Source organism: Pan paniscus, chromosome 6 (assembly GCF_029289425.2).
Source record: "Pan paniscus chromosome 6, NHGRI_mPanPan1-v2.0_pri, whole genome shotgun sequence".
Classification (NCBI taxonomy): Eukaryota; Metazoa; Chordata; class Mammalia; order Primates; family Hominidae; genus Pan; species Pan paniscus.
Window position 1 is genome coordinate 31,734,686 of NC_073255.2, and position 143,886 is coordinate 31,878,571.

Consider the following 143,886-nt stretch of genomic DNA (forward strand, 5'->3'; position numbering starts at 1 on the left):
AGGGGAGGGGAGGGGAAGGGGAAGGGGAAGGGGAAGGGGAAGGGAATTTACCCAGTGGATTAGAGAATCAGCTAAGGAGATTCCCAGGCAAAATATTGAAGGAATAGATGTTTTTTAATTGTATAAGATAACATACAAAAACAAGAGAGAGCTAAAGAAAGAACTGTGCAGTTTTCCTGCAGAGTTCATAAGCAATATAAAGGAGCCAGAACTTGAGAGCTGGGGGAAAGACCCTTCATATTTCTCGTCTCTCTAGCCATTAAAAGATTCTCAAAGTAATAAATGACTGGCTGGGTGTAGTGGCTCATGCCTGTAATCCCAGCACTTTGGGAAGCCAAGGTGAGATGATCATTTGAGGCCAGGAATTTGAGGTTACAGTGAGCTATGATCACGGCACTGCACTCCTGTCTTGGCAACAGAGCAAGACCCTGTCTCAAAAAAAAAAAAAAAAAAGAAAGGAAATGACTTCACAGTGAAAATCCAGATCAAGGGTGTGGCTGAAAGGCCCCTTGTTAAACAACTGAATGGTGTAAGGTGGTGCCTAGAATCTTTTTTTTTTTTTTTTTTTTTTGAGATGGGGTCTTGCTCTGTAGCCAGGCTGGAGTGCAGTGGTGCGATCTCGGCTCATTGCAACCTCCGCCTCTCGGGTTCAAGCGATTCTCCTGCCTCAGCTTCCCAAGTAGCTGGGACTACTTGGGAGGCTACCACGCCCAGCTAATTTTTGTATTTTTAGTAGAGATGGGGTTTCACCATGTTGGCCAGAATGGTCTCGATCTCTTGATCTCGTGATCTGCCCACTTCAGCCTCCCAGAGTGCTGGGATTACAGGCGTGAGCCACCACGCCCAGTCGGTGGTGCCTACAATCTTAAGGATGTATCACAGCAGCCTGGTATACGGCCCAAAGATGAGAGTGACTTTCTCAAAAATAATTAGTGATGTGGTCTTTAGGGCATGGAATAGGCCCAAACCATATTCATAGGAGGTCCACAAAGTTCCAAAAAGTTTTTTAAAGAGTTAGACTGATAAAAATCCCTGCAAGCTTGGACAAAAAAAAAAAGTTCAAAATGAGAAGATTTCTCTGGGCCTCCAAATTTTCACATACAGAGAGCAGGCTAAGAAAGCCACCCACCTGCAAATATGAACTATTTTTTATTGAAAACTAAGAGTGTCTCAGAGGGTAGAGGAAAGAGCCCATAGTACAACAAACCTCCTTCCTCTGAGAAGAACATCAGAGGACAGTAAGTTATAGAATTGAGCCTTGGAAGAAGTGGGGCCTAATCAAAAAACGTTCTCTGCTTCTTGAATAGAGGGACCCCAGCAACATCTGACAAGCTAGACTTCAGAATTTTTATGGACTACTAACTGTTACATATCTCTCATTTCTTCCCTTCTTTAAATGAGAGTATTTGTCGCTCTATTTTAAGTAGGGTATGGGGGCAGATAGCTTCAAGAGGAGCTGCACCTGAAATGCTGCACCTTATCCACTTCTAAACTAAGTGCAGATCACAAGATCATAGACTTCAATACTGATACCTTGGAACAAAATAATGGGGGGATTTTCATGAAAGCAAGGATTTTTCTCTGTTTTTCTCCTTGTTGTATTCCAAACACCTAGGACAGTGATAGGTTCATGATAGGCCCTCAATAAATATTTATTGAATTAATGAATAAACTCTTTAAAAAGTTTAAACTCACATATCATTTCATTGCTCTTTTTGTATCGTATTAGCAGACATTTGTGGCTTTCATTGCCAAAAAACAAAAAACACAGGCCAGGCATAGCGGCTCATGCCTGTAATCCCAGCACTTCAGGAGGCTGAAGCAGGAAGGTCACTTCAGCCTAGGAGGTCAAGGCTGCAATGAGTCATGATCGCCCCACCGCATTCCAGCCTGGGTGACAGAGCAAGATGCTGTTGCACAAACAACAACAACAAAACCCCAATGTGACCTAAATGTGGTATCCTGTTCCCAATAGTAGTTACTTTCAAGAAGAGGTAAAACCTCAATGTGAATCCAGCCACTTGCTCAGAGGAGCATCATAAGGAAATAAGAGAAGCCCTTCAAAGCTCCTAGTGAGCGGAGATCAGCTTGTACCCTGAAGCATGAGATTCTATTAGTACCTTTTGTTAGTATTCATAACTAACAGTATTATGACTGGTCATACAATTATCTAGCTTTTCTAATTCATCTCTTGACTGAATCTATGACCTCCCAGGCTAATAAATTCCACAGGTTAGCCATACATTGGGCAAAGAAATATTTTCCTTATGCTTTTTAAATTCTAAATTTATTTCAGCCATTAATTTTACAGAATGAGTGACCCTTGTCTTAACAGTTGGAAGACATAAAATTAAGTAAATTGGACCTCCAATAAGAATGTCATTTTAGCAGTTTTGTGTGGTAATGTTTCATTTATCACGTGAACATGTGGCTGTGTTAGAAGAGTATCAATAGGTAATTATTTTCCTTTCAGATTTTTACTTTCACAGTAGAACAGAAAGGAAATTTCAGGATAAAGATAAAGAGAAAAGAAAGAAAACAAACAAGGGATACATGACACTGTCTGGATCATGGACTGCTATCATTTTACCTGTGTTCTTTAAAATTGCTATGTTCTAAGATAATAAGATAAAAAAAATGGATTCAATCAGTTTTAAAGCTGAAATTTTCCTGGGTAACAATAACAGCATTTGACTATGTTTATCCCTTAGATTAGAAGCAAATGAAAGAAAAAGGATTTGCTGTTGACGGAATTTTATACTTAAGGCTAATGCTGCCTGTAAAACAATTAACAAAGTATTGTTTAATATAATTACTGCCTGGGATCTGTGTGTATGTGTCATTTTTCACAGTCTGTTTCATTGAAATGTATAAGGTCAGCTAATAAGAAGCAGTTTGCTGGCCAGGCATGGTGGTTCATGCCTGTAATCCCAGCACTTGGGGAGGCAGAGGTGGGTGGATCATGAGGTCAGGAGTTGGAGACCAGCTTGGCCAACATGGTGAAACCCCATCTCTACTGTAAGTACAAAAATTAGCCGGGCATGGTGGAGCATGCCTGTATTCCCAGCTACTCGGGAGGCTGAAGCAGAAGAATCACTTGAACCCGGGAGGCGGAGGTTGCAGTTGAGCAGAGATCGCGCCACTGCACTCCAGCCTGGGTGACACAGCAAGACAGCAAGACTCCGTCTCAAAAAAAAAAAAAAAGAAGAAGAAGAAGAACCTGCTGCCTGCTGCGTTATTAATCAGGAATCAGGTTGGGGGCCTCAGTAGGATTAAGCCTTGGAATAAACAAGGATTATTTATTTATTTAGCTTTGGTAATTTGGAAAAGCTTCACTCACTGAACTAATCACAAATTTTTTTGTAAGAACACAAGATTCCCCATTATTTAAGTTTACACTCCCGATAACCTCTTTTTTTTTTTTTTAGACAGGGTCTTGTTCTGTCACCCATGCTGCAGTGCAATGGCTCGATCACAGCTCACTGCAGCCTTGACCTCCTGGGCTCAAGCAATCCTCCCACCTCAGCTGGGATAACAGGCATGCATTACCATGCCTGGCTAATTTTTGTATTTTTTGTAGAGATGGAGTTTTGCCATGTTGCCTAGGCTGGCCTCAAACTCTTGGGCTCAAGGAATCCTCCTGCCTTGACCTCCCAAATTACGGAGATTACAGGCATGAGCCACCACATCTGGTCCCAATGATTATTAGGAATAATACACAATCTTAATACAGAACAAGAAATGGTGGACATTGGGGAGTAAAACAGTGAAGCATTTTGCCACTGATGGGTTTCAGAGAATGAAAATGTGCACACTGGTAAAATAACTAATATTGAAGATTATAATGTACTGTTAATCAATATCTGCATATGTTGGCACACATGCATTAGAAAAAAAAATTACAGCTGGAAAGAATTTTGCAATCATATGGCACAACTTCAACATTTCAGTGAAGGGGAACTATGAACCTGAGAAGTGATGTGTACAAGGTAACAGAGCTACTTAACGGAAGGCAGAAAGGTTGGGCAACAGTGCTAACTTTCTTCAACAGCAACAATTCTGCCTAGGTCATAATAACATCTTGAAAAAGGAGAACCCTCTGACATGTGACCAAAGTCTGGTCACCTTTAAGATTTCACCCCAGGCTGTTTTTTGCTCAAGCCCAGATAAATCTGCTCTCTTTCTCCAGAGCCTGGAATGCTAGCAAGACTCTTTTACTTTGGGCACAATCAGTGGAAAAGCAACTTAGAAACTTACAAGGAAAGAGTTGCAGTGGTGCTTCTTCCTCCATAATCTCCCTGCCAAAAGATTAGAGTAACTAAATTCTTTTCAGTAGTGTAGCCTTCAATACATATGACAACACTCATGAGTGTGTTGATCTAATATGTACTAAGATATTATTTCTAAAACTGTATGATTCAAATTTTCTTTATATTATGACAAATAATTATAATATTAGGTCACATATTATGGGTCTGGCCAGAGGCATGGAATCATGCTACTGTTGCTTCTACTACCACTAGTTCTCTACTCTATAGAGATATTTTTATGCTTTGTATGTCATTCTGTCACATGAAGTATGTTGTAATGAGTATATTTATGAGTGTAGCCATTGGGAGTGGAAAATGATGTATTATGTAGCCTTGCACCTCATGTGCAGCTGAATTATAATGCAGATCTTAACAGCCAAGAAGTCTGTAATCAGAGAAAAAAAGAATTTCAAAACATAAACTATGTTCTTGGCACTAGCCTTGAATACTGGACATTCATAACCCACAAGTGCCCAGACTATAAATTTGCAAGTTGCATTAATACGGCAGTAAAAGTCACTCTTCTGAAAGCTGCACTTGTAAAATATTTATAAATTCACATGGTTGTTCCTGGCAAATATCTACCTCTGTCAGCTCTGTCTTTTTGCTCCCAAAGCAGCAGAGTTTGTGTCCTGTGTAATTCACAATATGTTCATAAAAAATTATTTTGAAAAATCAAGATAGAAGATATTTTATTCTAAGGGGCAATATATCTGCTCCTCCAATGGTATGGTGTTATTATTTGATCTCCTGAGATCCTTTCTCATCAAGTCTTTTTCTCTGAACAAGATTCCAAATTAGCAAGGCAAGTCCTGTGGAGTTGTCTTTAAAATCTCACATTAATATGTACAACACAGGCCAGGCACAGTGGCTCACACCTGTAATACCAGCACTTTGGGAGGCTGAGGCAGGCAGATCACCTGAAGTCAAGAGTTTGAGATCAGCCTGGTCAACATGCTGAAACCCAGACTCTACTAAAAATTCAAAAAATCACCAAGGGTGGTGGTGGGCACCTGTAACCCCAGCTACTTGAGAGACTGAAGTGGGAGAATCACTTGAACTCGGGAGGCGGAGGTTGCAGTAAGCGGAGATGGCGCTACCGCAGTCCAGCCTGGGCAACAGAGTGAGACTCAGCCTCAAAAAAAAAAAAAGAAAAAAGTACAACACAGTGGAGTTTTTCCTTCCCAAGTCAATATGTATATCAATGTCACATGGTAAAGGAATTTTTTTTTTTTTTTTTTCTTTTTTATTGATCATTCTTGGGTGTTTCTCGCAGAGGGGGATTTGGCAGGGTCACAGGACAATAGTGGAGGGAAGGTCAGCAGATAAACAAGTGAACAAAGTTCTCTGGTTTTCCTAGGCAGAGGACCCTGCGGCCTTCCGCAGTGTTTGTGTCCCTGGGTACTTGAGATTAAGGAGTGGTGATAACTCTTAACGAACATGCTGCCTTCAAGCATCTGTTTAACAAAGCACATCTTGCACCGCCCTTAATCCATTCAACCCTGAGTGGATACAGCACATGTTTCAGAGAGCACAGGGTTGGGGGTAAGGTCACAGGTCAACAGGATCCCAAGGCAGAAGAATTTTTCTTAGTACAGAACAAAATGAAAAGTCTCCCATGTCTACCTCTTTCTACACAGACACAGCAACCATCCGATTTCTCAATCTTTTCCCCACCTTTCCCCCCTTTCTATTCCACAAAACCGCCATTGTCTTCATGGCCCGTTCTCAATGAGCTGTTGAGTACACCTCCCAGATGGGGTGGTGGCCGGGCAGAGGAGCTCCTCACTTCCCAGTAGGGGCGGCCGGGCAGAAGCGCCCCTCACCTCCCGGACGGGGCGGCTGGCTGGGCGGGGGGCTGACCCCCCCCACCTCCCTCCCGGACGGGGCGGCTGGCCGGGCGGGGGGCTGACCCCCCACCTCCCTCCCGGACAGGGCGGCTGGCCGGGCAGAGGGGCTCCTCACTTCCCAGTAGGGGCGGCCGGGCAGAGGCGCCCCTCACTTCCCCGACGGGGCGGCTGGCCTGGCGGGGGGCTGACCCCCCACCTCCCTCCCGGAGGGGGCGGCTGGCCGGGCAGAGGGGCTCCTCACTTCCCGGTAGGGGCGGCCGGGCAGAGGCGCCCCTCACCTCCCGGACAGGGCGGCTGGCCGGGCGGGGGGCTGATCCCCCCACCTCCCTCCCGGACGGGGCGGCTGGCCGGGCGGGGGGCTGACCCCCCACCTCCCTCCCGGACGGGGCGGCTGGCCGGGCGGGGGGCTGACCCCCCCACCTCCCTCCCGGACGGGGCGGCTGGCCGGGCGGGGGGCTGACCCCCCCACCTCCCTCCCGGACGGGGCGGCTGGCCGGGCGGGGGGCTGACCCCCCCACCTCCCTCCCGGACGGGGCGGCTGGCCGGGCGGGGGGCTGACCCCCCACCTCCCTCCCGGACGGGGCGGCTGGCCGGGCGGGGGGCTGACCCCCCCACCTCCCTCCCGGACGGGGCGGCTGGCCGGGCAGAGGGGCTCCTCACTTCCCAGAAGGGGCGGCCGGGCAGAGGCGCCCCTCACCTCCCGGATGGGGCAGCTGGCCAGGCGGGGGGCTAACCCCCCCACCTCCCTCCCGGACGGGGCGGCTGGCCGGGCCGGGGGCTGACCCCCCCACCTCCCTCCCAGACAGAGCGGCCGGCCGGGCAGAGGGGCTCCTCACTTCCCAGTAGGGGCGGCCGGGCAGAGGCGCCCCCCCCACCTCCTGGACAGGGCGGCTGGCCGGGCAGAGGGCTGATCCCCCCACCTCCCTCCCGGACGGGGCGGCTGGCCAGGCGGGGGGCTGATCCCCCCACCTCCCTCCCGGACGGGGCGGCTGGCCGGGCGGGGGGCTGACCCCCCCACCTCCCTCCCGGATGGGGCGGCTGGCCGGGAGGGGGGCTGACCCCCCCACCTCCCTCCCGGACGGGGCGGCTGGCCGGGCAGAGGGGCTCCTCACTTCCCGGTAGGGGCGGCCGGGCAGAGGCACCCCTCACCTCCCGGATGGGGCGGCTGGCCAGGCGGGGGGCTGACCCCCCCACCTCCCTCCCGGACGAGGCGGCTGGCCGGGCAGAGGGGCTCCTCACTTCCCGGTAGGGGCGGCCGGGCAGAGGTGCCCCTCACCTCCCGGATGGGGCGGCTGGCCGGGCGGGGGGCTGACCCCCCCACCTCCCTCCCAGACGAGGAGGGAGGACGCTCCTCACTTCTCAGACGGGGTGGCTGCCGGGCGGAGGGGCTCCTCACTTCTCAGACGGGGCGGTTGCCAGGCAGAAGGTCTCCTCACTTCTCAGACAGGGCGGCCGGGCAGAGACACTCCTCACATCCCGGACGGGGCGGCAGGGCAGAGGTGCTCCCCACATCTCAGACGATGGGCGGCCGGGCAGAGACGCTCCTCACTTCCCAGATGTGATGGCGGCCGGGAAGAGGCGCTCCTCACTTCCTAGATGGGATGGCGGCCGGGCAGAGACGCTCCTCACTTTCCAGACTGGGCAGCCAGGCAGAGGGGCTCCTCACATCCCAGACGATGGGCAGTCAGGCGGAGACGCTCCTCACTTCCCAGACGGGGTGGCTGCCAGGCAGAGGCTGCAATCTCGGCACTTAGGGAGGCCAAGGCAGGCGGCTGGGAGGTGGTTGTAGCGAGCCGAGATCACGCCACTGCACTCCAGCCTGGGTGCCATTGAGCACTGAGTTAACGAGACTCCGTCTGCAATCCCGGCACCTCGGGAGGCCGAGGCTGGCGGATCACTCGCGGTTAGGAGCTGGAGACCAGCCCAGCCGACACATCGAAACCCCGTCTCCACCAAAAAAATACGAAAACCAGTCAGGCGTGGCGGCGCACGCCTGCAATCGCAGGCACTCGGCAGGCTGAGGCAGGAGAATCGGGCAGGGAGGTTGCAGTGAGCTGAGATGGCAGCAGTACTGTCCAGCTTCGGCTCGGCATCAGAGGGAGACCGTGGAAAGAGGGGAGAGGGGAGAGGGGAGAGGGGAGAGGGGGGAGGGGAGAGGGGAGAGGGGAGAGGGGAGAGGGAGCTCTATCTACCACACAGTCCTTCTCTCAAGGAATTTTCTATGTACATACTCTCCCTATAGTATTTAGGAGATGTTTCATATAGGAGACCTTCTAGATAGACCTGTCTAGATAATTTGTTTTTTCTTAAGACAGGAAAAAAAAATTAAAAGACATCAGATTACATTTTCATATAGATGTATACCATACCGATGTAGTCCATTATTTCTAGTGGGGAGAAAGTCCCCCAAAATCATACCTACTAACAGACTGAGTACTTGACAATAAAATATGCTGTTGTATTTGTATTTGTTTAATTTTTACTGCCATCTAGCTTTTCCTTCCCTCTCTCCCCATGAAAAAGGATTTAGGGGCCGGGCACGGTGGCTCACGCCTGTAATCCCAGCACTTTGGGAGGCCAAGGCAGGTGGAGCACAAGGTCAGGAGATCGACACCATCCTGGCTAACACGGTGAAACCCTGTCTCTACTAAAAATACAAAAAATTAGCCAGGAGTGGTGGCGGGTGCCTGTAGTCCCAGCTACTAGGGAGGCTGAGGCAGGAGAATGGCATGAACCTGGGAGGCCAAGCTTGCAGTAAGCCGAGATCACGCCACTGCACTCCAGCCTGGGTGACAGAGCAAGACTCTGTCTCAAAAAAAAAAAAAAGAAAAGAAAAGAAAAAGGATTTAGGTTGTTTATAATGCAAACATAATTGTTATAAAGACAGAACAGTTAAAGGTGAGATCAGAGATATAAAACACCAGATAGTATTATAGTCCTTAAATTTGGGGAGATAATGCATCCCTTTGAAAATCTGATGAAAACTTTGTGCTCTTTCCCCAGAAAATGCAAATAAGTATATACAAACAAACAAAACACATAACACACAATTTTGTATACTAACTCAGGCATTCAGAGACCACCAACACCATTCCACAGACCACCACAGAGGAAGGAGAAAGAAAATGTATATCAGGAAACTAGAATAAAATTATTAGTACCTTTAAGCATGAAGTTTAGCTCTAACTTTTAGTCAATACAGAAGGGAGAATTCAAAGGGTTTCATAGATCTCAATGTTTAACAGAGAAATACACATCAGGTTTTCAGGAGACATATTTTGAGAGGAATTTGTCAGGCGGATGAGTCTTGGATTTATTTTATTTTTTATTTTTTTTGAGACGGAGTCTTGCTCTGTCACCCAGGCTGGAGTGCAGTGGCGCGATCTCTGCTCACTGCAACCTCTGCCACTTGGGTTCAAGCGATTCTCCTGCCTCAGCCTCTGGAGTAATTACAGGCGCCCGCCACCACACCTGGCTAATTTTTGTATTTTTAGTAGAGATGGGGGTTTCACCATCTTGGCCAGGCTGGTCTTGAACTCCTGACCTTGTGATCTACCTGCCTCGGCCTCCCAAAGTGCTGGAGTTACAGGTGTGAGCCACTGCGCCTGGCCTCACATTTATTATTAAATACACGATGCACAATGCCTTTAACAGGAATTTTGCAAAAACGCAAAACTATTTTCACGTGGCCATTTTTACATTGTTCCCTTAATAAATCTTGAGGATATTCTTAATAAGTAGTAATTCTTATGAGTAGTTATACCAACTGAGCCTAGATAATCTGGCTTCTGTATCTGACCTGACATAGCAACAAATGGTTTCTCTCTAGAGAAAGCTCCGGTATTCATAAGGTGCAATGTGCTTGCAGCAGCCTTCCTGGAACTACAACTAAGAAGCTGCAGCATCACCAAGGCCTCCTGAGAAATTGTACAGACTCACTAACCCACATACCTGGCAGGACTCATGTGTCAAAAAGGTGACTCTAAGCAAGATGCCAAGAAATACATGAATTTAAGAGGCAAAACTAAAAACTATAAATAGGTTAGAGTGTGAATGAAGGTGTACCCGCCTCGATTTCTGCTCACTGTGGAGAAGCCTATGGTTTAAGCACTGATCTTATTTTGTCCGTTAAAGCCCCTCCAATCAAGTATATGACCTGGGGATGGGAACACTGATTCCATACCAACTGAGGAGTAGAAGAATTCAAAGCTAAAGAACGAAGAATATTATTGCAGATTAAGAATATCATTAGACAGAAATTGACTGTCTGATTATGTTGATTCATCACATGCTATGCTGGTGATCAGCAGCCCAAATGATATACATATACCTTTTTTTTTTCCAAAGAAATTGTCATGTAATCTTTTTAAAAGCAGTATGGACTGATACCTTACCAAGCCAGAAGAACAAAATTTCTTTTTCAGATGCTTATGACAAAAGGACTTGGAATTATCTGTCTAAATAATGTCAAAATAGCCATTATTTCCTTCCACAAATGAAAGAACAGGATTGGGGATTAACTTTGTGGGATTCAATTAATTTTGCACTTGGCATAGTATATGGAAACAGTTTATAACATTTGGGCTTGGAGACTCTGGGTTGAATATTTAAACCATTGCTTGAGACATAATCAGTGGATAGAAAATTCTAAGAACAGCAGCCCTACTCCAGAACTTCTAGTGGGTGACATCTGGGGTGAATTAAGTTTCTGTTCAGTCCCAGCTTTAGCTACAGATGTGGAGGTGTAAATGTGCTTTCCAGGAACTGTAGATTATATGAACATGATGTAGACTACTTTTATTAGGAGTTCAAGTACCACATTTCCAGAAATATAAAGAATGACAGCAAGGAAAAAGGCCTTTAGAGCTTAAATTACAACCACATCTAATGAACTCAGAGGTGTTTTTCACTTACTAGGGTATTGCTTTTCAACTCCTGTAGCTTAAATGAATCTAGTGATCATAACAGTAAATATGGTTTCCAAAGGTATCCCAAGAGGTATCATTAGTCACATATTACATCCTTTTCTAATTTGTACACTTTCCATGTTTCAGGGTTTCACAGGACTGCTGAAACCTCCAGAATTTCATGTTTCCCTCAGCAGTCTACAATAACCCTTAATCTGAATGACATGTATTATTTCCTCAGCAAACATGTGATGTGGGAAGCTTAGTAAAAGATTTATTATAAGAAAAGGCTCGATGTTTTATTTCCTCCCCTAATTGAATTCATTATTGCTCTCTGTTTAGAAATGCTATGTTGATGTATTACACCTCAGAACAACTATGCACGTGCCATCTGCAGCAGGAAGGTTTATTAGACTACAAATCAGGATACAGATGTTGGAGGGAAAGCTACGTATGCTAAGTCATAATACATTAAAGCACATTTTAAATCTATATATCATGGTGGTCCAGCAGATTTTTATTTTTTTAAATTAGGTATTGGTACTTATGAAAATTCAGGAACTAGAAGCCCTCTCTTCATATACACAATAGATAAAGTGATAAGCTGCTGAGGTGATAAGTATAATCCTGTAGATGGGGAAAAGGACTAAGTAACTTCAAAAGAAAAAGCTCACATTCTTATTCCGTAATACTAGTGAAAAGATCCACATTTAAAGTCGGCATTCTAAACCAAATGAGCAGATAAGTCTTTTGGGAGTGTAAATGATCACAGTTTTATTGATCTTTTTCACAAATTTAGATTTTCATCCATTTACTAGAAGAGCATTTATTGAGTACCTGTTACTTGCTAGGTGACTCTAGGATGTGCTCTAGGATTTTATTAAAACGAGACTCAGTTATATTATTTTGATGTAAGAGGAGTTGTTTAATTTTTCTTTCTTTCTCCAACTGTTCAAGTTCAGGCCCAATAATGGACAAATTGCCGCCAGAAAGTTTACAAGAATATATCAACTACTTCATTGGTTGAAAGAATTAGAGGAACCTTGGTCAGCACAGCTGAGAGGATTGCTTTCCTGAGAGATGACGTGATTCTCTTCCATTAGACTCACAAAAATATAACTCAATTCTATCAATCTTAAACAAATAAAATCTAGGATGCTCACATTTTCTAGAAGGATTAATGTTCTGTAGATCTATTGATCTTCTACATTCTTCTTAAAGTATCCAGGGTAATCATTAACAATACTTTGTTTTGATTTACTTGCCTGGTGTCTGAGGCTCTTCCAGCTCTCTACAATACATTTGCGCTTTATTCATGATGCTTATTCTGTAGATAAAGACAGCACATTACTGGCATTTGTTAACTGGGAGGCTTAAAATTTTTAAGCATAAAATTAGAGATAATCTAATGTTTAGATAAGGGTTAGATTTTTAAATAGGGTATAGAACTTCAAAAGAAGGTGGTTTTCTCTTTCCCTGGAAATATTCAGAAAACAGTCTACCTTTGGTCTTCCAAGAAGCACAGACAAGGGCAATGATTCAAGAAACCACTGTAAAAATGCAGATCTCACCCAGTAAAGGAGAGTATCTTACTTCCTATTAAGCATAGTTAGATGGGTGATTATTATTAATCATATATAGCATTTGCATAACAATGAAGTTTGGATGGCACTATCACACACTGTCTCATTTACCATATTAAGGAAGCATGTATTCATTCCTCAAATATTTTATAAATGCCTACTAGGTGCCAGACTGCATACTTTGTACTTGGAATGCAAAGGTGAGTAAGACAAATTCTCAGTGAGCTTACTTTCTAGTTGAGGAATACAATGTTATTAAATATAATGTGTTATAATACAGACATGATGAAGTACTGAGGCAACATGGGGTTACTAGTATTTTAGCCTCACTTTACAGAAAAAAAAACTGACCAAAAATATTGATATTAATATTATAGGGCAGTTTTAACAATTAAATGAGAGATTGTATTAAGTTACTTAGTACAATGACAGCCCATAGTAGGGAGTCCATAAATGTTATTTCAAAGAGGTAGCATAGAGTAACAGTTTGGAGAATGGATTCTGTATCAAACCTTTTGGCTTGGATCCTGGCTACGTCTTAGTTTGTGTGGCCTCGGGAAAGTTATATGATATATCTAGATCTCAGTTTCCCCAGGGCTAAGATGGGAATAACAATCATAACCACTTCTCAGGGTTGTTGTTTTGAGAATCAAGTTGTCACACATGTTCAAAAGAAGTTATTCATGGCAAAGATCAAAGCTGGGAGCAGGTCCAGAAACTATATCCCACCAAACTTATAGTTATCCTCTCATAAAATAGAGATACTGTGGCCCTGAAGAGTGAGATGTCCTCATTTTTACCATAGGGAGGAGAACTCCCTAGCAAATAGTTCAAGCTAGGAGAAGGCAGCAAAGAATATTTGGCATCTTGAAGGTTAGAGGGAAAACTGGCCTGAAGAGAGACGGCCAAAAAGAGAGGGAAAGCATGGTGTGACACCAATAGGGGTTAGGGGAATGAGACTTGGGCAGAGGTCGGACTGAACAAAGCAGAGGGAAACGGCTTCAAGAAGAGAGGAGGAATATGCCATCCACACATCTCCTAGCACTAAATACGGGATAATCTTTCCAATATGTCCAATCTGTATTTTGCTAAGTGGGGGGTATTTATTTTTATTGGATAATTCCTAAAATGTTATAAACAGAGCTTAACTAAGTAAGAGTATCCAAAATAGCCCAATAATTATCTTTCAAGGTGTCTGGTACCAACATGCTCTTTTCTCTCATTTGGATTCCCACAAAGAAACTGTTGGACATGAAAAAAAGAGGCAGATATTGGTTCATAATATGTCTCATGATACTGAGAGAATTTTCCTGATTGCAATTTTTCATTTCATTTTTTGAATGAATGATTTAAATGTTCTTTCTGTACATAATGGGACAGGAATTGTATAACTATTACCACAATCCAATTTTAGAACATTTTCAGAGAATGAAGGAGTTTTAACCTGTGATTTAAATGCTACCAGTTTATGGATCTCTGTTCTTGTACCAGAGACAATCTGAAGATTCTCTCCAGAAGTAAACATCCTAACCAGCAATCACCAACATTAAAACATGAGCCTGTTTTACTCTTTGAGTGGCTAGCTTCTTGTGAAAGAATATACATTGCCTCTCTTCTTTTGTTACCTTTCTGATAATATTGGCTATGCTGTAGGCCAATGTATTACATTAGAGAGCATTTCGAGGAAAAAGTCCCTTAAAGCTCCTTATATATATTACAATTTTCTGCTATACATCATTATTACTAAAATGATTCACAGCTAGTGTAGCATGTTTAGGCAAGCTCAGATACTTGGCAGTAGAACACAATTCTTTTAATAGCCTAGCTCCAATGGGTAACCCTTTGAAAAAGGCATTTATTGTTAGTTCTGTTAGCTATTGAACCAGTCTTTGCATACTTCGATGCATAAGCATACAAATGGAAATTTTTATTTTAAGTTCTGTGCTATACTTTGCATATGAAACAGAAGTTCTTTAACTGTACTGTGGGAAATTCAAATGTATTTCCTCCTCTAGAAGGAAAATTAATCTGAGAACAAGAGTCTACTTTGAGATTGTATAGAAAGGGCAAATATACCCTCTGATATGCTGCTTAGTCCTGATCCCCACCCCACCTCATTCCAGTACCCTCATTAACAAGAAGCTGTCAAAATACTTGAACATCATGAAATAAGAATGGTATTTCAACAAAAGATCAAATGCTTAGAAATCCACACCCCAAACCAGGTTATTCTTTCATTCCTAAATCAATAAGCCGGCAAAAACAAGACCATATTTGAGCTGGCAAAACCTCCTATGCCCTTACATTCTGTGAAAACATAAAAGGAAAAAAGAATTCTTCCACATTCTTCACGCGGTTTTCCATGAAAGCACTCATTAAATGATGTTTACATATAATGATGACAGAGTGTAGATGGGTGTACTGCTTGGCATTGGAAGGGCAGTGCCCTGGAGTCTTCCTCCAGTTCAATCTTGAAAAAAATAACAGTCCTTTTAGTTTTTTTTATTATTATACTTTAAGTTTTAGGGTACTTGTGCACAATGTGCAGGTTTGTTACATATATATACACATGTGCCATGTTGGTGTGCTGCACCCATTAACTGTCCTTTTAGTTTTTGGTGTACAAACTTGGCTCAAACCATACTATAAAGCACTTTTGTATGAAGACTGCCATAAAAAAAATCACTGCAAAATGCTCCACTGTCAGTTAGAGTCCGCACAAGCTAATGCAAGCAAGTTATGCACATTAAAATAAACAGCAGAGAATTGGGTGTGAAAACAGTATCAATCAGGCGTGTCCATCTGACCATTATAACTTTAAAATATCTGTAGAGCAAAGCCAGTTTTCATCAAGGTCACTTACTGCTCAGAAAAAGCTTTTCAGCTTCAATAAAAACACCGAAGAAACAAAATAAGGTTTTTAAAAAATGATGTTCAAATAGGTGTGTTTCATTTTATGTCACCTGTAAGAAGCAGGGTTTCCATCTAACATGAGATTCCCATTCCTATTCCTCTGTAAAGGCACAGTTCTGATAAGTTCAAGGACATGTTTGAAAAATGAATAATCACCTATATTATTATTTCTTTGAGAGCTAATGTGGCTTTTATTGAAGGAAGTCGCCTGAAAGGCTTTTATTGGACAAGCTGTATGCTTGTTCCCCAGAGAGCTGCCCCACAAAAATTCCTCAGAATATGAAAACTCTCCTATTAGCATTAAATTTCAGGCATTATATCTTCAGAAAGGCCTTGTTAAATTTACATTTGCTGTCTATTGCAGTCTGTAAGGTTTAACGCCAAGCGCTGGATATTTAGATTAGCCCTCTCAATCTCCATTTTACTATCCTTCTCTTTGGAGAGATTAGATAGCTAAACACAGTTTTTCAGAGCACAGACTCTGAAAGTCAAGAATTGGCCTTGCCACTTAATAGTATGACTGGTCAGCTTATACTTACACGGTAGCCTTTCCAGAATACTCTGAGAAACACTATAAAGTGATAGGGATGAAGAAACTGAGCTTATTGAAAATGGAAGAACCAAATAGTAGACTGGTAGCTCCTAACCAGGGAAACAGAGCAGTCCACAGTTCCTGAGAGATTGTGGCCCCAGGCTAAGAAGGTTAACTTACAGTTTCTCAAGTATAAAATAAGGATGAAACTAATAGTATCCAAGTGCTCGGCACAGTGCCCAGCACACAGTAAGAGCCCAAAAGATGTTAGCTATTTTTTTCCTTAGGTCCTTAAGAGGCTCTGGCAGCTGAGAAAGAATGAAAAAGGGCAGGAGCGCCCAAGATACCGAAAAGAAAGAAGGCCAAGGGGAATAAGGTGGCTCCGGCCCCTGCTGTCGTGATGAAGCAGGAGGTTAAGAAAGTGGTGAATCCCCTGCTTGAGAAAAGGCCTAAGAATTTTGGCATTGGACAGGACATCCAGCCCAAAAGAGACCTCACTTGCTTCAAGAAATGGTCCCACTATATCAGGTTGCAGTGGCAGAGAGTCATCCTCTGTAAGTGGCTGAAAGTGCATCCTGAAATTAACCAGTTCACCCAGGCCCTGCACCACCAAACAGCTACTCAGTTGCTTCAGCTGGCCCACAACTACAGACCAAACAAGAGAAAGACAAAGCAAGAGAAGAAGCAGAGGCTGTTGGTCCGAGCTGAGAAGAAAGTTTGCAGCAAAGGGGACATCCCCACTAGGAGACCACTTGTCCTTCAAGCAGGAGTTAACACCGTCACCACCTTGGTGGAGAACAAGAAGGCTCAGCTGGTGGTGACTGTACGTGATGTGGATCCCATCAAGCTTGTCTTCCTACCTGCCTTGTGTCATAAAATGGGGGTCTCTTCCCCTGCATTATAAAGAGGAAGGCAAGACTGGGACATATAGTCCACAGGAAGATCTGGATCACTGTCACCTTCACACAGGTGAACTTGGAAGACAAAGAAGCTTTGGCTAAGCTAGTGGAAGCTATCAGGACCAACTACAACAACAGATACGATGAGATCTGCCGTCACTGGGGAGGCAATGCCCTGGGTCCCAAATCTGTGGCTCGCATTGCCAAGCTTGAAAAGGCAAAGGCTAAAGAACTTGCCACCAAACTGGGTTAAATGCACACTGTTGAGTTTTCTGTACATAAAAATAATTAAAATAATACAAATTTTAAGAAAAAGAAAAAGGGCAGGAGACCACCCATTGCAGTGGGCTATGCACTGGCTGAAGAATCCTTTTTTTTTTTTTTTTTTTTTTTTTTGAGACAGAGTCTTGCTCTGTCACCCAGGCTGGAGTGCAGTGGCATGATCCCAGCTCACTGCAAACTCTACCCCCCGGGTTCAAGTGATTCTTCTGCCTCAGCTGGGATTACAGTGATTCTTCTGCCTCAGCTGGGATTACAGGCACCTGCCACCATGCCTGGCTAGTTTTTATATTTTTAGTAGTGACGGAGTTTCACCATGTTGGTCAGGCTGGTCTCGAACTCCTGGCCTCAAGTGATCTGCCCACTTCAGCCTCCCAAAAGAATCCTTCATCTTTAGTTTGCAGTGAGAAAGAAAGAACCACATAAGACTCTGCAATGGAGATACTGGAGTACAAGATTAGCCAGGGACAACTTTCTAGTTTAATGTGCAGAGTTCTGTGAATCTTTTTGTACTAAGTTTTCAGGAGTCTCCCCACCCTGAATTGGGTGTGCAGCCACTTTTTGATCCACTGGCACATAAGGCAGACACTGTGCCTAGTCTAAACAAGAAATGTTTCTCTCTTCTTCCCTGGTAACAAAACTCCAATTTGTATTCAGGTTTTTGAAAGAGATCCCTTGATTTCAGGAAGGGTAGACCCCTACCTCAACAACAAGGAATGAGCTGAAATTGGTCTAAATCAGTCATAGTAATTTTCTTTTCTTTCCTCAGGGATTGGCCAATGAGTGGGCACATGACTGAATCCTGGCCAAGGAGACAAAGGGAAAGTCCACTAGGGAAGGCTCTCTTCCTAATAAAAAGACAAGACTCCACAAGTAGAATGTCTCTACCGGTCTTCCTTCTTGTCCTGAACATGGACATGGTGACTGGAGCCACGGTAGCTATATTCTGGCCAGGAAAATGACGAAGAAGCTGGCCCTGAAATCATTAGATTACTGAACTGACTCAGGCAACTGCCTACCTCCAGACTTCTTGTTATGTTAGAAATACAAAGCTCATTTGTTTAGGCCTGTACAGATGACTTTTCTATTTCTTGCAGTCAAATGCATTCTGATACTGTGCTTTGTCTACTTATTTCTTACCTCTGCCCTCTGACAGATGAGGCCCAACCCATTTTTCTTACTTGGCTTTATTTGAACAAAGATTCTAATAAGCACAAGAAACCACTCTGTTGATAACTCCTCTAATATAAAAGGAAAGAGTCATGTTCTGTAATAAGTATTTTGTATCCAATTGGTTTATAAATTGAAAACACAGTTTAAGCAGAAAGATAAAATCAAATACAGTCTCTTGCCTACTTACTTCTCATCTCTCTCTCTCATTTAGTTCAAAGAGACATAAAGTGACACCACTCCATCATTTTTGACAGAGCCACACGTGTAATGCAAAACATATGCTGAAGTTTTGTAATTACTTGGGTTCCTTGAGCAGAAGAGAGATGAGCTCATTGTATGTTCATGGTCTCTTCTCCTTCTGTGTCACCTGCTACCATACCAGGTTGATGCCCTCTCAGACATCAGTTACTACAAGCAATAATTATCATTATTATTCTAATGCCTTACATATGAATGCTGTTTGGCAATATTTCAGAGTGCTTTTAAGTTAGTTCTCTCCCTGAAGGCTCACAACTCTACCACTTACCTGTCATATCACTCCCATAAAAGATTACTGTAGAGACTCTGAGGGAAGGAATCCTCATTTTAGAGGAGAGATGTCATTTTCCTTCTCCCCTAAGTCTAGCTCTGCTGCAGGCACAAATGGCCTCCTACTATCTGTTCAACCCCACTCCTCTCCTAAACTAATCACGACCAGCACCAAGAGGGTTGTGGAGTTAGTCTTGCTGCCTATAGCAAAGTAAAAATTCACAAGCCTGCCTATGGCCCTCTGGTCCTTCATCCTAGTGTAGGTATTTTTCCCACTCTGATCAGACCTCTGCTAGGATTTTCTAAGGTGACATTGGAATCTCTTACTGGAAGAAGAGTTCTATTCGAATCTTGGGCCTGATTCACTGCCAAGCCTTTGCTGATCACTTAGGCCCACAGACTAGATTTCTGTTCTAAACTGGGTTGATCTTCTACTAAAATGTAAGTAATATGAAGCCAGAGAATGTGCTGTTATTTTACTGCACTATCCCTAGCACATAAAATAGATTCTCATTGGTTCACAGCAAGTGATTGGTAAATATCTGTTGAATGAATGAATGACTCATAACCGTTCCTCACTAGAGGTTTCTGCTACTGTGTCCTAAACATCAGATTAAACCCCTTGGATACTGACATTAACCTAAGCCCATTCATAGCTGCCTTACCTCTTCAAATGACAACTATGAGCTGTTAGACACCTCTTCACTACAGATCTCCTGTTTCCACCTTCTTCCCTTTTTCCTACTGACCCAGGCAAATGAGGCCTCAGGATGCCAAGCTCTCAGCTGGATCTGCCTAAAATACACCTTGATAAAACAAGACTTTAGAGAGATTATAATACCCTAACAGGGTAGTCCCTAAAAGTTGAAGAACACTGAAAATAAACCTTGTCTCTTTTATTTCTCCAGATGGCCAATACATAGATGAAAAGACAATCAACTGTTATATATTAGCTATCAGGGAAATGCAAATCAAGACCAAATAAGATACCTCTTTACACCCTCTAGGATGGCTATAATCTAAAAAGACCAATAACAAGCGTTGATGAGGAGGTAGAGATATTGGAACCCTCATACATTGTTGGAGGGAATGTAAAATAGTGAAGCCACTTTAGACAATGGCTGGGCAGTTCCTCAACACGTTAAACATAGAGTTACCACATGACCCAGCAAATGCACTCCTAGGTATTTACTCAAGAGAAATGAAAACATATGTCCACGCAAAACTTGTCTGCAAATGCACACAGCAGCATTATTCATTATGACCAAAAAGTGAAAAAAAAAGTAAATGACCATCCACTGATGAGAATCAAAATGTGATGTATCTGTAGATGAAATGATATTGTGCAATAAAAAGGAATAAAGTACTGTTATAAATAACACAACATGGATGAACCTTGGAAACATTATGCCAAGTAAAAAAAGCCAGACACAAAAGACCACAGCTTATATGAGTCCATTCACATGAAATGTCCAGAATAGGCAAAGCCATAGAGACAGGAAGTAAATTAATGGGTGTCAGGGGCTGAGGGAAAGAAAAATGAGGAATGAGTGCTAGTGAGTACAAGATTTCTTTTTGGGGGTGACAAAAATGTTCTAAAACCAGAAAAGAGTAACAGTTGTACAACTTTATGAGTATAATAAAAACCAGCAATTGTACTTTGTTTTCTTTTTTTGAGACAGAGTCTCACTCTGCCACCCAGGCTGGAGTGCAGTGGCACAATCTTGGTTTACTGCAAGCTCTGCCTCCCAGGTTCATGCCATTCTCCTGCCTCAGCCTCCAGAGTAGCTGGGACTACAGGCGCCCACCACCACGACTGGCTAATTTTTTGTATTTTTTAGTAGAGACGGGGTTTCACTGTGTTAGCCAGGATGGTCTCGATTTCCTGACCTCGTGATCTGCCTGCCTCGGCCTCCCAAAGTGCTGGGATTACAGGCGTGAGCCACTGCACCCGGCCAATTGTACATTTTAAAAAGATTAATTTTATAGTATGTGAATTATATCTCAACAAAGCTGTTACAAAACAACAACAAACCTCCTCCTTTTACAATGTTTTTGGGGCCGGAAGACTAATATGAGATGAGGCTGAGATGAAAACTGGGTCTTCTGCTTCTTCCCTCTTCTTTTCTTCCTTCCTTCCCACTGCTCCTCCCAATCACTCTATCACTGTTGCCCTGAGGCACTCACCTGCTCCATCAGTCCCCAGAAACAGTAACAGGTATAGAGGCAACAGAAAAATCACTTTACCATGCTCCCATTACTACAGCCCATTAAAGCCAGGGACAAACTACCCTGGCTGTCCAAAAGCAAAAAATGCCTTTGTCTAGGACAGCATTCTTCTCATAAATTACAATAATGCAAATGTAAAATATAAATTTTTTCATCCTATTTGTGAACTAAAACAAAATACTTAAAACATTTTCATTTTACCTTTAATATATTCTTAAAGTAAAGATAATGGAAATCTGAATTATAAATTTTTTACTTACTCACCATTTAAACCACATTGTTTCTATTTTCTTTTCCTCTTATTGCTGAGCAATGAAAATTCCTTTGTTACAAAATATAGAAAAATATGTTCCTTGGATAGTCTAACTTCCAGAACCACTATATATTCCATCTTTGCTTTCAACAATTAATCCTCAGTCTAAAAGGGGAAAACAAGATAATCCCTCATTTAAATGATCAATGGAAGGAATTCATACAGAATAGCAGACAACTCTCACAACTCTATCATTCAGAACTTAACAAAATTTTTAAAATAATATTTCAGAAACACAAATATATCAATATTTTAACAGCAAAATTTTCTGTCTCTCCTAGGCTTCTAGCACATATATATCTCCATTCTTGAGCCTTACTACATGCCAGGCGCTGTGCTGGTATTTCACATATGTTATGTAATTTTATTCTCATTACAATTCTTTCTGTCAACCCAGGAGACTTCCAGTTTGAGACAAGAGAAAAAAGGGTGGTAGTCAACTCGGGAATTGAGTTGGAGTACCTGCTTCAAAATATCTCTTTTGATTTGTTATTTTACCTGAAATCCCACCATTAAATCCCACCCCTGGATTTAACGATTTTTCTCTCTGGCTTAAGCTATAATCAAACAGGACTGAAGTCTCATAGATTCTGGAAGCTCAGATTTAAAGCAAGTGTGGTAAGGATAGGCAATGGAGACCAGAGAACCCAAAGCCTAACTCAGCAGTTTGGCCCAAGGAGCTGTCCCCATATGAAGATCATTGGTCACAACTCTTATTTCTTAGAAGGCCCTGACAGATGTGATTCTACAAGGACAGAGTTGTTTTCAGAGTCCCTATTTTCTTGGTTTGTTCATCTCCTACCTGCTATTTCACTGGCTTCTGATAAAAGATTGTTTTTTAAAAACTCTGTCTACCCACTACTAAGGCTGAGAAAGTTTGAGTGATTTGCCCAGTATCACAGAGTAAGTGATAGAACTAAGTAAGTGATTGAACCCTCACAAAGTTGGTGTTCTCAATTACTTCTCGGCATTTTTTTCCCACTATACTAGTATAATTCATGCATTGTTAAGAAGTAACCCAAAAAATGTTTGTTTTGGGTCCCTCCAACTACTTACTTTACTTCCCAAATATCATTTCCCTGATGCCTTCTCAAAACTGACTTTCAAATTGTTTTATTTATGCTTGGATGAAAAATGGCTAAATGGCTGGCTTTCCCAGAATATCTTCATTTTGATAAAACCCAAAATTTAAACTAAAACAATGAAGATTTAACTTTAGAATTTCAAACATTATGAAGAATGGAGGTTAGCTCAAAGTATGACTAAGTGGATTTAGCAGAAATATCTTAAACTTGGAAAATATGAAAGACCCTTCAGCAAACTGAAACTTGTTTTCAGCATTATACTACTAGAAATAGAACTATAGTTCAAAGAGGGTTTTTTCCAAGCTCCTAATTTAAATCAGCAAAAGAGTGGTTTCAGGTTCCCACAACACAAGCCATTTGATGGGATATTTTATCAAAAAATATGAAAAACAATATTGCTGTGATGCTTTTAAAGGGGAGATAAGAAGAATGGCTGTTAGCCGAAAAGTCCTCTATTCTTGATTTAAAGAAAAAAGACAAGAGGGAAAGCCATGCTTTTTAAATTCTTCTCAGTCTGGTTTCTCTGACAAACCTGTTTGATAGGCATCAGGGACCTGAAGCAGTGCTTCCAGGGAAAAAGTAGCCATCACTCATGGTTCATCGGATTTCTGTGACAGAATGATCACATTCTGTAGAACTTGGCATAAGCACATCATTATTAAGCCTTGCTTTAGCATTTCTTAACTGATCACGGATGCTGCAGTCCTCGGTGGCTCCTCTCTGTTGGCACTGTTTGTAGTTATTTGACCTTTTCTCAGTGGATAATCCACACAGAAAGCCCTAATTACTTCCCCAGCTTTGACCAGCCAGCAGTGTGAATAATCAATGACACTCATTTAGGTATTGCACAGTCAGATGCTTATGGTGTTTAAAGAACATTTTTCCTTTGACCTGCCACAGCTGTAAGACAATTACAAGCAGTAAAGCTACTGTTGTAATCATAAGATGACCAGGTGACCTTGTAGGTTTAAAGTTGATGACTGGGGCCTTGACTGGGACGTAGTCAAGATACAGAACATATTTTGGGAGAGAAAGGAAGCTTCATTGTATACTAATGTGACATGCTCAGCCCCAAGAGCAGTGTTCTGAAATATTGACAAATCACAAGACTCATATTGGCAGGTAAAATTCAGCATTTATATCCATGGCCTCAGCTACTTCTTTCCATTGTACATAAAATAGTAAATAAATAAGAATAGAAAAAATACTGAAGTCTATCCATACCTCTCTCTAAACTTTTTAAGGTAGAAATGAAGATAAAAATGGAAGTAAGTTGTCCTATCTAAACAGATATTTACAGGTTTCTAGAATGTTAAATTTTTTTTAATGTATTCAAATTGCAATGAATCCTTATGAACTCTCAGGCCAACTTTCCCCACAAAGATCACTATTAAAAAGATGTGATGTCTGGGGTTCTTTGAAATAATGACTAATTACCAAATTACATATAAAGCTATAACATAAGTTGTAGGAAAATGGAATATGATATTTCTAATAGAGTATTGTTCCTGGAAACACTAATGTATTGAAAATCCTTTGGAAACAAGGATTGATCATGTAAAGTTTGGGAAACATAGGATACGATATCCTTTTCATGGAGATTTACAATGTGCAATTAGCATATTAAAGGTTCTGGAATGTGTTTCTCAAAACAATTTTGGGAATGCTAGTTTATAGGTCTTTTTTTCCTTGTTATTACCATCTTATATAAAAATTGAATTTATAAATATGAGTTTTTGCCTCAGAATGTGAATGAGTAGACTTTCTACTTCACTTTTCAGAAAGTTTTGTACTTATTTATTAAAAGGAACACAAAATAAGATCAGTAAAAACACTCAAGAAAACAAGTTGGTAGAACAATGAAACAGTTATGTTCCTGGCAGAAAAGATGAAGAAAAGGACATGTCCTAAATTAGGGACACAGCAGAGGAGAGTTTTGGAATGGAAAAGGCCTCAGATAAAGGAAAGGGAAGGTGTGAGGTTAACACACAGACCGTCTTCTCCTTTTTCAAACTGAAGGCTGTCCTGATTTAATCTGGCAAAAGAAGGCAAACCAGCTCATCAGCATGCAATTGATGATTTATCCAGCTTGCTGTCAGACAGAGCACTGTGTAAAGACACAGGAGAGAATGAGGAAAAACAGGCAAACCTTAGTGAGTAAGCCAAGAAGGCAAATCACTAAAAAAACACACACACAGTAAAAAGACTGCACATTTGCTGGTATGATCTTGATTAATCCCAAAACAGCTGAAGCTTTCATGTTTGGGGCGACTAGGATGTGTAATGCAAGTTTTTACTCATACTAGCAGAATCCAATTCATAGTATTTGTAGTAAATGAGCTGGTTTTTAAAACATCACTTTTAGGTTCAGCAGGCATCACTGTGTTTTCCTGTAGTGTATGCCATGTTTGAGTGATATTTATAATTATTTCCTTATATATGTTTATTGCTTTGTTGGAAGGTGAGGCCTATATTTTTCTGCATTATACAGCACCCCAGGATTAGGGTGGATTTACCTCTTATTCTGCAATACTGTCTTTCAAGGACCCAATAACTCTGTATAACTAGTTCCAGCTTGTAATGTGTCTGGGAATTTTTTGACTTTTGGAATCCATTGATGTCCTCCAGAAACATTCATTCTTAAATGTTGCCAAACCATCAAGAATATGAGGTTATTATAAGGTCAGTAGTAACAGGCAGTTAGAAACATAAGGGGAAAGGGGTTGAGAGGCAGAGGCAGCAGCAGCATGAGGAACAGTTACCCATGCATATTGCTGACCAAGTAATTTTTTCTGCAATTCTGTAAAACTCAGTCTTTTAATTAAAGGCCTCCCAGTGAATGGGGCAAGACAATGTGTGGAATGTATTCAGGATTGCTACCTCTAGTCATACATTTTACCTCCTCAACCCTTTAATGTCAGTTTACAGCCTCTATATAACTGGTAGCACCATAGATCCCATTCTAAATCTGAGCAAGAAAAGAATAAAAAAAATGAACAAAGCCTCCAAGAAGGCTGGGCGCAGTGGCTCATGCCTGTAATCCCAGAACTTTGGGAGGCCGAGGCGGGTGGATCACAAGGTCAGGAGATCGAGACCATCCTGGCTAACACGGTGAAACCTCATCTCTACTAAAAATACAAAAAAATTAGCCGGTTGCGGTGGCGGGTGCCTGTAGTCCCAGCTACTCGGGAGGCTGAGGGAGGGGAATGGCGTGAACCCGGGAGGCGGAGTTTGTAGTGAGCCGAGATTGTGCCACTGCACTCCAGCCTGGGTAATAGTGCGAGACTCCGTCTCAAAAAAAAAAAAAAAAAAAAAAAAGCCTCCAAGAAATATGGGACTATGTGAAAAGACCAAATCTACGTCTGATTGGTGTACCTGAAAGTGACAGGGAGAATGGAACCAAGATGGAAAACACTCTGCAGGATATTATCCAGGAGAACTTCCCCAACCTAGCAAGGCAGGCCAACATTCAAATTCAGGAAATACAGAGAACGCCACAAAGATACTCCTCGAGAAGAGCAACCCCAAGACACGTAATTGTCAGATTCACCAAAGCTGAAATGAAGGAAAAAATATTAAGGGCAGCCAGAGAGAAAGGTCAGGTTACCCACAAAGGGAAGTCCATCAGACTAAAAGCTGATCTCTCGGCAGAAACTCTACAAGCCAGAAGAGAGTGGGGGCCAATATTCAACATTCTTAAAGAAAGAATTTTCAACCCAGAATGTCATATGCAGCCAAACTAAGCTTCATAAGTGAAGGAGAAATAAAATCCTTTACAGACAAGCAAATGCTGAGAGATTTTGTCACCACCAGGCCTGCCCTACAAAAACTCCTGAAGGAAGCACTAAACATGGAAAGGAACAACCGGTACCAGCCACTGCAAAAACATGCCAAATTGTTAAGACCATTGAGGCTAGGAAGAAACTGCATCAACTAACGAGCAAAATAATTAGCTAACATTATAATGACAGGGTCAAATTCACACATAACAATATTAACCTTAAATGTAAATGGGCTAAATGCTCCAATTAAAAGACACAGACTGGCAAATTGGATAGAGTCAAGACCCATCAGTGTGCTGTATTCAGGAAACCCATCTCATGTGCAGAGACACACATAGGCTCAAAATAAAGGGATGGAGGAAGATCTACCAAGCAAATGGAAAACAAAAAAAGGCAAGGGTTGCAATCCTAGTCTCTGATAAAACAGACTTTAAACCAACAAACATCAAAAGAGACAAAGAAGGTCATTACATAATGGTAAAGGGATCAATTCAACAAGAAGAGCTAACTATCCTAAATATATATGCACCCAATACAGGAGCACCCAGATTCATAAAGCAAGTCCTTAGAGACCTACAAAGAGACTTAGACTCCCACACAATAATAATGGGAGACTTTAACACCCCACTGTCAACATTAGACAGATCAACGAGACAGAAAGTTAACAAGGATATCCAGGAATTGAATTCAGCTCTGCACCAAGCTAACTTAATAGACATCTACAGAACTCTCTACCCCAAATCAACAGAATATACATTCTTTTCAGCACCACACACACCTATTCCAAAATTGACCACATAGTTGGAAGTAAAGCAATCCTCAGCAAATATAAAAGAACAGAAATTATAACAAACTGTCTCTCAGACCACAGTGCAATCAAACTAGAACTCAGGATTAACAAACTCACTCAAAACCGCTCAACTACACGGAAATTGAACAACCTGCTCCTGAATGACTACTGGGTACATAACGAAATGAAGGCAGCAATGAAGATGTTCTTTGAAACCAACGAGAACAAAGACACAACATACCAGAATCTCTGGGACACATTCAAAGCAGTGTGTAGAGGGAAATTTATAGCACTAAATGCCCACAAGAGAAAGCAGGAAAGATCTAAAATTGACATCCTAACATCACAATTAAAAGAACTAGAGAAGCAAGAGCAAACACATTCAAAAGCTAGCAGAAGGCAAGAAATAACTAAGATCAGAGCAGAACTGAAGGAGATAGAGACACAAAAAAACCCTTCAAAAAATCAATGAATCCAGGAGCTGCTTATTTGAAAAGATCAACAAAATTGATAGACCGCAAGCAAGACTAATAGAGAAGAAAAGAGAGAAGAATCAAATAGATGCAATAAAAACTGACAAAGGGGAGAGAAGGACTGTGTGGTAGATAGAGCTCCCTCTCCCCTCTCCCCTCTCCCCTCTCCCCTCTCCCCTCCCCCCTCCCCCTCTCCCCTCTCCCCTCTCCCCTCTCCCCTCTTTCCACGGTCTCCCTCTGATGCCGAGCCGAAGCTGGACGGTACTGCTGCCATCTCAGCTCACTGCAACCTCCCTGCCCGATTCTCCTGCCTCAGCCTGCCGAGTGCCTGCGATTGCAGGCGTGCGCCGCCACGCCTGACTGGTTTTCGTATTTTTTTGGTGGAGACGGGGTTTCGATGTGTCGGCTGGGCTGGTCTCCAGCTCCTAACCGCGAGTGATCCGCCAGCCTCGGCCTCCCGAGGTGCCGGGATTGCAGACGGAGTCTCGTTAACTCAGTGCTCAATGGCACCCAGGCTGGAGTGCAGTGGCGTGATCTCGGCTCGCTACAACCACCTCCCAGCCGCCTGCCTTGGCCTCCCTAAGTGCCGAGATTGCAGCCTCTGCCTGGCAGCCACCCCGTCTGGGAAGTGAGGAGCGTCTCCGCCTGACTGCCCATCGTCTGGGATGTGAGGAGCCCCTCTGCCTGGCTGCCCAGTCTGGAAAGTGAGGAGCGTCTCTGCCCGGCCGCCATCCCATCTAGGAAGTGAGGAGCGCCTCTTCCCGGCCGCCATCACATCTGGGAAGTGAGGAGCGTCTCTGCCCGGCCGCCCATCGTCTGAGATGTGGGGAGCACCTCTGCCCTGCCGCCCCGTCCGGGATGTGAGGAGTGTCTCTGCCCGGCCGCCCTGTCTGAGAAGTGAGGAGACCCTCTGCCTGGCAACCGCCCCGTCTGAGAAGTGAGGAGCCCCTCCGCCCGGCAGCCACCCCGTCTGAGAAGTGAGGAGCGTCCTCCCTCCTCGTCTGGGAGGGAGGTGGGGGGGTCAGCCCCCCGCCCGGCCAGCCGCCCCATCCGGGAGGTGAGGGGCACCTCTGCCCGGCCGCCCCTACCGGGAAGTGAGGAGCCCCTCTGCCCGGCCAGCCGCCTCGTCCGGGAGGGAGGTGGGGGGGTCAGCCCCCCGCCCGGCCAGCCGCCCCGTCCGGGAGGGAGGTGGGGGGGTCAGCCCCCCGCCCGGCCAGCCGCCCCGTCCGGGAGGGAGGTGGGGGGGTCAGCCCCCCGCCCGGCCAGCCGCCCCGTCCGGGAGGGAGGTGGGGGGGGTCAGCCCCCCGCCCGGCCAGCCGCCCTGTCCGGGAGGGAGGTGGGGGGTCAGCCCCCCGCCCGGCCAGCCGCCCCGTCCGGGAGGGAGGTGGGGTGGTCAGCCCCCCTCCCGGCCAGCCGCCCCGTCCGGGAGGGAGGTGGGGGGGTCAGCCCCCCGCCCGGCCAGCCGCCCCGTCCGGGAGGGAGGTGGGGGGGTCAGCCCCCCACCCGGCCAGCCGCCCCGTCCGGGAGGGAGGTGGGGGGTCAGCCCCCCGCCCGGCCAGCCGCCCCGTCCGGGAGGGAGGTGGGGGGATCAGCCCCCCGCCCGGCCAGCCGCCCTGTCCGGGAGGTGAGGGGCACCTCTGCCCGGCCAGCCACCCCCTCCGGGAGGGAGGTAGGGGGGTCAGCCGCCCCGTCGGGGAAGTGAGGGGCGCCTCTGCCCGGCCGCCCCTACTGGGAAGTGAGGAGCCCCTCTGCCCGGCCAGCCGCCCTGTCCGGGAGGGAGGTGGGGGGTCAGCCCCCCGCCCGGCCAGCCGCCCCGTCCGGGAGGGAGGTGGGGGGGGTCAGCCCCCCGCCCGGCCAGCCGCCCCGTCCGGGAGGTGAGGGGCGCTTCTGCCCGGCCGCCCCTACTGGGAAGTGAGGAGCTCCTCTGCCCGGCCACCACCCCATCTGGGAGGTGTACTCAACAGCTCATTGAGAACGGGCCATGAAGACAATGGCGGTTTTGTGGAATAGAAAGGGGGCAAAGGTGGGGAAAAGATTGAGAAATCGGATGGTTGCTGTGTCTGTGTAGAAAGAGGTAGACATGGGAGACTTTTCATTTTGTTCTGTACTAAGAAAAATTCTTCTGCCTTGGGATCCTGTTGATCTGTGACCTTACCCCCAACCCTGTGCTCTCTGAAACATGTGCTGTATCCACTCAGGGTTGAATGGATTAAGGGCGGTGCAAGATGTGCTTTGTTAAACAGATGCTTGAAGGCAGCATGTTCGTTAAGAGTCATCACCACTCCTTAATCTCAAGTACCCAGGGACACAAACACTGCGGAAGGCCGCAGGGTCCTCTGCCTAGGAAAACCAGAGAACTTTGTTCACTTGTTTATCTGCTGACCTTCCCTCCACTGTTCTCCTGTGACCCTGCCAAATCCCCCTCTGCGAGAAACACCCAAGAATGATCAATAAAAAAGAAAAAAAAAAAAAAGAGATGTTGCCCAAGCTGGAGGATGTTTTTAAAATAAAGTCACTTATTTTCAAAAAAAAAAAAACTGACAAAGGGGATATCACCACTGATCCCACAGAAATACAAACTACCATCAGAGAATACTATAAACACCTCTATGCAAATAAACTAGAAAATCTAGAAGAAACGGATAAATTCCTTGACACACACACCCTCCCAAGACTAAACCAGGAAGAAATTGAATCTCTGAATAGATCAATAACAGGCTCTGAAATTGAGGCAATAATTAATAGCTTACCAACCAAAAAAAAGTCCAGGACCAGATGGATTCACAGGCGAATTCTATCAGAGGTACAAGGAGGAGCTGGTATCATTCCTTCTGAAACTATTCCAATCAATAGAAAAAGAGAGAATCCTCCCTAACTCATTTTATGAGGCCAGCATCATCCTGATACCAAAGCCTGGCAGAGATGCAACAAAAAAAGAGAATTTTAGACCAACATCCCTGATGAACATCGATGCAAAAATCCTCAATAAAATACTGGCAAAATGAATCCAGCAGCACATCAAAAAGCTTATCCACCATGATCAAGTGGGTTTCATCCCTGGGATGCAAGGCTGGTTCAACATATGCAAATCAATAAACATAATCCAGCATATAAACAGAACTAAAGACAAAAACCACATGATTATCTCAATAGATGCAGAAAAGGCCTTTGACAAAATTCAACAACCTTCATGCTAAAAACTCTCAATAAATTAGGTATTGATGGGATGTATCTCAAAATAATAAGAGCTGTCTATGACAAACCCACAGCCAATATCATACTGAATGGGCAAAAACTGAAAGCATTCCCTTTGAAAACTGGCACAAGACAGGGATGCCCTCTCTCACCACTCCTATTCAACATAGTGTTGGAAGTTCTGGCCAGGGCAATCAGGCAGGAGAAGGAAATAAAGTATTCAATTAGGAAAAGAGGAAGTCAAATTGTCCCTGTTTGCAGATGACATGATTGTATATCTAGAAAGCCCCATCATCTCAGCCCAATATCTCCTTAAGCTGATAGACAACTTCAGCAAAGTCACAGGATACAAAATCAATGTGCAAAAATCACAAGCATTCTTATACACCAATAACAGAGAGCCAAATCATGAGTGAACTCCCATTCACAATTGCTTCAAAGAGAATAAAATACCTAGGAATCCAACTTACAAGGAATGTGAAGGACCTCTTCAAGGAGAACTACAAACCACTGCTCAATGAAATAAAAGAGGATACAAACAAATGGAAGAACATTCCATGCTCATGGGTAAGAAGAACCAATATCATGAAAATGGCCATACTGTCCAAGGTAATTTATAGATTCAATGCCATCCCCATCAAGCTACCAATGACTTTCTTCACAGAATTGGAAAAAACTACTTTAAAGTTCATATGGAACTAAAAAAGAGCCCACATTGCCAAGTCAATCCTAAGCCAAAAGAACAAAGCTGGAGGCATCACGCTACCTGACTTCAAACTATACTACAAGGCTACAGTAACCAAAACATCATGGTACTGGTACCAAAACAGAGATATAGACCAATGGAACAGAACAGAGCCCTCAGAAATAATGCTGCATATCTACAACCATCTGATCTTTGACAAACCTGACAAAAACAAGAAATGGGGAAAGGATTCCCTATTTAATAAATGGTGCTGGGAAAACTGGCTAGCCATATGTAGAAAGCTGAAACTGGATCCCTTCCTTACACCTTATACAAAAATAAATTCAAGATGGAGTAAAGACTTAAATGTTAGACCTAAAACCATAAAAACCCTAGAAGAAAACCTAGGCAATACCATTCAGGACATAGGCATGGGCCAGGACTTCATGTCTAAAACATCAAAAGCAATGGCAACAAAAGACAAAATTGACAAATGGGATCTAATTAAACTAAAGAGCTTCTTCACAGCAAAAGAAACTACCATCAGAATGAACAGGCACCCTACAGAATGGGAGAAAGTTTTTGCAATCTACTCATCTGACAAAGGGCTAATATCCAGAATCTACAAAGAACTGAAACAAATTTACAAGAAAAAAAACAAACAACCCCATCAAAAAGTGGGCAAAGGGTATGAACAGACACTTCTCAAAAGAAGATATTTATGCAGCCAACACACACACGAAAAAATGCTCATCATCACTGGCCATCAGAGAAATACAAATCAAAACCACAGTGAGATACCATCTCACACCAGTTAGGATGGCGATCATTAAAAAGTCAGGAAACAACAGGTGCTGGAGAGGATGTGGAGAAATAGGAACACTTTTACACTGTTGGTGGGACTGTAAACTAATTCAACCATTGTGGAAGTCAGTGTGGTGATTCTTCAGGGATCTAGAACTAGAAATACCATTTGACCCAGCCATCCCATTACTGGGTATATACCCAAAGGATTATAAAACATGCTGCTATAAAGACACATGCACACGTATGCTTATTGCGGCACTATTCACAATAGCAAAGACTTGGAACCAACCCAAATGTCCAACAATGATAGACTGGATTTAGAAAATGTGGCACATATACACCATGGAACACCATGCAGCCATAAAAAATGATGAGTTCATGTCCTTTGTAGGGACATGGATAAAGCTAGAAACCATCATTCTCAGCAAACTATCGCAAGGACAAAAAACCAAACACTGCATGTTCTCACTCATAGGTGGGAATTGAACAATGAGAACACATGGACACAGGAAGGGGAACATCACACACCGGGGCCTGTTGTGGGGTGGGGGGAGGGGGAAGGGATAGCATTAGGAGATATACCTAATGTTAAATGACCAGTTAATGGGTGCAGCACACCAACATGGCACATGTATACATATGTAACAAACCTGCATGTTGTGCACATGTACCCTAAAACTTAAAGTATAATTAAAAAAAAAAAAAGAAACTTGGAAGAAAAAAGTTGAGGAGGCAAACACCCAGCAAGCAAAATATATAAATATCTGGCTTCATACTGAACCCCTGAATACTAAATGTGAAATTTTAAGAACCAGTATAGGGGATATGTACTACATACAGCCAAAAAAAATTTTTTTTTTTGAGATGGAGTCTTGCTCTGTTGCCCAAGCGGGAATGCAGTGGTGCCATCTCGGCTCACTGCAACCTCCCTGGTTCAAGCAATTCTGCTGCCTAAGCCTTCCGAGTAGGTGGGATTACAGGCGCCTGCCACCATGCCCAGCTAATTTTTGTATTTTTAGTAGTGATGGGGTTTCTCCATGTTGGTCAGGCTGGTCTCAAACTCCTGGCCTCAAGTGATGCGCCTGCCTCAGCCTCCCAAAGTGCTGGAATTACAGGCGTGCGCCATTGTGGCCAGCCTCAAAATCACTTTTAGTGCTTTATGGATAAGGAAACAGGCACAGAAAAGTTAAATTACTTGACAAAGATCATAGCTAGTATGTAACAGAATAGACTACAAACAGGTGATCCTCCAAATTTAGTGCTTTTTATTTTGACTGCAACACAATGTTTCTCTTAAAAAAATGTTGATTCAATATAGGGTATATAAATATATTACACATGTAATAAGATATTTATAGATATGTCAGTTAAACTTTCATATCTTTCTCTTTAGCATAAGAAAGTACCAGGTTTACTGTAAGTATAAGAAAAACAGGCTGGGCGCAGTGGCTCACGTCTGTAATCCCAGCATTTTGGGAGGCCAAGGTGGGCAGATCACAAGGTCAAGAGATCGAGACCATCCTGGCCAACATGGAGAAACCCCATCTCTACTAAAAAGACAAAAATTAGCTGGGGGTGGTGGTGTGCACCTGTAGTCCCAGCTACTCGGGAGGCCGAGGCAGGAGAATCGCTTGAACCCAGGAGGTGGAGGTTGCAGTGAGCCAAGATCACGCCACTGATCACGCCTGGCAACAGAGCGAGACTTCATCTCAAATAATAATGATAATAATAATAATAATAAAATGGAAAAATATACATCTCAGGAAAAAATTTAAATAATTTTAAATGAGAAACCTAGGATTTATCATATGAACCCTATTTATGTTTATTCTTAGCCACATTGATTCAGTTGAAAAAAGATGCTTCATTTATGACATCTAAAATTCCAACCCATAATCAGAAGCAGCAGAATGGTCATGGTGAAAATATTTGCCCTACATCTGTGTCTACTTAGGGTTGCACATCCAAATCTGCTTGGCATTATTTGTTTAATTTGGAGAAAGGACACCTAATTTTCTTGTTTCCTCATTGACTAAACTGCTGTATACAAGAGAATGGTTTCTGCATTCAGAATGAGTTCCTACATGATTAAGAAACCAATTCAAAGGAATGCTTCTTAAACCTGCCGCAACTTAGCAACTCATTATTATTAATATTTTCATTGAACCATTCAAAGCTTTCTTGATATAAACACAATTTTCTTTTTCTTATCAGTCAGCCTATCTGAACATTATAGTTTGTTTGGTTTTTCCAGAGTTCTGGTTGGTTGTTTGCTCTGGGGAATTTGGCCTCTTTTATAAAGTTAATAGTTTGGAAAAGGTACTGTAAGAAAGCTTCTAATGGTGCAATGAGTGTGTTTAACAAGCATTTCCAGGAAAAGATTTTGGTAAGTCACTTGTATGTTTCATCCATAGAAAGCCAAAAATCTAAATGTCATAAACATATTCCTGAACATTTGATAAATGCTATAAATTGGACTGATTGAACTATATAAAATATTCGTAACATTGTTCTACATGAAAATGTATTCCAAGTTCCAGTTTAACTCGCCAGGAACAACCCCTTGGCTGAGAATCTATCTCGTGACCCAGTAGGGAAGCTCTCTCAGCAAGAGGGAGATATTCTTAATAGTTAGTAACCTAACTCTAAATTTGAAAATAGGAAGGAAAATCTTTGGGGCACATAATCCCCTAAGATGATACATATTGTGACCAAAGAGTGATCTAGAAAGAGACTTTCCACGCACTCCCATGAAAAAGTTGTCAGAACTAGACTGTCCTTACCCTTAGGTGTGCACTGCAGCCCAGACTACTCCTCTGAGTCACATTCTAGCTTTCTCTTTCCTGTAACATCTTAACAAGCATTAGCCTGTTAATCATTTTCTAGGGATAGTTCTGGGGCTGGAAGCTGCTGTGAAATAAAGCAATTTGGGGAAAATCTTAAAGATTATCTAGACCAGAGGTACCCAAACTTTCCCAGGTCATAGCACTATAAATGTCTTAAGTAATTTTTCATAGTGCCCCTAGGCCAAAAGAAATAACTAACAGTCTCATTAATTAAGTAGTTAGGTCCAAATACTTAGTAAGTATTTGGGTTCTGATAACTTAGGAGGTGGTCTTACACACACACACACATAGCCAAACAAACAAATTAAAACCAAATCATATTTTTACTTAACTTCTAAACAGCCACAATTACTTCCTAATGAGATATGTACCCCTCTTCAGCACTCACATCTCAAACGCTGGAATTAAACTGCACTCCCTTCTTTCTCGTTCTACACTGATTTCTACATAGTACTTGTTTTTATCATAGCAATGACCAAAAATCCAGCTTTACAAAGAGATGGCATTGAAAGACATGTAGTGTGAGCTAATGTTGTGAACTATTGCAAGCTGTTGCTTTGCCTGGTGTCTGAAAAACATCAAGCATCATTCTATTTCCCTTGAAATTTTAAAATGTCCTGCAACACCCTTGTGAGTTAACTGTAGCACCCCAAGGCACCTTGGTCACAGTTTGGGAATTGGGAATCTAATATCCTATTTCATGGACAAGAAAAGTAAGACCAAGAATAGTTAAGAAAATTTTCCAAGATTATCCAGCTAATTAGGTTAAGTAAAAAACAAGAAGTCCTGTTTAAAATACTGAGAATTTAGCCCATGTTCTTAAATTTAACTGGATCCCACAGATCTTGATTCTGCAGAGCAAACCTATGGACATGAAACTAACCCCACCTCCCAGGGCATTCCTGTCTTTGCATTCACTACTAGATGGTCCTCAACACAGTGATTTTTTTTAAGGTGAAAGGAGTTAAGAGAGCTGCATAATAGCACAGAATTAATTATAAGAACCAAGAGTAGCACCTGTCTTCAGACCCTTCATTATGGCTTTTTTTTCTTTCTTTCTTTAGGTGAAGTTTCACTCTTGTCACCCAGGCTGGAGTGCAGTGGCGTGATCTCGGCTCACTGCAACCTCCACCTCCTGGGTTCAAGCAATTCTCCTGCCTCAGCCTCCCGAGTAGCTGGGATTACAGGCGCCTGCCACCATGCCCAGCTAATTTTTGTATTTTTAATAGAGATGAGTTTTCTCCATGTTAGCCAGGCTGGTCTTGAACTCCTGATCTCAGGTGATCCGCCCGCCTCAGCCTCCCAAAGTGCTGGGATTACAGGTGTGAGCCATCGTGCCTGGCCAATTAAGAGCTTTCTTTATCACAACACAGTTTCCTTTCCTCCCTTATCTAGAGGCCCTCTTTACGTCCTCTACTCATCAAACTCTCTTCCTCTTTGCCTCTTCTTTTTGTTCTTCAGTGCATTCTACTTCCAGGAACCATATGTCCTTATGGGATCCTATTCCTGCATACCAAATCTTAGATACTGTGGTAGAAGCTACTGTTTACCTCCCAGTATTCATTCCCTCCTTCTTCCTTGTGAAAGGACACCCAGTTTTTTTGCTGGGCTAACTACAATAAAGATCACATTTCCAGACTACTTTACAATTAGATATAGCCATATGATGAATTTCTGGCCAGTAGGATATAAACAGAAGTAATGCATGCAATTTCTGAAAAAAAAAAAAAAAAGTGTTCTTAAAAAGACGGGATGTGACCTTTCTCCCTTCCTTCTACCTGCTGGCTGAAATTAGAATATAATGACTGGAGTACAAGTAGCCATTCTGGACCATGAGGAGGAACTGACAGCTTAAGGATAACAGCAACAATGTAGAAGGAGCCTAGTTCCTGTTGATCTTGGGTGTCTTTACAAACCCTGGTCTACTCCCCTCTGGATTTCATTTATATAAGAAAGAAATACATCTGTATATTATTTAAGCCATTGCTATTTGAAGATTTTTGTCAATGCCAGCTAAACCTACTACTGTACTAATAAATACAGACTATCTTCATGATAATATAATAACACATAATGTACTTTAGAACAACTCCTATAGATTTCCACTATTATATATTTAATATATGTAAAACTTAGGACACGTAACTCCAGATACCTGTCAGAAGTATATGAAACCAAACTCACTACTACCCCTTGAGGATTTAGTGAAATTTTCATAGCCTATGCCTCACACGGAAACATATTTTATAAACCAAGTGACATCTGACTAAAACATATAAAGTTAAGTTTTCTTAAGGGGATAAATTCTCACATAAAATTGGTCTAGTTTAAGGCAAAAAATTAAACACTTTGATTTATCTCCATTATCTCCCTCAACCCCACTAATGAAGGAAGAGAGTCCTTAAAACATAAGCCCACTGATGAACAACAATGAGAGAAGGAATGAAGTCACAAAATTTTGGAAATTAGAAAGCAGATGAATAAGCAATAAGACTGCAAAAAGCTGAATCTTAAATGGGCAGTGGGAATAGCTAAGAAGCAACCTAATTTGCTTCAGAAAAACACTCCTAAAAGGCCCAGAAAGTGACATCATACAGCACTCTGGAAGTGAAGAGGTGAACATAAAGCTATTCTTTCCTCAATTTCATGCAGCTAGACAATTGCCTCTCCCCAGTTTCAGGAGAAGACAAGATGTTTATTCTCTGGAGAGGGTAAAATATGGGGAATTATGACTGCAGGAACCCAGGCACAATTGAGATAGAAGTTATCATACTAAAAATAGGGAAATTAAATGAAAGTTTGCACAATGAACTTTAAAATCCCCAGCCCTCTTGTTGTATTCCACTCTTAGAATGCTGGCAGCTGGATTTTATCATACCCCAGAAAGATATGAGAATTTATTATAACCATGAAAGAAGAACAGGATGCTTAAGAAAAAAATCAGAGAACAAGGAAGAAGTCTTGAAAATTCTCTTAGAATTTCCAAGAGATCTTGGAAAATTAATAAAGGAATTGAAGTTTCCTTGAAGAAAAGAGAAAAAGAAAATGGATTTTCAGAAGGATGGAAGGAAGGAAGGAAGGAAGGAAGGAAGGAAGGAAGGAAGGAAGGAGAAGGGGAGGGGAGGGGAGACTGGGTTCAGTGGCTCATGCCTGTAAGGCTGAGGCGGGTGGATCACCTGAGGTCAGAAGTTTGAGACCAGCCTGACTAACATGGTGAAACCCCGTCTCTACTAAAAATACAAAATTAGCCAAGCGTGGTGGTACATGCCTGTAATCCCAGCTACTCAGGAGGCTGAGGCAGGAGAATTACTTGAACCAGGGAGGCGGAGGCTGCAGTGAACCAAGATCATGCCACTGCACTCCAGCCTGGGCAACAAGAGTGAAACTCCATCTCAAAAAAAAAAAAAGGAAGAAAGAAAAAATTCAAGAAAACTTCTTACCACTGAAGAGCTTGAGTTTCCAGAAATGAAAAGACCCATGGAGTACCAAGCACAATGGATAAAAATAAATAGACCTACATCTCTATAAAAGAAGATCATTATGAAATTTCAGAGCCCTAGGCCAGAAATAAAAAGGGTTTTAACAGATCTTAGATTTAAAAAAAAATACAAGATTGACAATGAGAATGTCATCAGACTTCTCAGTAATAACATTGGAAGCTAGCAGGTAATGGAGAAATGCCTTAAAAATTATAAATTTTAATGATGAGTTCATGTCCTTTGTAGGGACATGGATGAAATTGGAAACCATCATTCTCAGTAAACTATCGCAAGAACAAAAAACCAAACACCGCATATTCTCACTTATAGGTGGGAATTGAACAATGAGATCACATGGACACAGGAAGGGGAATATCACACTCTGGGGACTGTGGTGGGGAGGGGGGAGGGGGGAGGGATACCATTGGGAGATATACCTAATGCTAGATGACGAGTTAGTGAGTGCAGCGCACCAGCATGGCACATGTATACATATGTAACTAACCTGCACAATGTGCACATGTACCCTAAAACTTAAAGTATAATTAAAAAAAAAAATTATAAATTTTATTAATTAAATGTGAAGATAGAATAATGGATTTCAGTCATTTAAGATCTCAAAAATTTCTAGGAAGCTGTTAGAAGATATGATCAATCAAAATAAGAATGTGAAGTAGGAAAAAAAAGACATAATATCCAGAAAACCAGGGGCTCCAACACAAAAGAGACAAAGTGAATTCCTTGAAGCAGGGGTCAGCAAACTATATAGCCTGTGGGCCTAATTCAGCATGATACCTGTTTTTATATGGCCCAAGAATTAAGAATGGTTCTTACACTTTTAAGTGATTTCTAAAAATAAAAATAAGAATATTCCATGACACCTAAAAACTATATGAAATTAAAATTTCAGTGTTCATAAAGTTCTACTGGATCACAGCCACACTTATTGATTTATGTATCATCTATAGCTGCTTTTGGGCTGTAACAGCAAAGTTAAGCAGATGCACCTAAGGCTATATGGTCTACAAAGCCTACTTTACAGAAAGTTGCCTTACCCTAGAGGATGGTAAAGGAGGAAGATCCCAGAATAACAGCTATGCAGCAAGCCTAAAGAACAACTGGCCCAAACTAGAACAAATCAGAAAGCCATAGGAGAGAGATCCCAAAAAATAAAACTGATGGAATTTCTGAAATGTTTCAATGTACTAAAAGAAGATTTGAATAACTTGGGAAGGATTTGTAAATAAATTGGTTATCAGTGCATAGAAAATTAAATTTAAAACAAGAGCATTATTAAATTATTTTTAAAAGTGATACAGGAAGAAAAATTATTGTAGTATACTACATGGTTCAGCTGTGAATAGAATTTATGTAGTCATAATGTAAGTACTAAATATTAAACAAAACAAAATTATAATAAAGTAATTATGTAAGGAAAATGGGGAACTAGAAATGTACCAGGCAGTATTGAGAATACTGGTGGCAACAAGATTAAAAGACAGATAAATTCTTACTTTTGCAGTCAAGAGATGCGTCTAAAAACAAAAAGTCAAGAAGCAGCAGCTTAAGATTTAGTAGTATTTAGCCAAATATCAAGAGAAACAGCTTAAACAGTTAAAAGTGCTTTCTTTAGTGATTGGGAAATGGGGTAAGGGTAGAAGAAAGGGAGAAACAGGACAGACCTGCTATTTATCAAAGTAAGGCTTGTAGACAATTTAATTTTTTAAACTATGTGTATATGTAACTTTGAAGCAAATAAAAACTAAATTTGATATTAGCCCCCCAAATGAAGAATTCTCATATAGATTTCTGATTGTTTGGCATGCTTTACAGGGTAAGTTTTTCAAGTAATGTTTATAAACACACTTGATTTGAGAATTTTGAACTGTTTACGAAATAAAGGTCTTATTTTACATACCAACATGCAGTTAGTAAGTAAAAGTGAAGGGATTTTTTAAAACATTATTTTTTAAGTACATAAAATTCCTTTATTTTGTTCTACTCTGTTTAGATCATTACTACAGAAAATAACATCAAATACTAACCACTTCAACTTCACTAGATCAGCTAAAACAACTAAAAGATTTAATGGAAGGGTGTTTATATTATGGAAGACAATTAGGTAAGACAGTTAATGTAAGAATAAGCTATCTTGTTAAGTAGGTCATCCAAAGAAAGGCATGTACTAAGTACTTCTATGTTTTAGCTAAAAAATATAAATAAATATGAAATGAACATATTAATATTACAGTTACAAATAAATAACAATAATGTCATCCAAAGAAAGGCATGTACTAAGTACTTCTATGTTTTAGCTAAAAAATATAAATAAATATGAAATGAACATATTAATATTACAGTTACAAATAAATAACAATAAAAACATTGTTTTAATTGGACATCCAGTACATCCCCAAATTTGTTTTTCAGTATTATCTTTCAGAGTCACTCAACCATAGCACACATTTTGTAAATGTCCTATATTTTACATGAATTGTATACAGGGCTTTTATTTAATTTTTCACATTTATTTTACACTGATATTTGACAACCAATTTTAAATTGGCATAATTAGCAATTACCTTAGTATTCCTGTTTTTCAGTCTGAATACTCTTCATCCAAATGATGATTAGTTTGTTTGTAGTAATTAGCATTTTAGCCAGGGAAATGGTTTACAAACTATGTTGCTTTACATCCATTTTGCTAAAGAGAAAAGAAAAGTGCTATTTACTTTAATACTAACTGTGTTTTTTAAATTGTGCCTTAAATTCATTTATGAAATAAATTTGAAAAATCAGAAGGGCTTGGTGTATTTACCTACATCACTAATTAGACTATAATAGCTTCTTCTAAGAAGACTGCAGGTACTCTCGCTGCTCTTAATGGAATGTAGCAACTGTTTCTCAAATCACCCTCATGAGAGCATTACGCAATTTTATCTGTCTATATTCTATTTCTACTTTATATTGTGGTTACATTGGAGCCATATAGGAGTGTTTTCTATCATTGCAAAAGCCAGATAAAATAGTTTAACTACTACATCAAGTGGGAAATTATATATATAAATTGTCTGCTGCTGTCTATAGATTATGTCTGTAAAAGTTAAAAGCATTTTTCCCCTTTTAGAGAGAACACTCCCAATGCCTTCCTTTGCCTCATATATAAATTATCTTTTAAGGGACCAGGTGCAATAGGCAAAGAGTTGGCTGTCTTCCCAACCCAGCTTTGCATACTCGTAGAGCTAGGGGTCACAGAAATGCAGAATTTAGAGTATAAAGCCAAGTCAAGAATTATTTTCCTGCATCTTTTGCCTTAGGGGAGAGAAAGGGTGGTGGAATGGCAATTTGGGAGAAGTCATCTGAATTGAGATGAATTTAATTGCTTTTCCTGTTAATCTCCCTGCCTACACAGGTGGCTATGAGAGTCCTCTCTCCACAGATCCATGTCAGTGTCAACATTAAGAGGAACCGAGAATTTGGAAATCTGGTCCAGGCAGTTCTCCAGCTTTGTTCCAGATGCAGGATGAACACAATTCTATTGGAAGCATTTGTGTGCGTGACATGATTAGACAATTAATATCCAGCAGAACACCAGACCCTACTCCTCCCAAACAAGTTTGGAGTTAATCCTAGAAAGCGTAGGTCCTCAGTGGCATGGGACTTTTTGTAGAGTTGTTTGATACTCCATAGTATTTATTTATTTATATGATTTTGAACTCTGTGAGACCTGCTCCAGAGTACTCTTGGGAGGACAAGAAATTTCTAACTGACTAGGAAATGACTAGCAGGGAGGCTGCCTTGGGATATTGTTCAGACAGAGAAAGTAAAATTACCCTTCACCTTGGTTTCTGCATTTCCTACCATTATCCCTCGATATTCCTATGCCCAGTATGCTATGGTCAAATGAGAAGATTCTTTTTACATTTTGCTCTATTTAAGAAAGGCAGTGCAATCCCATGCATTTCTAATGGACTAAGATCAAGTCTAACTTCTGAAGTGATTTTCAGGAAATGTCTTAGAACATAATTATCTTTTAGACACCAGTCAAGTTGGAAGCTGAGGAGACACACAGAGACTCTGCATTTTCTGTTCCTTGACCTAGAATGCTCTTCATATAGCCAGCCTCTCATACTTCAGGTCTTGGTCTAAATGTCACTTTCTCAAGGAGATCTTTCATTACCACCCTTTCTAGATTCCCTAAACCTCCATCCCCAGCACTTTATTTCTCTCCTTCATGAAATTATTACACAATTATTTTAATTGTGCACTTCCTTTCTTCTCTCTCTGCCCCACAAGAATGGAAGCTTCCTGTACTTCGAACACAGTATACCTATAGTGTATATACAGTATACCCATAGTGTATATACAGTATACCCAAAAAAGATTTATCAATGAAAGAGTACTGAAGGTAACTGAGGAACTTTACTGAAACATCTAAAACATTTTATTTTTGATAAGTATATCAGTCAGCTTCTACTATATTATTCAGCAATAATAACTCCAAAAATCTCAATACTTAAAAAAGATTGTTTCTTGCTCACTTTTTTTTTTTTTTTTAATGAGACGGAGTTTCGCTCTTGTTGCCCAGGCTGGAGTGCAAAGGTGTGATCGTGGCTCACTGCAACCTCCACCTCCTGGGTTCAGGTGATTCTCCTGCTTCAGTCTCCCAAGTAGCTGGGATTACAGGCGTCTGACACCACGCCCAGCTAATTTTTTGCATTTTTAGTAAAGCCGGGTTTTCATCATGTTGGCCAGGATGGTCTCAAACTACTGACCTCAGGTGATCCACCCGCCTCAGCCTCCCGAAGTGCTGGGATTACAGGCGTGAGCCACCATGCCCGGCCCTCTTGCTTACTTTTTATGTGAGCTGCAGCTTTGCCCCTGTGGTCTTCATTCCTTGGCCCAGGTTGATGCAGTGGACCCTATATGGGACATTCCCTGAATCATCTCATTCTCATGGGCAGAGGAAAAGAACAACGACTGTAGGAAATATACAGTGTGTCTTAAACTAGGATCTGAAGTACAGCACTTCTGTTCATAAGATGTTCTCTTACAATAGAAATTTCTAGAAAAATAATACAATCAGCCACAAGGATATTGTTCAGAAACTGTTACTAAAAATTTGTAGTCTGTTTATATTTGTGTATATTGTATGTTAATGTTTATATTTGCAGTTTAACTGTGTTTATATTTGTGTATATTGGTCTTTATTCACTGGGTTTCTTGAATTGCAGAGTCATATCAGAAATTCTGCATATCCTAAAACTTAAGACACGTAGATGAGTGGTACTTTTTTTCTGTTTCCCTACTTAAGTATGTCTTTGCAATTCCTTGGCCTGAATATTTTGTTGGTATTTACATGTCTTCATCTGTACAATAGAAAGCCAAGAGCCTCAAACTTCTGAGTGGTTTTAGTTCTGCCAGTATCGAAGGAAGCTGGCACTGATAAAAGTTCTTCCACGGTCAGAGTAAATGACTGGAATAGATAAAGAGAGGCTATATTTGGCCTAAATCCTTACGGTGACTTTTTTTTTTCTTTTTCTTTTTCTTTTTTTTGAGACAGATTTTCACTCTTGTTGCCCACGCTGGAGTACAATGGCGTGATCTGGGCTCACTGCAACCTCCACCTTCCAGGTTCACGCAATTCTCCTGCCTCAGCCTCCCAGGTAGCTGGGATTACAGGCACCCACCACCACGCCCAGCTAATTTTTTGTATTTTTAGTAGATACAGGGTTTCATTACATTGGCCAGGCTGGTTGCGAACTCCTGACCTCAAGTGATCCACCTGCCTCAGCCTCCCAAAGTGCTGGGATTACAGGTGACATTTAAGTAATAAACTTTATCCTATGAACAATGCCTTAACACAAAGTTAGTCAGTCATAAACTACCTATGTGTTCAATTTTGACTGCTAACTTTGGTATCTGTGTACGTTTAATTTCCATATTTATAATAGCTTCCTCTAACAGTTTTCAGTACTACATTGGTAATATTGTTGGGAATACCTACTTGAGATGAAAGTTTTGAACTATGATCTTAGCCACAGTAAAAAAAGAAAATTAAACCACCTGGCACTGTGGCTCATGCCTGTGATCCCAGCACTTTGGGAGGCCGAGGCGGTCTGAGGTTGGGAGTTCAAGACCAGCCTGACCAACACAGAGAAACCCCGTCTCTACTAAAATACAAAATTAGCCAGGCGTGGTGGCGCATGCCTGTAATCCCAGCTACTCAGGAGGCTGAGGCAGGAGAATTGCTTGAAACCGGTAGGCAGAGGTTGTGGTGAGCCGAGATCGTGCCATTGCACTCCAAGAGTGAAAGTCCGTCTCAAAAAAAAAAAGAAAGAAAAGAAAGAAAAAGAAAATTACCAAAAACAACTCTCAACCGAGAACTTGTATGTTGAAAGTTTTTTTTTGTCTTGTGACCTTTCTCCAATCTTGTATCATGTAAAATTATACTCTATAGAATACTGTGGCTGGCACTTTTTACAAGGAATTATCTTTTAGAAACTATTTACAATATAAACCAACATTGCAAGACTTTATATGTACATTTTAGAAAACTAAGGATATATGTGTGCATGGATAAATAAAATAATATGTGAGCTCTATCTATTTTGCCCTGTGAGATGTATCAATCATAGCATCCAGAGTAAGTGGGTACAGAATTTAAGATCAAAATCTCTCCAGTTCCATGGACAGCTCCTATGAACAAAAGCCAAAGAGTGTGATTACCATCTCACTGAGAATTTCCCTCTGTTTACTCTGTCCTCTTCCCAGATATTATTCTTAGCTGCCTTACCATTTCCTTTTAAATCTTATTTTCCAAATGTTTAGTCATTTTTATTATCCACCACTGAGCCTGGGCAGTCTTCAGTTTAGACATAAAGGCTTATAGAAGACAACAAAAGTATGTATCCAGCATGTAAACAAAAATATGCTCCTTGTCACAAGGAGTTTACATTAAAAGTAAAGAAATTTCTCAAGTTTCATATATACAAATTTGTGTAAACCCTATGGAGAACTCCAAAGAGGAGCCATTTTCTTATTAAGTACCATTTTTCTCAGTATTTAAAACATACAAGGGAAGAAAGCAACAATTTAGCCCTTTGTATAAAAGAAACAGGATCAGGTTCGTTTCCTGTTCCTCTTCCTTAGAGACAACTACATCCATTTCTGATCATTTTCGTACCTGCTGTGGTTCAGTCAACTTCTCTAATAGTTGTGGAATGTGAAACATCTACATAAGATTGTGGGAGACCTTTTTTTTTTCCTACAGTCACTACCAGATGCAAACAAGGTGATATGTCCCTGCATGCTACTATTGCTAAACTGTGAGCAAAGAAAGGAAAAAGACTGACTTAGAGCATACATTTAAGATGCTTGTTAAGTGAAATGTCAAGTAGATTCATGTCTTGCCTTGTTGATCACCAGCCAATCAATGACTCTTAAACCTGAGATGACCAGGTCAACTTGCTACCACTGCTACCAAGTGAGAGAGAGACTGCATAGATCATCACTCAGAATGACAATTACTATGTAGAGCTATAGTAATTCCATAAGCCCTGGCCATTGTCTTGCTTAGCAAGAGGCTTCCTATGCTCTCACAGCTAAATACCAGCTCACTCAGATCCTGACACAAGGGAAACAAAAAGGCCTTTGGGATATCAACTCCCTGGTGACCCAGGTCTGATCAGAATTGAATTTTACTCCGCTTAGAACAAGTTTTTGTGTGTTTTTTTTTTTAAGGATTATGGTAAATGAAGCCTTTGAGTGAGCTGTGTTCTTTCTTTTGCATATAAATGAATATAAATATGAATATGAATACAATCAATAGATAGACATCTGCCATCTTCTTACCACTGCCACCCATCCCAGTGACTTTTTGTTGTTTACTCAGACTAAAATGTCATCATAAGATAAAAATCCATCTATATTTCTATTTGGGATCAATACTACATATTTACTGTTACTTGTCATCCTTTGATATGCGTACTTGTTGTAGCATATAATCCTTAAATTTGGTCTGGAGATGTGAAGATTTCATCAAATCCCCCAAGATCAAAAGCCTTAAAATTTTTGTTTGCATTTACATGCAAAGCTTACAAAGTTCTCAAGGGGGAAACAGTGATAAGAGCATTCTTCAAACCCTTGTTAATTGTTAACTGTCAAATCCTGATGGTGAAATCTCAGAGGTTTGTTTTAACAGGGGTAAAAACATGATGTTAACTTTAAGTTTTCTTAAACTAAGTGGTGAACACTAACAATATTTTTTCTCACCAGCTCACTTAAAATATAAGTGTAATTGTTAGTCAAAGCTAAAAGTCATACAAAAACATCAACTTGTTTTCTCTCTTTGAAAGACAGATGTAGAGTCTGCCTGGAGGATCATAATTAAGGCAAACTAAGTGGGGAAACTGGTATTTAAGGCACATTATTTTAAATCACTCAAGTCCCTAAAGAAATTTTCAGTAACAGCTGTTACTTTGATCATCCTAATACCGTTGAAAAATAATATGTAAGATTAGACTACTATATATCCCTAAAATTAGCAATGAGCTGAAAGATAGAGATATACATCACATTTTTTAATCTGCCTGTCTTACTTCAGGATGACTTAATTAACAATGAAACCATCTGAAAAGACGATGCTAAATCAACTCAATAAAGAGACCTACTATTCAGCACCTAAGATCACAAGTTCAAGTATATTATAAAGTGTATGTGTGTATTAATATATTACTTTATATATAATTGTATTTCTATAAAATAAAACTGAATTAATCATTTACAAAATAATAAAAATCACTTTGGCTAATTTTATAAATAATAATTTTTTAAAACCTCATTTTTATGATGAAATATGCAAATTATTATATGAACACTTCTCAAACCCATACTTCTTAATGGTCTAGCATTACATTTCACATATAATCTATATCCTAATGAGCCTAGTTGTCGATGACATTCTCTGTACACATAGTCTTCAGAACTGGCAGGATTTTCACAGTAACTGACCATCTTCCACCTTAAAATATTCAGTGATAATGATGGCTCTCCCATTTTTTAAATCTCTAGATCAAGCTATTTAATATATTAATACTATCAAAACAGAAAATCGTATAGATAATTTTTTTTTAAAAAAGCAAAAATTTTTTTGTTCGTTTTTGTTTAGAATAGTGTACCCAGAAATATTTACTTCTATTCAGGAGGTAATAAAAAGTGATAAAGAATTTTGCCTAGTTTACTTTCTAATATTTCCTATATATAATACGTACCGCATATTCTAACATTCCCCATTTTACATTTCTTGAAGAGATTGAATCAGTGCAATTTCATGCCTACAGATTTTCAGTTTCTAACGTTCAATGACTAAATGGTGGGTGACTGAGCAATTCTAAATTGTGCTTTTAAGAGGAATAACTGTCCAAAAGGAACTCATTTAGTAGCTCACTTTCTGTGCGAACATTTGTCATTTACTTTTCTTATTTTTTTAACTGTTTATTGTAACTAGTAGAAATATTTTTATCATTTCCATTTGTTTTTCTCTGATTGGCCTGAGTGGTAACATTATTCCTGGAAATGCAAGTCAGGGGAAGGAGAGCACTTCCAGGAATATAACCACAATGAAGTGATTTGGCCTAAATATAGGCATTTTAATTGAGTGCATGTAGACACAGAACATTTCCTAAGAATAGTGTAAAATCTCCAACTGTGATTTCAAATTAAGATGCTATTGAAAACTCTCAAGCCTATTTCCTTAGCTCAACTTTACTATTTTAATCCTCAGCATGAAGAGGTACGGAAAAGTCATACACAGACTCTGAAAAGGCTAATCATTTTACTCTAATAACTTTTGTTTTTTATTTTAGAATTTGCTGTAACCCACATATACTCTTCTCTGAGAAAAGGTAACTATTGTGATTTACATTTTAACAGTGATCATAAGAAAATATTTTTCAGCATTTTGGATACTTGAGGGCTAATCAGGCACTAAATTAGGTACTGGTGGTCACTAGGGGCAGACATGCAAAGACCCTCTTCCCTGTATTTCAGTTGTTCAGTGATACTTTAGGTGCACAACATAATCCTGTATAAGATCTGAATCCCTGAAGTTAGAATAAATTATGTGCAAGTTAGTTTCAGCATTAACTGAATTTTAATGTTATAGTCTTTGAAAATCAATTGTTGATACAGAGCTACTCCCAATCATATGAATACTTTAATTACCAGAACACTCTATGTCATAACTGCCTTTTTAAGTTGATGTTAGTAATAAAATGCTCCTTAGAAGTTTTGTGGCTGGGCGCCATGGCTCACGTCTTTAATTCTAGCACTTTGGGAAGCTGAGGCAGCAGGATTGCTTGAGTCCAAGAGTTTGAGACTAGTCTGGGCAACAACACAGGGAGACCTCTATATCTATAAAAGTTAAAAAATTATCCAGGCATGGTGGCGCATGCACCTGTGGTCCCAGCTTCTCGGGAGGCTGAGGTGGGAAGATCACTTGAGCTCAGGAGATGGGGGCTGCAGTGAGCCGTGATCGTGCCACTGCACTCCAGCCTGGGAAGCAGAACAAGATTCTGCCTCAAAAAAAAAAAAAAAAAAAGTTTAGTAGTTGATACTCCACTAAAATTTCTCTTTTTCCACCATCATTTTAGTGTATTTCTTGAGATACTGCTTCTAATTGAGATTATCACTCTCCTTATACTACAGTGCCTGGGATTCTTCTTTGTTTAACCATAGAAGTTACCAAAGCCTTTTATGCAGCTCCTGATTGCAAAGATTCCACTAGTATTAAATATCAAGCACACCAAAGTTTGGTTCACAGACATGCACAAAAGAGTAAGCAAATTAATTACTTTTACTATCCTAAGAGAACAAAGAACAAAACAAATAAATTTTCCTTTGGTTTACCTTTGGTATCCTAGCACTCTATTTTGCACGAATCCTTCAGCACATCACGAGTGAAAACAAAGTTTGGAGCTAAGAGCTGATGAGACTAAATCAAAGATGTTTTTTCTCCCTAAGACCTTCTGTGAAAACAATGTTAAATTATTCTTGTTCTGAGAATGAAGACCATCACCCGGAGAAAAGCTATTTTGTTCCTGTGCGTGCATCTATGAGGTTTGGAAGTGCTAGTAGTGGTAAGATAGGACAAAGACAAGAGGTCTTATGGTGGGGTGGTACCCAGCAACATATAATCATAAGAACTCAGAATTATCATGTCCTGCATTTTGCATTGTGTGCATATCAATTTTGACAGTTGCTCTGCATAATTGTCTCACAAGACTTAAATTTTACACTAACTGCAGGTGTATTAATTTCCTACTACTGCTGTAACAAGTTACCACAAACTTAGTGGCTTAAAATAACTGTTATGAACTGAATGTATCTCTCCAAAATTCATATTTTAAAACCCTAATCCTCAGTGTGATAGTATTTGGAGATGGTGCCTTTGGGAGGCAATTAGGTCATGAGGGTAGAGCACTCCTGGGGGAATTAGTACCCGTGTAAAAAGAGATAGTGAGACTTCTTCCTCTCTTTCTACCATGTGAAGATACAAAGAGAAAACAGCCGTCTGCAAACCAGAAAGTGGGCCCTTATCAGACACTGGACCCTCATGAGGCACCTTGATCTTATACTTCTCAGGCTCCAAAACTATGAAAAATAAACATTATACCCAACTTATGGTATTCGTGTTATAGCAGCCCAAACTAAGACAATAACACTCACTTACTCTCTTATAGTTCTGGAGGTTATATGTTTTAAACCAGTTTCACTGGGTTAAAGTCAAGGTGTCAGCAGGACTTGTTCCTTCTGGAGGCTCTGAGGAAGAATCTACTTCCTTACCTTTTTTCAGCTTCTAGTGGGTTCCTATATTATTTGGCTTCTGACCCCTTCCCCCATCTTCAAAGTGCATCATTCCAAACTCTGCTTCTGTTAGCATCACATGGCCTTCTCCCTCTCTCTTTCTACCTCCTGCATTCCTCTTAAGGACTATTGTGATTACACTGGGTCCACAGTGATAATCCAGGATAATGTCCCCCATCTTAAGTTCCTTAATTTAATCACATCTACAAAGTCCTTTTTGTCATATAAGGTAACAGTCATAGGTTCGAGGGGTTAGGGTATGGACATATTTAGGGACCATTATTAAGCCTATGACACTAGGCTACGGGTGTCTGGCCTAATGATGAGGCTCTACGGAAGTGAGCAGGACTTTCCCATATGCTTAGCTCTCAAGTCCCATCAACTACACCTACATAGCTCTGAGTGTGCAAGGGGCAGAGTCTGGAACAGGCATTTTCTATCTTTATATTTCTTTTCTTTTTTTTTTTTTTGAGACGGAGTTTCGCTCTTGTTGCCCAGGCTGGAGTGCAATGGCGTGATCTTGGCTCACCGCAACCTCCATCCCCCGGGTTCAAGCAATTCTCCTGCCTCAGCCTCCCGAGTAGCTGGGATTACAGGCATACGCCACCACCCTGGCTAATTTTGTATTTTTAGTAGAGATGGGGTTTCTCCATGTTGGTCAGGCTGGTCTTGAACTCCCGACCTCAGGTGATCCACCCGCCTCGGCCTCCCAAAGTGCTGGGATTACACACGTAAGCCACCGCGTCTGGCCTCTATCTTTATATTTCATTGCAATAAATGATGGCATAAGAGGAACTGTGCAGAAAAACAAGGCATATTTGAGCCCACATGAAAATCGGGTCAGACAGAATATTTTATAATGTAGTAAAATAACTGTAAAGTATAGGTCAGAGACAGGATGTAATTTTACAGGTGTTTTAATCACAACATCTACTAAAGAAAGAACCAAATCTTAGGAGAAAAATGAGGTGTAGCTCTGATTACTATTACTAATTTTTTTTTTGAGATTGAGTCTCGTTCTGTCACCTAGGCTAGAGTTCAGTGGCGTGATCTCTGCTCACCACAACCTCCACCTCCCAGGTTCCAGCAATTCTCCTGCCTCAGCCTACCGAATAGCTGGGATTACAGGTGTGCATCACCATGCCCGACTAATTTTTGTATTTTTAGTAGAGACAGGGTTTCACTATGTTGGGCAGGCTGGTCTCGAACTCCTGACCTCAGGTGATCCACCTGTCTTGGCCTCCTAAAGTGCTGAGATTACAGGCGTGAGCCACCATACCCGGTCAGGTCTGATTATTTTAAGGATTAAATGAAACCAATTATGTAAGCACTAATTATAGTGCCTAATTAACACTTAGTAAATGCTAAAAAAAGTTAATTATTATGATTTCTTCCAACACTCTGACATTTAAAAAAATTTTCTTTCTCTTAGATTGCAATGATGAATCTACATATAGTTCATTCCTTGTCAGAAAAGCACTTGCATTTCTATCCCCAAAGAGGGTGCTGACACTGGGCTAAAGGAAATCTCAGAAGACAACCTCTCCCAGCAGACCACCAGCACGATCTTTGACATGCTTTTCTTTCCAAAGATGACCTCTTTTTCCTGGGTTAAAGTTGATTATCCGGGCATTAACTGCTACTTGGAAAAGTGCTGAGTGGCTGATGTATGCTGTCAGCATTATTCGAGGCCAGCCGGGGAATGTCTACATGGCCCATTCCTTTCCATTTGCATTTGGCAAAGACTTAAATTGTGACACTTAGGAAGGTGGAAAGTAATGAAAATGCATGGTTCTTTCCAGTCATATCATACACACACTTAATATTCCATCTTCCCAATAGTGTGTTGAACTAGTAGAAACAACAATGAAAATGACAGAAACCAGGCATGGTAAGCTCAAGCCTGTAATCCCAGCACTTCGGGAAGTTGAGGTACAAGAATAGCATACCCCAGGACCCTGTCTCTAAAAAAAAAAAAAAAAAAAAAAAAAATTAAAATTCAGCTGGGTGTGGTAGCGTGTGCCTGTAGTCCCAGCTACTTGGGAGGCTAAGGTGGAAGGATCATTTGAGGTGGAGACTGCAAACTGTGATTGTGCCATTGTACTCCAACCTGTGTGACAGAATGAGACCCCACCTAAGACAGACAGACAGAAAAAGCAATGGAATGGAAAGGAAAGGAAAGGAAAGGGTGAAACCATCATCTGAAGGAAAGTCTAGTCATTGCAGACAAATTTAAGAATTAGTCGGTCTGTTCCCTATTCTCCCACTAAACGATCTGTAGAAAGTTAAATAGCACCTTTTCCCCATCTGTAAAAAAAAGAGTAGTCACAATTATTAAATAAAAATGGCATAAAATATGCATCTATATCAACAAACAGGTAAATAATAAACGATTTATTTTAAGGAGTCTTTGGTCTGACCTGACACAATTTATGTTCATCACTGGGCTTGATGGACTTGACTTTCTCCTTCTTCCCTCCCCATTATGAACCCCAAAAAGTCTCTTGTCCTTTTTTTTTTTTTTTCAGACAGGGTCTCGCTTTGTTACCTGGGCTGGAATGTAGTGGTGCAATTATGGCTCACCGAAGCCCTGAACTCCTGGGCTCACGTGATCCTCCCACCTCAGCCTCCTGAGTAGCTAGGACTATAGACACATGCCACCACGCCCAGCTAATTTTTTTTCTTTTGGTACAGACAAAGTCTTACTATGTTGCACAGACTGGTCTTGAACACCTGGCTTTAAGTCTTTTGTCCTTATTAACAACAGTCATTTGTTAAAATCTTGTGAAAGGTCTGTGCAGTGGCTCGTGCCTGTAATCCCAGCACTCGGGGAAGTCAAGGGAGAAGGATAGCTTGACAACAGGAGTTTGAAACCAGCCTCGGCAACATAGTGAGACCCTGTCTCTACAGAAACTTAAAAAAATCAGCCTGGCATGGCAGTGTGCATCTGTAGTCCCAGCTACTCAAAAGGCTGAGGGTAGCTTGATCCCAAGAGTTCACGGTTGCAGCGAGCCATGATCATTCCAGCCTGGGTGACAGAGCAAGACCAGTCTTTGGGAAAAAACAAAAACGTTGTGACATTTTCCAGCAAAGGCAGGAAGAGGCAACCACCTCTCAAGTTAGAATCATCTATTGCACTTGTTCTTCTAAAATCCTTTTCTCTTCTCTCAGAAGTCATTTTTATTTCCTTATCACTCTGGCAGCCAAGTCCTTTTGGTAACTCTGGTTAGTCTCCGGGGCATTACTTCTCTCTCTTGCTTTCTATGCTATTTGTTTCTTATCTGAGATACAATATAGGCAGAATGAGGTGTTTGGGTTTTTTTTAAACCCCAGTGTAACATGCTTCTAAAGTATTTGACAAATGAGACTAGCCTTGTTAAAATGTTTTTCTCCTCTGACTAGTATTGAGGAAAACATATAAGTACACACATCTTAACAAGCAGTAATTATAGAGTAGATCAAAAATCTAAAACTTGGTCTTCTTAGTGAAAATAATGATTCCCTATTATCTGAACAACTACCACTTGCAGATGATCGATACAAATATTCTAATTAAGGGTTAGATGAAGATAGCTACAGAGCTAAGAAAAAGATGGGGACATCAGGTCATAAAAATACTAAAGAATTTTCAAGGTGAGGATTAGTGTTCCCTCTTCAAGATTGTCAATCAGTGGAGGTTTGGGGCAAGGTAAACCACCTCTGCATAAATTATCCTTTCAGAGACTGATTATCTTATTAAATAGATTAACCCAAACTCAGACAGAAAAGGATTAATCATAAGCAGGGGAGATTCATACATGCATACATATTATATATGCATACACACATACATATTATATATGCATACACAAATACATATTATATATGCATACACACATACATCTATTACATGCATACACACATACATCTATTACATGCATACACACATACATTACATACATACATACACACATCTATATTACATGCATACACACATACATATATGTTATATGTGTGTACACACACATATATGTTATATGTGCGTACACACACATATATGTTATATGTGCCGACACACATACATATATGTTATATTGTGTGCACACACATATATGTTATGTGTCAACACACATACATATATGTTATATGTGTGGACACACATACATATATGTTATATGTGTCGACACATACATATATGTTATATATGTCGACACACATCCATATATGCTATATATGTGGACACACATACATATTTCATATATATGAAAATGTTGAAGTTCAGAGTATAAGGAGGGAAAATTAATAAATAACAAATTTAGAAGGAAAAGGTAAGCAAGGCAATATTTATTATGCCAGTTTAAAGACTAAAACCTATTAATAAATTTCCTGCCCAAGTCTTCAAAATTGTTCTCACTCTCCTTCAATCTTCCAGCCTCAGACAATGAGATTATATATACACATACAATCATCCACTGAGACAATTGGGTTACATATACCATTTTTATACTTCCTCTAGGGCTTTCTAGCATTGCTTGAAATCTAATAGGAACGGAATATTATGAAGGAAAATGAGTCTGTACAGTCCACTTCAGACTTAATTTCATGCGATGTATTTAAAATACTCCTATAATTTACTTGAATACCTATGCCCACTATATAATAAAGAGAATGAGTAGTATGTATCAATAAAGAAACAGAAAAGGAATTGGTGCCCCCAGCCCTGACCCCTAGTGGAGTCAACAAACTGCATGGCAAATCATTACTATTTCTCCACCCCTGCATGGTCAATCTCACATTGAATAAATTTTCTCTAATATATATTACAAAACATCAGGCATATTAACCTGGTTTCTTAAATAAAATTGGCACCATAGCCTATAGAATGTAGCCTGATATTCAAGGTCAGCTCCACACACCCCCATACATAGTCCCAATCTTTTCCTACCATATGTCTCAGCACTTGCTTATAAAAACTCTCCACTCCAGCCAGCCTAGTATACTCCCCATTCCCCTGCATATTCTCATTTCTCTTATATCAGGCCATCTGGAAAGTAAATGGAATGTCATCCCCAATAAAACAATTTGAACAACAAAATAAAATACTATTGGCTTATAACCAAAAAAAAAAAAAATCTGAGTCCATACTGATATAAATGATTAAATAAACAAATAAAAGAACAGACTAATCTCCCAATTAGAATAATCCCCAATAATTTATGTAAATACTCCATCCTCAAAGAAGTAAACATAATTACCCATTCTTTAAGTGTGAGCTGCACACAGTGACTTACTTTGAAAGAGTATAGTATTAAAAAGGGGGAAAAGACAGTAACTTCACAGTAGAGAAACCTAATGAACACTACCTCAACTGGATGATGACTATCATCTACAGTGATTAGTCATTTTGATATTATGTACTCAATATAATATGATAAAAATAGTACTTAACCTGTGTTAAGTCAATAATACTATTGACCCTCTGACAATATGTCAGAAGGAGGATCATCTGCTTTGGGCGATCCTGATTCATCAAGCCATGATGATGCTGATGGCTGGATGTCAAGGAGCAAAGGACACCAATGACTAACAGGCGAGTAGCTTCTACAGCGTGGATACACTGGACAAAGGGATGATTCACATCCTGGGCAAGATGGAGCTGGAAGGAATGAGATTTCACCCTGCTACTCAGATCAGCGTGAGATTTAAAACTTAACAAATTGTTTATTTCTGGTATTTTCTATTCAATATCTTAGAACTGTGATTGACTGTGGGTAACGGAAACTGCAGAAAGCAAAAGTGTGACTAAGGCGACTACTGTATTTGAAATAGAGGAAACTGGTTATATGAGTGATTAAAAGGATAAAACGCAAATTGAGGCAGCCTGCGATAAGCAAAAGCAGAAAGCCAGTGCAATGCCACCCCCTAATCTGGAAGGCCAAGAGAAGAGGCAGTGTTACTGGAGCCTGGAGAGTGGCATCACTTCATAGAAGCCAGAACCACAGGCAGAGTCTAGAGGAGCCACAGACTTCTTAAGAGTTGTTGCCTAAGGCAGAGAGGGATTGAGAGAAATACAAGGGCTTCTTCCTTCCTCTTGACTTTTAGCCTACCACTTCCATTCAAAAACCAAGAGTATCTACTGTCCTGTAACACAGGCCAAGCAGAGAAAAGGTGGGGAATGAATCTATTCAGTCAGGTCTACACAATAAGCTACCACTTTAGGACTATTTCTAGCTTGATGTACAGTTAGGTCTGGGCAGAGCCAGCAGATTGATTAGTTCTTTTTATTTGGAATTTTCAAAATGTTTTTTATAAGCACTTTCTGTGGTGAACATGAATGCTCATTCCCATCTTATAAATGGAAGGTTGAAATAGGGAGAGCTGTTTGTATGAAATCTCAAAGGTCAGTGACAGAGCTGGCGAAAGGATGAGTCTTTAAGTTGCAGCATTATTTTCTGTTGTTTCATTTTTTTTCTCCATTTTAATTATGCACAGGGTCACTGAAAGAGTTGAAACTAAAACTGGAAGCATAGTACCTTGTCCAATTAAACTACCAAACTTAGCTTTGGAATAGAGTGGTTTGATTGTTTCCTATAAGGCCAAGATTTGCTCTGAACAAAGCTATAGGTCCACACATTCTAACGAAGAAAACAAATAAAAAATACAAACAGAGTAGTTAACATTTTATAGTTTCTGCTAATGTTATGTTACTTTGGAGGCAGGCAGCCCAGACTCAAATGAAAACATACCAGAGTAGGCAAGTAGAAAAAAGAAACAAACATTTAACAATTTTAAGAATATGCCTTATCTTTTTGAGAGTCTTATGCCATCTTAAAGGGTATTTATATTACCAAAAGGCCCCTAGAAATTGAGTAGACCCAAGGAAACACCACAGCCTCTCACTCTATGTCTTGTGTTCTGGGTCAATTAGATTCTGCTTGTTTCTGTGATACTCTGAGAATCCAGGAAGTTTAGAACTTTAATTTGGGTTGAAACAGCAGATATCAGACTACTATTCTTATCTGCAGCCACCCTGCTTTCTGATCTCCTTGAGACCCAGGGCAGTGAGACCCAGAGCAGCAAACACAGGGGAATGTGATTGTCTTCAAGGACATTGGGACATTGTAAATTCATGGTAGAGCTTTGAAAAGCTATTAAATTCCTAGGGTGCTAAACCAGGAGGTAGGGAGTAACAGTGGTGGTAACAAGAATAACTCTTAGGAAGATAGGGAGCATGTTTTACGCTTCCAAAATGCTCTTCTTGAGGCAATATGTATCTATGTCTGAAAGAATTTTAAATGAAATTAACAATGATTATAGCTTGTTATAGTCAAGGTTGTAGGACACAAGATTAATATGCAAAAGCCAACTACTTTCCTGTATACTAGCAATTAACAAATGGAATTTGAAATTAAGAAATTAAAAACACAATACCATTTATATTAGCGTTCAAAAAATGGAATACTTAAATATAAATCTAATGAAATATATATTATACAAGACCTATATGAAGAAAACTATAAAACTCTGATGAAGTAAATCAGAGAAGAAGTAAATGGAGAAATATTTTATGTTCATGGATAGCAAAACTCTACATTGTGAGGATGTCAGTTTTTCCAAACTTGATCTATAGATTCAAAGCAATCTCAGTCAAAATCCTGGCAAGTTATTTTGTGGATATTGACAAACTAATTCTAAAGTTTAACGGGAGAGGGAAAAGACCCAGAATAACAAAAATAATATTGAAGGAAAAGAACAAAGTTGAATGACTGACACTGCTTGACTTCAAAGACTTACTATAAAGCTACAGTAATCAAGACAGTGTGGTATTGGTGAATGAAGAAACAATAGAGTAGAAAATCCAGAAAGAGACCTACATAAATACAGTCAAAAGATCTTTCACAAAGAAGCAAGTGCAATACACTGGAGAAAAGATAGTCTTTTCAAGAAGTAGTGCTGGAACAACTGAACATCCATATCCAAAAAAATGAATATAGATACAGAACTTACATCCTTCATTAAAATTAACTCAAAATGGATTGCAGACCTAAATGTAAAATGCAAAACTATAAAACTCTTGGAAGATAATGTAGGAGAAAATCTAGATAACCTTGGGCTTGGCAATGGCTTTTAAGATACGACACCAAAGGCACAATCCATGAAAGAATGAATTGATAAGCTGGACTTTATAAAAATTAAAATTTTCTGCTCTATGAAAGACACATCAAGGGAATGAGAAAATATTTGCAAAAGGCATATCTGATAAGGGATTATTATCCAAAATGTATAAATAACTCTTAAGATTTAACAAGGCCAGGCATGGTGGCTCACACCTGTAATGCCAGCACTTTGGGAGGCTGAGGCGGGAGAACCGCTTGCGACCAGGAGTTTGAGTCCAGCCTGGGAAACATAGTGAGACCCCATTTCTACAAAAAATTTTAAAATTATCTTGGCATGATGGTGCATGCCTGTAGTACTGGCTACTTGAGAGGCTGAGGCAGAGGAGATTGCTTGAGCCCAGGAGTCCAAGGGTTCAGTGAACATCACCCTGAGTGACAGAGCGAGACGGTCTCAAAAAAAAAAAAAAAAAAAAAGATTCAACAGTAAGAAAACAAACAAGCCAATTTAAAAATGGGCCGGCCAGGCACAGTGGCTCACATCTGTAATCCCAGCACTTTAGGAGGCCGAGGCAGGCAAATCACGAGGTCAAGAGATCGAGACCATCCTGACCCCATCCTGGCCAAAATGGTGAAACCCCGTCTCTACTAAAAATACAAAAATTAGCCGGGCATGGTGGTGCGCGCCTGTAGTCCCAGCTACTCAGGAGGCTGAGGCGGCAGAATTGCTTGAACGCGGGAGGTGGAGGTTGCAGTGAGCCGAGATTGCGCCACTGCACTCCAGCCTGGCGACAGAGCAAGACTCCGTCTTAAAAAAAAAAAAAAAAAAAAAAAATGGGCCAAAGACCTTAACAAAAACCCCACCAATGAAGATATACAGATAGCAAATAAGCATTTAAAGAGATGCTGCACATCGTAGATCATCAGGGAAATGTAAATTAAAGTAACAATGAGATACCACTATGCACCTATTAGAATTGCCAAAAATCCATTCTAATGACAACAAATACTGACAAGGATGTGGAGCAATAGGAATTCTCATTCACTGCTGATGAGAATGCAAAATGATATAACCACTTTGCGATACAGTTTGGCAGCTTCTTATAAAACCAAACATAGGCCGGGCATGGTGGCTCATGCCTGCAATCCCAGCACTTTGGAAGGCCGAGGCAGGCGGATCACAAGGTCAGGAGTTCGAGACCAGCCTGACTAACATGGTGAAACCCCGTCTCTACTAAAAATATAAAAATTAGCCAGGTGTGGCGGCGCATGCCTGTAATCCCAGCTACTCAGGAGGCTGAGGCAGGAGAATCTCTTGAACCCGGGAGGCGGAGTTTGCAGTGAGCTGAGATTGTGTCACTGCACTCCATCCTGGGCGACATAGTGAGACTCCAGCTAAAAAAAAAAAAAAAACAAAAAACCATAATCTATGATCCAGCAATCATGCTCCTTGGTATTTACCCAAATGAGTTAAAAACTTATGGTACACACACACACACAAATCTGCACATGAATGTTTATAGCAGCTTTATTCATAATTGCCAAAACCTGGAAGCAACCACAACATCCTTCAGTAGGTGAATGGATAAATAAACAAAGGTATATCCAGACAATGGAATATTATTCAGTACTAAAAAGAAATAAACTACCAGGGGATAAAAAGACATGGAAGAAGCTTAAATTCATATTACTGAGAGAAGCCAATCTAAAAAGGCTAACTACTGTATGATTCCAACTATATGATAGTCTGGAAAAAGCAAAACAATAGAGACAGATAAAACATTAATGGTTGTCAGGAGTTAGGGGAGAGGGAGGAATGAACAGCACTGAAGATTTTTAGGGCAGTGAGAATACTCTGTATGATACTATAATGGTGGATACATGTCATTATACATTTACCCAAACCTATGGAATGCCCAACATGAAGAGAGAACCCTAATGTAAACTACAGACTTTGAGTGATAATAATGTGTCAATGTAGGTTCATCAGTTGGAACAAATGTATCACTCTGGTCAGGAAGGTTGATAATGGGGGAAGCTATGGATGGATGGAGGCAGCGGCTATATGGTTTTATGGGAAATCTCTGTATCTTCCTCTCAATTTTGCTTTGAACCTAATACTGCTCTTTAAAAAAAAAGTATTTTTAAAATAAAATTAACAGTAGTATTGCAACTCCAAACCATAAGGCTGATCTGGTATAACTACAGCTGTTACTCCAAATTTAGTCTTCTCAAAATACTGTATTCTGAACATAAAATTAGCAGAGAAAAATGATGATGATACTTAACAAGGAGATATGAACAAGGTTTATGCCTTTCGACATATTTTTCAGTTTAACTTCAGAACCAATAAACAATGCAAATTCTATAGGACTTCAGCTACATAGATTGAAGTACCAATCCTGCTGGATGCAAGCGTTCTTTCAAATTAAATTAGAGTGAAGCATACAGGTTTTCCATCTTGTTATGTAGAGATGTGGATTAATTTTATTTCACCTAGCCAAATGTAATTTATCAATGTCATTATTTCTGTTTTTATACAATTAATCCAACTGCAAATCAATCACTTTAACAAGCAGTTTATTTCCTGAATTAAACTTAAACCCAAAGTGAAACTGCCTTTGAACTTAAAAGCCTTATTAATAGAAGTCCTCTGAAATGATATAAAATCACCAACACTTCATAATCTATTTTTTCCCCTGAGGAACTTCCTAAAATGAATAACAGCCACATCTGCATTTGCAAACAGGAAACTCTGCAAGCCATACTAAGACCAAAGCTTAGTTATTAGGTCACTTGCTTAAAAATATTTTAGGACATGCATTATTTCACTATTACAATATCGGCTAAAAGAGCTTTAATATGCAAGACAGGATGTAAGAGGCTTGGCTGATCCAAATGCCAGTCTATGGATTTGAAAGACGAAAGATCACATCACTAGAAGGTTGACAGAAGTGACACTTTGCAAAGTGCCAATGATTTATGCCAATGTCTTGCTTGATGATACTGTTATAGACAGCACTGTCATTAGGAAGTCCCTGCTGACTTCCTTCTACATTTATGGTGCACAAATTATAGGTGAGCCCAAAGATCGAACCCTCCCTGCCTTTTAGATTTCAATTACCATGTTATTTCACTTAGGTTCATTATTGCATGTGCCCTCTTTCTTTCTACCTGCTTCTTACCTTGTCTATAACACAGCAATGAGAAGTTAAGGAATAAAATTTATCCTGCCAAAAAATTAAAAGTTATAAACACATTCCCTGGAAACTCCCACAATCAAAAACTGGAAGGGATGTTTCCAAGTCTCAAAAGTCTTTCACAATATGCTCTTATAAGGAAAAAATAAAATAAAAAGTAAAAAAAAAAAAAAAAAAAAAAAAACACTAAGTGCAGTTTTTTGTTTTTTTTTTGAGATGGAGTTTTGCTCTTGTTGCCCAGGTTGGAGTGCAATGGTGCAATCTCGGCTCACCGCAACCTCTGCCTCCTGGGTGCAAGTGATTCTGCTGCCTCCTGAGCAGCTGGGATTACAGGCATATGCCACCATGGCCGGATAATTTTGTATTTTTAGTAGAGACGGGGTTTCTCCATGTTGGTCAGGCTGGTCTCAAACTCCCGACCTCAGGTGATACGCCCGCCTCGGCCTCGCAAAGTGCTGGGATTACAGGCGTGAGCGACCGCACCCAGCCAAGTGCAGTTTTTAAAGAGCATATTTGAAAACAAAGCTCTGGAGTAAACTGTCGGGATTACTATGGATTGACTTTCCATCACTATGTGGTGACCTGAGCATTTACAAAACAACTCCTAAGACAGCAAAGAGAAGATGAAGCACTTAGTTTTAAATTTTTCTGCTAAACTCCTGCCTTATATATAAATATTTGTTGTGGTCGAGTTTTTAAAAATAAAGTAGTTCCCTTATCCAAAGGGGATATTTTCCAAGACCCCCAGTGGATGCCTGAAACTGCAGATAGTACCGAACCCTTTATGTATACTATATTTTTCCTATACATACTTACGTACATACATACCTATGACAAAGTTTAATTTATAAATTAGTCACAGTAAGAGATTAACAACAATAACTAATAATAAAAATAGACCCATTATAACAATATACCAGCACTACCACTCTTGCACTTTAGGGCCATTATTAAGTAAAATAAGGGTTAGCTGAACACAAGTATTACAATACACGACAGCCTATCTGACAGCCCAGATGGCTACTAAGTGACTAACAGGCAGGTAGTGGATACAGTATGGATATGCTGGACAAAGGGCAGAAAGGCATCAGAGTTCGTCACACTACTCAGAACGGTACACAATTTAAAACATGAATTATTTGGGATTTCTCTAGTTAATATTTTCTGACCATGGTTGACCTTGGGTAACTGAAACCACAGAAAGTGAAACTGTAGATAAGGGGGACTACTATATTCTGAAGGGAATTTTAAAATTTTATTATTCCAATATTGTATTTATAGAAACCAATAATTTTATCTTGTACTTGGAAAAAAATTTCAGCTTTTGTGAACTATCTTCAACTTACTGAAGTGAAGTTGAGATGAAATGAACTAGCTGTTATTTCTTTTTAACAAAAATTACAATAGCCTTTAACTTTTTTCCTGAAAGAAATCTCAGACAAGCCCAGAAACATTTATGGGTGCTTAATTTGTTTGAAATAACTACTTTTAGTTTCTTCATATCTTTACTTAATAGCAAAATAAATGACTTTGAAAGTCCAGTGTGAAAAGAGATTGGCCCAAAAGATTTAATTGCAACTCTATTACTATTTAGATTTTATAATGTTGGTTGTGTTCTTTCCTTAGTGTGTTATTAAATATAGAATGATACCAATTAAAGTTCATACAATAAAATAAAAATGTACAGGCCAAATTATTCTAAATGAAAACCATCCAAGATGAAATTTGTTTTGAAAACTAAAATGTATAAAACAACAGCTACTTTAATTTTTTTGAATCAAAAAGATTAAATGGAAAGGTCAAGCTAAGATAACCACATGACAGCATTAAACCAAAAGTTACTGTTTAGAAAACTAAGCAACCACATTGACAATTAAAATACACAGTACCTTCTATTTACTGGAGGCAACAGAAGCTAACAGAAAGGAACCAAAGGAAATAAAGCTTCAGTCAAACAGACTGGGATTTAAGGAAAGCTCCATTCCCAGTGGATAATAGCCCAGTGGAAAACTAAGACACCTACCCAAGCTGACTGATTGGCTGTACATATCAGGGGTAGACTAGTATGCTGTAAGGATGGTGGGAGTGGGGGCAAATGTTAAATGGTTGCCCCAAAATAAGTGTTATTAAAATATTGAAGTTTTATTTTATTTTATTTTATTTTTGAGTTGGAGTCTCACTCTGTCTCCCAGGTTGGAGTGCGGTGGCATGATCTCGGCTCACTGCAACCTCCATCTCCTGTGTTCAATTGATTCTCCTGCCTCAGCCTCCCCAGTAGCTGGGATTAGAGGCACGTGTCACCATGTCCAGCTATTTTTTTTTTATTTTTAGTAGAGACGGGGTTTCACCATGATGGCCAGGGTGACCTTGTACTCCTGACCTCAAATGATCCGCCCACCTCAACCTCCCAAAGTGCTGGGATTACAGGCGTGAGCCACCACACCAAAATATTTAAGTTTTAATTACACAAATAGTATATTAATATATCCTCCTTATTTTAAAAAAGTTAAACATAATAAAGTTAAAGTTCACTTCAACCCTTTGGATGCTCCAGACCTTTTAAAAACCATTTACTTATTAAAAACTACATAAATGTCAACCAACACAGAAGAACAGCTAAATAGACTATGGTATATACATACCAAAAAGTAGTATGAAACTTTAGAATGACATAGATTTTTTTATGCGCTAATATGGAAAGATCTCTTCAAAAAAAATTACAGAATGACATATACCTTATAATATCATTTACATAAAATATATCAGTTATATAAAACAATATTAATACCCATCCTTGGGAATTCTCTTGTAGATCCCAGCACCTATGTTTGACCCCATCATTGGTACATAATCATGGACACTTTTGACATGTTTTCTAGTATCTTGTACTATTAGTTAATTTTTCTTTTGAGTGTACTTTACAGAACCCTCAATAGCATTAAGTATGCACAGAATAAGCACTCAGTCAATATAATTTAGACAAATACTTTTATACCTACTAAGATTGATGGTAAAGGATGACAGCTATAATTCTTGCAAGTTTACTTCAACAGGTTTAGAGTAATGTGAGGTTCAGTATGAATATTTATTCACCTTTTTTTTTTTTTTTTTTTTTTGAGATGGAGTCTCACTCTGTTGCCCAAGCTGGAGTGCAGTGGTGGGATCTCTGCTCACTCTCTGCTCACTGCAACCTCCACCTCCTGGGTTCAAGTGATTCTCCTGCCTCAGCCTCCCGTGTAGCTGGGACTACAGGCATGCGCCACCATGTCTGACTAATTTTTGTATTTTTAGTAGAGACAGGGTTTCACCATGTTGGCCAGGATGGTATTCACCTTCTTTTAATAAGAGAAAAGCAATGACATTTTCTTTTTAAAAAAATTTTAAAAACTTTTAAGTTCAGGGGTACCTGTGCAGGTTTGTTACATAGGAAAACATGTGCCATGGGGGTTTGTTATTTAGATTATTTTATCACCCAGATATTAAGCCTATTACCCTAAGTTATTTTTCCTGATCCTCTCCTTCCTCTCACTCTCCACCCTCAAGTAGGCCCCAGTGTGTGTTGTACCCCTCTATGTGTCCATGTGTTCTCATCATTTAGCGCCAACTTATAAGTGAGAACATACGGTATTTAGTTTTCTGTTCCTGCTTTAGTTTGCTAAGGATAATGGCCTCCAACTCCATCAATGTCCCTGCAGAGGACATGATCTTGTTCTTTTTAATGGCTTCATAGTATTTTATGGTGTATATGTACCACATTTTCTTTATTCAGTCTACCATTGATGAGCATTTAGGTTGATTCCATGTCTTTGCTATTGTGAATAGTGCTGCAATGAACATACACATGCATTTGCCTTTATAATAGAACAATTTATATTCCTTTGAGTATATACCCAGTAATGGGACTCCTGGGTCAAATGGTATTTCTGTCTTTAGGTCTTTGAGGAATTGCCACGCTGTCTTCCACAATGGTTGAACTAATTTACAGTCCCAACAACAGTATATAAGCATTCCTTTTTCTCAACAACCTCACCAGCATCTGTTATTTTTTACTTTTTAATAATAGTCATTATGATTCGTGTGAGGTACTATCTCATTGTAGTTTTGATTTGCCTTTCTCTAATGATCATTGATGCTTAGCTTTTTTTCTTATGACTGTTGGCTGCATGTGTGTCTTCTTTTGAGAAGTGTCTGTTTATGTCCTTTGTTCACTTTTTAATGGGGCTGTTTGGTTTTTTTTCTTGTAAATTTAAGTTCCTTATAGATGCTGGATATTAGATCTTTGTCAGATGCATAGTTTGCAAAAATTTTCTCCCATTCTGCAGGTTGTCTGTTTACTCTGTTGATAGTTTCTTTTGCTGTACAGAAACTCTTTAATTAGATTGCATTTGTCCATTTTTGCTTTTGTTGCAATTGCTTTGATGTCTCCATCAAGAAATATTTGCCCATGCCTATGTCCTGAATGATATTGCCCGGGTTGTCCTCCAGAGTTTTTATAGTTTTGGGTTTTACATTTAAGTCTTCAATCCATCTTCAGTTAATTTTTGTATAAAAGGGGTCTAGTTTCAATCCTCTGCATATGACTTAGCCAGTTATCCCAGCACCGTTTTCTGAATAGAGAATCTTTTCTTTATTGCTTGTTTTTGTCAGGTTTGCCAAAGATCAGATAGTTGTTGGTGTGTGGTCTTATTTCTGGGTTCTCTATTCTGTTCCACTGGCCTGTGTGTCTGTTCTTGTACCAGTACCACGATGTTTTGGTTACTGTAGCCTTGTATAGTTTGAAGTTGGGTAGCATGATGCCTCCAGCTTTGTTCTTTTTATTTAGGATTGCCTTGGCTATTCCGGCTCTTTTTGGTTTCATATGAATTTTAAAATAGTTTTTTTATAGTTCTGTGAAGAATGTCAGTGATAGTTTAATGGGAATAGCACTGAATCTATAAATTGCTTTGGGCAGTATGGTCATTTTAATAATATTGATTCTTCCTATGTATGAGCATGAAATTTTTTTTTATTTGTGTCATCTCTGATTTCTTTGAGCAGTGGTTTGTAGTTCTCCTTGTAGAGATCTTTCACCTCCCTAGTTAGCTGTATTTTCAGGTATTTTATTCTTTTCGTGGCAATTGTGAATGGGAGTTTGTTTGTGATTTGGCTGTCAGTTTGCCTGTTGTTGGTGTATAGGAATGCTAGCGATTTTTGCACATTGATTTTGCATCCTGAGACTTTGCTGAAATCGCTTATCAGCTTAAGAAGCTTTTGGGCTGAGACAATGGGGTTTTCTAGATATAGGATCATTTCATCTGCTAATAGGGATAGTCTGACTTCCTCTTTTCCTATTTGTATGCCCTTTATTTCTCTCTCTTACCTGATTGCTCTGGCCAGAAGTTCCAATACTATGTTGAATAGCAGTGGTGAGAAAGGGCATCCTTGTCTTGTGCCAGTTTTCAAGAGGAATGTTTCCAATGTTTGCCCATTCAGTATGATGTTGGCTGTGGGCTTGTCATATATGGCTCTTATTATTTTGAGGTATGTTTCTTCAACACCTAGTTTATTGAGAGTTTTTAACATGAATGAATGTTGAATTCGATTGAAACCCTTTTCTCCATCTATTGAGATAATCGTGGTTTTTGTCTTTAGTTCTGTTTAGGTGATGAATCACATTTATTGATTTGCATATGTTGAGCCAAACTTGCATCCTGGGGATGAAGCCTATTTGATTGTGGTGGATAAGCTTTTTGATATGCTGCTAGATTCAGTTTGCCAGTATTTTGTTGAGGAATTTTGCATTGAGGTTCATCAAGGATATTAGCCTGAAGTTTTCTTTTTTTGTTATATCTCTGCCAGGTTTTGGTATCAGGATGATGCTGGCCTCATAGAATGAGTTAGGGAGGGGTACCTCCTTTTCAATTTTTTGGAATAGTTTCAGTAGTAATGGTACTAGCTCTTCTTTGTACATCTGGTAGAATTCAGCTATGAATCCATCTAGTCCTGGGCTTTTTTTGGCTGGTAGGACATTTATTACTGCCTCAATTTTAGAACTTGTTATTGGTCTGTTCAGGGATTCAGTTTCTTCCTGGCTCAGTCTTGGAAGGGTGTATGTGTCCAGGAATTTATCCGTTTCTTCTAGATTTTCTAGTTTATGTGCATAGGGGTGTTTCTAATATTCTCTGATGGTTGTTTGTATTTCTGTGGGGTCAGTGGTAATATCCACTTTATCATTTCTGATTGTGTTTATTTGAATCTTCTCTCTTTTCTTCTTTATTAATCTAGCTAGTGGTCTATTTTACAATTTTTTCAGAAAATCAGCTCCTGGATTCATTGGTCTCTTGAATGTTTTTTTTTTTTTTTTTTTTTTGTATCTCTATCTCCTTCAGTTTATCTCTATTTTTGGTTATTTTTTCTCTCCTGCTAGCTTTGGGATTTGTTTGCTCTGAGTTCTCTCACTCTTTTATTTGTGATGTTAGGTTGTTATTAAAATTAGAGATCTTTCTAATTTCTAATTTGGGTATTTAGTGCAATAAATTTCCCTCTTAACACTGCCTTTTCTATGTCCCAGAGATTGTGATACATTGTATCTCTGTTCTCACTAGTTTCAAAGAACTTCTTGATTGCTGCCTTAATTTCATTATTTACCCAAAAGTCATTCAGGAGCAGGTTATTCAATTTCCATGTAATTGTATGCTTTTGAGTAAATTTCTTAGTCTTGAGTTCTAATTTGATTGCACTGTGGTCCGAGAGACTGTTTGTTATGATTTCAGTTCTTCTGCATTTGCTGAGAGTGTTTTACTTCCGATTATGTGATTGATTTTAGAGTAAGTGCCATGTGGCAATGAGAAGAATGTATATTCTGTTGTTTTAGGGTGGAGATATTTGTAGATATATATCAGGTCCATTTGTTCTAGGGCTGAGCTCAGGTCCTGAATATCTTTGTTAATTTTCTGCCTTGATAATCTGTCTAATATCATCAGTGGGGTGTTAAAGTCTCCCACTATTATTGTGTGGGAGTCTAAGTCTCTTTGAAGGTCTCTAAGAACTTTCTTCAAGAATCTGGGTGCTCCTGTGTTGAATGCATATATATTTAGGATAGTTAGTTCTTGTTGAATTGAATCCTTTACCACTATATAATGCCTTTCTTTGTCTTCTTTGACCTTTGTTGGTTTAGAGTCTCTTTGTTAGGATTGCAATGTCTGCTTTTTTCTGTTTTCTGTTTTCTGTTTTCCATTTGCTTGGTAGATTTTTATCCATCCCTTTATTTTGAGCTTATGTGTGTCACTGCATGTGAGATGGGTCTCTTGAAGACAGCATACCAAAGGGTCTTGGTTCTTTATCCAGCTTGCCACTCTGTGTCCTTAATTGGGACACTGAGCCCATTTACATTTAAAGTTAGTGTTGATATGTTTGGATTTGATCCTGTCATCATGATGTTAGCTGGTTGTTTTGCAGAATTTTTATGTGGTTGCTTTATAGCATCACCAGTCTGTGTGTTTTGTAGTAGCTAGTAACAATCTTTCCTTTCCATATTTAGTGCTTCCTTCAGTAGCTCTTGTAAGGCAGGTCTGGTGGTAATGAATTCCCTCAGCATTTGCTTGTCTAAAAAGGATCTTATTTCTCCTTTGCTTATGAAGGTTAGTTTAGCCACATATGAAATTCTGGGTTGGAATTTCTTTTCTTTAAGAATATAGAATATTGGGCCCCAATCTCTTCTGGTTTGTTGAGTTTCTGCTGAGAGGTCTGCTGTTTGGCTTTCCGCTGAAAGTCTGATGGGCTTCCCTTTGTAGGTGACCTGGCCTTTCTCTCTAGTTGCCCTTGATACTTTTTCTTTCATTTTGACCTTGGAGAAGATGATTATGTGTCTCAAGGATGATATTCTCATGGAGTATCTTACTTGGGTTCTCTGCATTTTCTGAATTTGAATGTTGGCCCATCTAGCAAGGTTAGGGAAGTTCTCATGGATGATATCCTAGAATATATTTTCCAGATTGATTCTATTTTCCCCATATCTTCCAGGCACACCAATCAGTAGTAGATTTGGTCTCTTTATATAATCCCATATTTCTCAGAGGTTTTGTTCATTCCTCTTCATTCTTTTTTCTCTATTCTTGTCGGCCTGTCTTATTTCAGAAAGACACTCTTCAAGCTCTGAGATTCTTTCCTACGCTTGATCTATTTTGCTATTATAACTTGTGATTGCATTATGAAGTTCTTGTACTGTATTTTTCAGCTCTATCAGTTTGGTTGTGTTCTTCTCTATACTAGCTATTTTGTCTGTCAGCTCCTGCAATGTTTTACCATGACCTTTAGCTTCCTTGCATTGGGTTACAACATGCTCCTTTAGCTCAGGGAAATTTACTTTTATCCACATTCTGAATTCCACTTCTGCCATTTCAGCCATCTCAGCCTCAGTCCAGCTCCAGACTCTTGCTGGAGATGTGATGTTGTCATCTGGAGGAAAGACAGCACTCTGGCTTTTTGAGTTTTCAGTATTCTTGCACTGATTTTTTTTCTCATCTTTGTGGACTTATCTACCTTCAATCTTTGAGGCTGCTGACCTTTGGATTAGGTGTTTGTTTTTTCTTTTAACAGTCTAGCCACTTTTCTGTAGGAATGCTGCAGTTTTCTGGGGGTCTGCTCCAGGCCCTGCTTGCCTCAGATTTTCTAGTACCTGGAAGTATCACCAGTGAAGCCTGCAAAACAGCAAAGATGGCAGCCTGCCCCTTCTCCTGGAAGCTCCCTCCCAGGGAGGTATGGACTTGTTGCTGGCCCAAACGCACCTGTAGTGGGTGACTAGAGACCCCAGTTGGGAGGTCTCACCCAGTCAGGAGAAATGGGATTAGAGACCTGCTTTTAGAAGCAGTCTGGCCACATTGTTGTAGAGCAGCTGTGCCATGCTAGGGTATCGCTTCCACCTGGTCAGCTTGGGCTCTCCAAAGCCCACAGGCTGGAACAGCTGAATTGCACAAATTCCCCAAAGAGCAACAGTGGTGGCCCATTTCATCCCAGGTAGGTGTGACACTGTTTCTGGCGGTTGGCTGGAATTCCAAGCCATTGTGTCTTATCCTGTGAGATGCCACAGAAATGGGGCCCACAGACCATTGCTGCTCAGCCCTCTGGATTCAGCCCCCCTTCCTAGGAGTGTGGATAAAGGTCTAACCTCCTGCCTTGCCAGGAAGCCTGGAGCCAGAGTATGTAAAGCTCCTGGGCTTCCATGCATGCCTGAGCAGCTGCTCTGTCAAGACTCCATGCAGCTCTGTGTATCAGACTGAAGGCCCTGGTGGAGTGTGGTCACGAGGGAGTCTCCTGACCCAAGGGTTGCAAGGGTCCATGGGAGAAACATGGTTTCCTGGGGTTGCACCTTCACTCACTGCTTTCCTAGGTGGGGGACATTCCCGTGGCTCCATGTTGCTCTTGGGTGGGTCATCATCCTATCATGCTTTTCTTCATTCTCCATAGCTTATTTCCTTGATTAGTCCCAACATGCGTACCTGGATGCTTCAGTTGAAGATGCTATATTAACTCACCTTTTTCAATGCTTCAGTTGAAGGTCCTGTATTAACCGCCTGTCCATGAGAGCCACAGACCATAGCTGCTTCTAGTCGGCCATCTTGGCCCCACCTCTACAATGACATTTTCATTTTATAACCTTTGGAGGTTTCATAACTAGGGAAAGCGTGCTGGTACTGATAATTACCAGTACCTTTTTTACTGTAAAAACCTTGTACAGTACTTAGTAAAAACATTTTAATGTCTTTTATTTATTTTATTTTTTTTTTTTTTTAACGGAGTCTCGCTCTGTCACCCAGGCTGGAAGTGCAGTGGTGCGATCTCGGCTCACTGCAGCTCCGCCTCCCAGGTTCACACCATTCTCCTGCCTCAGCCTCCCGAGTAGCTGGGACTACAGGCGCCCACCACCACACCCAGCTAATATTTGGTATTTTTGGTAGAGATGGGGTTTCACCATATTAGCCAGGATAGCCTTGATCTCCTGACCTCGTGATCCACCCGCTTCAGCCTCCAAAAGTGCTGGGATTACAGGCGTGAGCCACTGCGCCCGGTCCTTTTATTTATTTTCTATGTTGCATATTCACTGTATGGCTTGGGAGAAAAGACGGCTGGTTTTTAAAATTCTCAGATTGGTAATTTGTTCCTCCTTCTAAGTCTTTGCCTTTGGTTTAAAAGAAAACATACCCTTTACTTTGTCTAAGTTAAGGTATAATTTCACCATATCCATCAGTAAGTAGTACTTAATCTAATATAGAACTTGAATTAAGTCATAGAGTGAGGCTTTTTTGCTTTAAGAAAAAAATCTTACTGCTTTTTCAAAACAACCCAGCTTGTTTCTTGTTACTATAATAATCCATACTTATAATTACTCATCTAACCTAAAGGAAGACAAGAGAATCTGGTGTTTTATATGTAAGATCTATAAAACCTACAGTCAATTAATTTCACCCTGTAATAATTGTAGATAATCTGAAAACATGAAGTAATTTATTTATAATCCAAAAGGATCATGCAGGTTACCATGTTTATGTGATCAAATTTTAGTAGTTATAAATAGATCATCTACAAATAAATCTTTAAAAATAATTATCAAGTTTTTTTCTCTGCCTTTCACTTTGTGTTACTTCATACAGAATAAAATCTGTATAGCTATAATCTGGCATTAATTGAATTGCCTCATTGTGTCTACAGGCATTCCCCCAAATATACCACAAATATACCACATGCTCTTCCATATCATATTCCCCCAAATATACCACATGCTCTTCCATATCATATTCCCCACTTTCTGGGCACTTTCCCTAAAAGACAGATCTTGGAACATGTTAGTTTTTCTGCCTAGAATGCCTTCCCTATTGTTTTTTAGCGAAGTCCCATGGATACCTTAAGTCTTACCTTTAATGCTACCACTACAGTAAAGCTTTCCCTATCTCCACCAAGCAAAGTGACCACATGTTTTGCACTTTTCTCAGTAGGATTTATCTGAGTTTATCTGTGTTTATCTGAGTTTATTGTGTTAATTTATCTGAGTTTACTGTTTATCTGTTTATTAGATCCTGAGTTTCTTGATGGCAGATACTGTGTTTTCTTCATATTCATGTTTCTAGAAACTAATTATAGCACTTACCTCAAACAAGTGCTCACTAAATATTTATGGAATTAATGGATTTATTTTCATGGTTCCCTCTCGTCATCCAAAACAGGACGCCATGTAACTGTCCCAGATCACTCATGTCTACACAGGAAGCATAAACCAATTGATGGCTACAGACAGAGGGTATAAAATGACCCAGAAGGCCAAACAGACCCAAACAGACTCTATTGGGAAGTCTGTCTCGACCAGTGAACAGGAAGTTCACAAAAATAACTGTTTCTTTCAAAACGCAACATTTCTCCGTAACACAAAGGGTCTCAGTTAGTTGACAGCCTTTAAAACATAAATTCTTTATTCCAAATTATATAATTGGCATGGAAAGAAAAATGACCTTGGAATATTAATCCTAAAAATGTAAGTTTTCTTTTGTTTAAAAAGAAAATAGGCTGGGGGTGGTGGCTCACGTCTGTAATCCCAGCATTTTGGGAGGCTGAGGTGGGCAAATCACCTGAGCTCAGGGGTTCGAGACCAACCTGGGCAATAGGGGCAAAAACCCATCTCTACTAAAAATACAAAAAATTAGCCAGGCATGGTGGTATATGCCTATAATCCTAGCTACTCAGGAGGCTGAGGGAGGAGAATCGCTTGAACCTGGGAGGCAGAGGTTGCAGTGAGCCCAGATAGTGTCACTGCACTCCAGCCTGGGCAACAGAGCTAGATTCCTTCTAAAAAATAATAATAATAAAATAAATAAAAATTTAAAGAATAAAAATAAATAAAAGGAAAATAACGAGAAAACTAAAGTAAGGAAAGGAGCCAAGAAAAAGTATCCCAAGTTATCTTGAAATTGAATAAGTGATTTCAACTTTTCAGACTGCCTAAGAACAAAATGCAATAGAAGTAACAAAAACAACCCCTTTTTTCTCTTATGTGATCCACTCTTACTAAGAATATAAATAAATAAACCAGACAGGGTAGCATGTGCCTGTAGTCCCACATACTTGGGAGGCTGAGGATAGCATGAGCCCAGGAGTTCAAAGTTGCAGTGAGCTAAGATCATACTACTGCAATCCAGCCTAGGTGACAGAGAGAGATAACTTCTCAAAAAAACAAACAAAAACAGAGAGCTAGAAGTTGGCTGCCTGCTTTGCTGCTTTGAAAACTGATTGTATAAATTGGAGTTATCTTGTCATACTCAAATATAAGTTGAAAGACCAAGGGGAGGAAAAGAAAAACACTTGGTGGGTACAAGCACCTACCCAGGAATTATCTCACAAGCCAGTTACTACAAGACCTGTTAAAACTGTAAGACCAGTTTTACCTAGTAGCTGCTGAAATGAACTGTCATAATGTTAAAACTAGTTTTACCTACCACTGTCACTCACCAATCAGCTTGCCCACTCCTGGCAATTTCCACAGGGCCAGTGAGTTTTCTTTCAAAGCAATACATAATATTTCTTTTTCTAATAAAACCCCCAGTGTTTTCTTTGTTTTTCGGACATATCCCTGGTCTGTGTATATGCTCTGAATTGCAAATCTGTTTTCCCAAATAAAACATTTTGTTTTGAGATACTTCTCTACATTTTATTTGACTTTGACACTGCCTATCACCTATAGCTCAGATGCTGTTGTTTACTACAAGTATGCTCTAAGATCTTCAGAAAGATGTGGGAATTCTGCTCTAATCTATTAACAAATGCTTAAGGAGCACCTCTAGAAAAAGCACGTCATGAATTTACAGAAAGGAAGTTAACATCAGGGTCATGAGCAGGCTGATTTACCATAAAACAAAGGAAGCTTAAGTTTCTTTTTTTGTTGTTTTGTTTTTGAGACGTAGTTTCGCTCTTGTTGCCCCGGCTGGAGTGCAATGGCATGATCTCGGCTCACTGCAACCTCCGACTCCTGGATTCAAGCGATTCTCCTGCCTCAGCCTCCCGAGTAGCTGGTATTACAGGCGCCCACCAGCATATCCAGCTAGTTTTTGTAGTTTTAGTAGAGATGGGGGTTTCACCATGTTGGCCAGGCTGGTCTTGAACTCTTGACCTCAGGTGATCCACCCACCTCAGCCTCCCAAAGTGCTGGGATTACAGGTGTGAGCCACCACACCCAGCTCAGGAAGTTTAAATTTCTATCAATGTGTTTACATGGTCATACAATTTTGTAAAATTTGCAAAAATAAGATACTTTACTTCAATCAAGTAAGGCTACTGACTCCTTCCACTCTGACTTTCTTTCTATCATACTTCCTCTCATGTGGATGAGTGCTGGAGTGGCCACAAACATTTTGAGATTCGAGGGGAAGCTAAGTTGGTGGTACATTTAGTTTTAGTTTAGTACAGTGTATATGTGGTTTGCAATTACTTCCACATATAAGTAAGTTATTACCAGCTGTTCCCAACCTAAGAATGACTTTCAGGGATATATCTACCACTGTGCTAACTAAGCCAATGCCATAATATGATGGTGCTGGCTAGAGCTTGTTTCATCATATGTTTGATACTATGATGAAATATATTTCTCACTGTTCCTCAATTATGCTTGCACTGCGTCCTTGGCCTCTGCGTTTCTCTTTCTTTCTTTCTTTCTTTCTTTCTTTCTTTGTTTCTTTCTTCCTTTCTTCTTTTTTCTTTCTCTCTCTTTTCTTTTTTCTTTTCTGACAAGGTCTTACTCTGTTGCTCAAGCTGGAGTGCGGTGGCTTAATTATAGCTTACTACAGTCCCGAACTCCAGGGCTCAAGCAATCCTCCCACCTCAGCCTCCCAAATATCTGGGACTATAGGCATGCACCACCATGCCTAGCTAATTTTTATTTTTATTTTATTTATTTATTTATATATTTTTTTGAGATGGAGTCTGTCTCTGTCACCCAGGAAGGATTGCAGTGGCATGATCTCAGCTCACTGCAACCTCCGCCTCCCAGGTTCCAGCGATTCTCCTGCCTCAGCCTTCTGAGTAGCTGGGATTACAGGTGCCTGCCATCACACCAGGCTAATTTTTGTATTAGAGATGGGGTTTCACCGTGTTGGCCAGGTTGGTCTCAAACTCCTGACCTCAGTGATCTGCCCACCTCAGCCTCCCAAAGTGCCGAGATTACAGGCGTGAGCCACTGTGCCTGGCCACTATTTTTTTTTTATTTTTTGTAGAGATGGGGTCGCGCTTTGTTGTCGAGGCTGTCTCAAACTCCAGGCTTCAGGCGATCCTCCTGCCTTGGCCTCCCAAAGTGCTAGGATTACAAGTATGAGCCACCACGCCCAGCCTGCTTTTGTTATTTCTTCCACCTAGCCTTGCATTCCCACTTCCTCAAACAAAAATCCTACATGTTTTTCAAGATCAGATCAAATGCCACCTCTTCAACAAAGCCTTCCCAAGTATGGAATAAATCTCTCCATCTGTTTTCCATCAAATTGCTTTTTGTTTGTGTCTCTATTTTAAAACAAGTAAACCCTATGTTGTATTTTAGTTATTTGTTAACATGACTATCTCTTCCACTAGACTGTAAACTTTTTAAGTACTACCTAACTTTATATTTCTCACAGCATCAAACATGGTATCTAAATCATGATGCCTAGACAATGTTGATTTGAACTTAATTTTTTAACTTGGTCTGCTCTTTTGTTAACATGAAGCTGAAAATATCTATTTGTCTAATCCATTATTTTTGATATTAGAACAGAGCTTCCCCCACAAAGTTATAGAGATTATAGAATGTATATATAAATATATATACACACATATACATATCATTCATATGTAAACAATTAAAAATCTAATAATCTTAAGTCTTAGTGGCTTCACAAAATGAAGTTCTAGGTAGTAAGTTAATCTTTGTAAGACTAGGGGCTTAAAAGAAAAGACCATTGAAGGTCACAATTTGCATATTGATCTAACTGTATGCTTATTCTCTTACAAACATGTAATTGACTTTGCTTTCATCGGATTTTGGTTCTAAACCAATTTTATCAGTTGTAGTCTCACTGGTAATTTCAGTGAAGTATGAGAAACAGAAGTTAGTTAAGAAGATAGCATGTATACACTAATCTGGATAACAGATTTAATACATACTGGATATACTGCTTTGTAGGCATTGGATTTGATCAATAGCTGTGCTCCATTCTTACTACATTTCTTGGGGTATGAAGTATTTCACAGTTAAGATCTGATTTAGTCTAAAGTTTATCATACAGAGAAAATACACAACTGAACAATGATTGGAAGCATCATCAAGTCCTTATCTGGTATAACAGTAGGATAATTAATTGCAATAATAAATCTTCTCTCACTGAGTACTAGAGTTTTAAAAATTGTCTTTCCTATAATGACTGATAGTAGTAGAAAATGCACTGATTTGGGAATCAGAAGACTTAAGTTGAAACCTGGCTGTGCCATTTATCAGTTGTAGAATTCTGAGCAAGATGTTTTAACTCAGTATCTCTGTTTTAACATCTGTGAAATGGGAATAATGATATTCCATAATAATACTTGTTCTGCCTATCTTTTTTCTAAGAGACAGTGTCTCACTCTGCCATCCATGGTGGAGGGCAGCGATGTGATCATAGCTCACTGTAACCTCCAACTCCTAGGCTCAAAATGTCCTCCCACCTCAGCCTCCTGAGTAGCTAGGACTACAGGCATGCATCACCACGCCTAGCTAATTTATTTATTTATTTTATTTTATTTTTTTGTAGAGATGGGATCTTGTAATGTTGCACAGGCTGGTCGCAAACTCCTGGACTCAAGTGATCCTCCCACCTCGGCCTCCCAAAGGGCTAGGATTACAGGCATGAGCAACTGCACCCAGCCTTGTTCTGTCTATCTTATAGGTCTGTTTTGAGTAGTAGATGGAACTTATTCATTGATTCATTAGTACGTCTTTAGTGCCTATTAGATTCTATGACAGATAATGCATATTGAAGAGGTGTATAAATTTCAAAGCCCTATAGAAATAAAGAAATTATTTAATTTAGAAAATATTTGATTTGGAATATTTAATATTGGAGTAAGTGGAACCTTTGGGATATCTTACTAAACAGAAAAGACTATCCTTTTAATTTTTTAATGTAATACTGTTTATTTAACTTCAAAAACATTTCGGCTTTCTAAACATACAAAAAAAATAACAGAACATTGCAAATCGTGTTTAAGTACAGGAGGTTCTTGAACTTACAACATTTTATTTTTATTTTTATTTTTTTTGAGATGGCGTTTCGCTCTCGTTGCCCAGGCTGGAGTGCAATGGCTCAATCTCAGCTCACCGCAACCCCCACCTCCCGGGTTCAAGCGATTCTCCTGCCTCAGCCTCCCAAGTAGCTGGGATTACAGGCACGAGCCATCACACCCAGCTAATTTTGTGTTTTTAGTAGAGACGGGGTTTCTCAATGTTGGTCAGGCTGGTCTCAAACTCCTGACCTCAGGTGATCCACCCACCTTGGCCTTCCAAAGTGCTGGTATTACAGGCATGAGCCACCACATCCAGATGAAGTTCTTGAACTTTCACTGATGCAGTGGCTCTTCGCTTTGCTGACAATGAACTGTTTAAACTGTTGTTTAAAAACAAACAGTTTAGGCCAGGCGTGGTGGTTCACGCCTGTAATCCCAGCACTTTGGGAGGCCGAGGTGGGTGAATCACAAGATCAGGAGTTCGAGACCAGCCTGGCCAACATGGTGAAACCCTGTCTCTACTAAAAATAAAAAAATTAGCTGGGCATGGTGGTTTGTGCCTGTAATCCCAGCTACTCAGGAGGCTGACACAGGAGAATTGCTTGAACCCAGGAGGCGGAGGTTGCAGTGAGTTGAGATCGCACCATGGCACTCCAGCCTGGGCAACAGAGCAAGACTCTGTCTCAGAAAAAAAAAGAGAGAAAAAAACATTTAAAAACTACCACACTTAACAAAAATAAAAACCTTCTCATGCCAGCTGACCCCCCTTTGTCCACAGCTAAGATGGCAGCAGAATGCTATGTCACTATATACAGAAACAAGACAACCTGAAGCTAAATGGATGCCCACTGCAGAGTCAACAGGTCCAGCCTCACAGTGCATATCCTGAGCTACAGCCCCTTCAAAAGGCATCTTCCCCATAGCCTCAATGCCGAGCAAGGAGCATTAAGAGTTTGTCTCGGTTGTTTTGTTCTTTTTACAAACTATAGACAAATACAGTTGATAACTCAGGATTTCTAGCCAATAACCACATAGTTAAAACCACCTTACAAATAAAAAAAAGCCAGAAACATCTTTTAAATGCCTTGTCACACCAACAGCAAAGTGCACAGAGTGAGGAGAACACGAGAATGCCTTATCATTTTTAAAATGTTTGGAAATATGTACAACTTTGATAAAGTTTCAGGGTGCTCCAGACACCCATGGCCACTTCATGTAAACCACTGACAATTTCTAGAGCACTTTGAGAGACTACAATATGATTGTGATCAAATTTTGTAATTAAACCTAATGAAGGCAACAGACACTTCTCAAATAAGAGATGTGTCAATTATGGCGCTCCCCTACTCTAAGTATTCACATGGAGACAGATAAACAGTTTCTTTATTCATCCTCCTCCTCCTCCTCCTCTTCTTCCTCTTCACCTTCTTCATCTTCCTCTTCCACCTTCTTCCAGGCAGCATTAGCAGGACCCTCTGCGCCATCAAACTTTCCTTTCGACTTATAGTCAGGAACATCCTTCTCCTACTTCTCCTTCAGCTTTGCCGCCTTAGTGATGTAGGGCTGCTTTTCACTGTCATTTAAGTTATTCCACATCTCACCCAGCTTTTTTGCCATGTCTCTAATAGAGATGGTGGGGTTTGTAGATTTGATCTTGGGGCCTAATTCTGAACAGAACAGGAAGAATCCAGACAGTGGCCTTTTGGAGGCATTAGGATCCTTCTTCTTCTTGGCTCCCTTAGCTGGTCCATAATCCTTCATTTCCTGATCATAGCGCATTTTATCTGCCTTTGTTATTTCATCAAATTTAGATTTATCTTTCCCAGACATTGTCTTCCACCTCTCAGAGCACTTCTTGGAAAATTCTGCAAAATTGACAGGGACCTCTGGGTTTTTCTTCCTATGTTCTTCTCTGCACGTCTGCACATAGAAGGCATAAGCAGACATCTTGCCCTTTGGTTTCTTGGGGTCACCGTTAGCCAACCTGACTGTATTGTTCGCTAGTCTGGGCAGCGCAGGGCACAATGCATGGCTCAGTGCTCCCCAGCCTTGTGCTAGCTGCCTCCATGAGAGCCCGACTATCCTTTTAATTGATACAAAGCCCTGCCTCCATGGCTTAGACAAAAGACAAACATTTCCGCATTTTCTCCCTAATCTAACAGCAATGGTGAACTCACATACGTAGGAAATTCTAAGTATGTGTGTATGTATGGATATATATAATATGTATGTATTTATGTATGTGTATATACATATATATACCTATGCGTGTACTGATGTATAAACACACAAGCATATCCAATTGTCATTCTCAAGGCCCCAGGACTTGCACATAGTTGAATTCTAAGGCAGCTGCTGCCATGGGATTAGGTCTAGATCAGGACTGTTCGAGCGAGACAGCAAAGGTCAGAATCACACCCAGGATGCCCTAGGAAGTCCAGGACACTAGCTAGTCAAAAATATTTATGTGATCACTTCTCAGGCTTTTGGCTAAGATTGAATGCAAACTTATTTATTTGCCTTATCCATTTGTGCAGTCAGTCCTAAATGCCACAGGGAGAGAGGGAAACAAACTGAAGAAAACATAGTCCCTAACCTTGAACTGCTCACACGCTCCACTGAAAAGCAGAAAAGGCACAAGAAAATGTCTTCAGAGAACACTTACAGAACAGCCCAAGTGCAAATGAATACCATGTCATATAGCTTTTCTCTTTCTTCATCCTTCACTTAGATCCCAACAAAATAATCAAGAAAGCCACTTCTCCCCCAAGAGAGAGAAAAAGTATTCACAATATGCCAGTCACTAAACTGAATTCTTTACTTGAAGAAACAGAGACTCAGAGAATTTAAATAAGTTTCCCAAACGAAGTCACAGACATACTAAATAGCATGGACAGTTTCAAACTGAAATCTTTATGATTCCAATGCTCTTAACCACTACACCATATGGTAACTTGTAAATAGCACTGAAAACTGTAATAATGTTATTGGGCATTTTTTTGAGAATTGTATGAGAATTAAGAATTGTTTTAAAAATGGTTAAGAAAATTCTATTTAGATCACTTCTATGTCCCACTCATAACACATGAAAACCACTGCTGCAGATTGAGTACAAAGGTACTACACAGTGAAGATGGATCTGAATTGAATCCAACGGTGAACTGAAAGGATGTGAGAGACTAAGTTAGTAAGAGTTGCCAAGATCACTCTTCTCCTTCAGAAAACTGAGTTAGTAGAGGAAAGAAAGCTGGGCAGGCAAATCTGATTAGGATGAGGCGTTTTCATGATAGCCACACCCTACTCCACCTAGAGCAGACCCAAACTCCAGGAGTGACCCAAACACAAACTGAGGTTCTCGGGGTCAAAGGATTCCCTCTTTTATGAACAAAATATGTCTCCATGCCTCTCTGCACATGCTGTTGCCACTCCCTGGAACACTCTTTCCCACATATCCCTAGTAAGATATTTCTCTCAAAAAGCTCAAATTGGCCAGGCATGGTGGTTCACACCTGTAATCCCAGCACTTTGGGAGGCCAAACTGGAAGGATTGTTAGAGGCCAGGAGTTCGAGACCCGTCTGGGCAACAAAGTGAAACCTCATCTCTACAAAAAAAAATTAAAATTAGTCAGGTGGGGTGGTCCCAGCTATTCAGGAGGCTGAGGTAGGAGGATCACTGGAGTCTAGGAGGTTGAAGCTGAGGTAAGCCATGATCTCGCCACTGTACCGCTGTACTCCACCCCATCTAAAATTTAAAAAAATAAAAAGCTCAAATATCAGGATTACAGCACTGCCTTCTCTGACTCTCCCAAGCAAACAGAATTACTAGTAGTTAACACCACTATTATAGAATTTGGAGTGTAAGTGTGTGTATCCCCTCACCATTCTGATTAGCTGAATTCACTTATAAATTGCTTAATCCAGGCAACAGTGTTGCACAAGACTGCAGGTTGTTCAAACCATTCTTTTTTTTGAGATGGAGTCTGGCTCTGTCACCCAGGCTGGAGTGCAGTGGCACAATCTCGGCTCACTGCAAGCTCCGCCTCCTGGGTTCACGCCATTCTCCTGCCTCAGCCTCCCGAGTAGCTGGGACTACAGGCGTCCGCCACTACGCCCAGCTAATTTTTTGTATTTTTAGTAGAGACAGGGTTTCATCGTCACTGAGTTCACGAGGTCTCGATCGCCTGACCTCGTGATCCTCCCACCTCGGCCTCCCAAAGTGCTGGGATTACAGGCGTGAGCCACCACGCCTGGCCTCAAACCATTCTTAAAGTCAAACTGTCTCTCTAAAATATTTAGAAATGTATTCACATTAATAAAGATATCATTACTGCAAGTGAACTACATCTTTATTTGAAATGAAGGCATGTTCTGTCCCTAAAGTTGGGCCAGGAAGAATGTTTATTCTACTCATTTTGCAGTAGGAAACCTTTACACATCTGAAGGCCCAGAGAGTTACTTCATGTGCCTGAAGCTTGAACTATGGAGAGGCTACATAGTGAAGTAGGAAGACCACCAGGTTAACAATCAGGAAACATGGATTACAGTCCTAACAGGCTTGCAAGTCACTGAAACTTGGGCCTGAGGTTTCTTTCTCTAAAATAAGAGAGTTGGTTGGATCAGATGTTTTCTCATGCCCTTTTCTGCTTGATACTATAGTATTAATATATGATTTTACTATAAAATAAGAATACTAGAATTCAAGAAGCAATGCAAAATCAGAAATAGGCTTTGAATGAAAGTATGACAGCACAGGAACCCAAGAAAACAGTTCATGAGCCTGTCCCAGAACACAACAGAAGCACAAACAAAGCCCTCCTCATACAATCCTCTTCTACCTTCACCCTTAAAGGTTGAACCTTGCTTGAACCTCTGCTTCTCCATCTTTTCCTCATTGCTTCCAATTAAACCATTCTTTATTTTTCTTCTGGATTACAAATCCATCATAAAGTGATGAAGTTTCATAAGAATTCTGCATAATTATTGCTCCTAGACTTTGCAGAAAGCAGTGTGTGATTGAAAGGCATACAGACCATGTTTCCCATTGCATATATATATGTAGGTATACATATAATTTAATGATGTTATCTTCACACACACACATGCATACACACACAAATACCCTCACAAAAACCATATCCTACATTATTCAAATCAATATTGATTAGAATTTTGTAATTCAAGTTCTATGAAAATACTTATTAACATTTCATCATTTTATACCTCAGATAAGCACACAATGCTTTTCCAAACTATTCAGTTTTGCTGTGGAACAAATATCTTTATTAAATGAATATTCATCAATAATGAAACACTAACTATAGTGTTCGAATATTTTAAGGTTACTAATCTATTGCTAGTCAAAAATGTTTTAGAAATCCAAACTTTTGCAAATATGCCTCTATTCACAACAAAGTATTTATATGTGAATGTCATGATATCTGGGATTTTCTTTAAAATACTCCTCCAGCACCTCTCCCAAATAGTGGGGAGGATAGATGAAACAAGATCCCCAAAATGTTATAATCTATCAAAGCCAAATGATGGATACATAGGAATCCATTATACTATTCTCTCTACTTTTGTGTATGTTTTCAGTTTTCCATAATAAAAACAGATTTAAAAAAAAATAATGCCTTGAGCTGGGTGCAGTAGCTCACACCTGTAACCCTAGCTATTTGGGAGGCTGAGGGTAGAGGACTGCTTGAGCCTGAGAATTTGAGGCTGCAGTGAGCTGATTGTGCTGCCACTGCACTCCAGCCTGGGTAACAGAATAAGACGCTGTCTTCAATAAATAAATAAATAAAATGACTCTACGCTAGTGGCCTGAAACATATAAACTCATAACAAATGTGTGTTGAATTAAAGTGCATAAGAAGAAACAATAAACAAATAATAAAGAAATAAAGCTAATAAGTAGAAACATTTTTAAATTTCAATGAAGACTACTATAACCATTGAGAAATTAAATTATATTCCTGGGTCCCTTTAGTGTTTGTTTCCCTTATACATTATATAATTTTTCAATCCTATTACCTTATTTTGTGATCTTAAGATCACATCAAAGGGTGAAAGGTGGCTTGTATATCATCAATGATTAACATTTACAAAGTCCCCACTATGTAAACACACAGCACTCTGCTGGACTCCTTTTAATATATAAGACAATAGCATGGAGTGCTAGCCAATGAGAACTGTCTTTATGAGACCGCAGGAAGATATAAAAAACAAAAGTCATTCTCATATAGAAAATGCATTTCATTACGTTTGTGTTTATCACCATGTGCTCTAATTCTCCTATACTTGTTATCACTTGCTTACTGTATTAATCCAAATGAGCTGCTGCCACTATATGCAACATCAAACCACAGTGACTTAACCCACTATGTATCAACTTTTAGAACTAAATACTACTTTTGAGATGATCTGTCATTCACAACTATGACTTCTCATAATGTTCATAATGTATTCATTGTTCCAATGTAACCATTCCATTTTTCCTAACTACTCACTAATATGTAAATATCTATCTAAGGCAGTCTTTTAAGAGTTTCACTTCTCATTACCATGCAAAGATTGAAAAAGAGGGATATCCCAAAAAGAAAAATCATTCTCTCCTGAAAAAGTAGCCACAAGGGCCTTACTCCAACATTTAAACTTGGCAAGATTTTCATCAGCTAGAATCTAAATTGCTTTAGAATTTCGGTGGGGTGGAACATGTGTGTGAACAAAACACTTTAATTAGGCTGGGCATGGTGGCTCATGCCTATAATCCCAACACTTTGGGAGGCCGAGGCAGGAGAATCCCTTGAGGCCAGGAGTTTGAGACCAGCCTGGTCAATATAGTGAGACCCTAACTCTACAAAAAAATGTTTTAAATACTTTAATTATCTATTTCTACCTATAATAGAGCCTTAGGTCAGTATTTTTCTCTTCATTTTTGCCATGCTTTTTTAAGATTAAAAAAGGAGGTCTTTTGACTTAAGAGACATAACAATCAGAGGTAAAACATTAACCATGAATGGATCCCAGTTTGGAAAAAAAGTATAAGCATTTGGGGAACAAATGGAGAAATTTGAATATAGATAGGTTATTGGATGATATTTGGGAATTATGTTAATTTTCTCAGTTGTAATAATGGCATTGTGGGTAGATAGAAAAATGGCCTTATTTTTAGAAAGTCTTTGCTGAAGTATTTAAGGGTGAACTGTCGGTCATATCTGCAACTTTATCTGAAATGGTTCACAGATACATAGATAGACAAAGGCAAAATAGTAACAACTGGTGAATCTAGGTAGTGTATATAACTTCCTGTATGCTTGAAATTTTTCAAAATAAATACTTTTTAAAAAGCTGTTTTTCTAGGGGTGGGGAAGGAAACTTTACTTAGACATGCTAAATGGTGACCTAGGAGAATAATGTATGAGGACTGATGTCCCCTTTTGACCTAGAAGTGTACTTTTTAAACCAGGTTACTTACTGCCCAAGGGTTCCATAGCTGGGGAAGATACAATGAGAAATTAAGTACATAACAAAGGTATCAGTGATGGTTATCATCACCTCAGCAAACTGCCGTACCCTCAGTACACAGTGCCCTCAGCCACCATCTCCAGATCAATATGGCTATCAATGACAGATGGCCAAAGCATCCCTATTCACTCAGGTCATTCTTAGTTCACACGGTCCGACAGGATTTAGGAGTCTTGTGTCATTAGACTGTCTTTAGAAAACAACCTAGCCATTAACGGCGGAAGCAGAGTAAAGTTGTATGTCAGACAGCTCACTGTTGACAGTTTAAATACACTCAGAAAGCTTAAAACATGTTGATTTTCTGTGTACTACGATTACATTTTTACTGGCAGAGAACATATCATTAAAACGTAAATGCATGTTGAAAGCAAAGCTATAAAAAGACTTTTCTGTCACAAACCATTTCTAGACCCACCATAGCTAGGAAGAAAAAGTAATATTGTTCAGCACTGATTTGATCAAAATTGTAATTGCTGTGGAAAGGAGAAGGGACTTTTGGCTCAAATATAATTTTTAATATAGTTTATACTTCACAGAATCTGATTTGGGATCCATTTAGTTAAGAGACAGTCACAGTAAAACAGGTACCTACCTTTACAGTAATATTTCATGAGGATATTAACAATTTCCTAATTATTGCAATATTAACCCTTTATTACGTGGTCCAATATTTTCACTCTTAATCATTCAGTTTGTCCCTTGAGTTATCTAAGGTAAGGTATCACCACTTTTGCCCAAAACGTATAAATGCTCAAGCAACACAAAGCAACACTGATGAGGCCCTATATTTACTACAAATAAATATTCTTCTGTATTTCAGTTATTAAATAAATCCTACTCACTAGGAATTAGGATCTAAGCAAACATAATTTTATGAATAGCCAATAAATTAGTTACGGATGCATAGGGAAATCCATTTAATTTCAAGCAAGACCTTGAAATACATTTAGCCATTTATGTCTATGACATACAAATAACAGACTTATTACTATCACAGGGTAAATTCCTTCTTGCTCAAGTACTACTGACTTCATTATCTGAGGATTGGACATGGCCCAAAGTTTATTAACTCACAATATTTTCCTTCATAGCAGTATTTCCATGAACAGTTGCTTTAAATTGAAAAAACAGATCCATAGTTGTTAGGGGAGGCAGAAGAGGATGGTTTAGCATTGGTGAGCGATGTGGTCACTGAGTACAAGGCCCTGTTCTAGTCAAAGAAAAGTCACAAATACTCCATTTAGAAAGAGGCCTTAAATATTTTCTAGGAAGAATGAAAAATAATTTCTTTAGGGAGGAACATCCCTCAGTCAAATTTCAAAAATAAATGGTAGCATTTATATAATAGTTGCCATAATGCTTCCTCACTAACAAGAGAGAGAACTCAAAAATAAAAGAATCTTGGCCTCTAGAAAAAGCAGTGGGAAACCTCTGGCCCTTAGTTTAATTTCTTCTAGCTACACCACGAAAAGTTTTCTAAAACTAAGTGTCCTTTGTGCCTCCCTTCTCTACCATTAAGAGCAACAAATACAGCTGTGCAAAGAGCAGGAATGTGTGTTCCTGTGGTAAGACGCATGTCCTGGCTCTTCCTGGCGGAATTCTTTTTCAGACATGTCCACAATCTTCTGAGTCAGTAGGCTCAAAGAAGGATGAGGGGATTGTGGGCAAGGGTAAACTCCAGCCTGAATCCATAAGAGAAGATAGAAGGCAAATTGTTTGGGATTCTTGGGCAACAGAAAGAAAACTTTCTGACAGCTGGCAAGAAAGAAGCTGAGAAAGCAAGAAATATTGCTATTCCTCCTGTCCATTTTTATCTTTTTCTCCTCTGCCACCTTCTTTTTTTGATTATAAGAACATAGGCCTTGGAGCCACTGTCAGGGTTTGAATCTCAGTCCATTATGTATTCATTGTTTGATTTGGATAATTTATCTAATATATTATTTGGTCTCTTTTTATATTTTGTGTATCCATTGTATGTTTTTTGGTTTGAGGTTACAATGAGGTTTACAAATACCATCTTATAACCCATTTATTATAGCTTGATAAAAATTTAACAGTGTTTGCATAAACAAGCAGACAAGCAAAAAGAAAACTAATAGGCTGGGTGTGGTGGCTCACGCCCGTAATCCCAGCACTTTGGGAGGCCGAGGCAGGTGGATCATTTGAGGTCAGGAGTTTGAGACCAGCCTGGCCAACATGGCAAAACCCCCGCTCTACTAAAAATACAAAAATTAGCCAGGCCTGGTGGTGTGTAGCTGTAATCCCAGCTACTCGGGAGGCTGAGGCAGGAGAATCTCTTGAACCCAGGAGGTAGAGTTTGCAGTGAGCCGAGATCACACCACTGCACTCCAGCCTGGGTGACAGAGCGAGACTCCATCTCAAAAAAAAAAAGAAAAGAAAAGAAAAGAAAAGAAAACTAATAAAAGCTATATAGCTTAACTTCATCTCCCCACTTTTTAACTTTTTTTGTTTCTATTTATTTATTTTTTGAGACAGGGTCTTGCTCTGTTGCCCAGGCTGGAGTGCAGTGGCAAAATGGGTGGAATGATATCTCATGGAGTTTAAGGATTGAATAAAATAATATTAAATACATAGCAGGTGTCTGGTTCATGGTAGGTGCCTGAAAAATATGTTAGCACTTTTCTTCTTCTTTTATTTTTAGTCTTGATTTCTTCTTTGCAACTTTTTTCACATCTGATAGAACTTTGGATCCTGAAGCCAGGCATGGTGGCTCATGCCTGTAATCCCATCCCTTTAGGAGTCCAACACTGCAGGACTGCTTGAGGCCAGGAGTTTAAGACCAGCCTGGGCAACACAACAAGACCCCATCTCTACAAAAAGTTTTTTAAAATTAGCAGGGTGTGGTGGCGTGTGCCTGTAGTCCTAGGTACTTGGGAGGCTGAGGCAGGAGGATTGCTTGAGCTCAGGAGGTCGAGGCTGCAGTGAGCTATGATCATGCCACTGCACTCCAGCCTGGGTGACACCACAAACCAACAAACAAAGAAGTTTGGATCCTTTTCTTTGTTACTTATTTTCTATGGATCAGCGACATTGGATAGAAAAATTTCTCAATACTCGGTGTGTGGGATGTTCAACCACAAAGGCTGATGGCTTCATGTTTGTGTGAAACCCAAAAGACTGAGTTTCCTTTTGATCTGATGAAGAATTATTTTCGTAACAAGAAGTTTCAGGGAACCTGGGAATTAGAAAAGAACGCCTGGCTCTTCTCCTTTTGTTTTTTGTTTGTTTGTTTTTGAGGCGGAGTTTCGCTTTTGTTGCTCAGGCTGGAGTACAGTGGCACGATCTCGGCTCACTGCAACCTCTACCTCCTGGGTTCAAGCGATTCTCCTGCTTCAGCGTCCTGAGTAGCTGGGATTACAGGCATGCGCCACCACGTCCAGCTAATTTTCTTTTATTTTTAGTAGAAACGGGGTTTCATCATGTTGGCCAGGCTGGTCTCGAACTCCTGATCCCAGGTGATCCACCCGCCTCGGCCTCCCAAAGTGCAGGGATTACAGGCGTGAGCCACCGAGATCTCGGCTCACTGCAAGCCCCGCCTCCCGGGTTCACGCCATTCTCCTGCCTCTGCCTCCCGAGTAGCTGGGACTACAGGCGCCTGCCACAATGCCCGGCTAATTTTATTTATATATTTGTATTTTTAGTAGAGACGACGGAGTTTCACCGTATAGGCCAGAATGGTCTCCATCTCCTGACCTCGTGATCTGCCCGCCTCGGCCTCCCAGAGTGCTGGGATTACAGGCGTGAGCCACCGCCCCCCGGCCCTGTCCTTAATCAACGATTGTTACACTTGCGTTGCCTCTGAAACAATGATACAGAATTTAGGTAGAGACTCCAAGTGGCTGAACAGACTTCAGTGCAGCCTGAGCCCTGGTATAGGTCGTGTATCCTCTCCTCACAATGAGATTTGGGCTCTGGAGGACTGTCTTATTAAAAGCAAGTTTCAACAGCAGAGAAGTGAGTCTGAACTAGATCTGTAGAGAAAAATTCTGTGTTGAAAGCGAAATGAATCTTAGCTCAAGTTTCGGCATGTTACTTTTGAACTAGCAATGCAAGTACTGTGTTTTTTAAGGATATGGAAGGAACCCAAAAGTCACTGCAGAAAGGAATCGTGATTAAAAAAAAAAAAAAAGAATCAAAGGGTAGGAGAAAGAGAGTAAGAGAAAGAGAGAGAAGGAAACATTTACTCAAGTGGAAGTGTTCTCTTCCTAGCCTCCAAGAGAGCACCCCTTTTGGGTGGGCAGCCTGGGGAAAAGCACTTCAGGAGCAGTTTGCTACAGCAAGCAATGCTGCTGACTGTTCCCTCCTTGGAACTCCTTGGCCCTTTGGGTTTCTGGACACCTCTATTCTAGTCCTCCTTCTCCTGTGCCCTCCCTGATTATTTCCCAGGGCTGACTCCTTAGAGCTTTCTCTTCTCATTCCAGAAGCTCTAGATGAACAAGTTTGTTTATTTCTATGGCTTCTCCTACCCCTTAAATGATAGCAACTCCCAAATGTACCTTTTTAAACCATTCTCTCTTCTAAAACCCACAAGCCAAATTGGCCATCAGTAACTGATTGGTGATCACATCTAAAATCAAAGTTATCTCCATTCCTCCTAAACCTCTTCCCACCATACTCTACCAGTTCCCAGTCAAAGCAGTTCTGAAGTCATTCTTCATTATTTCCTCTAATACAACTACCAAATCTGATCTATCACCAACTGCTATTGAATGTACTTCTAGAATCTCTCTCTAATCTGTACCTAACTTCCAATCCTACTGCCACTGTTTTTTGGGATTTTTTGGTTTGTGTTTCTTTGTTTTGTTTTTTTTTTTTTGAGACTGGGTCTCACTTTGTTACCAAGGCCGGAATGCAGTGGCGATCATAGCTCACTGTCGCCTCAAATTCCTGGGCTCCAGGGATCCTCTCACCTCAGCCTTTAAAGTAGCTGGGACTACAGGCATGAGCCACCATGCCCAGCTAATTTTTTAAAAAATTTTTTGTAGAGATGGAGTCCCGCTATGTCTAGGCTGGTCTCAAACTCCTGGGCTCAAATGATCTTCCCATCTTGGACTCCAAAAGTGCTGGAATTACAGGCATGAGCCATCATGTCTGGCCTACTGCCACTGTCTTATACAAAGCTTTCATCATCTCCTCCCTGAATTCCTAACTTTCATTTCTGATCTTTTTTTCTGGCCAATCTTTGTACCAAAGTGAACTTTCTAAAGCATAAATCTAATATTTTTTTTTTACTAACTTTAATAACCTCTAATGGGTTCCCTCTGATTCTCAAAATAAAAATCCAAATCCAAACAAGGTTTTTTATAACATTGATGAAGTGTTCCTTGACATCCTCATCTCTTACAATTTCCCCCTCTGCACTCACAAACCTTATTTCAAACCCTGCAGTTTGGCCACAACCGGTTATGTGCCACTCCCCAAGCACAGCATGTTTCTTCATGATTCCTTGCACGTTTTGTTTCCTCTATATGAAATGTTGTTCCCCGCCTGGTGAGCTCCTTCATACTCTAAGATTAAGCTCCAATGTCACTCCTCTGTAAAGATTTCCCTCACTGCCCAATAGATTACTTATACCTACCTGTGGGATTATTAGTCCTTACCTCTACTGGGGCACCTTTAAAGATACACTGCAAGTACTGGTTTATGTATTTTTCTCCCTGAACAAATGAGACTGACATTGTGAGCTTGTAAAAGATAGGCATTGGCTCTTATTCCTTTTGATGTTCCCAGCTGTTTACCAAATACTCAAGAAATGTTAATGATGTCAAGAGAATTCAGCTTTCCACACAAAGAAAGAACCCCAGGACCCTCCAGAAAGTGCCACCCTTTCCCAGAGAGAACTCTTTAGGCCCATGTAGTCTTGCCCTGTGACTTAGCCCATAGCTAGAATAAGGGCAGAATATATTCCTTCAGCTTAAAAGAGAGACCGATGGGAACAGGGCGGAGAGACAGAAAGACAGAAGGAAGGAGGAAGAGATAGACGACCACTCCTTTGATAATTCAGTGCACTTTTCCCCCCTAGAAAAAGGAATCTTGTTCCTTGATCACAAAATTGGAAAAGAAATAGAACCTTCCCACAATACTCTGTATTTAGAGGATACTTAAAGAGCACTTGAATTTATTTATTTATTTATTTATTCAAGTGTTCTTTAAGTATACAGGTGAATGCTCTCCAGTTGGTGGGAAATTTGTACTAGAAATAAGGAACTCAGCATCTCACTCACCTTAGTTTGTCCTTCACCAGCCCATCTTTCTCTTTCTGAGAGCCTTTGTCTCCCTCTCTTCATGTCCAACAAGCAGAGAAAAATTAAAGTGGCACCAGGAAATTTTTCTAGCCTCTATATCCAAATAACCTCTTAAAAACACACTTGATTTACAACTACAACATATGCAACTGAGTATCTAAACTGTAAATCGAATGTAACCATTGTTCCTTTGGACATTTCCTTAATTTAATGAGTGATAAATACACCCTTTAAGGACTATCAGTTCTAATCATTTCCAAATGACTGATTTCCAGTGTGCTGCTACCATACATTTCCTTTATGTAAATAAATAAATATTTCTAAATTGCTTCCATTAATGCATAGAAAAACATTTGTTATTTATTTGTAAATGGTCATGGGAGGATTATAAGCATATTGCCAAATAAAATTCTATAACAATTCTCTTAGTATATTATGTTTGAAAATGCAATATTTATATAGTAGAAACCATAATATTAAAACCCAACAAGCTTCTATAAGTTTGTCCTTTTTAAATTTAAGCTATTAAAATATTTTTCAATATGAGGAGAAATCTTTTAATGCCAATTCCATATCAAAGGTTAGGATTTTGCATTTATACAGAGCAGAGTTCATGAACTCCTGCTAATCATGTTAACAATCTACCAGGTTTCTAAAGGCTCAGCAGGGGTTAGAATTAGAAGGCTCTGCCATCAACATCAATAACAGGAACAGTGACACTCAGAAGAGTTTACCACCGTGCTCTCCTAAGAGGGTTCAGCATATTCAGGCACTGTAGCCCATAACTGAAGGAAATCTATAGTTAGTGATTCCAAAAGAGATCTAGAGGGACACATTATTTCAGATTTTGTTTTAAATAGTGAGTCTTAAAAATTATATATGTGTGTAGGTATACATATTGTGTGCGTGCTAGTATATATACAATATTATGATAGTCATACTTTTTATTTGAAAGAGCCTTACCACTCAAAAGGATTTTGAGTTCAAATTTTTGTTTTGGTAACAAGAAAGATGTGAATGAAATCTCAAATGTTTCTCTGGGAGGCAAGAAAATGGTTTGAATCCCTAATTCAGAATGCAGCCTGTTGGACAAATGATGACTCAAACAATCTCATGTATCCTGGGCCCAAGGCAGGTGGCAAATCAATTCAGAAACACATAAAAACAAAGTGAATACCTTTGAGTTTACAGATATACATTAAAAGCTAATTTCAAAGTATTTTTAAAAATAAACTTTCCACAATATGAATTTGTTATCTATGGATTTCCACAGGCAGGAAAACATGTCCTCTTCCACCCCTTTTTCAAATTCTCACCCAATTCCCTTTCTTCACTCCCTTCTCCATAAAAAACGCAATATTCAAATCTTAAGGCCAAGATGGCTAAGGTTTTTGTTGTTGTTGTTGTTTGAGACAGTGTGATGATTAATACTGAGTGTCAACTTGATTGGATTGAAGGATGCAAAGTATTGATCCTGGGTTTGTCTGTGAGGGTGTTGCCAAAGGAGATTAACATTTGAGTCAGTGGGCTGGGAAATGCTTAACCCTTAAGCATTAACATTTGAGTCAGTGGGCTGGAAAATGCTTAAATCCTTAATCTGGGTGGGCACCATCTAATCAGCTGCCAGCACAGCCAGAATATAAAGCAGGCAGAAAAATGTGAAAAGGCTAGACTGGCCTAGCCCCCAGCCTACATCTTCCTCCTGTGCAGGATGCTTCCTGCCCTTGAACATCAGACTCCAAGTTCTTCAGCTTTGGGACTCAGGCTGGCTTCCTTGCTCCTCAGCTTGCAGCCTATTGTGGGACCTTGTGACCATGTGAGTTAATACTACTTGATAAACTCTCCTTTTTATACATATATATCCTATTAGTTCTGTCCCTCTAGAGAACCCTAATACAGATTTTGGTATCAGGAGTGGTCCTAGAGAAACAGAATATTAAGGATGGAGTTCTTTTGTTGGTTTTGGGGTTTCTGCAGTTGACTGCTTAATATGGTTAGACCCAAAAATGCTAAGGACTGTACTTCTAATAGTATGGAAAACACTGATAGTCTTTGGTGTGAACTGTTTAGAGAGTTATACAAAATAAATGCATTTGACACTCCTGATTTGCCACTCATGAGAGACAAGGAGTTTAGTGACTCTGTACATAATACCTTTGACTATATATGGAGAACCAGTGAACATAATGAAGTTGGTTGGTTGCTCCTAAGATCACTGGACAGTGATGAAAGAAAATGATGAACTCAAAGATTCTAACTCCTGGCTTCAGAAGCAGATACTGAGCCTCAAATCCGCTAAGATTGCCCTGAGTGGGAGTTTTATCTCCTGTAGAGAAAGAGCAGAAATTGTGGAAAAACAGATAGCTCTTATCAAGCAAGTGGCTGACTTGCAAAGAAAGGTGTAGGCATAACCTCACCAGGTGTCTACTGTTAAAGTGAGGGCATTAATTGGAAAAGAGTGGGACCCTGCAACTTGGAATGGGGACGTGTGGCCCTGATGAAGGTGGGGACACTGCGCTTGTAAATTCTGATTAACCTTTTTTGCTAGAAGAAACAGCTTCCCCATCCCCAGTAGTGACAATATCCCCTCCCTGACCCACACTGCCATCATCCTTTCCATCTTTGTCTGAGGAGATAAACCCTGCAGTGCCTGAGGCAACTGCGATGGCCTCCCCTGAGGCAGTTGCCAGGCAAGATAATGTTGATTCTCTTCAGGAGCCACCCCCAACACCCCTGTTTATTTCTGGACCCATAATTAAAGTCCTAGAGGTGAGGTTCAGAGTGTGACCCATGAGGAGGTGCACTACACTTGAAAAGAACTGCCTGAGTTTTCTAATTTATATACGCAGAAATCTGGAGAACAGGCATGGGGATGGATATTAAGGGTGTGGGATAATGGTCAAAGGAACATAGAGTTAGATCAGGCTGAATTTATTGATTTGGGCCCACTAAGTAGGGATTCTGCATTTAATGTTGCAGCTCATGGAGTTAAAAAAGGCTAAAATAGTTTATTTGCTTGGCTACCTAAAATATGGATTAAAAGATGGCCCACTGTGAGTGAGGTGGAAAAGCTTGATCTCCCTTGGTTTAATATAGAGGAAGGGATCCAAAGGTTTAGGGAGATTGAGTTTAGGTGGAGTGGATTAGTCACTTTAGACCTACTCATCCCGGCTGGCAGGGTCTAGAAGATATACCCTTGAACAATGCTTTGTGAAACAGATTTTTCAGGGCAGCAGCTGCAACTTTGAAGAGCCCTGTAATTGCTCTTCTCTGTATGTCAGATCTAACAGTAGGAACCACAGTCACTCAACTACAAAATTTAAATACTATGGGAATAATTAAATCCCGAGGTGGCAAGGGCCAAGTGGCAGCACTCAACCATCAAAGGCAAGCTACTGTAATGGACAGCAGAGGCAAAGCAGCAATCAGAACAGCCTGACTTCTATAGAGGTCTGGCATCGGCTAATTAATCACAGTGTTCCTAGAAGTAAAATTGATAGGAAGCCTACTGCATTCCTACTTAATTTATATAAGCAGAAAACTTCTACGTTGAACGGACAAAAGACTAATTCGAATTATAAAAACAGAGAATCACAGCCCCTCAATCAATTTCCAGATTTGGCCCAGTTTACAGACCCAGAACCCCTTGAATGAAGGGGAGGCTGGGTCCTCTTGAGGAAGGATCCCACTACACTACCGACAATTTATGCTGTTAATCTTTCTCCCATCCTTCCCCATGGAGGCCTCCAGACTTTTACCAGAGTACCTGTGCATTCTGGAAAGGAAAATAATCAGGCTTTTTGGGGACTACTGGACACTGGCTCTGAGCTGACGTTGATTCCAAGGGACCCAAAATGTCATTGTAGTCCTCTGGTTAAAGTAGGGGCTTATGGAGGTCAGGTAATTAATGGAGTTTTAGCTCAGGTCTGACTTACAGTGGGTCCAGTGGGTCCCCGGACTCATCCTGTGGTCATTTCACCAGTGCCAGAATGCATAATTGGCATAGACATACTTAGCAGCTGGCAGAACCCCCACATTGGCTCCTTGACTGGTAGAGTGAGGGCTATTATGGTGGGAAAGGCCAAATGGAAGCCATTAGAGCTGCCTGTACCTAGAAAAATAGTAAATCAGAAACAACATCACATCCTGGAGGGATTGTGGAGATTAGTGTCACCATAAAGGACTTGAAAGATGCAGGGGGGTGATTCTCACCACATCCCTTTTCAACTGTCCCATTTGGCCTGTGCAGAAGACAGATGGATCTTGGAGAATGACAGTGGATTATCGTAAGCTTAACCAAGTGGTGACTCCAACTGCAGCTGCTGTACCAGATGTGGTTTCATTGCTTGAGCAAATTAACACATCTCCTGGTACCTGATATGCAGCCACTAACTTGGCAAATGCCTTTTTCTCCATTCCTGTCCATAAGGCCCACCAGAAGCAATTTGCCTTCAGCTGGCAAGGCCAGCAATATACCTTTACTATCTTGCCTCAGGGGTATATCAACTCTCCAGCTTTGTGTCATAATCTTATTCAGAGAGACCTTGATCGCTTTTTGCTTCCACAAGATATCACACTGGTCCATTACATTGAAGACATGATGACATTATGCTGATTGGATCCAGTGAGCAAGAAGTAGTAAACACACTGGACTTATTGGTGAGACATTTGTGTGCCCAGAGGATGGGAAATAAATCCAACTAAAATGCAGGATCTTCTACCTCAGCAAAATTTCTAGGAGTCCAGTGGTGTGGGGCCTGTTGAGATATTCTTTCTAGGGTGAAGGATAAATTGCTGCATTTGGCCCCTCCTACAACCAAGAAAGAGGCACAAAGCCTAGCGGACCTATTTGGATTTTGGAAGCAACACATTCCTCTTTTGGGAATGTTACTCCAACTCATTTATCGAGTGACCCGAAATGCTGCCAGTTTTGAGTGGGGTCCAGAAAAGGAGAAGGCTCTGCAACAGGTCCAGGCTGCTGTGCAAGCTGCTCTGCCACTTAGGCCATAAAACTCAGAAGATCCAATGGTGCTTGAGGTGTCAGTGGCAGATAGGGATGCTGTTTGGAGCATTTGGCAGGCCCCACAAGTGAATCACAGCAGAGGCCTCTAGGATTTTGGAGCAAGGCCCTGCTGTCTTCTGCAGATACTCTCTTTTTGAGACACAGCTATTGGCCTGTTACTGGGCTTTGGTGGAAACTAAATGTTTGACTACGAATGATCAAGTCACCATGTGACCTGAACTGCCCATCATGAACTGGGTGCTTTCTGACCCATGTAGCCATAAAGTAGGTCATGCACAGCAGGATTCCATCATCAAATGGAAGTGGTATATATGGGATCAGGCTCAAGCAGGTCCTGAAGGCACAAGTGAGTTACATGAGGAAGTGGCTCAAATGCCCATGGTCTCCACTCCTGCCACTCTGCCTTCTCTCCCCGAGCCTGCACCGATGGCTTCATGGGGAGTTCCCTATGATCACTTGACAGCGGAAGAGAAGACTAGGGCCTGGTTCACAGATGGTTCTGTAAGATATGCAGGCACCACCCTAAAGGGGACAGCTGCAGCATTACAGCCCCTTTCTAGGACACCCCTGAAGGACAGCGGTGAAGGGAAATCTTCCCAGTGGCTAGAACTTTGAGCAGTGCACCTGACTGTGCACTTTGCATGGAAGAAAAAATGACCAGATGTGCGATTATACGCTGATTCATGGGCTGTAGCCAATGGTTTGGCTGGATCACCAGGGACTTGGAAGAAGCATGATTGGAAAACTGGTGACAAAGAAATTTGGGGAAGAGGTATGTGTATGGACCTCTCTGAGTGGTCAAAAACTGTGAAGATATTTCTATCCCATGTGAGTGCTCACCAATGGGTGACCTCAGTGGAGAAGGATTTTAATAATTAAGTGGATAGGACGACCCGTTCTGTGAACACCACTCAGCCACTTTCCCCAGCCACCCTGTCATCGTCCAGTGGGCCCATGAACAAAGTGGCCATGGTGGCAGGGATGGAGGTTAAGCATGGGCTCAGCAACATGGACTTCCACTCACCAAGGCTGACCTGGCTATGGCGACTGCTGAGTGCCCAATTTGCCAGCAGCGGAGACCAACACTGAGCCCTCGATATGACACCATTCCTCAGGGTGATCAGCCAGCTACCTGGTGGCAGGTTGATTACATTGGACCTCTTCCATCATGGAAATGGCAGAAGTTTGTCCTCACTGGAATAGAGACACTTACTCTGGATATGGGTTTGCCTATCCTGAATGCAATGCTTCTGCCAAGACTACCATCCATGGACTCATGGAATGCTTTATCCACCATCATGGTGTTCTATACAGCATTGCCTCTGACCAAGGCCCTCACTTTACAGCTAAAGAAGTGTGGCAGTGGGCTCAGGCTCCTGTAATTCACTGGTCTTACCAAGCTCCCCATCATCCTGAAGCAGCTGGATTGATAGAACGGTGGAATAGCCTTTTGAAGTCACAATTACAACATCAACTAGGTGACAATACCTGGAAGGGCTGGGGTAAAGTTCTCCAGAAGGCTGTATATGCTCTGAATCAGTGTCCAAAATATGGTACTGTCTCTCCCATAGCCAGGATTCACAGGTCGAGGAATCAAGGGGTGGAAGTGGAAGTGGCACCACTCACTACCACTCCTAGTGATCCACTAGCAAAATTTTTGCTTCCTGTTCCCACAGCATTACATCCTGCTGGCCTAGAGGTCTTAGTTCCAGAGGGAGGAACACTACTACCAGGAAACACCATAACAATTCTATTAAACTGGAAAGTTACAATTGCATCTGGACACTTTGGGCTCCTCCTGCCTTTAAGTCAACAGGCTAAGACGGGAGTTAGAGTGTTGGCTGGGATGATTGACCCCGACTATCAAGATGAAATCAGTCTACTACTCCACAGCAGAGGTAAAGAAGAGTATGCATGGAATACAGGAGATGCATTAGGGCGTCTCTTGGTATTACCATGCCCTGTGATTAAGATCAATGGGAAACTACAACAGCCCAGTCCAGGCAGGACTACAACAAATGGCCCCAAACCCTTCCGGAATGAAGGCATGGGTCACTCCACCATGGAAAATACCACAACCTGCTGAGGTACTTGCTGAAGGCAAAGGGGATACACAGAATGGGTAGTAGAAGAAGGCAGTCATCAATACCAGCTACTGCCACATGACCAGTTGCAGAAACAAGTACTGTAATTGTCATGAGTATTTCCTCCTTCTTTTATTAAAAACATGTTTGTGCATGTACACACTTTTTCATATTTTTTTATTATACTTTAAGTTCTAGGGTACATGTGCACAACATGCAGGTTTGTTACATATGTATACGTGTGCCATGTTGGTGTGCTGCACCCATTAACTCGTCATTTACATTAGGTATATCTCCTAATGCTATCCCTCCCACCTACCCCCACCCCACAACAGGCCCTGGTGTGTGATGTTCCCCTTCCTGTGTCCATGTGTTCTCACTGTTCAATTCCCACCTATGAGTGAGAACATGCAGTGTTTGGTTTTTTGTCCTTGCGATAGTTTGCTGAGAATGATGGTTTCCAGCTTCATCCATGTCCCTACAAAGGACATGAACTCATCATTTTTTATGGCTGCATAGTATTCCATGGTGTATATGTACCACATTTTCTTAATCCAGTCTATCATTGTTGGACATTTGGGTTGGTTCCAAGTCTTTGCTATTGTGAGTAGTGCTGCAATAAGCATACGTGTGCATGTGTCTTTATAGCAGCATGATTTATATTCCTCTGGGTATATACCCAGTAATGGGATGGCTGGGTCAAATGGTATTTCTAGTTCTAGATCCCTGAGGAATCACCACACTGACTTCCACAATGGTTGAACTAGTTTACGGTCCCACCAACAGTGTAAAAGTGTTCCTATTTCTCCACATCCTCTCCAGCACCTGTTGTTTCCTGACTTTTTAATGATTGCCATTCTAACTAGTGTGAGATGGTATCTCATTGTGGTTTTGATTTGCTTTTCTCTGATGGCCAGTGGTGATGAGCATTTTTTCATGTGTCTGTTGGCTGCATAAATGTCTTCTTTTCAGAAGTGTCTGTTCATATCCTTTGCCCACTTTTTGATGGGGTTGTTTGTTTTTTTCTTGTAAATTTGTTTCAGTTCTTTGTAGATTCTGGATATTAGCCCTTTGTCAGATGAGTAGATTGCAAATTTTTTCTCCCATTCTGTAGGTTGCCTGTTCACTCTGATGGTAGTTTCTTTTGCTGTGCAGAAGCTCTTTAGTTTAATTAGATCCCATTTGTCAATTTTGGCTTTTGTTGCCATTGCTTTTGGTGTTTTAGACATGAAGTCCTGGCCCATGCCTATGTCCTGAATGGTATTGCCTAGGTTTTCTTCTAGGGTTTTTATGGTTTTAGGTCTAATATTTAAGTCTTTAATCTATCTCGAATTAATTTTTGTATAAGGTGTAAGGAAGGGATCCAGTTTCAGCTTTCTACATATGGCTAGCCAGTTTTCCCAGCACCATTTATTAAATAGGGAATCCTTTCCCCATTTCTCGTTTTTGTCAGGTTTGTCAGAGATCAGATAGTTGTAGATGTGTGGTATTATTTCTGAGAGCTCTGTTCTGTTCCATTGGTCTATATCTCTGTTTTGGTACCAGTACCATGCTGTTTTGGTTACTGTAGCCTTGTAGTATAGTTTGAAGTCAGGTAGTGTGATGCCTCCAGCTTTGTTCTTTTGGCTTAGGATTGACTTGGCAATGTGGACTCTTTTTTGGTTCCATATGAACTTTAAAGTCGTTTTTTCCAATTCTGTGAAGAAAGTCATTGGTAGCTTGATGGGGATGGCATTGAATCTATAAATTACCTTGGGCAATATGGCCATTTTCACAATATTGATTCTTCTTATCCATGATCATGGAATGTTCTTCCATTTGTTTGTGTCCTCTTTTATTTCGTTGAGCAGTGGTTTGTAGTTCTCCTTGAAGAGGTCCTTCACATCCTGTGTAAGTTGGATTCCTAGGTATTTTATTCTCTTTGAAGCAATTGTGAATGGGAGTTCACTCATGATTTGACTCTCTGTTTGTCTGTTATCAGTGTATATGAATGTTTGTGATTTTTGCACATTGATTTTGTATCCTGAGACTTTGCTGAAGTTGCTTATCAGCTTAAGGAGATTTTGGGCTGAGATGATGGGGTTTTCGAGATATACAATCAGGTCATCTGCAAACAGGGACAATTTGACTTCCTCTTTTCCTAATTGAATACCCTGTATTTCCTTCTCCTGCCTGATTGCCCTGGCCAGAACTTCCAACACTATGTTGAATAGGAGTGATGAGAGAGGGCATCCCTGTCTTGTGCCAGTTTTCAAAGGGAATGCTTCCAGTTTTTGCCCATTCAGTATGATATTGGCTGTGGGTTTGTCATAGATAGCTCTTATTATTTTTAGATACGTCCCATCAATACCTAATTTATTGAGAGTTTTTAGCATGAAGGCTGTTGAATTTTGCCAAAGGCCTTTTCTGCATCTATTGAGATAATCATGTGGTTTTTGTCTTTGGTTCTGTTTATATGCTGGATTACATTTATTGATTTGCATATGTTGAACCAGCCTTGCATCCCAGGGATGAAACCCACTTGATCATGGTGGATAAGCTTTTTGATGTGCTGCTAGATTCGGTTTGCCAGTATTTTATTGAGGATTTTTGCATCGATGTTCAGGGATATTGGTCTAAAATTCTCTCTTTTTGTTGTGTCTCTGCCAGGCTTTGGTATCAGGATGATGCTGGCCTCATAAAATGAGTTAGGGAGGATTCCTTCTTTTTCTATTGATTGGAACAGTTTCAGAAGGAATGGTACCAGCTCTTCCTTGTACCTCTGGTAGAATTCAGCTGTGAATCCGTCTGGTCCTGGACTTTTTTTGGTTGGTAAGCTATTAATTATTGCCTCAATTTCAGAGCCTGTTATTGGTCTATTCAGAGATTCAACTTCTTCCTGGTTTAGCCTTGGGAGGTTGTATGTGTCAAGGAATTTATCCATTTCTTCTAGATTTTCTAGTTTATTTGCGTAGAGGTGTTTATAGTATTCTCTGATGGTAATTTGTATTTCTGTGGGATTGGTGGTGATATCCCCTTTGTCAGTTTTTATTGCATCTATTTGATTCTTCTCTCTTTTCTTCTTTATTAGTCTTGCTAGCGGTCTATCAATTTTGTTGATCTTTTCAAATAAGCAGCTCCTGAATTCACTGATTTTTTGAAGGGTTTTTTTGTGTCTCTATCTCCTTCAGTTCTGCTCTGATCTTAGTTATTTCTTGCCTTCTGCTAGCTTTTCAATGTGTTTGCTCTTGCTTCTCTAGTTCTTTTAATTGTGATGTTAGGGTGTCAATTTTAGATCTTTCCTGCTTTCTCTTGTGGGCATTTAGTGCTATAAATTTCCCTCTACACACTGCTTTGAATGTGTCCCAGAGATTCTGGTATGTTGTGTCTTTGTTCTCATTGGTTTCAAAGAACATCTTTATTTCTACCTTCATTTCGTTATGTACCCAGTAGTCATTCAGGAGCAGGTTGTTCAATTTCCATGTAGTTGAGAGGTTTTGAGTGAGTTTGTTAATCCTGAGTTCTAGTTTGATTGCACTGTGGTCTGAGAGACAGTTTGTTATAATTTCTGTTCTTTTATATTTGCTGAGGATTGCGTTATTCCAACTATGTGGTCAATTTTGGAATAGGTGTGTGTGGTGCTGAAAAGAATGTATATTCTGTTGATTTGGGGTGGAGAGTTCTGTAGATGTCTATTAAGTTAGCTTGGTGCAGAGCTGAATTCAATTCCTGGATATCCTTGTTAACTTTCTGTCTCGTTTATCTGTCTAATGTTGACAGTGGGGTGTTAAAGTCTCCCATTATTATTGTGTGGGAGTCTAAGTCTCTTTGTAGGTCTCTAAGGACTTGCTTTATGAATCTGGGTGCTCCTGTATTGGGTGCATATATATTTAGGATAGTTAGCTCTTCTTGTTGAATTGATCCCTTTACCATTATGTAATGACCTTCTTTGTCTCTTTTGATGTTTGTTGGTTTAAAGTCTGTTTTATCAGAGACTAGGATTGCAACCCTTGCCTTTTTTTGTTTTCCATTTGCTTGGTAGATCTTCCTCCATCCCTTTATTTTGAGCCTATGAGATGGGTTTCCTGAATACAGCACACTGATGGGTCTCGACTCTATCCAATTTGCCAGTCTGTGTCTTTTAATTGGAGCATTTAGCCCATTTATATTTAAGGTTAATATTGTTATGTATGAATTTGACCCTGTCATTATGATGTTAGCTGGTTATTTTGCTCGTTAGTTGATGCAGTTTCTTCCTAGCCTCAATGGTCTTTACAATTTGGCATGTTTTTGCAGTGGCTGGTACCGGTTGTTCCTTTCCATGTTTAGTGCTTCCTTCAGGAGTTCTTGTCGGGCACGCCTGGTGGTGACAAAATCTCTCAGCATTTGCTTGTCTGTAAAGGATTTTATTTCTCCTTCACTTATGAAGCTTAGTTTGGCTGCATATGAAATTCTGGGTTGAAAATTCTTTCTTTAAGAATGTTGAATATTGGCCCCCACTCTCTTCTGGCTTGTAGAGTTTCTGCCAAGAGATCAGCTGTTAGTCTGATGGACTTCCCTTTGTGGGTAACCCGACCTTTCTCCCTGGCTGCCCTTAACATTTTTTCCTTCATTTCGACTTCAGTGAATCTGACAATTATGTGTGTTGGAGTTGCTCTTCTCGAGGGGTATCTTTGTGGCGTTCTCTGTGTTTCCTGAATTTGAATGTTGGCCTGCCTTGCTAGGTTGGGGAAGTTCTCCTGGATAATATCCTGCAGAGTGTTTTCCAACTTGGTTCCATTCTCCCCATCACTTTCAGGTACACCAATCAGACGTAGATTTGGTCTTTTCACATAGTCCCATATTTCTTGGAGGCTTTGTTCATTTCTTTTCATTCTTTTTTCTCTAAACTTCTCTTCTCGCTTCATTTCATTCATTTCATCTTCCATCCCTGATACCTTTTCTTCCAGTTGATCAAATCGGCTACTGAAGCTTGTGCATTTGTCATGTAGTTCTCGTGCCCTGGTTTTCAGCTCCATCAGGTCATTTAAGGACTCCTCTGCATTGGTTATTCTAGTTAGCCATTCGTCTAATCTTTTTTCAAAGTTTTTAACTTCTTTGCAATGGGTTCGAACTTTCTTCTTTAGCTCGGAGAAGTTTGATTGTCTGAAGCCTTCTTCTCTCAACTCGTCTCATCAAAGTCGTTCTCTGTCCAGCTTTGTTCCATTGCTGGTGAGGAGCTGTGTTCCTTTGGAGGAGGAGAGGTACTCTGATTTTTAGAATTTTCAGTTTTTCTGTTCTGTTTTTTCCCCATCTTTGTGGTTTTATCTACCTTTGGTCTTTGTTGATGGTGACGTACAGATGGGGTTTTGGTGTGGATGTCCTTTCTGTTTGTTAGTTTTCCTTTTAACAGTCAGGACCCTCAGCTGCAGGTCTGTTGGAGTTTGCTGGAGGTCCACTCCAGACCCTGTTTGCCTGGGTATCAGCAGCAGAGGCTGCAGAACAGCGAATATTGCTGAACAGCAAATGTTGCTGTCTGATCATTCCTCTGGAGGTTTCATCTCAGAGGGGTATCCAGCCGTGTGAGGTGTCAGTCTGCCCCTACTGGGTGGTGCCTCCCAGATACGCCACTTGGGGGTCAGGGACCCACTTGAGGAGGCAGTCTGTCCATTCTCAGATCTCAAACTCCATGCTGGGAAAACCACTACTCTCTTGAAAGCTGTCAGACAGGAACATTTAAGTGTACAGAGGTTTCTGCTGCCTTTTGTTTGGCTATGCCCTGCTCCCAGAGGTGGAGTCTACAGAGGCAGGCAGGCCTTCTTGAGCTGTGGTGGGCTCCACCCAGTTCAAGCTTCCTGGCTGCTTTGTTTACCTACTCAAGCCTCAGCAATGGTGGGCACCCTTCCCCCAGCCTTGCTGCCACCTTGCAGTTCGATCTCAAGCTGCTGTGCTAGCAATGAGCAAGGCTCTGTGGGCATGGGACCCTCCGAGCTAGGCACGGGATATAATCTCCTGGTGTGCCATTTGCTAAGACCATTGGAAAAGCACAGTATTAGGGTGGGAGTGACCTGATTTTTCAGGTGCCGTCTGCCACAGCTTTGCTTGGCTATGAAGGGGAATTCCCTGACCCCTTGCACTTCCTGGATGAGGTGATGCCTGGCCCTGCTTTGGCTCACGATCAGTGTGCTGCACCCACTGTCCTGAACCCACTGTCCAACAAGCCCCAGTGAGATGAACCCAGTACCTCAGTTGGAAATGCAGAAATCACCTGTCTTCTGTGTTGCTCACGCTGGGAGCTGTAGACTGGAGCTATTCCTATTCGGCCATCTTGGAACCACCCCGATTTTACCTCCATGTACACACTTATACCAAGAAAATATCTCCAATTTATTTCCTTTTCCCTTTGTCATGTGACATAAGATTTATTGACTTAATATCAGCATCTAAGTATTGTTAACTTTATGTAATAGCATTTGGGTTGGGGATTGATACATTTCCGGTTGTATGAAGAATAGTTGTATTATGTTAGGCATAATTATGACCTTACTATTATCTTTATTTGAAGATTATGTATGATCTCAGGAGATGTGTATGGGTTCAAGTTGACAAGAGGTAGACTTGTGATGGTTAATACTGAGTGTCAACTTGATTGGATTGAAGGATGCAAAGTATTGATCCTGGGTTTGTCTGTGAGGGTATTACCAAAGGAGGTTAACATTTCAGTCAGTGGGCTGGGAAAAGAAGACCCACCCTTAATCTGGCTGGGCACCATCTATTCAGCTGCCAGCAGAGCCAGAATATATAGCAGGCAGAAAAATGTGAAAAGACAGGACTGGCCTAGCCTCCCAGCCTACATCTTTCTCCTGTGCTGGATGCTTCCTGCCCTCGAACATCGGACTCCAAGTTCTTCAGCTTTGGGACTTGGACTGGTTTCCTTTCTCCTCAGCTTGCGGACAGCCTACTGGGGGACCTTGTGATCGTGTGAGTTAATACTACTTAATAAACTCCCCTTTATATATATACATATATATCATTAGTTCTGTCCCTCTAGAGAATCCTAACTAATACAGACAGGGTCTCACTCTGTTGCCCAGGCTGGAGAGCAGTGGCATGATTTTGGCTCACTGCAACCTCCAGCTCCGGAGTTCAAGTGATGCTCATGCCTCAGCCTCCCGAGTAGCTAGGATTACAGGTGCATGCCACCACACCCGGCTAATTTTTGTATTTTTATTAGATATGGGGTTTCACCATGTTGGCCAGGCTGGTCTCGAACTCCTGATCTCAAGTGATCTGCCTGCCTCAGCCTCCCAAAGTGCTAGGATTACAGGTGAGATGGCTGTTAATCCTCTGGTATCTTCTCATTTTGTCTTTGGGAAGCCCTACTAGTATAAAATATCTGCATTTCCTATTGCTGTCTGTAGAAGGAAGACAGCATAACACATCATATCAATTTGTTCTGAAGCTGAAGGAAACATGATAGTGATCTCTAAGGCAGTGTTTATTTCATGGTAGAGTCGTCAAGACTATCTATATACATAATTTGCATTTTGGTCTTCTGGATCTTTAATTTTTATAAAGGTTGAACATTATATATCCATACGTTTATAATGCCCAAATTTGTTTTCCTTTAAGCTCAGCATCACTGTAGCAGTCACTGCACACTACATAAAGACTTTTGTGAGATTTTAAATAATAAGCTCAATTTGAAATCTTTTCAGAAAAAACTAACTCAATAAGGCCAAAACAGTGATTTCATAATAATCTCAATCTTATTTGCCCCCAACTCTGAGAAGTATAACCATGGTAGTCATGGCAATTTACACTAGGAAGCTAAATTGTCTCTTTTCTAAATTACCATATGTACAAATTCTGCCTTTGGTGAAAGTGCTATGTTACTTGCAATCCATGGAATAGCTATTCATGTCTGAAGACATTCAAACTGACAAAAAAGAAATAAAAAAGAGAGACGGATAAATTAATTGGAATATATAGAAAGAATTTACCAGAATCAGCAATTATTCTCCATTACTTTCTTTCCATATGCACTTTACCACAGCAAACGGTCACGAACTAAACTAAACTGTTGTCTGACTCAGTTGTTTGACAATTCCCTATCTTCTTTAAGAGGAACCAATGTGTATATTTCCCTTGTAATTTTTGAGAGTTTTCCTCTTTTTCAATATTAATATTATAACAGAAAAATTTGCTTTACTGTATTATTAAAATTTTGCTCAACAGTTCAAAAACAGCATTTTTTAGTTGTAGTAAAATCTATACATAAAATTTACTTATAACCATTTATAGATATACAGATCAGTGGTTTTAAATAAATTCATATTAGTGTGCAACCATCACCACCATCAATCTACAGAACTTTTTCATCTTCCCTAACTTAAATCCCATATCCATTAAACAATAACTCCCCAGGACCCCTTCCTCCAGCCCCTGGTAACCATTCTACTTTCTATCACTATGAATTTGACTACTCTAGGTATCTTGTATAAGTGAAATAATTCAGTATTTGTCCTTTTGTGTGGCTTATTTCACTTAGCATAATATCTTCAAGGTTCACTCATATTGTAATATGCACCAGAATTTCCATTTTAAGGCTGAGCAATATTCCATTGTATGTATATGCCACCTCTTGTTTATCCATTTATCTGTCTATAGACAGTTCAGGTGCTTCCACAGGTTAGCTATTACAAATAATGCTGCTATAAACATGAGTGTACAAATATCTATTTGAGTCCCTGCTTTTGTTTCTTTTGAGTATATATCCAGAAGTAGAATTGCTGGACCATATGGTCATTTTATCTCTAATTTTTTGAAGAACCACCATACTGGTTTCCATAGTGGCTGTACCATTTTATGTTCCCATCAGCAATGCACAAGGGTTCCAAGGTATCTCCACAAATTTGCCAACACTTGTTATTTTCTATTTTGTTATTATTATTATTATAGCCATCTTAATAGGTATGAAGTAGTATCTCGTTGTAGTTTTGATTTGCATTTCCCTAATGATTAAAGATTTTGAGCATCATTTCATATGCTTATTGGTCATTTGTATATTTTCTTTGGAAAAATGTTTATTGAAGTTCTTTGTCCGTTTTTTAATCTGGTTGTTTGGTTTTTTAATTGTTGAACTATAGGAGTTATTTATGTAGTATGGCTATTTAACCCCTTATCAGATACAAGGTTTGAAAATATTTTCTTCCATTCCGTGGGTTGCCTTTTCACTCTGTTGATAGTATCCTAACTATAGTTTTCAGCTTTAATAATTTCAGAAATATAAATGATACAAGCTTCTTAAAAATCATTTGAAAGTTTATTTAAATGTTTAGCTTGTTTAGTTTTGTAAATTTTGACTAGTAAATTGTTAATTTTATTTTTTTCTTTCAGCCTTCTGAAGATGCCAAAACAAAAAACTAAAATTAAAATATTATAACTCAAAATTCACAAAATTAGGGAGGAAGTAGAGCAAGATGGTGGAATAAAAGGCTCCACAGATCATCTCCTCCACAAGAACACCAACTGAACAACTATCTACACAGAAAAAAAAAACAAAACACCTTCATAAAAGCCAAAAATCAGGTAAGCACTCATAGTACCTGGTTTTAACTTCATATCATTGAAAGAGGCGCTGAAGAGACAGAAAAAACAGTCTTGAATCCCTGATGCCACCTCTCCAGTCCTGGCAATGGAGGTGTGGTACAGAGAGCATTTCTGGGCACTGGGGGAGGGAGAACACAGCAATTGTGACACACTGAACTCAAGTGCTGTCCTGGTAGAGCAGAAAGGAAAACCAGACCAAACTGACACTCACCCACAAAGTAAGCATTTAAACCAGCCCTAGCCAGAAGAGAATCACTGATCCCAGTGGTCAGAGCTTGAGTTCCCACAAACCTTAGCACTGCCGACCAGTACTCTGTGTCTCCAAATAAACCTGAAAGGCAGTCTAGGCCTTTCTGCAACTTTTAGATGAGTCCTAATGCTGAACTAGGCCCAGAGATAGTAAAGTGGAGGGGCATGCAACATAGTGAGACACCAATTGGGGCAGCCAAGGGAGTGTCTAACTGGCATCATCCGTCCCCTAACCCCAGGCTGCACAGCTCACAGCTTCAAAAGAGACCCTCCTCTTTCTCCCGCTTGAGGAGAGGAGAGGGAAGAGTGGGGAGGACTTTGTCTCGCATCTTGGATACCAGCTCAGCCACAGTAGGAAAGAGTGCTGGTCAGTCATGAGGTCCCCATTCCAGGCCCTAGCTCCCAGATGACATTTCTACATATACCCTGGGCCAGAAGGGAACACGCTTCCTTGAAGGAAAGGACCTAGTCCTGGCAGCATTCATCCCCTGCTAACTGAAGAGCCCTTGGGCCCTGAATAACCAGTAGTGATACTCAGGTACTACATCAAGGGCCTTGGATGAGCCTCTGAGACTTGCTGGCTTCAGGTAACAGCATGAACATGAAGGGTAGAGCACCAAAGAAGCTCCTGGGGTCCCCGATTCCAGGACTTGATTATTGGATGGCTTTTCTGGATCTGCCCTGGGCCAGCGGAGAGTCCATTGCCCTGAAGGGTGAGTCCCACACCAGGCAGCATTCACCACAAGCTGACTTAAGAGCCTTTGGTCCTTAAGGGAACATCAGCAGTAGTCTGACAGTATTCCTGGTGGCCTGTGGTGGTGGTGGCTATGGGGTGAGGCTCCTCCTTTGGAAAGGGGAAGGAAGAGTGGGAAGGACTGCATCTTGTGGTTTAAGTGCCAGCTCAGCCACAGTACAATAAAACACTAGATAGACTTCTAAGGTTTTTTACTCTGGTCCCTAACTCCCAGATGGCATCACTGGACCCACAGGAACTTGGGGGACCTTGCTGCCCTGAAGGAAAGGAGACAGGCATGGCTGGCTTTGCCACTGGCTGATTGTAGAGCCCCAGGGCCTTGAGCAAACACAGGCAGTTTCCAGAAAGTAGTTACAGTGGTGGGCCTTGGGCAAGACCCAGTGCTGTGCTGGCTTCAAGCCTGACCCAGCCCAGTCATAATGGTGGTGGCCACAGAGGCGCTTGTGTCCCTCCACCCATAGCTTTAGGGGGCTCAGAACAGAGAGAGAGAAAGAGAGAGAGAGGGAGAGAGACTCTGTATGTTTGGGAGAAAGTAAGAGAAGAGATCAAGAGTCTCTGCCTGGTAATCCAGAGAATTCTCCCGATCTTGTCCAAGACCATCAAGGCGGTACCTCTACAAGTCTGCAAGAACCACAGTGTTACTGGGCTTGGGGTGCCCCCTAAAGCAGATACAGCTTAGATCACAACACTCAAGTCCTTTAAAATATCTGGAAAGCCTTCCCAAGAAGGATTGGTACAAATAACCCCAGACAGTGAAGACTACAATAAATACTTAAACTCTTCAATGCCCAAACACCAAAGAACATCTACTAGCATCAATACCATCCAGCAAAACATGACCTCACCAAATGAACTAAATAAGGCACCAGAGGCCAATCCTGGAGAAACAGAGATATGAGACCTTTTAGACAGAGAATTCAAAATAGCTGTGTTGAAGAAACGGAAAGAAATTCAAGTTAACACAGAGAAGACATTTAAAATTCTATCAGATAAATTTAATAAAGAGATTGAAATAACAAAAAAGAACCAAGCAGAAATTCTGGAGCTGAAAAATGCAATTGGCATACTGAAGAATGCACTAGAGTCCTTTAATAGCAGAACTGATCAAGCAGAAGAAAGAATTAGTGAGCTTGAAGACAGCCTATTTGAAAATGCACAGAGGAGACGAAAGAAAAAAAGAATAAAAAACAATGAAGCATGCCTACAGGACCTAGAAAATAGCTTCAATAGGGAAAATCTATGAGTTATTGGCCTTAAAGAGGAGGTAGAGAAAGGGATAGGGGTAGAAAGTTTATTCAAGGAGATAATAACAGAGAATTTCCCAAACCTAGAGAAAAATATCAGTATCTACATATAAGAAGCTTATACAACACCAAGCAGATTTAACCCAAGACTACCTCAAGGCATTTAATAGTCAAACTCCCAAAGTTCAAGGATAAAGAAAGAATTGTAAAAGAAGTAAGAGAAGAGAAACAAATAGAATAAAATGGAGCTCTAATATGTCTGGCATCAGACTTTTCAGTGGAAACCTCACAACCCAGGACAGAGTGGCATGACATATTTAAAGTGCTGAAGAAAAAAAAAAAACTTTTGCCCTAGAATAGTATATTTGATTAAAATATCCTTCAAACACAAAGGAGAAATAAGACTTACCCAGACAAACAAAAACTGAGGAATTTCATCAACACCAGACCTGTCCTACAAGAAATGTTAAAGGGAGTACTTAAATCAGAAAGAAAAGGACATTAATGAACAATAAGCAACCACCAAAAGGTACAAAACTCAGTGGTAATAGTAAGTACACAAAAAAACACAGAATATTATAACACTGTAACTGTTATACTCTTATGCTAAGTAGAGAGACTAAACGATGAACCAATCAAAAATAGTAACTACAACAACTTTTCAAGACATAGTGCAATTATATATATGTAAATATATATGTATATAAATATATATATATATATATATAGAGAGAGAGAGAGAGAGAGACAGACAGAGAGAGAGAGAGAGAAACAACTGGCTCAGCACAATGGCTCATGCCTGTAATCCCAGTACTTTGGGAGGTCAAGGAGGGTGGATCACTTGAGGCCAGGAGTTCAAGGCCAGCTTGGGCAACATGGAAAACCCTGTCTCTCCAAATAATTTTTAAAAATAAGCTGAGTGTGGTGGTGTGCACCTGTGTGGTCTCAGCTACTAGGGAGGATGAGGTGGGAGGATTGCTTGAGCCTTGGAGGCAGAGGTTGCAGTGAGTCAAGATCACGCCATTGCACTCTAGCCTGGGCAACAAAGCAAGACCCTGTCTCAAAAAAATAAATAAATAGAAACAACAAAAAGTTAAAAAGTGGGGAGATGAAGTTAAGCCACAGAGTTTTTATTTTATTTTATTTTATTTTTTGAAATGGAGTCTCACTTTGTCACCCAGGCTGGAATGCAGTGGCATGATCTCAGCTCACTGCAACCTCTGCCTCCCAGGTTCAAGAGATTCTCCTGCCTCAGCCTCCCGAGTAGCTGGGATTACAGCTGCACACCACCAGGCCTGGCTAATTTTTGTATTTTTAGTAGAGCCGGGGTTTCGCCATGTTGGCCAGGCTGGTCTCAAACTCCTGACCTCAAGTGATCCACCCACCTCAGCCTCCCAAAGTGCTGGGATTATAGGCATGAGCCACCACACCCAGCCTATTAGTTTTCTTTTTGCTTGTCTGCTTATTTATGCAAACACTGTTAAATTTTTATCAACCTAAAATAAATGGGTTATAAGATAGTATTTGTAAACCTCATTTTAACCTCAAACCAAAAAACATACAATGGATACGCAAAATATAAAAAGTAAGAGTCCAAATCATATCACCAGAGAAAATCACCTTCACTAAAAGAGGAAGGAAAGAAAGAAGGAAGAGAAGACCACAAAACAACCAGACTACAAATAGCAAAATGATAGCAGTAAGTCCTTACTTATTATAATAACATTGAATGTAAATGGACTAAACTGTCTTATGAAAATATGTGCACTGGCTAGATGAAAAAACAAGACCCATCGATCTGTTGCCTACAAAAAAACAAAACAACAGCAACAAAAAACACTTCACCTGTAAAAACACACATAGACTGAAAATAAAGGGATGGAAAAAGATATTCCATGACAATGGAAACTAAAAAAGAACAGGAGTTGCTACACTTATATCAGACAAAATAGATTTTAAGACCAAAACTCTAAGAAGAGACAAAGAAAGCCACTATACAATGAGAAAGGAGTCAACTCAGCAAAATAATATAACAATTTTAAATATATATGCACCCAACAGTGAAGCACCCAGATATATAAAGAAAATATTACTAGTGGTAAAGAGAGAGATACACCCCAACACAATAATAGCTAGAGACTTCAATGCCCCACTTTCAGCATTGAATAGATCTTCCAGACAAAAAATCAACAGACACCATTAGTCTTACTCTGCACTAGAGACCAAGTGGATCTAATAGATATTTACAGAACACTTCATCCAACAGCTGTAGAATACACATTCGTTTCCTCAGCACATGGATCATTCTCAAGGATAGAGTATATGTTAGGTCACAAAACAAGTCTGAAAACATTCAAAAATTGAAATAATATCAAGCATCTTCTCTGACCACAGTGGAATATAACTAGAAATTAATAACAAGAGGAATTTTGGAAACTATACAAATACATGGAAATTAAACAATATGCTCCTGAATGACCAGTGGGTCAATGAAGACATTTTAAAAAATTGAAAAATTTCTTCAAACAAATGATAATGGAAAAACAAAATACTAAAACCTCTGGGATACAGCAAAAGCAGTACTGAGAGGGAAGTTTATAGCTGTAAGTGCCCACATCAAAAAAGGGCAAAAACCTCAAATAAACAATCTAGTGATGCATCTTAAAGGAACAGAAAAGCAAGAGCAAGCCAAACCCAAAATTAGTAGAAGAAAAATACTAAGGACCAGAACAGAAATAAATGAAATTGAGATGAAGAAAAAAATACAAAAGATCAATAAAACAAAAAGTTGGTTTTTTAAAAAGTTAAACAAAATTGACAAACCTCTAGCCAAACTAAAAGACAGAAAATCCAAATAAATAAAATCAGAAATGAAAAAGGAGACATTTACAACTGATACTGCAGAAATTCAAAGTATCATCAGTGGTTACTACAAGCAACTATATGACAATAAATTGGAAAATCTAGAAGAAATGGACAAATGTCTATATACATAAAACCAACCAAGACTGAATCAGAAAGAAATTCAAAACCTAAACAGACCAAGAACAAGTAATGAGATCGAAGCCATAATAAAAAGTCTTCCAGTAAAGAAAAGCCCAGGACCTGATGGCTTTACTGCTGAATTCTACCAAACATTTAAAGAAGAACTAATACCAATCCTTCTCGAATTATTCCAAAAAATAGAAGAAAAAGTAATACTTCCAAATTCATTCTACAAGGCCAATATTACCCTGATACCAAAACCAGACAAAGACACATCAAAAAAAGAAAAAACACTGATGAATATTGATGCAAAAATCCTCAAGAAAATACTAGCAAACCGAATTCAACAATACGTTAGAAAGATCATTCATCATGGCTAAGTGGAATTTATCCCTGGATGCAAGAATGGTTCAACACATGCAAATCAATCAATGTGATACATCTTATCAACAGAATGAAGGATAAAAACCACAGGATTATTTCAATTGATCCTGAAAAAGCATTTGATAAAGTTCAACGTCCTGTTATGATAAAATCCCTCAAAAACCTGGGGATAGAAGGAACATATCTCAACATAATAAAAGCTACATATGACAGACCCACGGTATTATACTGAATGGGGAAAAACTGAAAGCCTTTCCTCTAAGATCTGGAATATGGCAAGGATGCCCACTGTCACCACTGTTATTTAACATAGTACTGGAAATCCTAACTAGAGCAATCAGACAAGAGAAAGCTATAAAGGGCACCCAAATTAGAAAGGAAGAAGTCAAATTATCCTTGTTTGCAGATGATATAATCTTATATTTGGAAAAACCTACTAAAGACTCCACAAGAAATCTATTAGAACTGAGAAACAAATTCAGTAAATTAGCAGGATACAAAATCAACACACAAAAATCAGTAGCATTTCTATATGCCATAGGTGAACAATATGAAAAAGAAATTTAAAAAGTAATCCCACTTATACACATAAAATTAAATACCCGGAAATTTACTTGCCAAAGAAGTGAAAGATCTCTATAATGAAAACTACAAAATACTGAAAGAAATTGAAGGGGACACCAAAAAATGGAAAAATATTCCATGTTCATGGATTGGAAGAACCAATATTGTTACAACATCCATACCACCCAAAGCAATCTACAGATTCAATGCAATCCCTATCAAAATACTAATGATATCCTTCCCCAGAATACAAAAAAATTCTAAAATTTATATGGAACCACAAAAGTCCCAGAATAACCAAAGCTATCCTAAGCAAAAGGAACAAAACTGGAGGAATTACATTACCTGACTTTGAATTATACTACAGAGCTATAGTAACCAAAACAGCATGGTACTGGCACAAAAAAAGACAATAGCCCTATGGAACAGAATAGAGAACCCAGAAACAAATCCATATGCCTAGAGTGAAGTCATGTTTGACAAAAGTACCAAGAGCATACACTGGGGAAAAGACAGTCTCTTCAATAGATGGCACTGGGAAAACTGGATATTCATATGCAGAAGAGTGAAACTAGACCCCTATCTCTCACCATATAAAAAAATCAGATAAAAAGAGTGGATTAAAAGACTTAAATCTGGCTGGGCAAGGTGGCTCACACCTATAATCCCAGCACTTTGGGAGGCCAAGGCAGGTGGGTCACTGGAGGTCAGGAGTTCAAGACCAGCCTGGCCAACATGGTGAAACTCTGTCTCTACTAAAAATCCAAAAAAATTAGCTAGGCATGGTGGTGGGCACCTGTAGTCCCAGCTACTTGGGAGGCTGAGGCAGGAGAATTGCTTGAACCCAGGAGGCAAAGGTTGCGGTGAGCCAAGATTCTGCCACTGCACTCCAGCCTGGGTGACAGAGTGAGTCTCTGTCTCAAAAAAAAAAAAAAAAATACTTAAATCTAAGACCTGAAACTATGAAACTGCTTCAAGTCAAAATTGGAGAAAATCTCTAGGGCATTGGTCTGGGCAAAAATTTCTTGAGTCCCACAAGTACAGGCAACCAAAACAAACATGGACAAGTGAGATAACATCAAGTTAAAAAGCTTCTGCACAGCAAAGAATACAATCAACAAAATGAAGAGACAACCCACAGAATGGGAGAAAATCTTTGCAAAATACTCCTCTGATAGGGGATTAACAACCAGAATATATAAGGAACTCATACAACTCTATAGGAAAAAAAATCTAACAACCCAATCAAAAAATGGGCAAAACATTTGAACAGACATATCTCAAAAGAAGACATACAAATGGCAAAGAAGCATATGAAATGGTGCTCAACATTACTGATCATCAGAGAAATGCAAATCAAAACTACAATGAGATACCATCTCACCCCTGTTAAAATGGCTTATATACAAAAGACAGGCAATAACAAATGTTTGTGAGGATGTGGATAAAAGGGAACCCTTGTATTCTGTTGGTAGGAATGTAAATTAGTACAATCACTAGGGAGAATTTGGAGGTTCCTCAAAAAACTGATCATTGAGCTACCATAGGATCCAGCAATTCCACTGCTGGGTATATCCCCCAAAGAAAGGAAATCATTATATCAAAGAGATATCTGCACTCCTATGTTTGCTGCAGCACTGTTTACAATAGCTAGGATTTGGAAGCAACCTAAGTGTCCATCAACAGATGAATGGATAAAGAAAATGTGGTACTTGGCCGGGAACAGTGGCTCACACCTGTAATCCCAGCACTTTGGGAGGCCGAGGCAGGTGGATCACGAGGTCAGGAATTCGAGACCAGCCTGGTCAACATGGTGAAACCCCATCTCTACTAAAAATACAAAAATTAGTAGCCGGGCATGGTGGCGCATGCTTGTAATCCCAGCTACTTGGGAGGCTGAGACAGGAGAATCGCTTGAACCCAGGAGGGAGAGGTTGTGGTGAGCTGAGATCACACCATTGCACTGCAGCCTGGGCAACAAATGTGAAACTCTGTCTCAAAAAAAAAGAAAGAAAAAAGAAAATGTGATACTTATACACAATGAAGTACTATTCAGCCATAAAAAAGGATGATAACCAGTCATTTGCAACATGGATGGAACTGGAGATCATTATGTTAAGGAAAACAAGCCAGGCACAGAAAGACAAACATTGTATGTTCTCACTTACTTGTGGGATCTAAACATCAAAACAATTGAACTCATGGACACAGAGAGTAGAAAAATGGTTGCCAGAGGCTGGGAAAGATAGTGGGGGAATGGGGGGAGATGAGGATGGTTAATGAGTGCCAAAAAAATGGAACAAATGAATAAGACCTACTATTTGATAGGACAACAGGGTGACTATAGTCTATAATAACTTAAATGTATATTTTAAAATAACGTATGAAGTGTATCGTATTGTTTGTAACTCAAATAACAAATGCTTGAAGGGATGGATTTTTTAAAAAAGAATCTCATCCACTGGGGAAAAAATTTCACTAAATTAAGTAAGTATGAAATACATTTAAATAAGTATTTAAAGGGTGTTTGTATAAGTCTGTAGCATTTATGCTTCTGAAATTATTAAAACTTAAAACTACACTAAGACTTTTGGGACACTGTGTTTTAACTGTACAATCCCGGTCATGGATGTATGGGTACACTACATAACTACACAGTTTTTTTTTTTTTTTTTGAGATGGAGTGTTGCTCAGTTGCCCAGGCTGGAGTGCAGTGGCGCAATCTTGGCTCACTGCAACTTCTGCCTTCAGGGTTCAAGCGATTCTTGTACCTCAGTCTCCCAAGTAGCTGGGATTACAGGTATGAGCCACCAGGCCTGGCTACTTTTTTGTATTTTTAGTAGAGATGGGTTTTCGCTATTGATATGGTTTGGCTGGGTCTCCACCCAAATCTCATCTTGAATTGTAGCTCCCATAATTCTCTCGTATAGTGGGACAGACCCAGTGGGAGATAACTGAATCATGGGGGTGGTTTCCCCCATACTGTTCTCGTGGTAGTAAATAAGTCTCACAAGAGCTGATGGTTTTATAAGAGGAAACCCCTTTCACTTGGCTGTCATTCTCTTCTCTTGTCTGCTGCCATGTGAGATGTGCCTTTCACCTTCTGCCATGATTGTGAGGCCTCCCCAGCCACATGGAACTGTGAGTCCATTACACCTCTTTCTTTTGTAAATTGCCCAGTCCCAGGTATGTCTTTATCAGCAGTGTTAAAGCAGACTAATACAGCTATGTTGGCCAGGCTGGTTTCAAACTCTTGGCCTCAAGTGATCTGCCTGTCTCAGCCTCCCAAAGTGCTGAGATTACAAATGTGAACCACTGTGCCCAGTCTACACAATTCTTTGGACTCTTTTGGACATTTGAAATTTTTCACAATAAAATATTCGAAAAAAGTCGGGTCAAGAGATATAATTTAATTATGATAAATTAATAAAGATATATGAAAAAGGCTAAGCATAGAAGCAAAGTGATTATCAACATTATTATACCCAAGACAAATTCTTGCTACAGTTTAGTCCTCCTTTCAGGAACTTTTTTCCAAGATCTATATTTATGACCAAGAAGTGTGTCTTATATCCAGGAAGCTTTTTTTTCTTTCTTTCTTTCTTTTTTGCCGTAAAGAATGACTGCAACACTTCCTAAGATGCTTGGGCATGTTAGATAGCTACTTTGTGAACTCATTCAGCTGTTCGTCATGTATTCAGTAAGTATTTCCTATGTGCCAGGCACAGTACACAGCAGTGGAGATACGACCATAAAACACACAATCTTTAACCAACTGACTTTATAGTCTAGCTGAAGAGAGAGAGGAGGGCAGAAAAATAGAGTCTTATGACAAAGTGTAAAGTGCTATATAGCATGTTCAGCATTATAGCACTATTGTATTACAGCATATTATGGAACCACAAAAGAATAGAATGCAATCCAACCTTGCAAATACAATAATGGCCTCCCTGAATAAGTGAGAGGTGTTAGCGGTGGGGAGAAGGTATAGAAATTAACCAGGTAAAGAGGGGATTGATGAATGTCTCAATTAGAGGGAATCCCATAAGCAAAGTCTCAGAGGTGCCTGGTAATATGGTACATCTGAGAAAGAACAAGGAACTACTGGTGAAAGCAAGTAGATGTCTGGAATAGGATGCTGATGCCCTGGTAAGAGAAGAAATTTAAGACATTCGCAAAAGTAATCCATTCCCAGCTGAAAGTGGAAAAAAAGCCAACGTATTTATTTGATTATTTCAGTTAAAAATAAAGGTTTTTAAAATTTTATTTGGCTTCACTTTATGAATGCTTTGAAACAAAATTTTAAAGTTTGAATTATCCAAATTCAGTATAATTGCTTTAACTTGCTCTTGCATTCTGCAAATGGGAAAATAGGGTGAATGATGAAAACCACTAAATACACACGGATGACATGGATACACAATGAGTGAGGTACACAAGGAAACTTTTTACCAGTGATCCTCAAACTTCAGTGAGCACAAGTGGACTACTTTAAAAGCCATTTTCTATCTTTCATCCTTGAGACTCTGACTTAAAAGATCTGTGGTGGAGTCCAGGAATCTGAATTTTTAACAAGACCACAAATGATTCTTTTAACTATTTGCAATAGAAATTTTAAACCTAAACTAAATTAGAGAGAATACTATAACATCACCCACATACTCCTCACTCACCTTCCATAAATAAACATATGGCCAGTCTTGTTTCATCTACATTGCCCCTCATTTACCCTTCATCCTAATTTCTTTTTAAAATAATCCCAAATATCTTGACATTTTATCCACTAACACTTCAGTTTGTATCTCTAAAAAGAATGAATATTTTTAGCATTATCACAATACAATAATCACACCTAAAGACCCAAGGTGATCCTAATGTAACTGGTCCAGTCTCAGAAAAACTGGACTTGAGAAAGAGGGTAACAAGTCAGTGTCTAAGTGGACTACTTGGGAAGACATAACTTAATTTAGTTCATCATAGATTCAAACTCTTTGTTCAAGAACAAGCAAGCTATTCAGTTATGTTTCTGAAACTGTTACCTTAAATATTCAAAAAATGTATTTATGGAAAGCATAAAATTAACATACTGAATTGAATTTTAAAAACTTTTTCAGGGTTATTGATCAAAATTTTTAAGGAAAAAGAAGTTGCTTTGTTAAATACATTTTTACACCTTATCAAACCTCAAAGAGGAAAGAACAAATTGCTCAATTTGCTTTTCCTCCAGAGTTACTTGGATTTCACAGAGTTTAAAAATATTTTTCTCAATGAACCTCAGAAAAGTTTCTCAGAGTAATGAAGAACACAAAATGTGCCCTGATAACTTCCTCACAATTTAATTAACTCCAAATGCTAAAGAATCTTGCTATTTATAATTATATCTATAGAATACAATTTGAATATCAAGGTTAGAGAAATCTGATTCCTTCAGTCATACTTCAGCTCCTTTCTTTTACCTGCTTTATCATCCCCAATCAGAACCAATATTTATAAAGTTCAAGTCAGTATTTCCTTGACATTTTTATCTCCTTTCATCTGTTGCTTTAAAAACAAAAGGGAACAAAACTTAATACAGAAAAATAAAAGAAAGGAGAAGCAGCTGCAATGCTGAGCAGAAGAGGCAGGAACCAGAACTGGAGCAGTAACTGGGTGGGCACCATGGCTGGGATCGCCACCATGGAGGAAGTGAAGTGCAAGATCCAGGTTCTGCAGCAGCAGGCAGATAGATGATGCAGAGGAGAGAGCTGAGCGCCTCCAGTGAGAAGTTGAGGAAGAAAAGTGGGCCGGGAACAGGCTGAGGCTGAGGTGGCCTCCTTGAATCGTAGGATCCAGCAGGTTGAAGAGGAGCTGGACCATGCTCAGGAGCGCCTGACCACTGCCCTGCAAAAGCTGGAAGAAGAGGAAAAAGCTGCTGATGAGAGTGAAAGAGATATGAAGGTTATTGAAAACGAGGCCTTGCCGAGGCCCGGGAATGGCGTGACCCCCGGGAGGCGGAGCTTGCAGTGAGCCGAGATCGCGCCACTGCACTCCAGCCTGGGCAACAAAATGAGACTCCGTCTCAAAACAAACAAATAAAACCAGGCCTTAAAAGATGAAGAAAAGGGCCCAGCACAGTGGTTCAAACCTGTAATCCCAGCACTTTGGGAGGCCAAGCCAGGCGAATCACGAGGTCAAGAGTTTGAGACTATCCTGGCCAACATGGTGAATACCTGTCTCTACTAAAATAAAAATACAAAAAATTAGCTGGGCGTGGTGGCACACGCCTGTAGTTCCAGCTACTCGGGAGGCTGAGGCAGGAGAATCGCTCGAACCCAGGAGGCGGAGGTTGCAGTGAGCTGAGATCGCGCCACCGCACTCCAGCCTGGCGAGACAGTGAGACTCCGTCTTAAACAAACAAACAAAAAGATGGAACTCCAGGAAATCCAACTCAAAGAAGCTAAGCATATTGCAGAAGAGGCAGATAGGAAATATGAAGAGGTGCCTCGTAAGTTGGTGATCATTGAAGGAGACTTGGAATGCACAGAGGAACGAGCTGAGCTGGCAGAGTCCCGCTGCCAAGAGACAGATGAGCAGATCAGACTGATGGACCAGAACCTGAAGTGTCTAAGTGATGCTGAAGAAAAATACTCTCAAAAAGAAGACATATATGAGGAAGAGATCAAGATTCTCACTGACAAACTCAAGGAGGCAGAGACCCGTGCTGAGTTTACTGAGAGATTGGTAGCCAAGCTGGAAAAGACAACTGATGACTTGGAATATAAACTGAAATGCAACAAAGAGGAGAACCTCTGTACACAAAGGATGCTGTACCAGACTCTGCTTGACCTGAATGAGATGTAGAACACCCCAGTCCTACCCTGCTGCTGCTCCTCCCTTTGTCTCTGACTCCACCTGAGGCCGGCCTGCCCGAAGCTGATCTTTAACTGAGGGCTGATCTTTAATTTGGGGGCTGCTTTCTACTTTCGCAGCCCCCTCCTTCCCTGTTTCTTTTTTGCCAAACTGTCTCTGCCTCTTCCTGGAGATTCCAGCTGGGCTAAAGCCTGAGCACCTTTGGAAACAACATTTAAGGGAATGTGAGCACAATGCATAGTGTCTTTAAAAGCATGTTATGATGTGCACATTTTGTAATTACCTTTTTTGTTGTTTTGTAGCAACCATTTGCAAAACATTCCAAATAATTCCACAGCTCTGAAGCAGCAATCTAATCCCTTTCTCACTTTCAGAAGGTGACTTTTCAGCTAAATGCATATTGCCCTCTCCATAGAGGAGAGGAAAAAGTATAGGCCTGCCTTACTGAGAGCCAAACAGAGCCCAAGAAAAGACTCCACTATGAGAAACCTCGTTGCTCTGTACAAAATACCAGCCAAACCAGAAAGGTGATTCCAGGAGGAGTTAGCCAAACAACAACAACAAAAAAACAAAAAAGATATTTTAAAGCTGAAAACCTGGCTGGGTGCCGTGGCTCACGCCTGTATTCCCACCAGTTTGGGAGGCCAAGGCAGGTGGATCACGAGGTCAGGAGTTTGAGACCAGCCTGACCAACGTGGTAAAACCCCGTCTCTACTAAAAATACAAAAATTAGCCAGGCGTGGTGGCGTGTGCCTGTAATCCCAGCTACTCAGGAGGCTGAGGCAGGAGAATCACTTGAACCCAGGAGGCGGAAGTTTCAGTGAGCCTAGATCATGTACTGTACTCCAGCCTGGGCGACAGAGCGAGACTCTGTCTCAAAAAAAACAAAGAAAGATATCTTTGGACAACGTTATTTCAAATTTTTTTCATTAGAAGTGACCAAATTAAGATGGTAAGACCTCTGAGACCAAATTTTTGTCCTCCCAACTGCTTACAGAATGGATCACGTGCCCCTTAGGTTGAGGTGACTACTTAATTGCTTTCCTACCTTCTTGAAAGAAAGAAAGATTATGTTTTTGCCACTGATTTAGCCATGTGAAACTCATCTCATTAGCCTTTTCTGGGTTTGAAGCTGCTATCTCTAAAAGTGCCATCTCATTGTGCTTTGTATCAGTCAGTGCTGGAGAAACCTTGAATACCTTATATACAAAATTTTTTTAAATTTTGTATTATTTTGAAACTTTGCTTCCTTGGGTTTGTGGCACCCTGGCCACCCCCATCTGGCTGTGACAGCCTCTGCAGTCTGTGGGCTGGCAGTTTGCTGATCTTTTAAAGTTTCTTCCCCTACCCAGTCCCCATTTTCTGGTAAGGTTTCTATGAGGTCTGTTAGGTGTACATCCTGCAGCTTATTGGCTTAAAATGTACTCTCCTTTGATGTGGTCTCTTTGGGGCCGATTGGGAGAAAGAGAAATCAATAGTGCAACTGTTTTGATACTGAATATTGATAACTGTCTTTCTGATATAAAAAACCAGTCCCTCCAAAACAACACTTGAGTTTATAGCTGAATATCAGAAGCAATATTAAGTTTTCTTTCTTAACCACGCAGATCAGAAAATCCTTTGCAACATTAACATTTTAAAATATCAGGCTGAGCACAGAGGCTCTTGCCTGTAATCCCAGCACTTTGGGAGGCCAAGATGAGAGCATCGTTTAAGCCCAGGAGCTCAAGACCAGCCTGGGCAACATAGGGAGACCCCATTTCTACAAAAAATAAAAAATTAGCTAGGTGTGGTGGCATGCAACTATGGTCCTAGCTACTTAGCACGCTGAGATGGGAGGATCGCTTGAGCCAAGGAAATTGAGGCTACAGTGAGCCATAATGATGCCACTGCACTCCAGCCTTGGCAACAGAGTGTGACTCTACTCATCTCAAAAAACAAAACAAAACAAAAAAAACTTACATTTCACTGTCAATCCCTAAAATCACATTTGTGTAACACTGGTGTAAATTATATATTTGCGTTTTTCAGCTATATTCCATTTTTTAAAGTACAGTGATGATCTGTGATAGCTTACAAGCTATTTCTTATTTATCAACAGTATGAAACCATGAATCCATATCAAAACTATGACATAAAATCCTACATGTGTGATTATTAACCTTAGAATGCCTAAGATGAAACTGTTCCTTGATACTGTCATTAAAAGCAGCATTTAATAAAGTACTAAACATCACATGTTTAAGGTATTTAATTTCTTTTTTAAACTCTTTACCCTTTGCTGAGGTTTTTTATTTGACATGTGTCCAAGGTAAAAAGACAAATCTACTCTTTTGCTCTTTGATAAGGTGTCAGAGCTTACTTAAAGGTTTAGGAATAGAGTTGTTGAACTAATTTTTTTCTACTGCAAGTTATATATGAGAATTGGTAGCAGTCTGTTGAAAGAAGTTTATCTGTGGTTAATAGCACTTATCTCACTTCTATCTATCATGCCATCAATTTCTTTATTACAAGAGTTTACCTTTGGGCAGTTCATACACCAGCTGTCAATCTGTCCTCACCCCGAGACTTTGCAGTAAACCAAGCTCAGGTGTGTTGAGGTTTCACCATGCTAGTTGTTTTCCTTCTTTCTCCAACTAGAACAGGTGTAGTCAAAATGCAAGCCTCTGGCACTCCAGATGTGCCCCATCACAAGACAGAGCCAGAACTTCTTCATTCCTGCCTCCTAGATCACAACTTCGTATCTGGAGATTTTCTAGATGTGGCTTCTTGTCTTAATTTTACCTTTCCTGCCCCTTCACTGAAGCATTTTAAGTGGTAGCTTTAAAAAGACTAAAAAACTCCAATGTCCATCAATAAAGGACTGGTCCAATAAAGTATACTCCACAAAACGAATTACTATACCTTGTAAAAAATGAGAAAGGAAAAAATGAAAATGCTCTCTAAGTAGTAATATGGAAAGATTTCCAAGATACAATAAGTTAAAAAAGTAAGATGCAGAATAGTATTACCTTTTGTATTTAAAAAAAAATCATAATTGCTTCTATATTCATAAAGAAACTTGCCAGGCACAGTGGCTCATGCCTGTAATCCCAGCACTTTGGGAGGCCGAGGCGGGCAGATCACGAGGTTAGCAGATCGAGACCATCCTGGCTAACACGGTGAAATCCCGTCTCTACTAAAAATACAAAAAATTAGACAGTTGTGGTGGCGGGCGCCTATAGTCCCAGATACTCGAGAGGTTGTGGCAGGAGAATCGCTTGAACACGAGAGGCGGAGCTTGCAGTGAGCCGAGATCGCGCCACTGCACTCCAGCCTGAGCGACAGAGCAAGACTCAGTCTTGAAAAAAAAAAAGAAACTCTGAAAAGATAGAATACAAACTAAGAATACTGATTATTGGGGTTGGGGTGTTTAGGAACTAAGCATGATGAAAGGAGTGGAAAGGAGAATTTTCATGACATGCCTTCTTATTCTTTTTATTTTTGAACTATATTGCCTATTCAAAATATTCAATTTAAAAAGAGATAATAGCTTCATTCAGTGCAAGGAGGCTAAAAGAAAGAAGAACTACACTAAGTAAGAAAGTCTCATTCTTACTCAGGCTATTGGCACTATAGTTTGGGGGAAAGAATAAATTATCAGGAAACTGAAAAATAAAATTTAGAAAATCACCAGTAAAAGCAGCTAGGACTGGTTCTGGTTGAAGGACAGGCTAAAAGACAAAAACATTATCTACCAATCTTATGGCTTTGCTGATTCATCTGTGTTTTAACAGTGAGCAAAAAGTATTTTGAAGACAAATAACATTACAGCAGGATCAAATGCTCTCTCCTTAAGCATTTTCTTCAGTTTTCTAAAAGATATCCCATGTGCTGCTTCTCTCACATCCCAGATTACAAAGGCAGCATGGTGAAGAGGGAAGCACTGGAGCCCTGGTGCAATGCTGACTAGCCTCAGTTCCAGCTTTAACACTTAGGTGCTGTATGGCCTGTACACATTATTTAACCACATCGTGCTTTGTTTCTTCACCTGTACAGTGGAGATAAGAAGAGTATCTACCTCATAAGGTCACTGTGAGGATTAATCAAGTTAATACACCAAAACATGTAGAACAGCGCCTGGCTCACAGTAAGAACTCTGTAAATGTTTGCTCTTTTACTTGCTCTTCAACTGTTTTGCTGTTTGTCTTTCTTTAAAAGTGCAGCCTCCAAGGCCTAAAACTTACCCTTTCCACTTCCCATTAACCCTTGTTCTTTTTTTTTTCTCCATTTTCCTTCTACTTTTCTTTTTTAAAGAGGGATACATTCAGTCACTAAAATACTCCCACAGCATTTTTGAGACAAGATCATCTCAAAGAAAAATATTCATAAAGGAAATAGAAAGTGTGGTGTTTGCCAGAAAAATTCAGAATTTAAAACATTGGCATAAAGATAATTTCTTACATTTCTATATCACTCTATATAGTGATATAGGTTATCTCATTTGATCCTTACAACAACCCTTTGAGACCATTAGGGCAGTAAAAGAATACAAGGCAAATGAGATTAAAAGGGTTGCCTGAGGCTAAATTGGTGACAATATCTGACCAGCTCAGTTCGACAACAATTTATTGAACACCTGCCACAGCTTGGCCACTTGTGCTGACCTCCAAATTCTAAATGCTCTCTGCTACAAAGAGTTTACATGGTACAAAACACCTCTCAAGAGCTTCACTCAACTTGATAATCATGCTACTTAAAAGCTACTATAGGCCGGGCACAGTGGCTCATGCCTGTAATCCCAGCATTTTGGGAGTCCGAGGCAGGCAGATCATGAGGTCAGGAGTTTGAGACAGCCTGACTAATATAAGTAAAACCCCGTCTCTACTAAAAATACAAAATTTAGCCGGGTGTGGTGGCACAAGCCTGTAATCCCAGCTACTCAGGAGGCTGAGACAGGAGAATTGCTAGAACCAGGGAGGAGGAGGTTGCAGTGAGCCGAGATAGTGCCACTGCACTCCAGCCTGGGTGACAGGGTGAGACTCCGTCTCAAAAAACAAGAAAAGAAAAGAGAAGAGAAGAGAAAAGAAAAGAAAAGAAAAGAAAAAAAAGAGAAAAAGCTGCTATAGTATCAGATAGTAGAAAGGAACAGGGATTCCCTGGCAAAAGTATATTGGGCTGCATGATCTTGGGCAAATTACTTAACTACTCTATGCCAGTTTTCTCTTCTTTTTTGTTAAATTCTTTTTCTTTTATAGAGATAGGATCTCCTATGTTGCCCAGGCTGTTTTCAAACTCCTGGGCTCAAGTGATCCCTCTGCCTCAGCCTCCCAAAATGCTGGGATTACAAGCATGAGCCACCTCAATCACCAGCTAAGCCAGTTTTCTCATACCTAAATATATGTATTATACTTACCACCAGGTGGTTGTAAGGGTTAAATGAGAGAATGAATATAAAATCTGTTGTAAACTGTAACATCCCATCGGGTATTAGTTTTTTTGGTGTTAATCTGATTTAGCAGTGGAATGCAAGATGGAACCTAGGCGGGGGTGGAGGGAAAAAAAAGTCTGATAGAAAAACATCTTTAGGTACTCAGCCCTTAAAAGACCTCCCAGGGAGAGTAGCAACATTACAAAAACTCACACTGTTTCCCCTGTGGAGGGTACCCACTGAGCTAACAGAGGTAGGCCTCATGGGTCAGCCCCATTCTACCAAATGTATTCTTTCCCATTTGCTCCAGCTGGTGGTAACAGGTACAGAGGGAGCAAACCAGACAGCTGGTGCCACATGAAACAGAAAGATCTGTGCTTCACCGTAAGGAAAAAAAAAACTGTGGGAAATAGTGCAAGAACAAAAATAAGCAGGCAAGTGCTTGGGGCATTTCAGCTGGTAAGTGAGAGAGAGAAGCAGCCCCAAGACAGATGCAGTCCACGCCCTCCATCTGTAACCAGAGTGGCTCACATGTCAGAAAAAAGTTTGTCCTCCCTTAGGGGAATCTTGAAGGCTGTCAATGTTCTAACCATGAGAAATCAAAAAATCTATACGGAACATTCCAACATGTGCAGGCCTGATAGGTCTCAGAGCAATGTTCTATGGGAGTCTGAGTTTTGCAGGCTTCTCACTTGGTGGACTGGGAATGTCAGTGAGAGGCATGCTTTACAAGGGAGGGGAAGTAGTGTCTGAATCTGCTCAGAGACAGGCCCACTACTTAATTTAAGAAGGCAGTAGAAGGCCGGGCGCAGTGGCTCACGCCTGTAACCCTAGCACTTTGGGAGACCAAGGAGGGCGGATCACCTGAGGTCAGGAGTTCAAAACCAGCCTAGCCAACATGGTGAAACCCCGCCTCTACTAAAAATACACAAAAATTAGCTGGGTATGGTGGTGGGCGCCTGTAATCCCATCTACTCGGCAGCTGAGGCAGGAGAATCGCTTGAACCCAGAAGGTGGAGGTTGCAGTGAGCTGAGGTCGCGCCACTGCACTCCAGCCCAGGCGACAGAGTGAGACTCCCTCTCAAAAAAAAAAAAAAAAAAAAAAAAAGGCAGTAGAACAGGGTGGTTAAGTAAGCCAACTGTCAGTCAAACAACCTGAGTTCAAATCCCAAATCCACTGCTTACTTACTTAACCTATGTGATTTAGGGTTGCTTAATTTTGCTAAATTGCTTAACTTTAGTAGCAATATTTCCTAACTTTGGTAGCAAAGTTGCTTAACCTGACTAAGCTTCATTTTTTGATCTGTAAAATAGGGGCGAATAGTAGAAGAATGTTGTAATGAATAAGATGCTTGTAAAACAATTAGGAAGTGCCTGGTACAAAGTGAGCAGCCAATAAATGCTGGCTATTTCAGTATTGTTTCAAAAGGCAAGTTTATTAGGTTACCTAGTTCCTAAGGCCTAGAGAACAGGAAGTTAAAAGTGAAAGAAAGTGAAAACGTTTCTGTAGCATCAAACAGTAGCACATTCACTGGCAAGTGAGATAAGTTTCAAATGAAACCTTATGAACTATTTTAGATAAGTTAAACATACACGTAGAAAGACAATGACTAAATACTCAGTCACTAAATACTAGAATCAGAGCTCTATTTGGATTCCAGCTCCATCTATTAATAGCTCTGTGCCCTTGGCTTTATGCCTCTGTTCCACATTTGTAAAATGAGGATGATAATAGTATATACCTCATAATGTTGGAGTAAGGATAAAAATAAATGAGGCAATGCCTGTCTCAGTACAGGCCTTAGTACAGTCACTACCAATGAAAAGTACTTAATAATTAGTAGGTATTGTTTCCTTTATTACAAAAAAAAAAATCAGAGGGCTATTTGTTAACCAAATTGAAAGCCTAACTCTCTGAACAGAGAAAGTAAAATATAGTGTTTTTTGAGAATCAGTTCTTGCTCTTACCAGAAGTAACTTTTCTATTTGAAGAAAATGTGTCAGTCTTTCCTAGGAAGAACTAATTTACCCAGGGTATCATAACACTTTTAGATTGGTCCACCCTACAATCTTGCTCTTACTATTGTGCTCTAACTAAACTAAGCAGAAAATTTATCTGAGGTAATTGAAAAATCTGAATTGTCTGAGAGCTATGATTAATATTCTGCCCATATTTATAATTAAGTCATAGCCATAAAATAAGGCAAATGTCTCAAAAAATTCTAGCAAAAATTAAACTACATTTGCTTAAAGATTTATCAGTCTTACAATTCATTCCACATATTTAAAAAGTTTGCCAGTTCAGTAAAATTTAGTAGTAACAAAATAAAATGTATATTAAGTACATCAGAAATTAAAAATACACCCACTCACTTATTCATTCAAAAAACATTTCTGAATGCCTACTATTTGCCAAACACTGCCCTATGTTTTAAATCAAATATACTGTATTTGTTTCCTTTTACAAACTTCTTTCATTTATCATTTTCCACATTTCATTCAAACTTTCACATAACCTGATAACACTGCAAACTGATTAAAAGAGTTAACTATAAAAGCCCTGTCACTTTAAGAATTTGTAATTTTTTCCATTAACATTCCTCTCTGGTTTTATGTACTTGGTCTGTGCTGTGGGATGTAGCATAAATTATCTGCCTTCAGCAAAACGAGCAGCTGAAATGTGAGGCTGCCTGACAGTGCTTGTTAAGCCATTAGCTATTGTGAGCACACACTACTAGGGATGTCTGGCTCTCATGAGAAGTGTTTAAGTGGTTCAAAATATAGGAGTTTGGTCATGCAATACAAAAAAAAACAAGCCCAGTATTTTAGCACCATGCTTAGGGGTTAATTAATAAGAAGGATGAAAACAATCCTGGGATGTTTATTTTTAAAGAAAAGTATTACAAGTGAACACTTTGTGATTTACTGAAAGCCAGTAACAGGATAGGATGAAACAATATTTTTAGCAAAATCCTTCTACCACAGTCCAAGAAAATAAGTGTATTTCTTTTTTTCTTTTTTTTTTTCTGGAGACGGAATCTCACTCTGTCGCCCAGGCTGGAGTGCAATGGCATGATTTTGGCTTACTGCAACCTCCGCCTCCCGGGTTTAAGCAAGTCTCTGCCTCAGCCTCCAGAGTAGCTGGGATTACAGGCACCTGCCACCACACCCAGCTAATTTTTGTATTTTTAGTAGAGTCGGGGTTTCACCATCTTGGCCAGGCTGGTCTTGAACTCCTGACCTCATGATCCACCCGTCTCAGCCTCCCAAAGTGCTGGGATTACATGGGTGAGCAACCGCGCCCAGCCAAAAATAAGTGTATTTCTAAAACACAAAAGTGGTTGTTTGTTTAACTAAAAATTATTTTTAAAATATTACCTCTTTGGCCGGGTTTGGTGGCTCACGCCTGTAATCCCAGCATTTTGGGAGGCCGAGGGAGGTGGATCACAAGGTCAGGAGTTCAAGACCAGCCTGGCCAAGATGATGAAACCCCATCTCTACTAAAAATACAAAAATTAGCCAGATGTGGTGTCAGGCGCCTGTAATCTTAGCTACTCGGGAGGCTGAGGCAGGAGAATCTCTTGAACATGGGAGGCAGAGGTTGCAGTGATCCGAGATGGCACCACTGCACTCTAGCCTAGGCGACAGAGCAAGACTCCGTCTCAAAAATAAAAATAAAATAAAAATAATATATATATATATATCCTCTTTTATTCTCCCCACATCCATTTGCTTGCACTATCTGCAATAACCTGCTATACCCCTCCACTGATCCCTTATCTCCATACCAGGCCTTATGGAAATCCTTTTCAGTTTTGTACAGCCCAACTCAGAAGCACCCCCTCTTCCATATGCCTCCTTACCCTCATCTGCCACCCCAGAGTGTTTTCACATGGCCCTGGCTGAAAGAGATCTCAGCACCCAGAGAAATCTGGGCACTAATTCATTGTCCTTCTTACCTCTTCTGTGCCTTCTCTTAGGCCATCTTGTTTTATACTTATTGGTGTCTATATCTATCTCGTCAACTCAACTTTGAGTTTATTCATTTTGCATTTCACACAATGCCTAGTTCAAATTCTGTTAAGCGTCAGGTGAATAAGCCTGCTTAATACATTCATACTTTATGTACCTCAATTTCCTCATCTAGCAAGTGAGCCTAATAATATCTAATATCTAATAATAAGTAGAGTTTGTTATGCCATCAAATCAGATAACATATGTAAAAGCGTTTTTGAAAACTACTGCACATTTGTCTTAGTCCATTCAGTCTATTATTTTTTAAAATACCTTAGACTGGGTAATATACAAAGAAATTTATTTCTCATAGTTCTAGAAGCTGGGAAGTCCAAGATCAAAGAGCCGACAGATTCAGTGTCTGGTGATGGCTTTTTGCTTCACAGATGTGTCTTCTTGCTAAGTCCTCACATAGTGGAAGAGCAAAAAGGCTCCCTCAAGCCTCTTTTATAAAAGCACCAATCCTATTCATGAGGGCAGAGTCCTCATGACCTATTCACCTCCCCAAAGCCCCACTATTTAATATTATTGCATTGGAGATTAGGTTTCAACATACGAATTTGGTGAGGGAACAAAAACATTCAGACCATAGCACATTCTTTGGCAAGCAATTTGGCAATGTTTATCAAAAGCCTTAAATCTTTTTCTTTTTTCTTTTTTTCTAAGAGACATGGTCAGCCGGACACAGTGGCTCACGCCTATAATCCTAGCACTTTGGGAGGCCGAGGCAGGCGGATCTCCTGAGGTCAGGAGTTTGAGACCAGCCTGACCAACATGGCAAAACCCTGTCTCTACTAAAAATACAAAAATCACCCAGGCGTGGTGGTGCATGCCTGTAATCCCAGCTACTCAGGAGGCTGAGACAGGAGAACTGCTTGAACCCAGGAGGCAGAGGTTGCAGTGAACTGAGATCGCGCCACTGCACTCCAGGCTGGCAACAGAGCAAGACTCTGTCTCAAAAAAAAAAAAAAAAAAAAAAAGACAGGGTCTCACTCTATCACCCAGGCTGGAGTACAGTGGTATGATAATAGCTCACTGCAGCTTCAAACTCCCAGGTTCAAGCAATCCTCCCACCTCAGCCTCCTGAGTAGCTAGGCGTATAAGCATGAACCATCATGCCTGGCTTTTTTTAAATTTTTTTGTAGAGATGGGGTCTCACTATGTTTCCCAGGCTGGTCTTGAACTCCTGGGCTCAAGTGATCCTCCTGCCTTGGCCTCCCAAAGTGCTGGGATTAAAGGCATGAGCCACACTGCACCTGGTCTTATTTTTTCTTATTCACTAATTATACTTCCAGTTTTTAATCCTAAGGAAAAAAATGTAAACATGGAAAAATTTTAAGCACAACAATGTTCAGATATTACATCTAATAATAATGAATGTGAAATAATTTAAACATCCAACAAAGGGGAATGGCTAAGTAAATTACTGCATATTGACTTGATGAAACATTATACAATAAGTTTTACATTATAAACATTATTTTAAAAGATGATATAATTACAGAAATGAGGAATGTTTAAGATGAAGTGTTAAAAGAAAAAATGTAGCATCGAAATTGTACATCTATCTTGACAATATATAAAAAAGAAACATCAATTCACCAAAAAAAAATGATTGCAAGTACACTAAAATGCTAATAAAAGTTATTCCAAGGTAAGAGAATGAGTAGTTTCTTTTCTATATTATTTTATGTTTTCCAAATGTTGTTAAGTACACATTACCTTGAAAATAAAAAGACTCCAGGCATAGTGGCTCACACCTGTAATCCCAACACTTTGGGAGGCCAAGGCAGGAGGATTGCTTGAGGTCAGGTGTTCAAGACTAGCCTGGGCAACACAGCAAGACCCTGTCTCTACAAAATTTTTTTTTAATTAGCTGGGTATGGTGGTGTGTGCCTATAGTCCCAGCTACTCCGGAGGCTTGAGTCAAGAGGATTGCCTGAACCCAGGAGTTTGAGACTGCAGCAAGCTATGATTATGCCACTGCACTGAAGCCTGGGTGACAGAGTGAGACCTTGTCTCTTAAAAAAATTTAAAATAGGACCAGGGGGCAGGCATGGTGGCTCACGCTTGTAATCCCAGCACTTTGAGAGGGCAAGGAGGGCGGATCATGAGGTCAGGAGTTCCAGACCAGCCTGGCCAACACAGTGAAAACCCGTCTCTACTAAAAATACAAAAATTAGCTGGGCATGGTGGCGGGCACCTGTAATCCCAGCTACTCGGGAGGCTGAGGCAGGAGAATCACTTGAATCCAGGAGGCGGAGGTTGCAGTGAGCCAAATCACACCACTGCACTCCAGCCTGGGTGACAGAGCTAGACTCAATCTCAACAAAACAAAAAAAAAATAGGGCTGGGTGCGGTGACACATACCTGTAATCCCAGCCCTTTGGGAGGCCGAGGCAGGTGGATTCGAGACCAGCCTGGCTTACATGGTGAAACCCAATTTCTACTAAAAAAAATACAAAAAAATTAGCCAGGCATGATGGCAGGCACCTGTAATCCCAGCTACTCAGGAGGCTGAGGCAGGAGAATCACTTGAACCCGGGAGGGAGGCAGAGGTCGCAGTGAACCAAGACCGCGCCATTGCACTCCTGCCTGGACAACAAGAGTGGAACTCCATCTCAAAATAATAATAATAATAATGATAATAATAATAATAAGGTTGGGCATGGTGGCTCACGCCTGTAATCCCAACAGTTTGGGAGGCCGAGGCAGATGGATCACCTGAGGTCAGGAGTTCGAGACCAGACTGGCCAACACGGTGAAACCCCATCTCTACTAAAAATACAAAAATTAGTCAGGTGTGGCAGCGCACCTGTATTCCCAGCTACTCAGGAGGCTGAGGCAGGAGAATATCTTGAACTCGGGAGATGGAGGCTGCAGTGAGCTGAGATTGTGCCACTGCACTCCAGCCTGGGCGACAGAGTGAGACTCCACCTCAAAAATAAAACAAAATAAATAAACAAAAAGAAAGATAAACTTTCAACAGTAATTAAAAAGCTATATAAATACATAAATTTAAGAGCTATGAATATTGTATCTTTGGATTGCATCACTTCACTATTATATAGGCTCTAGGATAGCTCATTTTCTTAAATAAAAATAAACTAACTAAATCAGACTATGTTGTACTTCAGGCAGTACTTGTTAGACAACAAAAATAAAATTTAGGCCAGGCACGGTGGCTCACACCTGTAATCCCAGCACTTTGGGAGGCTGAGGTGGGTGGATCACTTGAGGTCAGGAGTTTGAGACCAGCCTGGCCAACATGGTGAAACCCCATCTCTACTAAAATACAAAAATTAGCTGGGTGTGGTGGTGCACACCTGTAATCCCAGTTACTTGGGAAGCTGAGGCACGAGAATCACTTGAACCCAGGAGGCAGAGGTTGCAGTGAGCAGAGATGGTGCCTCTGCACTCCAGCCTGGGTGATAGAGTGAGAATCTGTATCAAAAATAAATAATTTAATGTAATTTAATTTAAACCAGATTTCTTTGGTCCTAACTTAAAAATAATTTCAATAATTTTAACCAGTGAGTAAAAATGTCACTCCTTTCCTTTTTATTACTCAAATATATTCTCACTCACTGTAAGAACCTGTCTTCTGTCTCTATAGGTGTGTCATAAATGCTAATGTTATCTTTAAGAGTATTTCAGAATCCAAAGCTACCTTTTCTTTCACTCACTTCTGAACATTAACCTTCTTAAGTAAACTTGCTCTGTTTGAAAGAATCATATTTGCCCATGTGTTCAACAAGCCTAAGCATTTTTCTAGATCATCATCAAATGTCAAGGTTCACAAGTTTTTCAAATGTACTTAATGGTACTTAACGTTTCCATACTAGGGGAAATTTTTTTTACAAAAAGAAGAGGGGTGGGGCGTGGTGACTCACCCCTGTAATCCCAGCACTTTGGGACGCCAAGACAGGTGGATCGCTTGAGCCCAGGAGTTTGAGACCAGCCTGGGCAATATAGTGAGACTTCGTCTCTACAAGAAACAATTTAAAAAGTAGCAAAGCATAGTGGCAGGTGACTGTAGTCTCAGTTACTGAAGAGGCTGAGGTGGAAGGACTGTTTGAGCCCAAAAGGTAGAGGCTGCAGTGAGCTGAGATCGTGCCACTGCACTCCAGCCTGGGTAACAGAGCAAGACCCTGTCTCAAAAAAAAAAAAAAAAAAAAAAAAGAAGAGGAAGAAAAGAAAATGTCTACTACTTGTCAGAAAATCTCATTCCATAAAGTCATGTTTCTAATGTGAATGATTTTGTGTTACCTTAAATATAAAATTAAAATACTTGTTTTTCATTTTCTGGTAATTTTCATGCACTTTTTAAAACACATCTCTTACTGGAGTTTGCAATTCCCATTCTCTTTCTAGTAATATCTATATTGATTTAATTTACATAGCAAATAGTTTTTACCAAGGAGAAAAAAATCTAACTTTTAAATTTTTTCCAAACCCAAATCTTCCTTTTAGAGAACTTGAATAAAAAAACTGCCTTATTTGACTATATCATTGCTCTTTCCCAAGTTAATTTTATGACTATGTCTTTGTATTGAATTTGTTCACTCACATCTAACTGACCCAAATGCCTTATCAAGTGCCCAAATCAGGTCAAGGATAAGAGCTGCTAGTGATGCTATTTTGAGAAGAAACAAAATGTACTGTAATATACCAGTTCCCATTATGCCAAAATGCACCATTTCTTTGGCACATACATGTTATGTTTTACCAATAAGAGAAACAGTGATGAGCTGAGAAGGTAGTTCATGTGTACAGAATCGTTTGACTATTTTGTCTATGGATATTCACTGAAACCTTTCTAAAGTGTGGTTAGTATATGAAAGCATATATTTTGATTTACAAATGCAGAATTTTACTTGCTACATATAGGTGATCATTAGTCCTTTCAAGGACGGGAAATGTCCCTTTTTTAACTGAGATGGAGTTTTGCTCTTTTTGTCCAGGCTGGAGTGCAATGGCGCGATCTCGGCTCACTGTAACGTCTGCCTCCCGGATTCAAGCGATTCTCCTACCTCAGCCTCCCAAGTAGCTGGGATTACAGGCATGCACCACCACGCCCAGCTAGTTTTGTATTTTTAGTAGAGGCAGGGTTTCTCCATGTTGGTCAGGCTGGTCTCGAACTCCTGACTTCAGGTGATCCGCCCGCCTCAGCCTCCCAAAGTGCTGCGATTACAGGCGTAAGCCACCGTGCCGGACCAAGAAATGTATTTCTTTTACCTTTGTACACTGAGTATCTAGCCCATTGCCTGCACATTGTAAGTGCTTAAGAAGTGTTTGTTAAACCAGTGATACCACAACACAGTTGACTTATTGAAAAGCAACTGCCAAGTTGTACCATACTGCAACAGGCACTGTGGCTAATTAGCTCAGTTTATTAGTGCAAGGAAGTGAGGTCAAGGACTCAATTCCCAAAAGGATCTTTTGGCCTTATTCTAGTCACAATTTCATACCTTGTTCCAACAAGCCATCTCTCCTATGACTGCAAGGAGAATCAGACAAGCAGAGGCAGAAAGAAATAGTTTAACACAATTCATCACCATTCTAATACAGATAATTTAGAAATTAAACAGGTAATAAATGAACTGTGCATCCTTTTGATATGAAAATTCCAATATTTCAGTATGTAAGATTTGGTTATAAGGGTAAAATAAAAAGTTCTGGAGATAATGGTTACAAAACAATGTATATGACACTAAATTGTACATTTTAAATGGTTAAATGGTAAATTTAATGTTATGCATATTTTGCTACAATAAAAAATAAAGTTAAATTATTAAAATGTGAAAAAAAATTATAAGTTAACACAGCTTAAATTAACATCCAGCAACCTCACATGTAAAATAAACAGGTAAAAAATGAAAAAAAAAGAGTAAAATAATAACATTAACTGCTGATCCTTAAAGTAATACAAACTAATATAGAAACCCTGTATCATTTTATTATAACTGTAAAGTTTGTCACAGAGTTCTTATGAGGATAACGTCTTGTGATTGCTATAAAAAGTCATTTAATTCAAAACATTTGGCTAATAAAGGACTTCTTTTTTTTGGACAAGGGAATTTCAATAAAATGCTTTGCAAAATAAAGAAAATGAATGGATACAAGACATATAGTCTTAAAAATAAAGCTTTTCTCCAAGGACTCTCAAATAAACTTCTATTATGAACAGAGCCTATTTCAGTAGTTTGAACACAGGAGAATTTTAATTTGTTTTCAAGATTTCACTGGCTCTAATGTCTCAGGAAAGTAAGCCAGCTTCTATATACACATTTTCTATATAAGTGGAAATAATACTACTTACTGCTTCATATGGGGTGCTATCTGAATTAATTGGTTAATGGTCTTAAAGCACTGCCTAAGTACTAAACGTTATCATTAGTGTGCATTGTATATCTCTTTGCAATTATCTGCCACCTTAAAATGCTGTGGCTTGTAAGGCTGCCTCTCTCTTGGAATATTTACAAAAGGTTAAAGAAAGTTCAAGAGGAAAAAAAGCATGTAGGCTAAGGTAAGGCAGAAGAAAGGGAAATTCAAAATCTGACATGTTTTATTACATGCTTTTTGTTACATCGTATTACATGTTTCTTGAAATTACAGATAATTATGCTAGAAGAAAAAATTTAGTCACACACATTTTGAATTCAAAATATGCTACATAGTTTTAAGAAATCAATCTACAATAGAACTAAGCAAATAAAGTATACATTGCATTAAGATAAAGTTATAATTTATTTTATTATAATTTAATTGTTAATCATAATAGTTACATGTTTAATCTTATTACTTGAAAGAGCCTATCTGACATCTGTGAGACCAGATCCAATAATGCCTGTGTTTTTTTTTTCTGCTGTTAAAATCTTCAAATATTTTTTGGAAGATAAATTCTTATATGCACAGAATAAAATTTCTACTGAATTAATAAGAAAAACAATAGTAGTAGTAGTAATACCTTACACTTACACAGTGATTTATAATTATACCAGGTAGCAAGAACTGTGAAGGTCTGAGACTTTACCTTACCAGTCTGCAAACTAGTCTGCTAGTTTCATGGGTGCTGACAGAAGACACAAGACTCCTGGATCAAAGACAAGTGACAGTTTATTACTAATAGCAATGGCAGTAGCCAGAGCATCTTCATTTTCTTGTGGCAGTAGCCCAAGCCCCAGTTCCCACAGGGTGACACAAGGGCTACGAGACATGTGCACACACACTGGGTTGTATTACAGAAGAGTAACCCTGAGCTTAGAAAACCTCAATCTTTTCCCTTTGCTCCAGAGAAAGACATTCTCTCTTCCAAGGCTGTTTGCTATACCAAAATTCATGAAAAAAAGTCCAGAATAAGAGGCTAGCAGTGCCTCTGCTCACAAGACATGCATAAATATTTGAGAACTAAGGAGAGTTATGTCCCAATACTAGGGTGACCATATATCCTAGTTTGCTTGTGACAGTCTTGACCAATACTAGTTGTCTCAGCTTAATTATTAATAGCACCCCTTTTCACTCTCGCAAGTGTACCAGTGTGGACAAGAAATTATATAGTTACCACAGTTATAATTCTTTAAAAAATTACCTGCCTGGTCAGAGTACTGCTGATATCTACAGTTAGGGTTGGGTCAATCAAATAGCACAAGAGAGTAAAAGTCAAAAGGGGGAAAAGCAAATCATGCATATCATTTTAATAATATGCATTATTATATGCATAGAATAATATGCATTATTCTAAATGAAGAAGACTTCAAGCACTTATTTAGAAGAAAAGAGACTATTCCAGGAAAAATAAAAGCTGGTTTGATTGTGTCTTAACCACTTAAGATAAACCACTTAAGTGGTTTGATTAAGTCAAACCACTTAAAAATGGCAACTGAAGCTTTGCATAACTGGTACAGTAATTACACTATTTTGCCTGAATACTTGTCCTTCTTTACTGAAAAATCTCAGGTAATTTTTACCCTAAGTATCCCTGAAACTAAGAAATTTTCTGACTTCCATTTTGAGTTGTAAAGAATATTAAAACTTTACAGAATATTAAAAATTACCAGGATATTTCAGCCACATCCAGACAATTTACTCCTGCCAGGTTCCCCATTCTTTCTCACCCCTCCGCACAGTTCAAGCTATTTGATTTTGACAGCATTCCACACCCGTCCTCATTCTCTTCCCCTACTTCCCCACCCTTGGGCTCAACTCTGACCCCTGTGTCTACCATCAATTCTGACCTTAGACAATAGTGATTTAATGAGTTTTCACTCAATACTATGGAACCAAGCTCAATTTATCCCTGGCTCAAATAGCCCAGTTCTATCTAGAGCACTTTGGTCTTATTCCATAGGTCATCAGTGTCCATCCAAATTTCCAATTACAGTAAGTAAATCCTTGATGGTCTCATTCCCTGAACTTAAATTGGTACTTCAGTCCTTGGGGATTGGGACCCTCCCATACACTTGTCAGGCCCCTCGCAGGGAAGAGAATCCTGCAGCAGATCATTAAGTCCTGAACCAAGGGTTTGCCAACCTGACCATGCTGGTTTTCAAATATCACAAGCTTCTGGGTTCTCTGTACCTATGTTTTGCATGCCTGTTGAGGACCATTATCCCCACATGGGACTTTCGAGATACACGACATTTTACTGGAATATCTTCCACCCCATATACCTACCATGGAGTGCCCATGAGCATGGACTTTCTCTCTTAATTTACCCAGAGTCTCTCATGATAATGATCATTTCAAAGACCTCAGGTCAATTACAGTCTTATTCCTTCCCATTCTGCCAGTTCTGCACCAAGTGGCCTGTTCATACTTGACTCTATTCTGAAATGTCACTGAGAATTTTTGTATTGCTGTTCTCCTTTCACAACTATATCTAATGAATTAATTTCATTATTCCAGCAGGTTCTCTGTATGAAAACAACAAAGTTTAACAAAGTGTCTGTGTTGCAAAATGGTCTCAGTATGTGATAGATTATGAGAATGCCTAGACTTTGTTTATGAGTTTGCAAATTTTCAATTCATATGGGTCCTTAGGAAATTACTTAAATCTCAATGTAAAATAAAATAATAAAATTCCATAGAAAAAGTTGTATGTATATTATAATTGCAATTGTGTAAAGAAAAAATCATGGGTGTGAGCAAAGTCTAAAAAGCAATCCACAAACAGCAATATATTTCATAAACAAGTGAATAGTTAAGTTAGAGTAATGTAATTTTGGAGTTGTTTTCTTTTTTAAAAAATATCCATGTTGTGAGATCTAATTAAAATAAAGAGCTTATGCACAGCAAAAGAAACTATCAACAGAGTAAACAGACAACTTACAGAATGGGAGAAAATTTTTGCAAACTATGCATCTGAGAAAGGTCTAATATCTAGCATCTACAAGGAACTTAAACAAATTTACAAGAAAAAAAACCCATAAAAAAGTGGGCAAAGGACATCAACAGACACTTTTCAAAAGAAGACATACATGTGGCCAACAATCATATGCAAAAAGCTCAACATCACTGATCATTAGAGAAATGCAAATCAAAACCACAATGAGATACCCCTCATACCAGTCAGTGGCTATTATTAAAAAGTCAAAAAATAACTGATGCTGGTGAGGTTGTGGAGAAAAAGAAATGTTTACACACTGTTAGTGGGAGTGTAAATTAGTTCAACTATTGTGGAAGACAGTGTTCCTCAAAGACTTAAAGACAGAAATACCATTTGACCCAGCAATCCCATTATTGGGAATATACCCAAAGTAATATAAGTCATTCTATTACAAAGACACATGTGTGTGTATGTTTATTGCAACACTATTCACAATAGCAAAGACATGGAATCAACCTAAATGCTCATCAGTGATAGACTGGATAAAGAAAATGTGGTATATATACACCATGGAATACTATGCAGCCATAAAAAAAAGATCATGTCCTTTGCAGGGACATGGATGAAGCTGGAGGCCATTATCCTTAGCAAACTAACACAGGAACAGAAAACCAAATACTGCATGTTCTCGCTTATAAGTTGGAGCTAAATGATGAAAACACATGGACACATTGTGGGGAACAACACACACTGGGGCCTATCAGAGGGTAGAGGGTGGGAGGAGGGAGAGGATCAGGAAAAATAACTTAGGGTAATAGGCTTAATCACCTGGGTGATGAAATAATCTGCACAACAAACCCACATGACACACATTTACCTATATAACAAACCTGCACATGTACCCCTGAACTTAAAATAAAAGGAAAAAAAATCCATTTTGCATTTTGAAAAGGAAAAGAAAATTATGATATGTATTTATCATAAGGTAATACTTTGTAAGCACACTGGGATAACAATGAAAAATACTGTAGTTATCAATGCTTCCTTTTTAATGAGCTCTTCCTTAATCAAATCTTGGTTTAGCTTTGTATTGATTTTAGAACATGCTCCCTTTCCTATGCACATGTGTGTTTTTCAAAGGCTGCAAAAGGTTAACAATTGTTATATATCATTATATACTAACAGTTGGTCTAATGACTAAGGATTGAATCAGCAATCTTAGTAACTTCCTCTTAGCTCTATGACCCTAGCAAAGCACTTAACCTCTGTTTCTCTTTCAAAAGGACTAACAACAATTGCTGAATTCGGAAAATATCTATAGACTATATTTATATTAAGAGCTTTCAGTGAAAATGAGAAATGAATGTAAACTCATAAAGACCCAGTTCAGATAATGTACTTCTGTAGTTTAACACATGAATTTTTTTTCTTTTTTTTTTTTTTTCTTTTGTTTTTTGGGTGTTTTTTTTTTTTGAGACAGAGTCTCACTTTGTCACACAAGCTGAAGTGCAGTGGTGCAATCTCGGCTCATTCCAACCTCTGCCTCCCGGGTTCAAGCCATTCTCCTGAGTCAGCCTCCTGAGTAGCTGGGACTACAAGCGCCCGCCACCATACCCGGCTAATTTTTTTGTATTTTTAGTAGAGACAGGGTTTCACCCTGTTAGCCAGGCTGGTTTCGAACTCAAGTCCTCAGGTGATCCACCTGCCTCAGCCTCTCAAAGTGCTTGGATTACAGGCATGAACCACCGTGCCTGGTCTAATACATGAAATTTTTATTTGATAAAAATGTGTTCTTAGATTGTAACTGAGATTACTGACTATGGAATTTAAGTTAGATTGTTATTATATTAAAACACTTTGGGCCGGGCGTGGTGGCTCACGCCTGTAATCTCAGCACTTTGGGAAGCTGAGGCGGGTGGATCACCTGAGATCAGGAGTTCGAGACCAGCCTGGCCAACATGGTGAAACCCTGACTCTACTAAATACAAAAAATTAGCCGGCCTTGGTGGCGCATGCCTGTAATCCCAGCTACTCGGGAGGCTGAGGCAGGAGAATCGCTTCAACCTGCGAGGCAGAGGTTGCAGTAAGCTGAGATGGCGCCATCGCACTCCATCCAGCCTGGGCAACAAGAGCGAAACTCCATCTCAAAATAAATAAATAAATAAAACTTTGCTAAATATCAGAACAACATTTTGACAAATTTTCAATGAAAGGCATAGTATGACATGTAGAAAACATATAATTTCCATGGGCCAAAGTTAGAATTTACCATTATAGAGAAAATAATTTCTTTATAGAAATGTTAAAGTTCTTCGGCCTCCTTGGGACTAGGTTTCCGCGGCTGCTGCGATGACCAAAATAAAGGTAGATTCGATGGGCCCGAGGCTCAGGAGGAGGCGTGCTCCGGGGAGCGCACCTACCAGGAGCTGCTGGTTAACCAGAACCCCATCGTGCAGCCCCTGGCTTCTCGCCGCCTCACGCGGAACCTCTACAAATGCATCAAGAAAGCCATGAAGCAGAAGCAGCTTCGGCGTGGGGTGAAAGAGGTTCAGAAATTTGTCAACAGAGGAGAAAAAGGGATCATGGTTTTGGCAGAAGACACACTGCCCATTGAGGTATACTGCCATCTTCCAGTCATGTGTGAGGACCGAAATCTGGCCTATGTCTCTATCCCTCTAAGATGAACCCGGGTGCAGCCGCAGGCTCCAAGTGCCCCACCTGTGTGATAATGGTCAAGCCCCACGAGGAGTACCAGGAGGCCTACGACAAGTGCCTGGAGGAGGTGCAGTCCCTACCCCTACCCCTATGAGGGGCTCCAATAGCACCTGGGCACCTGCTTCTGGAAGCTACTGGGCTGGCGGCCGGACGACCGGCTATCCTCTTGCCCACCCACACTGACGGCATCTTCCTAGTTCCCCAAGGCACGCCTTCTTCCCAGGCAGCTCTTACAGCCCTTTCACGAACGTAATGCCCGCCTTCTCTCCATCAGTGCCATTTCCCATAGAACTAAAGGGTGTTCCAAGAATGGGGGGTGGGGAAAGTAAATGCTAAGACTAAAAAGAATAAAAAATAAAAATAAAATAAAATAAAATAAATGTTAAAGTTCTTCTAGGCCAGACATGGTGGTATGTGCCTGCATTCTCAGCTACTCAGGATGCTGAGGCAGGAAGATCACTTGAGTCCAACCTGAGCAACACAGTGAAACCCCATCTCTAAAAAAATAAGTAAATCAGCCAGGCACAGTGCCTCACACCTGTAATCCCAGCACTTTGGGAGGCCAGGGTAGAAGCATAGCTTGAAGCCAGGAGTTTGAGACCAACCTGGGCAACATGGCAAGACCCCATTTCTAAAATAAATTAATTAAATTAAATTAACTTATTCTAAATAGTTCCACATATTCGCCAGCTGTAATGGTAAATTAATAAAAATCCTGCTTTCACTGGGTGCGGTGGCTCACGCCTGTAATCGCAGCACTTTGGGAAGCTGAGGCGGGTGAATCACCTGAGGTCGGGAGTTCGAGACCAGCCTGACCAACAGGGAGAAACCCCGTCTCTACTAAAAATATAAAATTAGC

General features: G+C 40.2%; 4 pseudogenes; 3 read left to right on the top strand and 1 right to left on the bottom strand.

Annotated features, from left to right (window-relative positions):
• The first annotated feature begins 12,037 nt into the window (after positions 1-12,037).
• Positions 12,038-17,703, top strand: LOC103784335 (large ribosomal subunit protein eL8-like; annotated as a pseudogene).
• Positions 17,704-77,440: 59,737 nt separating this feature from the next.
• On the bottom strand, positions 77,441-91,896 carry LOC103784334 (high mobility group protein B3-like; annotated as a pseudogene).
• A 28,363-nt stretch (positions 91,897-120,259) lies between these two features.
• Positions 120,260-121,573, top strand: LOC100981132 (tropomyosin alpha-3 chain-like; annotated as a pseudogene).
• A 21,088-nt stretch (positions 121,574-142,661) lies between these two features.
• The window catches only part of LOC100980805 (H/ACA ribonucleoprotein complex subunit 2-like), a 2,120-nt pseudogene continuing 895 nt past the window's right edge, over positions 142,662-143,886 (top strand).